The following is a 132,376-nucleotide window of genomic DNA, read 5'->3' as shown; positions in this document are numbered from 1 at the left end:
ATTTCCCTCTCCGCCGATTGGTTCCCTGGATTCAATTTCAAACCCTTGGCTGTTACAGGAGCAGGGCCTGGATCCTGTCCCAAAGAGACACAGTCACCCCCCAACAGGGTCTCACAGCTGATATTCTGGAGATCCCCAACGACCAGCCAGCCCCACCCCTCCTGTGTCTGCACAGGGATCTGGGCCATAGGCAGGATGAGGGGCTTCATCCCTGGGATCCTCACCCAGCCCCTCAGCCTCTGAGGCTGCGCCACCCGGAGCCTGACAACAGTTCTCTCTGTCCCAGGATCTCGCCACCCCAGGAATGTCTCCCCATTGGCCATCACCTTCCGCTCCCACTGGGGGTCCAAGGGGCCTGACCCCAGGAAACTCCACACAGACATATAGACTGGGACCAGGAGTGGGAGCCTGTCCAGCTCCCCACCCATCTGGGGAGTCTATGGCCTTGGGACCCAGCAAGGGAGCTAGACACCGGAGCTGTTCCTCTGGGTCCCCCCGGTTCAAATCGCCAGCCTGTTCAAAGGCAGTGAGGTGGGCATCCACATCCTCCCTCCCCCCAACCAGGGGCAGCAATTTAGTATCGAGGTTCCCTGCGGAACTGGCACCCCGGGGTCTATCACGGCTCACCCCTGGGAGGTCCCCTATGCCTCTCCGCTCCACCATCGCCAGTTCATGCTGCTGCGTCTCCTGCAGCTCTTTCTTGGACTCTCGCTGTCTCTCACAGTCCTCTTGCTCTCTCGGACTCAGCTCCAATCCCATCCGTCTCCGATCTCCCGATGGGGAACCCGATCGTGAAGACCCTCGTCTGGTTGGGGACAGGAGTCTTGGGGATGCCTGGCTACTGCTCCAGCTGCTCCCAGATCCTACTATAGCCCCATTTGGGGTCAGGAATCTGTTCCTTAGGGCGATCATCCTCCTCCAGCTGCACGATTAATTGTGCTTTGGTGAACTTTCCAATGCACAACCCTCTCTTTCTGCACAGGGTTATAATGTCCTTCTTAAGGAGATGGTGACAGGCCATCACTCCCGCTTTTCCCAAGTTGTTGTGGACTCACAGGCCTGTGTGCTCTCAGCTTCCCACAGTTTCCAGGGAGAGCCCCTAGTGTGCCAGCCCTTCTCGAGGTCACCACCTCTTTGCCAGGGTCGAGCTGCAGACTCCTCCGCCCCTAGGACCGCTCGCTGCAATCCCCAGGGGAACCCTGTTACTGCAAAAGTCCTTCTCTCTCCCAGGGCCAAGCCGCAGGCTCCTCCGCCCCGAGACTGCTCACCGCAGTCCCGAGGGGGACCCCATTACTGCACAGTCCTTGCTGGTCACACACTCCCAGGGGTTAACCGCCCCCCGAAACCGCTCCTCTCTGAGCCTTCAGCACGCCTGGTCCTCGTCAATCCCCCTTCATTTTACTGCTCCCCAGTCACTTACTGTGGGAAGTGCCATCCATGGAATGTAATACATCCCACTTCTGCCACCAGTTGTCACGGAGTCCCTGGGTGATGCTCTGGAACTGCTCCCTACGAAGCCAGTTGGACTCTGAGGAAGTCTCCTCTGTGGGAGCAGCCTGTCTTCAGGACACACAGCTCACCCGGCTTCCCCCTTCCTGGGTCTGACCTCGGAGCATTCAGCATCCTCTGCCCCTCCGTGCGTTTCCCACAGCAAGTCCGCCCAGGTGGGGTCCTGGGGAAGCCAGAGGGTCCTGCCCCTCAACTCCGCAGTCAGACGGGACTCTCAGCCAGCCAGTAAAACAGAAGGTTTATTAGACAACAGGAACATGGTCTAAACCAGAGCTTGTAGGTGCAGAGAACAGGACCCCTCAGCTGGGTCCATTTTGGGGGACAGTGAGCTAGACAACCACGTCTGCACTTCACTCCTCTTCCCCAGCTAGCCCCAAACTGCCTCCCCCTCCAGCCCCTCCTCCTCTGGGCTTTGTCCCTTTCCTGGGCCAGGAGGGCACCTGATTCCTTTGTTCTCCAACCCTTTAGCTCTCGCCTTGCAGGGGGGAAAGGCCAGGCCATCAGCTGCCAGAAAACAGGGTGTCGGCTATTCTCTATGTCCAGACCCCTGCACACACCTACCCTCTAGGGCTCTGCAACGATCATACACCCTTATCCCACCACCTAGATACTTAAGAACTGCATAGGGGAAACAGGCATCCCCACACTATTCAGAGGAAACATTAAGAACAGTCCCGCTTCATCACAGTTTTGCACTTGTCTTTTTCTTAATTTCATTGTGTTGATTTCAGATTCATTCTCCAGTTTTGTCAAGGTCATTTTGAACTGTAATCCCGTCCTCCCAAGTGTTTGCCATCCCTCCCAGCTTTGTGCCATCCACGTATTTTGTAAGCGTGTGCTCCACTCCATTATCCCAGTCAACAGTGAAAATACTGAGTTGTACCAGACCCAGGCCCGACCCCGCAGGACCCCGCTAGATACGCCCTCCTACTCTGACAGTGAGCCACTGCTAATTACTGTCTGAAGATGGCCTTGGAGCCAGCTGTGCACCCACCTTATAGTAATTTCATCTAGACCCTGGCTTGCTTGTGAGAATGTCATATGGGACTGTGTCAAAAGCCTCACTAAACTCAAGATCTCTCACATGACCTGCTTCCCCCATCCCCTGGGCCAGTAACCCTGTCAGAGAGGGAAATTGAGCTGGTTTGGTATGACTGACAAATCCATGCTGGCTGTTCCGTATCGCCCTGATCTCCTCTGGGTGCTCACAACTTGATAGTTTAATAGCATATTCCAGGATCTGTCCAGGGATTGAAGTTGGTCTGACTGGGGTATAATTCCCCGGACTCCTGGGTTCTGGTCCCAGCTCTGTCACTGACTCGCTGCGTGGCCCTGCCCAGGCCAGGACAGGCTGCTGGGGATGGTGTGTCATGGTGACAGATGTCTCTCTCTCCAGGCGATTCCCACAGCGGGAGGAGAAGCTGCAGGTGCTCTATATTCGCATCGTGTCCCCCTTCCCCGAGATGGAGCAGTTCATTCAGGCCACCACCCAGAGGTAAGGGGGGGGGGGCTGTATTTCCAGGTAGCTCCCCACTTCCCTGCAGTTGAACAGCTCTGTACTGGGACCAGTGCTGGTCAACATATTCATAAATGATCTGGAAAAAGGGGGTAAACGGTGAGGTAGCCAAGTTTGCAGACGATTCTAAATTACTGGCGATTAAGTCAAACGAGTTACAAGGGATGTCACACAACTGGATAACATGGTAACAAAATGGCATATGAAATTCCATGGTGATAAATGCAAAGTAATGCATGTTGGAAAACATCATCCCAACTATACATATACAATGATGGGGTCTAAATTAGCTGTTAGCGCTCAAGAGAGAGATCTTGGAGTCACTGTCCTCTGAAGAATCTACGCAGTGTTTAGCAGCCGTCAGAAAGGCGAAGGGAATATTGGGAATCCCCCATGATCTGGGTGTCCTTAAACCTCTGACTGCTAGAAGCTGGGACTGGATGACAGGGGATGGATCACTGGATACTTGCCCTGTTCTGTTCATTCCCTGTGAAGCATCAGGCACCGGCCGCTGTCAAAAGACAGAACACTGGGCTAGAGGGCCCATTGCTCAGACCCATATGTTTCATACGTTCTCATGAACCAGCCAGTTCATTGGGATGGGGGCCTTGACATCCCCACGGGGTTTTCCCACCCTTGAATGTTGTCTCCCCTGCTGCTCTTTCTGCGTCCCAGGTACAACCTCCACCTCTGCACAGTGCAGGGCCACATCCAGCAGGCACTAGCAGACCTGAAGGCCCAGCACCCCCAGCTGCAGGCTGTGCTGATGGGGACGAGGAGGACCGATCCCTATTCCCGTACTCTGACGCCCATGTGTATGACCGACCCCGGCTGGCCCGAGTATATGCGGGTGAACCCCCTGCTGGTGCGTCATGGCACTCGGGCCGCTACTAGTGGGGGAGAGCACAGGGCAGGGAGCAGGACTCCTGGGTTCTATCTGAGCTCTGAGAGGGCAGTTGGCTCTAGTGGGTTAGAGCAGGGGGGCTGGGAATCAGGTCTAAGGGATGACACCTTGGCGCCCCTCTCCTGTCCGGCACTTCCTCTGACCCCACCTCTCCCCTCCCCACAGCATCCATCCTGCCTCCCCTGGGCAGCACTGCTTCCGCTCCTGCTCAGACTCTAACCCCTGTGGGTTGTCTCAGACCCTTCCCAGCAGTGATCCAGTCCCGAGCTGGTTCTCCGGACGAGCCCCAAGAAACCTGGGCTAGGGGTTAAAGCTGCTGTGTGCCCAGGTCCGTGCCCACGGCTCCCTGCCCTCCTGTGTGCCCAGATCTGCGCCCCACAGCTCCCCGCCCTCCTGTGCGCCCGGGTCCGCGCCCCACGGCTCCCCGCCCTCCTGTGCGCCCGGGTCCGCGCCCCACGGCTCCCCGCCCTCCTGTGCGCCCGGGTCCGCGCCCCACGGCTCCCCGCCCTCCTGTGCGCCCGGGTCCGCGCCCCACGGCTCCTCGCCCTGCCGTGCGCCCGGGTCCGCGCCCCACAGCTCCCTGACCTGCTTTGCAGTTCCCTGTTGTTTCACCCTTCCCCCCAGCCCCAGCTGGCCATGCTGAGGGGACGGTCGGTGTGTCCGAGAGGGAAGGCACTGGGGGGACAGTGACAGTCCTGATGCCTTTGGGGAAGGGATGACGTGGAGCAGGGACTGGCTGAGCCCCACACAGCCCTCTCCCCACCCCGTGCCCACTGGGCTCACAGCCAGCCGGCCTCAAACTGGGGGAGGGAGCCAGGAGTCATGTGCCGAGGGTTCTGTGTGGCTGCTGTAGTGACCTCTCTGTTCTGCCTGCAGGACTGGACGTACCGGGACATCTGGCAGTTCCTGCGGGCGCTCTTTGTCCCCTACTGCATCCTGTATGACAAAGGGTAAGAGCCTGGCTCGGGGGGGCGCTGTGCCTCCCCTCCCCCAACCCCGCCACTGCTCCCTGAGCCTTTGTCCAGCAGGACCAGCTGGGCTGGGCTCCATGGCGCTGGGGGTGGGCAGCTGGGGGTCAGTGTCAGTCGGGTGCTGCCCAGGCTCTGGAGGGCAGAGTGAGGGCTGAGCAGTGTGGGAAGGGAGCTAAGGAGGTGGCAGGATGGGGCGGCGTGATGCACGGGGCCAGATGCCTGGCCAGACTCGCCCCATCCAGGATTGTGCAGAGAAGCACAGAAGGAGGCACTGGGCAGCACCTGGCATCTAGGACCCATTGTGCCCCCACCCTGCTCACAGCCTCCCTCCCCCTGTTGCAGCTACACCTCCCTGGGGAGCATGAGCAACACACAGAAGAACCCGACACTGCGCTACACCAACGCCCTCGGCCAGGAGAGCTACCGGCCGGCCTACCTGCTGGAGAACGAGGAGGAGGAGCGCACCTCGCGCCAGTGAGGTCCTGCCAGGCGGGCCTCGGCCACAAGAACCCCCCACTCGGCAGTGAACTGGACTGAGCGCGGGCTGCTCCCCCGGGCACTGTCGTCGGGACACCCACCCGCGGCTCTGCCACCTCCTCCGCCACGGGCACTGCCTCCCATCCACCTGGAGCAGGGCGTGGGATGCACCTCATGCCAGCCGTGTGCCCTCCGCCGGCTGGGCACTGCTGACTGGGGCATGCGGAGGGAGGGCCCAGGGGCCCTATGAATAAACCTGCTCACCTCAGCCTTCTGCCTCTCCTGCATCTCCTGCCAGCGCCGGCTCCCTGTGGGTTCAGAGCATCACCTCCAGGGTGTGGGTCAGTGGGGGTACATGGCAGCTTGGCCTGAGGAGGGCAGAAGATTCTGGGAGATTGGATTTGCAGAGAATCTGACCCCTCCCTGGGACCACTGGCAGGGAGCCCCCCAGCCAAGGCTGACCACAGCTAGAGCCCCGCCAGTGCTGCTTGGTCACTGGCAACGTCTGCCCCTGGCACCATGTTTCCCCATCCGCACTCTCCCTGGGTGAGCGCCAGGCCTGGAGTCCCATGCCCATCTCACTGGTGCCACCTGGGTACCAGGGGCTGGGGCCCCATGCCCTGTCCAAGGGGAGGTCTCCTAGGGAGGCTGCCCCCCTTTTCCATCAGGTTCAGTCTGGTTGGAGGCCAGGCCCCTTGGGGGCGGGAGCAAGCAGACCTGCTCGGGCAGCCAAATGCCCAAGCCTGGCGCAGGCAGCAGCCCCTCCCCCACCCTGCCCGGGGCCGTATTCATGCAGCCCTTTGAGCTGCAAAGAATCCAGTAGCTTCCAGCCTTTGCACAAGGGGCTGGGCTGGGTCACGCGGCTCCCCCCTGCCCGCCGCAGGGCCCAGAGGCGGCTCATCTCCGCACGATGCATCTCCTGGGCAGACGCTTGGCCTGGCAGTCCCGGTCCCTGGCCCGCTACCCCCTGGCGCGGCTGGCACCTTACCCCCTGCGACGGGCGGTTCAGGGCATGGTGCGGCCGGGGCCCCTCCCCAAGGGCCCCGTGGGGCAGAATCTCAGCTACTGGCTGCTGGACGTCCTGCGGGAGTGCGCCTATGTTCCGCTATGCTGCTGGTGCATCAAGGACCTGCTGGACTAGCCCCCCGCCCCCTCGTGTGCTGTGCTGTCGCGTGCTTTTCTTCCCAGCCCCCCAGCCCCTCCACAGGGCTAGACCCACTGGCTGCACTCTGTGCTCGCCTCACCCCATGCTGCTGGGAGCCTGGAGCAGACCGAGCTCCCACCGGAGGGACGCTTTGGGATGCTCTGAGCCTGTAGGAGGTGGGTACAAAGGTCCCCCAGCCTTGACACTGCCCCCTGCCTAGTCAGCCCAGCGCTGCTCAGAGTGTGGGGCCGGGATCCGAGCCCCTTCCCAGGGATCCAGATCCAGCGGGTGCCACCAGCCAGGCCGGGGTGTGTCTACCCCCAGCAGGCAAATCCACAAGTGGCTCCCCCAGTGCCCCTGTCTGCGGCTAGCAACGGCCAACAGGTGAATGGGTCGGGCTGGCATGGCCACCCCAGGACCACGCAGTTCAGAGCCATCAGAGTGGGGCTCCAAGGACACCTTCCTTCCTTCCCAAATGCCAGCGTGCCCCAGCCTGGCTCCCCCTCCTGGCACCCTCTGCTCAGCAGGATCCCCAGGGCAGTGGGAGGTGCTATCACACCTGCGGGGACGGGCAGCTCTTTCCCCCCACGTCTGTGGGCTCCAGGCTGCCTCCGAGCCGCGGCTACTGGCTTTGTTTTCTCCCCTCTAGCTGGAATCCTGGCTCTCCAGCCCCGACGGGACGGGAAGGGGACTCGATGGTGGGTGCCTGGCCCCCTGCTCAGCGCTCCCCAATAAACCTGGGCAATGCACGACTTCCCCGAGTGCTCCATCCGCCTGCTTCAGCTGCCCTGACGCCAGGCCCTATGAACCTTCCAAACATCTACCCCGGCCGGGCCTGGGAGCTGGTCGGGGCTGTGTGGGGCGGGGGGCAGGGCCCACAGCGGCCAAGTCTCTGGGCCGAGTTTCCTGCAAAGCTCCTGCTGTTTATCCAACTTTTCCTTCCTGTGCTTGGGACATTATCAGCATGGGCCCAGCCCCCTCCCCCAGCCAGCCCCCGCTTGGGCAGGCAGGGGTCCCTTGCCCAGCACACTGGGACGCCACTCAGAGTGAAGCTGGCATGGGCAAGGAAACGAGGAATGGCCCCGGGGGGCTGTGCCCTGGGACGGGGGGCTCTGCACAGCTCACAGGGGCCAAATGCCCTGGGCCAGGACCTGGCTCGACCCCCAGCGGGAGCATCTGTCCCCCCTCGGCCATGGAGCCCCGGCGCTGGGCAGGGAATGGGCCCCTGGGGCTAAGCACCAGGCAGTGCTGCCTAGTGGTTTGGGCAGGAAGTGCCGAAGCAGCCCAGCTCTGGTGCAAGGCTCCCTGGGAGCAGATGGTCTGCAGCCAGGATGCCGGGGTTCTTGTGCCAGCCCAGGGTACCACAGCTGAGCACAATGACATGAGGGGCATCAGAACCCACCACTGCCTCCCGCAGCACAAGGTTCCCCTGGGAGGGCTCGGGCAGCACCGTGCTGTACCACCTTTGTCTCAAGGTCCCAGGAGTCCTGGCTCCCAGCCCCCCTGCTCTCACCACTAGCCCCTGCTGCCAGCCCTCCCCTCCCCTCCGTTTATCTGGCTGTGACTCAGTTCCTTGTTTAGAGAGTTGCTTTCTCGGCCTGTCTCCACTCCAGGCCGTTTCCTGTCTCCTGCCCCCCAGAGCCAGGGGGAAGCTGCAGAGGCGGGAATGCACCCAGCGGGCCAGACTGGCTGGAGCTCCAGCAAAGGTCACAGACCGACCGGCCACTGACCAGCAGCTTGGCATGCACCAGGCCCTGCAGGACCTCCCTGGCCCGGGGCATCCCAACCACAGCCTCCCCCTGCCAGCCTGGGCATGACTGTGCAGGTGACTGGGGGAGCCCAGAGGGAAGGCTGGGGGTGGGGCATGTGTATCCCCAGAGCCCCTCGCTGCGCCATGCCGCCCGCCCGGGAGAAGGGCTGCCCCCTGGCACTGTCCCGGCACCGGCGGGCCCACTGTGCAGAGGCTCCGCGGGGCCTGGGCCCGGAGCAAAGCTGAGTGGCTGGCGCCAGCACAGCGGCCTTATCTCAGTGGGAAGTTGGGAGCAGGAAGCCCGGCTGAGAGTGGGATAAGGGCCCGTTTACATTAACCGCCTTTCCATGGAATCTGCTCCCACCCTCTTAAAGGGACAACCCCCCAGCGCCAGCCTCGGGGAGCCCCCCCCCCACAACCTGAGCCAGCTGAACCCCAGGCCTGCTCAGCCAGGGCCCTGGGTGTAGGGCTGGTGGGGCGGGGGCTGGCTAGGCAGGGGGGAGCAGAGAGGAGGCCAGCTGGGGGGGACAGCAGTGTGGGGGCTGGCAGGTTTGGGGCTGGCAGAGCGGGCCAACGGGCATGGGGCTGGCAGAGGCGGGGTGGGGGTAGCAGTGGGGCTGGCAGAGCCGGCCGACGGGCATGGGGCTGGCTTCTCAGGCCAGTAGCCTTGGTGCGTTGGTGTGATTGCCCAGGGCGCCCAGACGGGGTGGGGTTCGAGGCCTGGAGCCCGTCTCACCCCAGTGCTCTGCCAGGGCCCCGCTCCCCCCAACCACGAGGGACCCAAGAACCAGAACTGGAAGGGGTGTGACAGCAAAACTGGCCAACCCGGAAAAGACATCAAGATGGCCCCATGCTTCAGAGCCCCCCGTGCTCCACAGAGCCCCCACCAGCACTGCAGAGTCTGCCTGCCCCACAACACAGAGCCTCCTCCACTGGGCAGGGCAGACTCCGGCTCAAGGGGCAACCCAACCCCAAGGCAGCATGTGACCCCCACTGGAGTGTAAGCCCCCATCTTGCTGGTCCCTCTGGCCAATTAATGCCGTGAATCAAACCCAAGATGGGGGTCTCTGTGTGAATGGGAACCCCGGGGTGAGCTGGTGCCTGTCCACATGCTGCCCAGGTCATGGTGAGGGTCCTGGCATCTGCCCAGCTCCTGGCCCCTTGCTGCACTTTGCTGCCATCCGTCTGGCTGTCTCTGGGGCCAGTCCACACCCCCCAGCCCAGGACTCTGCCCCCCCGGGCTTCCCCTCACTCCACATTCCCCCCTGCCCAGGGCTCTGCCCCCAAGGTCCCGCTCAGAACCCCCCCGCCTGGGGCTCTGCCCCCACCGGGGTCCCCCCACCCCACCCCCAGCCTGGGGTTCCCCATTGCACTGTTTTCACTGAGCTCAGCTTCCCTCCTTGCAGCCCAGCCAAGAAGTCTGGGCAGCCTCGAATCAATTAATTCCCCCAGCTGGGAGGGCCGTGGGAGGGGAGCCGCCGGCAGGAAAAAGCCCTGGCCACAGAGTGCGCCAGGCAGAAGTATCCCAGCCGCCCGGAGAGCAGGTCCCTACCACTGAGCCCCAGCGCCAGGCACCACACCCGCCAGCTGCCCCACTGTGAGTGAGCACCCCAGCTCTGCCAACGGGGGGGCTGTGGAATGGGCCACGGCCCCCAGTTGCCTTGCCTGGCACCTGGCGTATGCATGTCACTGTGTGCACGCATGTTTGTGAGCATGTGCTCTGTGTGTGTGTCAATGTGACTGTGACCGCGTGCATGGCACAGGGGTTGCATGAGTGTTTGAGCATGTGCTGTGTGCGGCTGCATGTTCGCATATGTCAGGGCATGTGTATGTGCTAGGCAGTACATGTGTCAGGGTATGCGTGTGTGTGTGTGCGCACCAGGTGCTGTGTGTCAGAACACATGTGTGCCAGGTGATACATGTGTCAGGGCATGTATGTGTCATGTGCCAGGCGGTACGTGCGTCAGGGTGTGCATGTGTGTGTGTGCGTGCCCCTGGTGTCATATGTGTCAGGATGTATGTTTGTGTGCTGGGTGCCACTTGTGTCAGGATGCATGTGTGTGCCAGGTAGTATGTGTGTCAGGGCCTGTGTGTGTGTGTGCCAGGTGATACATGTGTCAGGGCATGCTTGTGTGTGTGCCAGGCACGGTACGTGTGTCAGGACACGTGTTTGTGTCTGTTATGTGTGTGCCAGGCACTATGTGTGTCAGGACGTGTGTGTTTCAGAGTAGCAGCCGTGTTAGTCTGTATTAGCAAAAAGAAAAGGAGTACTTGTGGCACCTTAGAGACTAACAAATTTATTAGAGCATAAGCTTTCGTGAGCTACAGCTCACGTGTGTGTGTGTGTGTGTGTGCCAGGCACTATGTGTGTCAGGCACTACGTGTGTGTGTGTGCCAGGCACTACGTGTGTCAGGACATGTGTGTGTGTGCCAGGCACTATGTGTGTCAGGCAGGATGTGTGTGTGCCAGGCACTATGTGTGTCAGGATGTGTGTGCGCGCGTGTGTGTGTGTGTGTGTGCGCCAGGCACTACGTGTGTCAGGCAGGATGTGTGTGTGTGTGAGGCAGTATGTGTGTCAGGACGTGTGTTTGTGTGTGCCAGGCACTATGTATGTCAGGCAGCATGTATGTGTGTGTGTGTGTGTGCACCAGGCACTACATGTGTCAGGCAGGATGTGTGTGTGTGTGCCAGGCACTATGTGTGTCAGGCAGTATATGTGTGTGTGTATGTGTGTGTTAGGCACTATGTGCGTCAGGACGTGTGTGTGTGTGTGCCGGGCACTACGTGTGTCAGGCAGGGCATGTGTGTGTGTGTGTGTGAGTGTGTGTCCGTGGCTGTGTCTCTCGGGGTTCTGGGTGGGAGGCAGCCGAGCCTAGGCCCTTGTCCCTCCTCCCTGCCCCATCTCTGGCTCCATTTCTCCCCCTCCTCCCCCCCTTCCCCGCCCCTTCCCTCCCACCGCGGTCATAAATGCAGCTCATCACAGGCTGGGTCCATCAGATCCCCTCCTGGGGAGCCAGGAGGTATGTGGGGAAGGGGGGCAGGTCTGGGGGCTGGTGGGTGGGTACCTGTGTGACCCTGCCTGCCAGCCCTGGGGGAGGGGTGTGTGTTCTGTGGGCATGGGGGGGTTCGCTCTCTCCCTGGGGGGTCAGCATGGGGACCAGGCCCCGGTCCCAGCCAGGGCGCTCTGCCCCTCTGTGTGGGGACCCCGGTGTCCGGCTGGATCCCTGCTATACCTGATGCGTGGGGCGGGGAGTTGCAGGGCAACACCTGCTTACCCCTGGTGCGGCTGGGTGCCCTGGGCCTGGACGGGCAGGGCCATGGGGATCTCTGGAGCGGCCGTGACCCCCCTCTCCCCCGCAGGTGGGGCCCGCACCCCATGTTCCGCTCGCGGCGGGCCGGCCTGGTGCGGCGGCTCTGGAGGCATCGCTGTGCGGCCCCCGGCCCCGAGGATGGGCCCGGCGCCCTCAAGCCTGCCGCTCACGCCCTCCTTGCACGCTCGCAGGGCCTAGCTACACATACCAGGGGCCCCGTCACACCAGGGGGACTGGCCCGTCCCTGGGGGTGCACCAGTCACTAGACAGGGGGTGCTACCCGGGAGTGCTGCCTTTGGAGCTGGCCAACAACACTCGGCACGGCCTAGGGGAGCCGCTGCATTGAACTGTGCAGCGTGTGTGTGACTATGTGTGTGTGCTGCGCAGTGTATCTGCACAGGTGTCGGGGTGTGGGTCCGTGAGTGTGTGTGTCAGCTAGTGTGTCAGTGAGCGGCAGCATGGGTGTGACTGTGTGTGTCTTTGTGTATGTGTGTGTGTCAGTGAGCAGCAGCATGGGTGTGACTCTTTGTGTGTGTGTGTGCTGCGCAGTGTGTCTGCACAGGTGTCAGGGTATGGGTCTGTGAGTGTGTGTGTCTGTGAGTGTGTCAGTGAGCAGCAGCATGGGTGTGACTGTGTGTATGTGTGTGTGTCAGTGAGCAGCAGTGTGGGTGTGACTGTGTGTGAGTGTGTGTCAGTGAGCAGCAGCATGGGTGTGACTGTGTGTGTGTGCGCGGCGCAGTGTGTCTGCACAGGTGTCAGGGTTTGTGTCTGTGAGTGTGTGTGTCCGTGAGCGGCAGCATGTGTGTGTGCTGCATTGTGTGTTTGTGCAGGCGTCAGTGAGTGTGTGGGACCGTGTGTGTGACAGTGAGCAGCAGGTGAGTGGCAGTGAGTGTGTCAGGAATGAACAGCAGCCTCTCCATCAAATTCTCGGTTTGACTGCCAGGGTCTCTGGGGATGTGGCTGCCCGGCGGGTGCTGCGGAGGGGTGAGGGGCGCCCCGCTGCGTCGTCGGGGGTTTCATTCCTGCCCCAGCAGCGGGTGCCAGAGGTGGAGAATCCCTGCCCGGCTTTTGGTGCTGCCGGCCATGGCCCAGCTCCCAGCACTGACCCTGCCCCCTCCCTCCGGCCCCAGGAGTTTGGATTCAGACTCCCAGCCCAGCTGGCCAGGGGGCCGAGCTGGGGAGACCGGCTCAGCGCAGCCCCAGCCAGCCTGGCCTGGAGAAGGCAGGCCTGGGGCAGGTCGGCTTCCCCTCAAGGGAGCTGCGCCGAGGCCGGGTGTCGTCCCCAGGCTGGGGCCCCGCCGCAGTAAGGAGCGGATCCAGCCCCGGTGGCGTGGGGACCCCGGTGTCCGGCTGGATCCCTGCTATACCTGATGCGTGGGGCGGGGAGTTGCAGGGCAACACCTGCTTACCCCTGGTGCGGCTGGGTGCCCTGGGCCTGGACAGGCAGGGCCATGGGGATCTCTGGAGCGGCCGTGACCCCCCTCTCCCCCGCAGGTGGGGCCCGCACCCCATGTTCCGCTCGCGGCGGGCCGGCCTGGTGCGGCGGCTCTGGAGGCATCGCTGTGCGGCCCCCGGCCCCGAGGATGGGCCCGGCGCCCTCAAGCCTGCCGCTCACGCCCTCTTCAAGAAGCTGAAGGACGAGGAGCTGGAGCTGCTGGTGCAGGCGGTGGAGAGCCGGGGAGCCGAGCAGTCGGGCTGCGTCTGGGTGGCCCGAGCGGAGCTGCGCGGCACCAAGCAGGCCCTGCCCCCTCAGGTGCTGCTCTGCCGGCTCTACCGCTGGCCTGACCTCCGGCATCCCCACGAGCTCAAGCGCCTGAGCGGCTGCCAGAGCTTCGGGGGCTGGGGAGGCTGCGGCGAGGGGGCCACGCTCTGCTGCAACCCCCACCACCTCAGCCGGCTCGCCATGCCTGGTGAGTGGGGCGGGGGGGCCGGGCTGGGGTCACACACGGCGCAGCCCCCCACTGCAAGCAGCGCCACTCGGAGCTGGGGGTCAGCATGGGAAGGGTGGCTGGCCCACCCACACCACTCGATTGCCCAATCTGTCCCCAGACACCCCCTCTGTCTGTCTGTCTGTCCTCATACACCTCCTCCGTCTGTCTGTCTGTCTATCCTCAGACACCTCCATCTATCTATCTACCTATCCCCAGTGTCACGGAGTCCCTGGGCGGGCGACGCTCTGGAGCTGCTCCCTACAAAGCCAGGCAGGACTCTGGGGGAGTCTCCTCTCTGGGAGTAGCCTGTCTGCAGGACACACAGCTCACCCGGCTCCCCTCTTCCTGGGTCTGACCTCGGAGCATCCAGCATCCTCTGCCCCTCCCTGCGCTTCCCACAGCGAGTCCACCCAGGCGGGGTCCTGGGGAAGCCAGAGGGTCCTGCCCCCCAACTCCGCAGTCAGACTGGACTCTCAGCCAGCCAGTAAAACAGAAAGTTTATTAGACGACAGGAACAGGGTCTAAACCAGAGCTTGTAGGTACAGAGAACAGGACCCCTCAGCTAGGTCCATTTTGGGGGGGCAGTGAGCCAGACCACCCCGTCTGCACTTCACTCCTCTTTCCCAGCCTGCCCCAAACTGAAACTCTCTCCAGCCCTCGCCCCCCTCCTCTGGGCTTTGTCCCTCTCCCAGGCCAGGAGGGCACCTGATTCCTTTGTTCTCCAACCCTTTAGCTCTCACCTTGCAGGGGGGAAGGGCCCAGGCCATCAGCTGCCAGGAAACAGGGTGTCGCCATTCTCTGTGTCCAGACCCCTGCACACACCTGCCCTCTAGGGCTCTACAACGATCATACCCCCTTATCCCACCCCCTAGATACTTAAGAACTGCATAGGGGAAACTGAGGCACCCCCACAATATTCAGAGGAAACATTAAGAACAGTCCCACTTCGTTACACCCAGACACCCCCTCTGTCTGTCTGTCTGTCTATCCCCAGAACTTGGTCCCACTTGCCCTGCTAGTTTTGGGGCTGCATTGGGCTGGAAGGGGAGGGCTGGCATCGGAGTGGGGTGGGGAGGGGGCTGCCCCAGAGGCAGCTGCTCACCGGTTTCCGCTCTTGTCTGGTTCCCTTTCAGAGACGCCGCCACCCCCTTACTCCAAAATCTACCCCTTCAGCTGCCCATGGACAGAGGTGTCAGAGCGCCCCAACTCCAGCCACCCGGAGTCTGGCTGCAATGTCCATGGAGACTGGCAAGGTATGGTGAGGACCGGGGGGCAAGGGGTGCCCATAGGGACTGGGGGGCACCCAGGATGTGACCGCCAGGCCCAGGCAGGGAGCTTCAGGGGGCTCTGGATGACCAGCCCTGGGCTGTGTGGGGATCAGTGCTGCCAGGCTGCAGCCCTGGGTATCAGGGGGATCCTGCTGCCACCTTCCTCCCGTGTGAGGTTTTGGGGGCCCCACTGTGGAGGAAGGGCCCCATGGTGGAGCCATGGAGAAGCCTACTGCTCAAGAGCCAGCAGCACTGGGTGTGGGTCAGGTAAACCCCCCGCCCCCGCTGTGAGTCGGGGGCCCAGGGCACCCACTGAGCCATCCTGGCCTTCAGAGCCTGGAGAGTTGCCGACATGGGGCCCCTGGGGCATCCTGGGCCCTCCCTTGCCAGCTCAGCCCCTCACAGAGCAGGGTCCCAGCTGCTGGGCCTGGGGCTTCCCCTTCTGTAGGTCAGAAGGAGTTGGGGGGTAGGAAGGGCAGGTGAGGTCTGCCCCAGACACCACCCCCCCGAGAGACCCAGAGCAGATCTGACCTTGCTGCTGCCCCGCATCTCCTCTGGGGCTTCAGGAGAGGGGGTTGGGGGGTGATAACCAGCCCCCCCCCGAGTCAGGCCCCCCATCAAGTCCAGGAGGAAAAGCTGCTCAGAGCAGCCAGGACTGGGGGGTTCCTGTCTGCGGGGAGCGGGTGGCTCCGTCCCGTCCCCCAGCCCCGGCTGCGCCTGTTATTTTTGGCCCGTCCGCGTTCCCCGCCGCAGGAAGTGCTGCCCACAGGGACACTCACAATGTGCCTTGACGCACAAGCCGCGCTCCGGCCTGGCTGCTGGCCACCGGCTCCTTCCCCGGGCTCCGCCTTCCCTCCCACGGCTCAAGGGCCTTGGGAACAGCGCCCGCTGCCGGACCCGCCCCCCACTTGCCGCGCCATGGCGGGCGGTCCCCTGGGACAGTGGCTGGGGCCGTCCTGGGCCTACGTGCCGGATCACAGCACCCCACCGTGACTCACACCCCCCATGATTGTCTGGCTCCATGGTGGAGTTGGACGCCCTGCTCCAGCCCAGGGGGGCCGAGCCTGGGGCGTTGGGGGAGGTTGTGTCCGTCTGCTCGGGGCCAGCAGGGTCGGGCAGCCAGAACCCCAGGAGGGCCAGTGTGGCGGGGCTGAGCCCCCTAGCAGGAGTCACCCCGCCGGCCATGCTGAATCGCAGAGCGAGGCAGCTCCTCTTCCTCAGCAGAGATGGGGCCTGAAACTGCCCCTTGCAGAGCCCAGGGCCTGTTCCCTACCCGCCCACACCACAGGCCGGGCCGAATTTCAATCTGGGGCATTCAGGCCGGCCTGCCCCCAACCCCCTGCCGCTTGAAAGAGACGCCGGAGCCTCCTCCACTGCCGGTGCTAAACTGGTTCTGTGTGGCTGTATCCAGAGCCCTGCAGCTCACCCACGGCCAGTGGCAGGCGAGGGGTCCCTGCATAACCAGCCCCCGTGCCCCACCCTAGAGCCAGCTGCCTCTCAGCACCAGGCGAGGGGTCTCTGTATAACTAGCCCTCACGTGTCCCCCCCACAGCCAGCACTGGGGGAGGAGTCCCTGTATAAACACCCCCTGTGTCCCACCCCAGAGGCAGCTGCATCTCAGCGCCGGGCGAGGGGTCTCTATATAACCGATCCCTGCACCCCACCCCAGACGGGCTGCGTCCCAGCACCGGGGAGGGTCCCTGGGTGCTCCGTTCAGTCTCTGGGAGCTCAGTGGGGGATGCAGGGGCTGCTCTGTACGTGGGCTCAGAGGTCCCTTCTCACTCCTGCAGATCCCGGCCTGGCGCGGAGCACCATCAGGGACGGCTGCTGGTGCAAGCTGGCCTATTGGGAGCACCGGACGCGGGTGGGCCGTCTCTACACCGTGCACGAAACCTCCATCAACATCTTCTGTGAGCTGCCGCAGGGGAGCGGCTTCTCCCTGGGCCAGCTGCAGGCTGAGAGGCGCAGTGCGGCCGTGCGCCGGGCCCGGAGCAAGATCGGCCGCGGGCTGCTGCTGAGCCGGGAGCGGGACGGGGTGTGGGCCTACAACCGCAGCGAGCACCCCATCTTCGTCAGCTCCCCCACGCTGGGGCCCCCCGGCGCCCGTGGCCCACCCGTGCACAAGGTGCTGCCTGGCTACTCCCTACAGGTGTTTGACTACGAGCGCGTGGGTGGCCAGGCCGGCTGGCGGAGGCCGGGCGATGGGCCCTGCGACCCCAACAGCATCCGCATCAGCTTCGCCAAGGGCTGGGGCCCCTGCTACTCCCGCCAGTTCATCACCGCCTGCCCCTGCTGGCTGGAGATCCTGCTCACCAAGCCCCGCTGACGGGGGCACAGCCCAGCACAGCCGCTCCCGCTGCGGCCACGGGCCCTGCCAGCCGAGTGGAGTGGGGGAGCGTCCCTCGGGCCCCACCTCTGAGGCCTGGCCCCGCTGCCTCTGGCCCCTCTGCCTAGAAACCCCATCGCAGCCTCCCTCCGCCCCGACCCCATCATGAGCCTGCGGCTTGGGCCTATGGGCCTCTCCAGCCATCCCCAGCCTGGGTGCTATGGCCTTGGTCAGCCCCTGTCTGCCCCACTCCCGCTGCCCTGCCCCCCAGCCTCCTCCCCCCCTTCCCCGTCTCCCCAGCCCCCCACCCCCGTCCCTCTGGCTATCCCACCCCTCTGCCTTGCCCCTCCCCCACCCCATCTCCCCTTACCCCCTGCCCCCCCGTCCCTCTGCCCTCCCCCCAGCCCCTGCCCTGCCCTGTGATGTCGGATGCACTTGGCAGGGAGGCAGTGATGGCAACCAGGCAGTTCTCACCATTTATTTCAAATTATCTTATTTTTGTAAAGAAAAGTAGATTAAAAACCTGTCAAGTGTGGGGGGAGCGGCTCCATGTGCCAGCCTGACCCCCTGCCCACTTGCCACCTGCTGGGCCAGCTGATCCATTCTGGGCACTGGCCCAGGCGGTGGCCAGGTGAGTCTCAGCCCCCTCTGGGAGCCTGGTGGGCTGGGCTGGGCTGGGAGGGGGTTTTCGAGGTCGAGAGGGGCTGAGCACATCTGCAAAGGGGGAGGAGGTGAAGCAGGAGGGAGGTAGCAGTAGGGCAGGACTCAGAACAGGGCGAATTCTTGGCCATGGGGGCTCTGACCAGGCCCCAATACCCAGGGCTCAGGAGGAACCTTGGGCCCTGGGGTGGGGGCACAGAGGCTGGTCCATGTGTAGGGGGAGGCACAGAGAGTGGTGGGGAGAGGCTGGGGGGAAGCTCAGAGCTGGCAGAAGGAGCCAGCAGGGCTGGTGGGGGGAGCAGGGTCCAGGTGGCCAGCAGCACCCAAAGCTCCCGTGTTAAGAAGGCTCAGAGGCTGGGGGGGCAGCCCCCCCGGGGGAAGTTCTCATGACTAGCAGGGTGTCCTGCATTCAGCAGACAGCTCCGGGCCCAGCCTGGCAGGGTAGAGGGCAGTGCTGCAGGTCCCCTGCAATGCAGACCCAGCCATCTCCACAGCCCGCCCTGCCGGGCACAGGGGCCTGGCTGGGCTGGCACCGGTGCTGCATGGAGCAGCTCCAAGTTCTTATAGCCACAGCCACTCTGCCGGGACCTGCCCGGCCCGGCGCTGTTATTTATTACTCCAATAAATGGTGCCACTGAATCGCTGCTGTCCCAGGTGTTGTCCCTGCACCAGTCACGCCTCCTGTGCCCAGCACGTGGGGAGCTGCCGTGTGGCCCGGGGAACTGGGGGGGGGGGCGTCAGCGGAGCTCGGTAACCACCATGGCAGCTGGTGAGGGGGCCAGCCCCACAGTGCTACACATATCATTCCATCACAGCTGGGTCTGGGCGTGGGGCAGGGAGGGACCCCAGCCTGTGGGTGCCTGGCCTCCCTGAGAATCATGGCTGGGGGTGGGGGCCTTCCTGCCATGGCTCTGATATGCACCTCCCCCACCCCAAACACCAGGCACCCCCACACCACAGACCACGGCCCCACGGCGGGTACACTGGGCAGCCTAATCAGGGATGCCACACGCATGTCCTCACACTCCTCGCAGGCTAGCATGCACATGCACACACACACACATGTACATGCACACACAGACATGGTCACGTGCACCCGTGCGTGCACACACACATACACATACATGCACCCTCACACGTGCACACACACACGAACATGCACACATGCACACACACATGTGGGCACACACACACACAAGTAGATGCACCCTCACATGCGCACACACACATACATGCACACACACTCATACATACACCCCTGCACACACACACACACAGGTACACATGCATGTCTATGCACCCTTCACAGGCTAGCATGCACACACACACAAGTACATGCACCCCTGCACATGCACACACACGGGCACACACACATGTACATGCACCCTCACATGCACTCACACATGGTCAAACACAAACAGGCACACCCATGTACATGCACCCCTGCACACTCACATACACATGGACATGGGCACATGCACCCTGCACACACACACACGCACATGCACCCTCACACACAATGCACAAACACACACAGGCACCCTGCACACACACACACGCACGTGCAGCCCAGTTTGGCTCTCCCTTGCACTGCGGCTCCCGTTCAGTGCCCAGCAGTGCCCTCTGCAGGCCAGAACAAGCCAAGGCCGCCCGCAGCTGTCGGCAATGACCGCCCGGTCCTTCCTGCCACGCTGCCCGGCTGGGCAGAGATGGGATCAGAGGCTCCCTGTCCTCAGGCTGGCCCCACTGCCGTCAGGCACCCTCATCTCTGCTGTGCTGCCCAGCGCCCCGGAGGGGCCCTGTCCTGGGGGGGCGGAAGGTGAGTGCCCGTCGATGCCCCCGTCTGTCCCGCTCGGGGCCCGTGGGAATGTCCTGGGCTGAGTGGGGACGGGGCACCTGCCAAGCGACTTCCCAGCTCCTTTGTGTTGGGGGTGCTGGAGCTGAGCCAGGGTCTGCGATGGGGGTGCCAGCTGCCCATGGGCAGTTCAGGGGCTCTGACTGAAGGGCTCTCCCTTGGCAGGAGAGACAGGGACGGGCCCAGCACCAGTAAGACATAGCTACAGCCCCCACACCCCAAAATAGACCGGTGCCTAAAAATAGCACAGTGCACCCCCAATGGGGGAGGGGGGGTTGGTATCTACCAGCCTGCGCTGGGGCGAGAGTGGGGCACCGGGGGGCTGTGTGGTTTGGTGTCTGGTTCCTAGAACACTAGGGGCTGCAGGCTCAGCAAGGCCTGGCGGGGCCAAGGGGGAGAGACTCTTTCCTATAAACACGCACCAATTCAGCCCACGGGGCTTGCAGAGAAGCCACCCGACTTAGAGAAAACCGGGGGAGGGGAGAGAGAGCGAGGGAATGGGGAAGCGAGGGAGGAGGAGTGCGGCTTTGCCAGCTGCGAGCACTTCCTCCTACACCCGCTGGAGCCAGGAGGTGAGGGGGGGGGAGGTGCCCACACAGCGCCCAGGCCTGACTCCAAGCAGCCAGCAATGGGCTTGGCTGGCACCATCTGCAGCAGGGAGGCCAGGGTGAAAGGGGGCTGGACGCTGTCCCTGGCCTCTCGCTCTGCAGAGGAATCTCTCTGTCCAGTGCCGGGCTCCCAACCCCGTGGGCTCTGGCAGCTGAACTGGGCTGCCCGGTAGCCCTGGGTGCCACCCTATGCGGAAGTGGGAGGCCGTGGGCCAGGCCTGGGCGGGTGCAGGGAACCGGGGGCTCCTTCTCCTCCTGCTGGTTCCTCCTTAGAACCATTTCCCCTGCGGCATCTATAAATAGCTGGCAACGCCGGGGCCTGCGGTGGGTTTGATTTCGGCTCTTGGCGGCCTCAGGGGGTTTGTGACACGAAGCACTGGGCGCCTTTAATCCCCCAAGCTGCCTCTGAAGTGGTCGGGGTGCAGGAAAGCTCGGAAGCTCCCCCCACCCGTCTGACGCCCCCAGGAGCCGGGCTGGGATGTGGATGTCTCTGTGCGGCAGGGTCTGCACCACTGCATCCCATATCCCAGGGTGCGGCGCCCCCCACCCGGCACACGGGGGCCAAGAATGGTGCCCAGCCCTCAGCGGGCCCGGGCCAGGTCTGCCTGGCATTGCCCAGCGCCTGGCACCTTAGGCCAGTGGTGGCCCTGATTCCAGGATCTTCCCAGGGGTCGGGGCTGCCAGCCACATCCCGGCCCCCCAGCCCTCCCCGCCACCTCCCCGGGGTGCAGCTGCATGGCCCCTGAAAGTGAAAGTGGGAGGGGCCGTGGGAGGCTGGTTTCGGGCAGGTGGGCGGCTGGGCCGGCTGCAAGTCAGCACCAAAGAGGGGATTTTCTCTGGATTTCCCCCTCACTCGCCTCATCCGTCCCCACACGTCCCCAGCTCCTCAGCAGCCCCCTCCCACCCTTGGCTGCTCAGGCCAAGGGAGAGACAGCAGCTGGGCTGGGCCAGGCAGGCCACTCCCTGGAAGTACCACAGCTCTGGCCATGCCCCTGGGTGGCTCCTGAATCAGCTCCCTCTGCCCCCCCCCCACATGTGGGTTATTGTAAGAAGCCTGCGAGGGCTTTGCTGAGCAAGGGGGAGAGGGATGGATGGAGGGGTGGGTGGGTGGAGGAGCAGATGGACCAAAACTGCTGTCTCTCTCTCTCTGGCCGATGCAGAGGACTTGCCCCAGTGGGGTGGGAGGGATGCGTGGGGGGCAGCTAGGGACAGGCACCTCAGGACCATCGCCCCAGAGGACAGGTTTGCAACCCTCCCCCACCCCACTGGGGACCCAAAGGGCTGAACCCCTTTGTTGGATCAGCAGCCAGGTATGTGCAGGGTAATTGCCCCAGCAAGAGGGGTGACTCGGCCCTGGATCTGTGCCCATTGCAATGGCCTCTGGGCGCAGTGATCCAGCAGGAGGGGAAATCCGGAGATCCCTGCCCCTGTAATGGACTTGCCTCCTGCCAGCGAGCTAATGTCTGTGCAGGGCCCCTGTTTGGGTTTGGCGGCAGGGAAGGGGAGGCCTGGCCCAGGGCCATGTCTGAATCAGGCTGCAAGGGAGCCCCTCCTTGGAGCAGCAGGCAGGGGTGGGGGGTGGAAGGCAGGGGCGGGCATGGGAGGGTGTGTGGGGGGGGTTAGCTGAGGTGAGCAAGGAGCCAGGAACATTTTGATTCTTTCCCTCCTGGGCGCCGGTTGTGGCCAAACAGGTTGTGCCTGTGACCCCACCCAAGTCACCTGTGCAGGTGGGGGGAGCTGCTGCTGCTCAGGAGCCAGCCCCGCCTGGGCCTGCCCTGCCTTCCTGCCTGCTCCAAGTGTCTCACTCTCCAGGAGCCCCCATTGCCCCAGGTCCTTCCTGCCACTCTCCCAGGCAGGCACAGGAAAGGGAGGCTGGTGAGGCATGTGTACTCGGGTGGATACCCCTCTCCCATCACCTCAGAGACCTCCTTGCCCCCGGGGAAAGTAGGGCCTGGGCTATCTTTAGGGGCTATGCCTCTGAGTTCCTGCCACCATCTCTGTGCAGCAAGCTGGGGCTGGGGGATGTTACCGAAGGGCACCCAGCGACTCTGGCAGAGATAGGGTTAGAACCCCGGAGTCCTGGCCCCCAGCCCCTCTGTTCGAACCCCCTAGGCCCCACTCCCCTCAAAGAGCCAGGGACAGAATCCAGGAGGCCTGGCTCCCAGTCTTGTGTTCTGGCCCAAATCCATCTTCTCTCAGTGTCTCAGCCCACACGCTGGGCTCCCTGTTGTCTGGGTAATTCTGCCCAGGTGCAGGTGAGACCTTTGGACATTTTTTGCCTGAAGCTGGGAATGGGTGATGGGATGGATCACTTGGTGATTCCCTGTTCTGTTCATTCCCTCTGGGGCACCTGGCACTGGCCACTGTCAGCAGACAGGATACTGGGCTAAATGGACCATTGGTCTGGCCAGTCTTATGTTCTGACAAGCAGGGCCCAGGGCGTGGGGCTGGGAGTGAGCAAACCAGTTTTCCTGCTGGCTGAGAGAACAGCCAGTCGGGGGGGGGGGGGGGGGGTGGGGAGGGAAAGCGTCCCCCATTCTGGCTGTTTCGGTGCCTCAGTGCTTGGGGTGGTGTGTTGACAGAGCACCTGGAGCCATGGGGAGACAGAGGGATATGTGTGGGGATGGACAGACAGATGGACAGATATGTGTGGGGATGGATGGATGGATGGAAGGATATGTGTGGGATGGATGGACGGACAGAGGGATATGTATGGGGATGGACAGACGGGTGGAGGGATGGACGGACAGAGGGATATGTGTGGGGATGGACAGACAGAGAGATATGTGCGGGGATGGATGGATGGCCGGATGGAGGGATGGACAGACAGAGGAACGGACAGATGGCCGGGGGGCCAGCTGGGGCAGGGCGGGGAGGGAACAAGCCTCCCCCCGGCCCTAGGGTTGCCAATTTTAGTTGGACGTGTTCCTGGAGGTTCCATCACATGACATAATCTTTAATTCCTGGAGACTCCAGGCCAGTCCTGGAGGCTTGGCAAGGCGGCCCTGGCGGAGCCGGGCCAGCTCCAGCCGCAGCAATTTGCAGCCACTGGCCAACAATAGCCGCGGCTTGGCCGGGCCTTTGGGGGTGTCCAGCCCCGGGGCTTCCCGGGCCAGGCCGGCCCCCCTCCCCCGGTACGAGCCCGGCCAGGGATGGGTCAAACTTTCCATCTGCAGCCTCCTTCCCCAGCTCTGACTCACCCTTCCTCCCCGTCAGCTCGCCTGGCCCGAGCCCCGCCCTGCGGCCGGCCGCACCCCGGGGCAGGGTCCCCCCTCAGCGCTGCGAGCACCCCCACGGGCAGCCCCCCCCAGCGCTGCGAGCCCCCCCTCCAGCCCATCCCGGGCAGCCCCCCCAGCGTTGCGAGCTCCCCTATCCCGGGCAGGGCCCCCCCAGCGCTGCGAGCCCCCCCTCCAGCCCATCCCGGCCAGGGCCCCCCCAGTGCTGCGAGCCCCCCTCCCGCCCGTCCCGAGCAGCCCCCCCAGCGTTGCGAGCTCCCCTATCCCGGGCAGGGCCCCCCCAGCGCTGCGAGCCCCCCCTCCAGCCCATCCCGGGCAGCCCCCCCCCAGCGTTGCGAGCTCCTCCATTCCGGGCAGGGCCCCCCCAGCGCTGCGAGCACCCCCACGGGCAGCCCCCCCAGCGCTGCGAGCCCCCCCTCCAGCCCATCCCGGCCAGGGCCCCCCCAGCGCTGCGAGCCCCCCCAGCGTTGCGAGCTCCCCCATCCCGGCCAGGGCCGCCCCAGCGCTGCGAGCCCCCCTCCAGCCCATCCCGGGCAGGGCCCCCCCACGCCAGCTGTGCGAGCTCCCCCATTCCCGGCACTTTCCTTCACCCCCCCCCGGGTGCGGTGCAGCGCAGCTTTAAAGGACCCTTAGTGGGGGGGGGGGCACGCCGCTGCTGCTGCAGACACTGTCATCTCTCCCCCCAACTCCTCCCTCCTTCCCCCGCCCCTGGGGGTGTGTCCGGGGGGGCCCTGAAGGGCAGCACCCCCCGCCAATGAGAGGCTGGGACCCCACCCCCTGCCCAATGAGCTGGGGCGGGGCGGGCGCTTCCTGGTAGCCGGCTCGGGAGGGCGAGGGGGGGATGCGGAGCGGCTGGGGCCAGGTGGAGGGGAGGGGTCGGGAGGGGAGCGGGGGGGCCCGGCGGGGCCGGGGCCGGGCCGGGCCGGGCCGCGGGGGGGGCGGATCGGTGGGGCGGGGCGGGGCGGGCCAGGTGAGGTGGGGACCGCGGGGGGCGGGGCGGGCCAGGTGGGCAGAGCGAGGGGCCCCTGGCGTCCGGCCCCCAGCGGAGCGCACCGACCCCGCCTGCTGCACCTGAGCCGAGCGGAGACCGGTGAGTCCTGCGCCCGGAGCTGCCCGGCCCCCCCCGGCTGCCCCGAGCCCCATTAGCGTCCCCCTTGGTGGTCTGGCTCCTGTCACCCCCTGCCCCAGCTCGGGTCCCTCCCTGGACTCCGCCAGGGGCGTCGTGGTCCCTTCAGCGGCGCCCCCATCACCTGGGGGGGTCTGCCATGGGAGGGCAGCAGGCCAGGTTGGTGGCTCAGGTCCGTGGTTATAAATAACCTTCCTTAAGCTGGTAGGAGAGTGGCAGGGCGGGTGTGCGTGGCCCAGCCTGGCCCGGCTCGGCCGGGGGGATCAGAGACACCGGCTCAGTGGAGCTGCGCTGTCCGGGCTGCCCGGGCCCTGGCTGGTGCCCCTCGGGGCTGCCCGCGGTGAGCCAGCTCGGCCTCCAGTGGGGTAAAGGGCTGCTGCTCCCCTGGCGCGCCGGGGGGCGGGAATGGAAATGCTGAGTGCGCCTGTGGGGAGCGGCAAGTTACGGCGAACGTGGACACGTCGCCAGGCCGCTGGCTCTGGCTCTCCTGGAAGCTGTGGGTGGGCAAGGTGCCAGGCGGGAGGAGAGAGGTGGGGTGGGGAGGATTACTCGTTGCATCCCCTGTACTGTCCGCGTCTGGGTGGGGGAGTCTGACTCCTATGGGGCTAAGCTGGAGAGGGTGGGGAGCGGGACCGTGGCTGCTGCCATGGTTTGCTGTGCCTGGACGGGGCAACAGTGGAGGGGGCTGGCGCTGGGCTAGGAACCGGGTGTGGCGAGAGCTAAGCAGACCCCCCCTCACTCCCTATGACATGTGCTATCTGTGGGGCAGCCTGCTCAGGCCTTGGGGCCCTTCCCTCATGGCTGGGCAGGCCCCAGAGGGAGGATGGTCTGATCCGGCCCTTTCCGGGTTCTGTTTACCTCTGTCTGGCTTGCGACCCAACAGTAACAAACCTGGTGTGTGCTCACCCCCTCTCTGTGTCCCGCTGGGCACAGGGCCCTTTGCTCTCCGGTCCCTGGCCATTCTGATGGCAAGTGGGTGGCCCAAGGGAGCAGCCCCCCTGTGGGCCAGCAGAGTGGGGAGGAACTGGATGACACTGTCACCATAATCTATCCTGTAGTAGTCGCCGACTAATGCCTGGGGCACTTGAACTAGGCCCTGCACATAACCGAAGCCCCACCCTACCCCCCCCCCGCCATCGCTTAGCACACCTGATCTACTTTGTTTGTGTAGGGCCTACAGGAAATGGGGTGTGTGTTCTGGCTGTCCCTTGGCAAGGGAAAGTTCAGGTGAAGTGTCACCTGTCCCTGAGTGGAAGGGGGTCTCGGTGGGAAGGGATAATCCCCCGCCCCATTAATGCTTCTGAATCCCAGGATGACGGTGTGTGTCTGGCACAGGGATTCTTGAGGCATCTGGGTCAGACTCTGCTCTGGGGGCGCCCACCGGGAAGCCGGTGCCCCATCGCTCTCACCTTGCTCTGCAGCTGCTGGACTCTGCCCTGAGTGTGCCCAGCCCATGGCAGTTGTTCCCACCCAAGCCGGCCGCCCCTGGTCACGGTGTTTACCCAGGGAGTGGGGCGTGTATTTACCCTTCCAACACTGTCTGGGCCACAGCACAATGATGAGCAGCTGCTGTCTCAGGGCCGAGACTCCCCTTGACCTGCTGGGATCCACTTTCCCAGGGCAGCTCCAGCAGGGCACGCGGCTCCTGCGCTGGGCCGGAGTTCATGGGGTGTTCTCATGGCTGGAGCATGGGACTTGTGGGATCTATCCCCAGCTCTGGGAGGGGAATGGGGTCTAGTGGTTAGAGGGCAGTGGAGCTGGGATCCAGGACTCCTGGGTTCTATCCTGGCTCTGGGAGGGGAATGGGGTCTAGTGGTTAGAGAGTGGGGGGAGCTAGGACTCTTGGGTTCTACTTCTAGCTTCTGACACTGCAGCTTTGGTCGGCGAGTCCCTTCCTGGCTCCGTGCCTCAGTTTCCCCCTCCCTAATAGGGCATTGACTCCTGCTGAGCATAGGGCAGGCTGCTGCACTCTGATGGCACCTTTGGGTTCTGCCTGCTCACTGTCCAGGGGTGTACCTAGGGGCTGTCCCTGCATGGGACCCCCTGCTGGGCCCCTCACTTAGCTGGCATCCCATGGGCACGGAGCAGGCCTTGCAGGTCTCTGGAGGCATGGATGGCAGTGTGTGAAGAAGGTGGGCGGGGGCATGGCTGGGGAAGTGTCAGTGGGTTGGAAGGGAGGGGCTGAGCTCTGCAGAGCCTTGAAAGGTGGGACAAGGGGCTTCGTGTGGGGGAGAAGGCAGAGCTAGGGGGCCCTGGGGGTGGAGGGAGGCTAGGCTGGGGGGCAGGTGGGCTGTGTCTGCAGCCAGAGCTTGCCTGAACCACAAGCGTCCCTGGAGGGGAGGCAGAGGCAGGAAGCGCTGCTGGCTGTGAGGAGCGGGTGTCTGGCTGTGTGGAGGGGCAGGTGTGGGGTGTGACTTATGGGGGTCAGGTGGGAGGTAATGCTGCTTGGCCCCCCCAGCTGGTGTATTCCTGGGAGTTTGGTGGCACTGGCTGTGCTGCGCTGGCAGTGCCCTGGGGAGGATCCAAGATCGCGAGGGTATTTGAGGGGAGGGGTCTGCCGAGGACGCCCCCAGCACAGGGTGCTGAGCAATGGGACTTGGAGCCGTTCCCCTGCCCAGTGATGTGATGTGAGACCCAGGGAATCCAGCTGGGCCCCAGCTCCTCCCAACACCCCCTGAATCCACGTCCCCTGGCTGGGGGCACCCTCTGGGTCCCAGTGGGCATGGAGAGCCACGTGTGCTGATGCACTGGGTGCCCTCCCCAGCTCAGGCCTCTGTGAGGGGTTCAGCAGGAGGGGGGTCAGTAGGCCAGAGTGGCCCACCCTGGTCTGGCCGGGCAGCTCTGGGTCCCGGTTACTGGCTGGGGCCGGGAGGAGCAGGGGGTGCTGCCATGCCCAGCCCAGGAACCTCTTCCCCCAGCAGGAGAGGGTGGATGATGAAACCAGAGAGAAATCGCTGCTGGTAGCGTGCTGGAAGCCCCGGGAGCCCACGCTGTGCCTTGGGGCCTGCCGTAGTAACCTTGGCATGCTGGGGGAGGGGCCTGGGTGAGGGGGGGCCCAGCTTTTGGGGGGGATGGAGTTCCAGGAGTCGCATGTGGGGGCGGGGGCAGATCAGAGTCTGGATCTGATGGACGACTCCTTCGTGCTCCCTCGTGGGGGGCAGGGTGAGCCCCACTGGGCCCAGGGAACAGACAACATGCAGTGTCCCTGGCTGGAGCGAGATGGGGCGTCCTGGGGTGGGGTGCCCACGCGGGACTCTGGAGTTTGAAGTCCTGTAGACAATGGGTCTCAGCCTGGCCCTGGGAGATTGCTCCCTGCTGCTCCCAGGGGGCTCGCCAGTGCCACGGTGGCTTTAAGGCCACTTGTGCTAAGAGGCACCACTCTGAGACGCCCCAAGTGCCCATTCAAGGAGCCCCAGGGAACCACTCCGTCCACCCCTGCCCCCGTGTCAGCTCCCCCGAGGCTGGTGACCTTCAGCTCCTGCAGGGAGGCGCTCATGGTGTCCCTGCCCTGCCCATGTGCATTCTTGGCACCTTCTGGAGCTGCTGAGCCTTGGAGCCCCACGTCCCTAGGGAGCAACTGGCGTGGCTTGGCCGGGTTCCCCTGGCGGGTGGGCGGGGGACCAAGCTGCGGGAGGGAAAATGAAAGCAGGTGATGCGGAAGGAGAAGTAGGTCAGGCGAGCGCTGGCCTCTCCTGGCTCAGGGTGTGCTGCTGCCAGCTTGTCCCTGCTGCTTCAGCCCGGGCCCCGATGGGCAGTGCCCAGCAAGTGTGGTGAGTACTTCTCCGTGCACTGCCCCCACTGGGCGGGGTCCTGCTGCCCAGGGGCATCCCCCTCCTCCCAGCATGCAGCCCAGACATTGATGTCAGGCTGAGCCATTGGTGGTGGGCGGCCCTGGCTGTCCCAGGGGCTCCCAGTGGGGGGAGGGGGGCTAGCTCTGCTACCCCACTGGCTGCCCCTGGCTCTTGCTCCAATTCTCTCCCACTCCATGTTCCCCTGGAGGGTTGGGCGGGGGGGATGACTTATCCAGTCTGACACTGAGCCCCCTTGCTTGTGTCCTGGCTGGTCGCCTTGGGGAAGCAGGTCCTGACCCCAAGGGAGCTCCTGAATCCAGGCACTGCTGGCCTAGTGCGCGGTCACTCTGTGCTCCACCCCCCGGGGTGTCCACCCCCCACCCCCAGACTGGAGCTGGCCAGGTGATGGAATTGCCCAGGGCCCTTCCGCTCTGTGCACCACTGCTTGGTTCTTCTGGGTGGGGGCAGAGGCTTTGCCTGGGGCAGGGGTAGCGTGAGGGAAGGTGCCTTGCTGGGCTTCCCCATCTCCAGGGTTGGGGGTTAGCGGCTGTCCGTTGCTGGGGAGACCTGCCCTGTCAGAGCTGGGTGGGAGGGAGCCGGTGAAGGACCCTGGTGCTGGGAGACGGAGCTTTGGGGCCTGGGAGCCTCTGCTGGCAAAGGGGGAAGGGCCGGGGAAATCCCACTACTCAGCACCTGTGAAAGCCATCCTGTGGCCCTGGTGCTAGCAGGGAAAGCAGCAGCAGCACCGGCTGTGATGCCCCCCCTCCCGCTCCCCAGGTGCTCAGTATGCTGCAAGGACATTAGAGTCCTCTCCTAATTAGTAGTAATTAGCCCTGCACATGCTGTGCTGTCGGGTGGGGCCTGACTGAGAGGGGTTGATGAGAAGGAGGTTTGGCAGGAGAAGCATGTGGGACTGCAGAGGGAATGAGTCCGCCTGGGGTGGCAGGGCTCAGCAGGGGGCGCTCTCACCTGGCAGTGCTGACCCTGGTGCAGGGCTAGGGGGCGCTGTGCTGCAGGGAGCAGGTGGGGGCTCAGAAGGGGGCGCTTTACCCGGCAGTCAGTGCTGGCCCCATGCTCAGGGGGCAGCACTGGGGGCAGCACTAGGGGGCAGTTGCACCTTGTGACATTCACTACCCCAGTGCATAATGGCTGCTGCATCCTGCCCAGGGCTGTGCGGAGCAGTTTCCAAGCCTCGTGGCTGGGGGGCCAGCATGGCCTGCCCCAGCGTGGCAGCCGGCGCTGTGTGGGCTGTGGGAGGGTTGAGCCAGGTGGGGTGGGGCTGGGATCTTGGCAGTGGCCTAGTTCTGAGCTCTATTCCAGGCCGTGGGGATTAGCACCACCCACCCTGGCTGGCGGGGATCAGCACTGGCCTGGCCACTGGGCTCAGGTGCAGCTTGGTGGCCTCAGCAGCTGCCTTGGGGGCGGAAGCCGAGCTATTTTTGTTTTGGGGTGGGGGGTACACTGGGGGCCAGCCTGAGCTCCAAGCAGCCGCAGTCCTCACGGGGTGGCTCATGGGCTTGGCCTGGTCGTGGTGCTGAGCCCAGCACCCCTGCTGTCTGTAGCTCTGGCCCTGTTGTAGCAAGGCTGGGAACCCTACTGCCCTGCACCCCCATATACGGGGGGATTCTGGGGATGGGGGTGTGGGGCGACGCCGGGGGGGCCGGCCTCCCACGTGAGCTGCAGCGTTGAGCTGGCTGGGGATATGCCTTGCACCCGATGTTGTGCTCATTCCATGCTGTTGGCTCTTGGGGGGAGGAGGGGATCCTTTCTTGCAGGCCCCTGGATGGGGGGGGTTGCGGTCCCCACTCCTGTGCTCTGGCTATTCAGCAGAGCTGCCCCCGCTGCCCCCCCGGCTAGGCTGGGCTGGGCTGCTCTCCTCTCTGGGTCTTGGTGCTGCTAGTGTTGGAGACCAGAGCAGCCCAGCGGGCCCTGGTGTGAGGGGCAATGGTGGGCTCTGGGCCAGAGGGGCCTCCTGGGCTGAGATCTGACCCAGCTCACTGCACTGCTCTTGGGCCCCAGCATGGGCCAGCTGGCACTCTGCTCCCACCTGGTGCCAGGCTGGGAGCTGGCACTGCCTGGGGGCCCTGCCCTGCCTGTTCCCACAGCAAGGGGCTGGCCTGTCTCCAGCCAGCTCCCGTGACTGTTTGCACTTGTCTGGGTGGGGAAGCTGCTGAGGGAAGCGGGAGCTGAATGCAGCAGGGGGGTCCTGTCCCCCACCCCAAGGCTGCAGAGCTGGGGGACAGAGACTGGGGCTGATCCCAGGGGAGAGCATGGCTGCTGCTGGCTCGCTGTGGGCTGAGCCCCTGGGAGGAATTAACCCTCTAGTCCAGGGCCAGGTATGGAGGCAGTGGCTAAATGCAGCAGCTGGGTCTCGGAGCAGGACCCTCCTGGGGCAGCAGCAGCCACCTGGGCTACGAGGTGCCTGTTCTGCCCTCCCGCAAGGGCAGAGCTGGAGGGGCCGCACTGAGCCAGCCTCTTCTGCGTCTCATGCTTTGCAGCTCTTGTGCTCTGTCACAGAGGTTCCCATGGGGCGGGGGAGCCCAGCTCCATGGTTTTAGCTGGGCTGGGGGCTCTGTAGATTGTAGAGGTTTGGGAGTTCCCTGGCACACTGCCCCCCAGCGCCTGGGTGGGTGGGAGGCAGCTGTGGCTGAACAGGTCTCCCTCTGAAGGCCTCGGGGTGCGTACCCCATGGGAGGGTCCCTCTGTGGGAGGTCGGAGGGGCAGCTGCCTGGGTGGCTTTCTCTCCTGGCCCTTGGTGTTGCCCAATTCTCTCCCCCTGCCCCATATAGCCCCAGGGCTACTAGGACTGGCTGCCTAGGCCCCCTCTTGCAGTGGGGCTGGGGAGTGGGGGGAATGGGCTTGGTACTGAGGTGTCTGGATTGTCCCAGGCAGGACAGGCTGAGTGGGCCCCCATCCTGTGGGGGGTGGGGTGGAAGTCTGTGCCCTGCCTCCGGGACTCATGGCCTGAGTTCATCTCCCTCTGGTTTGGGGTTTTTTGCTGTTTAATATTTCCTTCCTGTTTCCCCCATCGACTGCGTTTCAGCAACTCCTTCCTTCCGCTGCTCCTGCCTCCCACGCGGCCCTGCCCCCCCATGCCAACTGCCCCCCAGAGCCACCGCTGGGCTGCAGGGCTTGCCCTGTGTAATGCCTCCCCTTGCAGGGGGGCCAGGTGTGGCTGGGGGTCTCCCCCTCGCATGTTGCTCCCCCAGCAGCCACAGCCTGATACAGGGATGTTGTCGTTCCCCCTGCCCACCCGCTTGGCATTCTGCTCCCCAGCCACCTGCAAGGGGCCTGCGCCCTTGGCGTGAGCCCCGTGGGGCTGGGGCCTGTCCCATGGGTCAGCACTGGGACCCCTCTGGGGCAACTCATGGAGACTACGAGTCCCAGCATGCAATGTTGCCGGGAGCATCTGGCGGCTTTCTGGGGCCTGCAGTCTGCCTGGAGGTGGGGGTGGGACTTGATGATTGGGAGTAGAGGATCCTGCAGGGGAGCTGTTCTCCTGGAGGGGGGGCAGAGCTGGGGGCCAGGCAGAGGAGCTGTCTGGCTGGGGGGGCAGGGCCGGGGGGCAGGCAGGGGAGCTGTCTGGCTGGGGGGGGTGTCCTGCCTGGGGGGGAGCAGGGCAAGGGGCCTGGGGGGGTCAGGCAGGGGAGCTGTCTGGCTGGGGGGGGGGCAGGGGCTGGGGGGACAGTCAGGGGAGCTGTCTGGCTGTGAGGGGAAGTTCTGAGGGGGTGTCCTGCCTGGGGAGGGCAGGGCCAGAGGCCTGCGGGGGTCAGGCAGGGGAGTGGTCCTGTGCTGGGGTAGGGGGAGTAGGTTTGAGGATCCGTGCTGCCTTGCTTGTCTGTGTCTGGTGGGGCCAAAGGTGTGGGGAGTTCAGGGGGGTTGTGGGGTGCACAGCCCTAGCTGGCATCCCGGGCCCAATCCCTTGGTGAATAACAGGGCTGGACCTTCCTCCCTGGACTTGGCTGGGCAAGATCTCCCCAGCACCTGGGCTGGCCCTTGGCCACTGGTCCCCTTCCTTGGGCTCTTGTAGGGCCCTGGAACTGGGCATGGAGGAACTGTCTCAGTGCCGGGGGTGGGACAGACAAACCTGTCCTAATAGGGCCTGCTCCTCGGGGTCCTGGGCACCCGTAGCCATTGCTGGGAGCTGTGGGTGCCTAGGCCGGCTGGGTTGGGGGCTCTGCTGACATTGGCGTTGGGCATCCGTCTGCCATAGAAGAAGCTGTAACCCGCCTTGGGTGGGGGATTCGGGGCAGATGGGGAGCTCGCACCTTGAGGCTGCCAGTGGTGCTGGGAGCACAGCCATGGCAGGTGCTGAGGGTGCATTGGGGGGCAGTTGTGGAGTGCGAATGCATCTGGGGACAAGGGGGGGTCTGGGCTGAGGCTGGCATGGTAGAGGTAGTGGGAAGGCAGCTGTCCCTGCCTGGGTCCCTTGGCCTGGTTCTGAGCTTGCAGTGGGGGGATCTGATAGTTGGTTTGCTGGAGTCCACCTGGCTTTGGCCTGGCTCACGGTGCCCCCCGGGGAGCCCCGTCCCTGCCAGTGACAGGGAGCAGTTTGTGGTTTGCTTTGGTGATTGAAAGCAGGAGGTTGCGACACCCCTGGGGGGCGGGGGTGGGACAACCCGGTGACTCACTTGCCACCACCGGGATCCTTCTGACTCAGGGCTGCGTGTGACTCCCTGTGCCCATGCCCCTCCCTGCCCGCCTCGCCCACCTTATCTCCTGCCCTTAGCACCTGGTGCATCTGGGCTGGGGGGCTGGCTCAGCTGCAGCCGTTCCCCTCCTTTATGGGGGCAAAGGGCAGGCGGGGAGGGCTGGCAGGCAGGTGCCTGGTGCCCTTCCTCTCGGAGCTGTGCCCACCGGGCCCCCAGAGCCAGCCTCTGCTGCCCCAGGCTGGCTGCTCCGCTCCTGGCTGGCGGCTGGGGCCTGGCACTCCCCCCAGTAGGACCCTGGGCCAGTGGCTGCTCTGACTGACCCTGCAAGGCCCTGGGCAGGGCTGGTGGGAGGGACTGCACTCTGCCCCAAGGTGGGGACTCTGTGCCAGGCAGGCTGGGCAAGGCTCCTGCCCTCTTGTGTGTGGGTGGCACTGGTGATGCTCTGACTCCCACCTATCGGTTCTGCTCTGCCAGATGGCTGCAGCCGGGAGCCAGAACCCTGTGGAGGGGTGGGGTGGTGGGGGTTCAGTCCTGACACCCCTCCAAATGCCTTAAGGGGGCCTGGCATCTATAGCTCCCATTGACTCCAGCAGGGGCACAGAGCACCTCTGGGACCCGGGACCCTTTAAACCCTCCACAGAAAGAGACTCCAAAGTCAAGGCTGCTTCTGCCCTGGCTGCATCCCATAGGGCTCGGCTTCTGCACCTGCCTGCTGGGGTGTGGGTCCAGTGTATGGGGGGGTGCGCCAGGGGGTCATGCGGTGGGGGGCAGCGTGGGAGGGGGTCCTGTGGCATGGAGGAACACCGGGGGGTCAGTACAGGGTGGGAGGCAGTGGGAGGGTATCAATGCAGCATGGAGGAATACTGGGGGAGGTCAGTGTGGCATGGAGGAATGGTGGGGGGTGTCGGTGTGTCATGGGGTTGGGGGGCAGTGTGGCATGGAGGAATAGTGTGGGGGTTGATGTGCCATGGGGTAGTGAGGTGGTGGGGGTCGGTGTGCCATGGGGGGTAGTGGGAGGGTCAGTGTGGCATGGGATAGTGAGGTGGGGGGCAGTGTGCCATGGGGGCAGTGTGGCATGAGATGGGGGGTCGGTGTGGCATGGGGGGCAGTGGGGGGGTCGGTGTGGCATGGGGTAGTGAGGTGGGGGGGCAGTGTGCCGTGGAGGCAGTGGGGGGGCAGTGTGACGTGAGTGGGGGGGTGTCGGTGTGGCATGGGGGGCAGTGGGGGGTCGGTGTGCCATGGGGTAGTGAGGTGGGGGGGCAGTGCCCTCGCCCCAGCTCCCTGCTCTGTAGCTGTGCAGAGCACCAGTGCGATTGTTCTCTGGATTTGTGCTTGGCATGTTCCTCTGGCTGCATTTATGAAGCGCCTGGAGGGTAATGACTCGCCGCCATGGAGGGGTCTTAGGTGCATCTCTACCCCCTTCCTGGGGGGGCTGGGTTCCTTTGAGTGCCCTAGATTGCTGCTCCCTTACTCCCCTTTCTGGCTGCCAGGGGCCCCCAGTGCCGCTGGGCAGAGGATCGAGCATTCCTAGGGACTGGCATGGTGTGAGCATGGACTTGGCTGTGGGGTGGGGAAACCGGCACTGGCCTGTGGCCCCTCTCACCACCCCACCCCTCTGGTGTGGCCTGTCTCTCTCTGAGAGCCCCCAGCGGGAGGGCCGGCTGCCCCTCCCTGACCAAGCCGGGCTGGGGACTGTGGGTGCTGGGGGGTCCCTGCTGCTGCTCCTCTCCTGGGTTACCAGTGCCAGTGGCATCGAGTGCCCCCCCCGCCCTGCTCCTGCGATCTGCCATAGCCCCTGGGGATGCCAGCGTTGCCAGAACAGCTGATGCCCAGCGGGGCAATGCGGCCTCTCCAGGAGCGCTCTCCCCTGCTGCCCGTGTGCCTGGCGGGGCTGTGGGCTGCACAGGGCGAGGGCCCAGCAAGCGCTGTGGGTGGGTGCAGGCTGTGGCCGGTTTGTTTGGGTGTGGGGGGGAGGAGGTACTGTGAAAAGCTGCAGCTCTGCTAGGGTCACCAATCCTGCAGGATTGTCCTGTCGTCTCCAGGAACTAAAGATTGTGTCATGTGATGAAACCTCCAGGAATCTGTTCAACCAAAGCTGGCAATCGTAGGCTCTGCCCAGGGGATTGGAGCATCCAGCGCACTGGCGGGGGGCAGTGCCAATGGTGTGTGGGTGTCACGGAGTGTGGGGGAGTCAGCCCTGCACCCCCACTTCCTGCGATTCATTGCAACTCTCAGCCAGCCAGTAAAACGGAAGGTTTATTAGATGACAGGAACACAGTCCAAATCAGAGCTTGTAGGTACAGAGACCAGGACCTCTCAGTCAGGTCCATCTGGGGGGCAGGGAGTTTAGACCCCAGCCCTAGGGCTCCCTCCGTTTCCCCAGACCTCTCCAAACTCAAACCCCTTCCAGCCGTCTCACCCAGCCTCCCCCCAGCTCCTCCTCCAGCCTTTGTCCAGCTTCCCAGGGCAAAAGGTGTCACCTGGCCCCGACCCCCCCTCCTGGGCTCAGGTATCATCCCTCCAGCAAAGCCCCCCTGCCATTCCATCCCCAATGCCGACAGTCCCAGGAAAACTCCGCTGCGAAATCCCCAGGTCAATCCTCCCCACTCCCTGCTTGTCACAGTGGGTGTAGATCAGTGGGAGGGGGCTGGCCCCCACCAGCTCCGGGGCGTCACCCCTGGCACATAGGAGGAGGAAGGAGTGAAGCTCAGCAAAGGGGGACCTGGGCCCTGGCGGGGGTCTGGGTCTGGCCCAGCTGCTCAGGGCAGGAACAGCGTGTGAGATACAACATGCGGACGGCACCTGCCCCATGCCCTGCCTGGGATCTTGGGCCACTTGCTGGCTGTGTGGCTTGGCCAGCTCTGCCAGGAGCCTGTCTCACTCCCCGCCCTACATGGCGGTACTCGGCCAGGTTCCCCTGGCCGGGTTCTGATGGGAGCTTGCTAAGCACCCGGGGGTGCTGCTCATCCTGAACACAGCCCCAAGGGGGGCATGCTGGAGCCCCCCCCGGCCTAGACGCTCTCCAGCACCTTCCTGCCGTGCACACGGGAGCTGGGGGCCTGCAGGCAGACACAGGTTGTCTTCCCCCCACCCCCGGGGCACTGGAGGCAACCAAGCTGCTGGCCCCAGTCTTTCTCTGGCATGCGGGGCCAGGTCCATGTCAGGCCAGGTCCCTCTGGGGCTAGGAGGCTGGGCTGGCTCCTGGGGCCGGCCGGCTGGACACGTCTTGGCACGTAGCGCAGAGCCTGGCTCTGGTGGTGATGCAGCCCTGCGCCCCGGGGCGAGCCCAGGGTTGGAGCCATCCGAGCACAGCTGCTAGCCGCTGAGGCTCCCTGCTGGGCTGGGCCACGCACCCCACCCCAGGGGCTCCTGCGGGGCTGAGCTGGCCAGGATGCGGGGGCTGCAGCTAAGCCAGCAAGCAGAGCCTTATCCCACAGACAGCAGGGCCCCCATTAGGATGGCAGTGGTGGGCTGGGGCAAGCAACCTGGGGGGAACACCACTCCCACGGCTGGGCTGGGGGCAGCCCTGAGCCCCCTTTCCCATGCGATTGGCCTCTGCACCCCCTTTTCCCCTCCCCACAGGGTCTGGTGTGTGGGGAGGGGGTTCCCCTGGCTGTGCCTCACCCCGGGTGCTGTGACGTGTTGGCCTGGTTTGCTGGGAATTTCCTCTCTTTTGGGGCGGGGGGGGCTGTCCCCCCTGTGGTGGGCAGGGCCCCCGGCGCTGCGGCCCGCTGCCGAAGGGTTAATGCCGTGTGTGTTCTGGGGAGCGGGGCTGGGAGGTGCGTGACCCGGGGTGTGGGCGTCGACTCCTTTTGAGGTGGGATGGGAGCTGAAGTGTGAGCGGGGAGCGGGGCCAGGTTCACACTGAGCCCAGCCGCCCTGCCGAGAGCTAGCCGCGCAGGGACGCAGCCGAAGGTGAGGGGCCTTGGGCGTGGGGGATGCGCTGGCCCCGTTGGCGGGGAGTGGAGGAGTGGTGTTGGCAGCACCCACGGGGCGAGCGGAGCCAGTCTTCCGTCTGTGCCCGCTTGGCGGGTGCCAGGCGGTGCTGGGATTGTCTGGGGGGTGCTCTCCCCTGGGAGCTCCGTGCCCCCATGGCTTTGGGACAGGGAGGCTCTGGGGGGCTGTGTGTTGTGGGAAGGGGATGCTGACATCTTGCCCCCCTGCTAGTATGGCAGGTGCCCCTTGCGGAGGTTGGGGGCCGTGCCCTGGCTTCCTCCCGGCGGGTCTGAGCTTCGCGATCCCGAACAGCCTTGGTCTGCGGCTGCCTGCCTGGGAGGGAAGGACCAGTTGGGAGCCAAGGCCCTGAGAGAGGCGGGACTGGCTTGGGGTCCCAGCGAGAGGCTATGGCAGGGCTGGGAACGGGAGCCAGGAGCCCCCAGGTCTCAACCTGGTGGCCTAGTGTCAGGCTGTCCCTGCCCCCTCTGGCCGCCATGCATGCTCTGTGGGGTGCTGGGTTCCGGTGGGGGACGATCCCTTTCTCTGTTGGGGTCTGGATGTGCTGTCCCGGGACTGCCAACCCGAAGGGGTCCCCAAAGGCCGGAGTGGGACTGAGGCAGTGAGCTGGACCCATCTGCACACGGTGGGGAGACCCTCAGTACTTGGGACCCAGCTACACTAGGCCAACCCTGCGGGGGTGGGGGGGGGAGCATAGGCCTGGGGGAGATGGGGTTGGGACAGCCCTGCCTGGGGACTGGGGGTAACACAGGCCCGAGGGGTTGGGAATGCAGGTCCTGGGGGAGCCTGGGTTGGGCTGGCTCTGTTGGCCAGGGGTGGGGGGAGTTGCAGGCCCTGGAGGAGCTGGGGGCAGGCTGGCTCTAGATGTGTGTGTGGTTTGGGGGCCCTGGGGGAGCTGGAGACAGGTTGGCCTTATGTGTCTGTGGGGGGGGCAGTGTGCAGGCCCTGGGGGAGCCGGGGTTTGGCTGGCCCTGTTGGCACAGGTGGAGTTTGCAGGCTCTGGGGGAGCAGGAGATAGGCCAGCCCTGGGGATAGGGGGCAGTTTGCAAGCCCTGGGGGAGTCGGGGTTGGGCAGGCCCATTTTGCAGGCTCTGAGGGAGCCAGGCCACCTAGTCTCTCTGTTGGGCACCGTGGAGCAGAGTGAAGGCCCCGGGTGTTATGGTGGGGTTGGTGCTGGATCTGAGGGGTTGGATGTCCCCCACTTGTGGAGCTGCCCTGCATCTAGGGGCCTGCTCCTGATGCCCTGGCTCTGCCCAGGTGATGGGTGGCTGGAGGCACCGGGAGGGTGAGCGTCAGTCCTGGATCAGCCTGGTCTTCTCGCTGGCTCTGCCCCCCTTGGGAGCCTCTCACCTGAGCCCTGCATTTGGGGGTGAGCTGGGGTTTAACACGCATTGGGGGCCTGGCTCCAAGGGGCCTTACTGCCTGGCCTCCCCTGCAGCCTGCTACACAGCAGGCATGGCCGTGGGGGTGACGGGGTTCCCCCTTCCTTGGCACTGGGCCTGGGGTAGGATTGCTCTGGCATCTGACCCAGGCAGGATGCGTCTGGCCCGACCTGGTGGGGGTGGGGGGTTGCCTTGGCTCCTTGGGGGCAGTGGCAGGTGTCTGCAGGGACCGCACGTCCCACACATCGCCCCAGCCCATTAGAGGAGCAGGGAAAGGCGTGAGTTCTCCCTGGTAACTCCACTCCCTGCTGGGGCTGGGGTGACCCCGCGGCTTTGCCCTGTGTGTGTGTGGGGGGGTCCGTGATCCCGTCGCTGTGCCCTGTGTGTGTGGGGGGTCCGTGGCCCCGTCACTGTGCCCTGTATGTGTGTGTGTGGGTGGGTGTCCTTGGCCCTGTCGCTGTGTCCGGGGGGCGGGATCCGTGGGCCCCATCGCTAAGCTGTGTGTGTTTGTGTGTGTGTGGGGTCTGTAGTCCTGATACTGTGCCCTGTGGGGGGGAGGGAGGCCCGTGGTCCTGTTGCTGTGCTGTGTGTGTGTGTGTGAGGGGGGGTGGTTTCTGTGGTCCCATAGCTGTGTCTGGGGGGGGGTCCGTGGTCCCGTCGCTGTGCCCTGTGTGGGTGGGTGGGTGGGGTCCGTGGTCCCGTCGCTGTGCCCTCTGTGTGTGTGTGTGTGTGAGGGGGGGTCCGTGGTCCCGTCGCTGTGCCCTCTGTGTGTGTGTGTGTGTGTGTGTGTGTGTGTGTGTGAGGGGGGGTCCGTGGTCCCATCACTGTGCCCTGTGTGTGTGTGTGTGGGGGGGGGGGTCCGTGGTCCCGTCGCTGTGCCCTGTGTGTGTGTGTGTGGGGGGGTCCGTGGTCCCGACGCTGTGCCCTGTGTGTGTGGAGTCCATGGTCCCGTCGCTGTGCCCTGTGTGGGTGGGTGGGTGGGGTCCGTGGTCCCGTCGCTGTGCTGTGTGTGTGTGTGTGGGGAGGGGGGGTCCGTGGTCCCGTCGCTGTGCCGTGTGTGTGTGTGGGGAGGGGGGGTCCGTGGTCCCGTCGCTGTGCCCTGTGTGTGTGTGGGGGGGGTCCGTGGTCCCGTCGCTGTGCCCTGTGTGTGTGTGTGGGGGGGGGGTCCGTGGTCCCGTCGCTGTGCCGTGGGTGGGTGGGTGGGGTCTGTGGTCCCGTCGCTGTGCCCTCTGTGTGTGTGTGAGGGGGGGTCTGTGGTCCCATCACTGTGCCCTGTGTGTGTGTGTGGGGGGTCCGTGGTCCCGTCGCTGTGCCGTGTGTGTGTGTGGGGAGGGGGGGTCCGTGGTCCCGTCGCTGTGCCCTGTGTGTGTGTGTGGGGGGGTCCGTGGTCCCGTCGCTGTGCCCTGTGTGTGTGTGTGGGGGGGGGTCCGTGGTCCCGTCGCTGTGCCCTGTGTGTGTGGAGTCCATGGTCCCGTCGCTGTGCCATGGGTGGGGTCCGTGGTCCCGTCGCTGTGCCCTGTGTGGGTGGGTGGGGTCTGTGGTCCCGTCGCTGTGCCCTCTGTGTGTGTGTGTGAGGGGGGGTCCGTGGTCCCATCACTGTGCCCTGTGTGTGTGTGGGGGGGGTCCGTGGTCCCGTTGCTGTGCCCTGGGGGGGGTCCATGGTCCCGTCGCTATGCCCTGTGTGTGGGGGGATCCGTGGTCCTGTCTCTCTGCTACAGCTGCCACCTGGCAGGGTGGTGCGGTGATGGATGCAGTTGAACTCTGAGGTTGATGCACAATTGGCTCCTGCCAGCAGCTTGACAGTGTGCTGCACAGAATGGGGGGTGTGTGTCACACAACTCCCCTCCCCCCGCCACCATGGGGCTCCATGCCCCCCCCCCGTCATGGGGTGGGTGGGTTTTGTTTTCCTCCTTGTTTAAAACCATTTCCTTTCTTGTGTGTTCGTTGTTTTTCAAAGAGCAGCACCCGCTCAGCCTCCATCCCCTGCCTGCATGCATGACGGGGCCCCATTGCCACCAGATGCTGGCATGGCAGCCCCCCGGTCATGGGGCTGCCTCGAGTGTTGGGGGGTGACCTCTGATCTCGGCAGTGGGACACTGGCTGTGTCCCCCTTCTCTTGGCTGGAGCTCCCCTGGGGGGGCTCTGTGTTATCTGGTTTTCCCCCTTTAGAGGCTCCCCTTCCCCCGGTGGGGCAGCCCCGCATGGCTGGGCCTGGGTGCTGGCAGTGCTCAGGGGCCAGGTGGGGGTAGCTGAGCCCAACGAGCAGACCCTACAGGGAGTTAGGCGATTGCCTGCTCTGTGCCTGGCTCTTCGTGGGTTTGGTTCCCGCTGTGTCCTAGGGCTTGCGCTGGGCCGGCCCGAGGTGGGCTGTGAGGAGGGCAGCCCAGCCCGGCAGCCCAGGCCAGGGGGTGTGAGCCGCTCCAACTGGGCTCAGGAAAATGCTGCGGAGGGGCCCATTTTGTGGCTCTTCGAGGGCATCTCTGAGCCCGGGGGGTGGGGTGGGGTGGGTCCGCAATTCAATAGGGCAGCTTTTTAGCCCACAGCAGGGTCTGTGAGACCTCCCCCGCCCCCACCCCAAAGACGCTGGGATGGAGCCTGCACTAAAGAGGAAATTGTCCTGCTAAGGAGAGAGTGGTGTCTCGGGGCTAGAGCAGGGGGGCTAGGAGCCAGGACTCCTGGGTTCTCTCCCCGGTTCTGGGAGGGGAGTGGGGGCTGATGGATTAGAGCAAGGGGGCTCGGAGCCAGGACTCTTGGGTTCTATCCCTGGCTCGGGGAGGGGAGTGAGGGCTGGTGGGTTAGAGCAGAGGGGCTGGGAGCCAGGACTCCTGGGTTCTCTCCCCGGCTCTGGGGATGGGTGGGAGGGAAATACATCCCAGTGGTTAGAGCTGCTCTCACCTCCCCCATGACTCACATTTCCCAGTGCAGCTGTGAAGTCCCTCGAGAGCGTCCCTCACCCAGGGCCCCTGGCTCTGATGTAACTTCAACAGTTACAGCCACTGAGGCAGAGGGGCTGGGTGCTCTCCAGTCCCTGCATGTTCCACTAGCAGCGGGGCATTTGGTTCTCCCCAAGGTCCCACCGGTTGTGGGTTAAATCACCATTGCCATGGGGCCCCGGCCAGCAGCCCGAACCCAGTCCTGCCCCCGGGGAGGAGGGAGTGGGGCTCGAAGGAAGGGCTCTGAAGGAGGCTGGTGTTGGGGTGGACGATGGTCAAGGGCAGCGGGTTCCTGGTGGGACAGGGCTCAGCGCTGTTCTCTGGATTGCCCCAGTGGCTGGAGCAGGGACCCATCCAGCTGGGTGCTGGGCAGTGCTTGCCAGTACTTCGGGGGTTTGCCCCCATGGGGCCCCACGGGGGCAGCTGGCGGCTGGATGGGGCGGCTGCTGTTGCGTCTGACGCGGGCTGTGAGGTGTGAATGCGGGGATGGCAGCTGCTGGTTCTGTGAAGTGCCCAGCAATCCCTTGCCTGGTGCTGAGAGGCAGCTGCCTCTGGGGTGGGGTGTGGTGGCTGGCAATGCTGCCTAGTTCTGTGCTGGATGCAGCGTCTCCAGCTGGAACTGCAGGGGCTTGAGGCAGCCCTGCAGAGAGGGTTTCCCAGGATCTGGGTCCTGCCACCTGCCCCTCGCACGAAGGGCCGTGAGAGCAAGGAGGAGCCGAGCAGTTGGGATGTGCCCTTGCCAGGTGGCACCCAGGCCCGCGCGGTGCCAGGGGCAGGGCTCTGACCTGGGCTGCGGCTCGTTCCCTGGGAACCACCTGGTTGCCAGGTGAGGCAGGGCAGGTAACTAATAAAATTGCACAAGGGCTCCTCCCGCATTGCTGACATGCGGGGCGGGGCGGAGCGGAGCGGAGCTGGCCTCTGCGCTGGGCCCAGCCTGCTGGGCACACGGGGTCAGGCTGACCCGCTGGGGATTGCATTGTTCCCTGCCAGGGGCTGTGGCCCCGTTACCAGGGGAGACGGCAGGGTCTGTTGGGACCTGGGGAGACAGGCCGCCCCCGTTCGGTGGGACTGCTGGGCCCCTGCGAGGCGATGCTGCAGCTCAGAGAGGAGCCGTGGGCGTGGGGAGCCGCACTGCCTCGGCCCCGGCTAACCGCAGCGATTGGGAACAGGCCCCCCCTTACCGGCACTGGCTCTGCCTTCCGGTGCCAAAGGTGGCTGGGCTGCGCTGCGCTGGAAAGAGTGAGATCACCCTGGGCCCAGGCCTGGCCACGGGAGCTGACGCAGCTTCCAGACGCCCTGCCCTGCCCCGCTGCTGCAGGCCCAGCCGCTGTGCTGGGAGCAGGGGGTCGCCCCACCCCTGCTCCCTGGCTGGCCTGGGGGAGAGCGAGGATGCTGTCTTTGCTTGGTTCGGGGCATCATCGGCTCCTGCAGGCCCTGCTCTGTGCTGGGTCCCGTGGTGCTGGGCGCTGCAGGGCTGAGTCGCGGGTGGGCCCTGTCCCCAAGCACCCAGTCTGGACTGTGGATGATTCATGGCAGGGGAAGGGCCTGGGTGCTGTGGACGGGCTTGGGCTGGGGGGGAGCACAGGGTAAACCAGGGGAAGGGGTGAGATGTAGGCCCTTGCTCCTCCCCATCGTTGGGATCCTAACGAGCATCTCGGGTCTGGGTTGGGTTGCAGGATCCTTGCCCGTGCATGACCCGCCGTACCCCCGCGCAGACTAGGCTGTGCTCTGCAGCCAGGCAGGGTGGGGCTGGAGTCCCACCTGCTCACAGCTCGGCCCAGTGGGGCTGGGGAGGCGCTGTGGCTCCTGGCCCAGAAGAATGGGGGTGGGGGAGTTGCTGTTTTCTTGCAGTTGTGGGGGGTGGTTCCCTGCACCAAGCCCAGGTTCACCCCCCCACCCCTGTGGGAGGGGTTGGGGAACTGTCTCTGAAGGAGCTGGTCGTGGGGTCAGAGCCCTGGGGCCTGGCTGCTCCACAGGGCGGGGGCTGCGCCATGCGGCCGCTCTCCATTTCCGGGCTGTACTCTGCACCCACACACCTGCCCCCCCCCCCGTGCCGCGTCGCTTATCGCTCTCATCTGGCTCGATGGTAACTCCGGCTCCACATGAAGAGCTGCTCCTGTGGGGGGGGGGGCAGTAACAGGCAGTGGGTGTGATGGAAAGTCCCCCCCCCGCCTGCCCGCCAGCCACTGGGACAGGCCTGCCCCTTGGCAGTGCCATCAGTCTGTGTGCTGATCGTTGCCCATCTGCCAGGCCAGGGGTACGAGGCAGCTGACCCTCCACTGCCTAGCTCAGCTGGGCCACGGCCCCCTCCCCCCCGTTGCTGTGTCGGGACCCCAGGTAGGCCCCATACTGAGCTGTGGCATGGGGCACGCTGCTCCTTGCGTCCCTCTCCTCTGTGCTCAAGAGGTTGCAGGCTAATGGCTGGGGGTTCCCACCTGTGATGTAGGGGCCCCCTAGCCAGCTGGTCTGGGGCATGCCGTGCACTGGGGGTGCCCCTGGGGGCTGGTGCCACCTGAGGAGTTGCCCAAAGGGCTCTAGCAGGGGTCCCCCTGGGGCTGGAGAAAGGGACCAGCGAGGTGCTGGTTGCGGGGCCTGGCAGGTCTGGCTGGGCACAGCAGCAGGGTGGGAAGCGTTGTTGGCGTGGGGGCCTCTCTCTCGCACCCGCAGGGAGAGCTGCACCCAGGTGGGGGTAGGAGCTGTGAAACTGCGAGAGATGTGGGGGGTGGGGGCGGATCTGACTCCGGCAGGGGAATCGAGAGCGAAACGCCGGGGTTCTCAGCTCTCGCTGCACCAAGCCATCAGCCCTTTGGGGAGCGGGTTGGGGGGGGCACAGTTGGGGAAGGGGGCAAGGCTCTGTGGGGGCATAGGTGCAAGGGGCCCAAAATGTGGAGCCCCAGGGGGCCTGTCCAGGTCGATGCGAGGGGCCCTGTCCACCTGCCTGTGGCCCCTGAGCTGCTGTGGAATTTCCCAGCAGGGACCTGGGCCATTTGGGTGTATTGGCGGGGGGGATGTGTCACCCCCCGGCCATTAGCTGCCAGGCAATCTGGTGCTGCCCTGGAAACGGGAAGAGCTGCAGAGCATGAAGGGCCAGGCCGGGCGCCCCTCTTCCATGCATGTGTTTGGGTTCGGGCGGCTCTGGCTGGCCCCAGCTCCCTGGCGCTGCAGGACACAGGGAGCAAAACAATACGTGGGGGCTGGATTCCTGTGTGCTGGGCCCGCTAGAATGAGAAATGGCAATCCCAGACCACCCCCAGAGCCCCTGCTATTCCAGGCACCCCCACCCCCTCTATCAGTGCCCCTCCCTGCCAGCCCAGGCCTGCTCCCCCGCTCTGCCAATGCCCCCCATGCCCAGCCCCCTGCCATCCTAGGCCTGGCCCCCAGCTCTGCCTGTGCCCCTCCCTCCCATCTTGGAGCTGCCGCCTCTCCTGGGTCTGCTCCCCCCCTCCTGCCAGTTCCCCTCCCTCCTGACAGTCTTTCTGCTTCCTCCTCTGCCCTTGGCAGATGCTCTGGTATCCCCAGCTCAGCACCCCTGTCTCAGGGCTGGCTGGGTCCCCGTCTGTGCCAGAGCTTTGTGTCACGGCAGCACCTGTTGTGCTGGGTTCTGGGACACAGTCCCTGCCTTGAGAGCCCCCCGGCCCTGGGACAGCCTGTGCCTCTGGCTTTGGGTGAGGGGCTCCCTGAGGATCTCCTAGCTCTGTGGGGGGGGGTCCCCCAACTACTCCAATGCCCTCCACTCACTGGGGCTGATCTGCTGTGTGTGAAATCTCCTGCCTGCTAATCCCCCTGCTAATCTCCTCCCTAATCTGATTGGGGTTTTGTCACAGCTTGTCTGCTCCGAGGGGTGTGATGGGTTAATCTGTGCTAATCTGCTCCCTCTGATCCAGCCCATCTTGCGCCCTCTGAGAGAGAGGCTGCTGGGAGAAGGCCCAGCCTAATGCTCAACGCTCAGTGCTGGGAGCCAGGACTCCTGGGTTCTGTCCCCAGCTCAGGGAGGGGAGTGGGGTCTGGTGAGTTAGAGTGCGTGGGGCTGGGAGCCAGGACTCCTGGGTTCCCTTCCCGGCTTGCTGTGTGACCACGGACCAGTCCCTGCCCCCCTCCCATCCAGTAGCCCCACTCCCCAGGCGCTGAACAGGGGCGAGCACCAGCTAGCAGGAGCCCTTGCCTCAGGCCCCATTCCCCAGCAGTGGGGGCTCCTTGCTGTGGCCGGGGTAGGGCTGAGCCCAGAGCGGAGCATCACCAGAGATGGGAGAGGCAAAGTGCTCCGTGGTGGCAGGAGGGCTGGGTGCTGCGGGGCAGCAGGATCTGCATAGCTGGCAGGTCCCTGGTGTAGGCATCTGGGCAGGGGCTTGGACCAAACCCTGGAGATGGGATTTCAGCCCTGTTCTGCTTCGCACAACTGGCCCTGACGCTGCCTCCTTCCCAGGCGCCTGCTTGATTGGAGGCTGCTGCCTGCCCTGCCGGTGGATCCTGCTTGGCAGAGAGGGGAGGGGCAGCGCTGTTCCCACCTCCCTGCACTGGGAGGCAGCCCCAGCTGGCTGGCACCCAAGCACAGGGAGCGGCCGTGGGGGGCAGGGCCTGTTTGCCATGGGGCTGCTGTCCACACCTCCCCCAGCTGGGCAAGAGGGGGCATGTCCCCTGCCTTCCCGCACAGCTGGGGACAGGGAGGGGCCCCTCACTCACCCTCATTCCTTGCTACACTCTGCCCCCGGTCCAGCTGCCCGTGGCCGTGGGTCCTGCCCTACCCCAGCCTGGGTGCTCATCCCGCTCTGCTTGGCCCCCTCACCAGCTCGGAGTGGGGAGTGCTGGGGCAGGCTCCCCCCCGAGGCAGCAGTCTCTAGTGGTGAGAGACGGGCAGTGGGTGCCAGGACTCCTGGGTTCTATCCCTGGCTCTGGCTAAGTCCCAGCTGCCCCTGCACTGTTTGGATCCCTGGCAGGTCTGGGGCTCTCGGAGCTCGTGATGTCACTGGGCCTTGGAGCTCTTAGGGGCTGTAATGCGGCTGGGGCAGGGGGTGCTGTGGGGTGGGGAGCTGGTACTGCCCCAAACAAAGCCCAGCCCCGTGTCCCAGATGGGGAGGGGGGTTGGTCTCCATGGCCCTGCTGCCTTCAGCTTTGGGTGGGGAGGTACCTAGTTGGCACTGCTTTTATCAGGGTCCATGGCTCCCTTCACTTGGCTGAGAGCCCAGGAGACCCTTGCTTGGTGCCAGTGCAGCCCGGGTAGCAGCTGGACACGCTCCCCTGCCCACTCCCGGTTCCCTCACTGTCTGGGGCAGAGAGAGGCCAGTCCGCTTGGCCTCTGCTGGGGCTGCCAGCACAGGGCCCTTGTGTGCCCCGGGGATGGGGGCATCTGCCCCATTAGGGGCTTGGTGGCGAGGTTGGGGCCCTGTGCCCATGTCTCATGCCCACATGGAGAGCTGGTGCGTGCCAGGGGAGGTCTCAGGGCTGGGTGCTGGGGGGCTGTGAGTGGTGGCTCAGGAAGCCGCCTACGCCGGCTGCTAATTCAAATGCGGCATGCTGAGATTTCCCCCTTTGGTGTGGTCGTACCGAGGGGGGCGGCGAGCGGGTGCTGTGGCTGTGTCTGGGCTGCGGGGGAAGGCGAAGCCCCGGTTCCTGGCAGGGGGCCTTTGCCCAGGAGTGAATCTAAGCCCTGGGTGTAGGTGTGTCCCCTGCCCTGCTCCCTGTGCCCCCCTCCCCAGCTGGCTTCCTGCACAGACTTCTCTTCCCCTCCCCGGCTCTGGGAGGCAGCTGGTATCTGCTGGGGATAGGGAGCCCCTAGCAGCATCTGACTTTAGTGCAAATGGGTCCCCAGCTCAGTGGGTCTGCCAGTGGGTCTGCCCTGGGGGGCGGGGGAGGGGCTGCTGACACCCTTGAGATGAGGGGCAAGGAGCTGCTGAATTTCAGGTGCACCTTCCCAGCACCAGACGTTGCCCTCTGCTTAGGGGTCCCGCAAGTACTGCTCCCCCCGCCCAGTTGGCGTCAGTCTGAGCTCCTCGGGGCAGATTTTATCGGTGCCGTGAGAGCGTGGCGCCGGTGTTATCTCTTCTAGGAATCTGCTGTGCTGGGGGGCTGCACACCCACTCCCCCTCTGCGCACCGGCATTGGCACCGCTTCGGGGCGGGGGGGTTTCCTCAATCGATGGTGGAGCCAGCACACCTAGCGCTTTCACCACAGAAGTTTCCTTTGAGTGGCTGCTCCCTCCCACTTCCATGTGGCCCTGTGGGCTGCTTCCCTCCCCCTAGGCCCTGTAGGGCTGAGGGCCCTGGCTGCTCCCTGGGGCAGTGGAGGGGTTATCCCTGGGGCTTGAGTGTTGAAGCTCTGGGGAGGGGGCCCAGCCCCCTGTATGGCCTGGCTCAGGGCAGGGCTAGTCCCAGTGTGGGAGCTGCCTTCGCTGCCCCCCGGCCAAGACTTGCAGAAGCCGAGGCTGGTGCCGCAGTGAGCGTGGGGGCGCAAGGCTCTGACCAGGCCCTGTCTCTGCCCACAGGTGAGGAGGATGGGGAGCCCCGAGGATGACCTGATCGGCATCCCCTTCCCGGACCACAGCAGCGAGTTGCTGAGCAGCCTGAACGAGCAGCGCCAGCTGGGGGTGCTGTGCGACGTGACCATCAAGACGCGGGGGCTGGAGTACCGCACCCACCGGGCCGTGCTGGCTGGCTGCAGCCGCTACTTCAAGAAGCTGTTTGCGGGGCCGGGGCCAGGCGTGGGGCAGGAGGTCTGCGAGCTGGACTTCGTGGGGCCTGAGGCGCTGGGCGCGCTGCTGGAGTTCGCCTACACGGCCACGCTCACCATCAGCAACGCCAACATGGGCGAGGTGCTGCAGGCTGCCCAGCTGCTGGAGATCCCCTGCGTCATCACCGCCTGCGTGGAGATCCTGCAGGGCAGCGGGCGGGAGGCGCCCGGGCCCGACGACGGGGACTGCGAGCGGGCGCGCCGCTACCTCGAGGCCTTCGCCGCCCTGCCGGACGGACCCGGGGCCACCCTGCTCCCTGCCCGCCCGGCCCCCCGCCGCAGCAAGAAGACCCGCAAGTTCCTGCAAGCCCGATCCTCCCGCCTCAATCACCACACTGAGGAGTCGGGCCCCGGCAGCCCCTTGCCCGAGCCTCGGGAGCCCTCTCCCCTGCTGCCCCCGGTGCCCGAGGGCCTGGCCCAGCCCTACGAGGGCTACGAGGCAGCTGAGGAGGAGGAGCTGCCCCCACACCCCTATCCCTACCCGTATCCCTACCCCTACCAGCCAGCCCTGTCCCCCGAGGATGCTGGCTCTGACGAGGACCCCATTGACCCTGACCTCATGGCCTACCTGAGCTCCCTGCAGCAGGAGCCCCTGGCCCCCGGCCTGGACAGCCCCGACAAGCTGGTGCGCAAGCGTCGCTCCCAGATGCCCCAGGAGTGCCCCGTCTGCCACAAGGTCATCCATGGTGCGGGCAAGCTGCCCCGGCATATGCGCACCCACACAGGCGAGAAGCCGTTCGCCTGTGAGGTGTGTGGCGTCCGCTTCACCCGGTGAGTCCCCCTGCATCCCCGCTTCACCTGGCGAGTGCACTGCTGTGACCTTGGCACCCCCACTTCACCCTGTAGGTTTCCCTCCTGTGCACCCCTGCCCCCCACTTTGCTTGCTGATTTCCACACGCGCACCCCTGCTTCACGACTAAGGGGGGATATGATAGAGGTCTATAAAATCATGACTGGTGTGGAGAGAGTAAATAACACTTCCTTATTTACTTCTTCTCGTAACACAAGAACTAGGGCACACTAAATGAAATGAATAAGCAGCAGATTTAAAACAAACAAAAGGAAGTATTTTTTTCACACAACACACAGTCAACCTCTGGAACTCCTTGCCAGAGGATGTTGTGAGGGCTGAGACTATAACGGGGTTCCAAAAAGAACTAGATCAGTTCATGGAGGATCAGTCCCTCAATGGTTATTAGCCAGGATGGGCAGGGATGGGGTCCCCAGCCGCTGTTTGCCAGAAGCTGGGAGTGGCCGACGGGATGGATCACTTGATGAGTCCCTGTTCTGTTCATTCCCTCTGGGACACCTGCCATTGGCCACTGCCAGAAAACAGGGTACTGGGCTAGATGGACCTTTGGTCTCACCCCGTAGGGCCCTTCTTACGTTCCCATGCCAGGGGATGGATGACGGCGCCCAGCTGGGACAATGGTTGTGTGCGCTGGGGGGGGGGCAGGGAGCAGCCCTGTGTCGGGGGAGTAGGGGCAGTTCTCATGTGATTCTGCCCCTTGCTTGGGCATCTCCTGGCCCAGAGTCACTGCCCCTGCCGACGGGCATCTCCCACCGACAGGTGCTTCCTGCCCCTACCCTCAACCCCCACTCATGGGTCTCTTCCCCATCCCCCGCAGGAACGACAAGCTGAAGATTCACATGAGGAAGCACACGGGCGAACGGCCCTACTCCTGCCAGCACTGCAGCGCCCGCTTTCTGCACAGCTACGACCTGAAGAACCACATGCACCTGCACACGGGCGCCCGGCCCTACGAGTGCTACCTCTGCCACAAGGCCTTCGCCAAGGACGACCACCTGCAGCGCCACCTCAAGGGCCAGAACTGCCTGGAGGTGCGGACACGCCGGCGCCGCCGCGAAGAGCCACCCCCGCCACCCGCTGGCCCCCAGGGCCTTGACCTGTCCAACGGGCGCCTGGAGAGCCTGCGCCTCTCGCTGGCCCGCTTCTGGGACCCGGCCCGCGCCCCCCCGCCCAACGAGGATGAGGAAGAGGAGGAGGGGGAGGAGGGGCCGCAGCTGGATGGGGCCGTCCCTGTGGAGACAGCGTAGGGCCCCGCCCCAGGCGGGCAGCCAGAGGCACTATCCCCATGGCGGGCGCTGCCCTGCCCTGGTGGGGGGCTGCTGCGGGCACAGCCCCAGCAGCTCCCGCTCCGGGGCTGGGAGTGGGGTGAGCAGGGGCTGGGCTGGGCAGGGCGGAGACCCAGCACCCCCTGGGGATAGTGCATCACAGCGCCCCCAGCTGGAGCACACCGACCCTGCCCCTGGTGGGAGCGGGCACAAGAAGCAATAAGGACCGTCTGGGGCTTTTGGGCATGTGGGTCCTGTGGGGGGGAGGTAGGCGGGGCTGCCCAAGGAGTACATCCCAGCTCCCCTGGAGCAGGGGCTGCAGGCTGGACCTCTTCTCCTCGTGTCTCTCCGCTCTTCAAAGAGCTGGCAGAGGATGGGGAATCAAGACTCCTGGGTTCTGGGAGGGGACGGGGACTGGTGGGTTAGAGCAGGTGGGTCTGGGAGCCAGGACTCCTGGGTCCTGTCCTTGGCTTTGGGAGGGGAGTGGGGTCTGGTGGGTTAGAAGGGGGGGGAGCTGGGAGCCAGGACTCCTGGGTTCTATCCCTGGTTCTGGGATGGGAGTGGGGTCTGGTGGGTTAGAAGCGGGGGGAGCTGGGAGCCAGGACTCCTGGGTTCTATCCCTGGTTCTGGGAGGGGAATGGGGTCTGGTGGGTTAGTCGGGTGCTGGGGCCCAGGACTTCTCAGTTCTGTCCCCAGCTCTGGGAGGGGAGGGGGGTCTGGGGGGTTAGAGCAGGGGTCTGGGGGCCAGGACTCCTGGGTTCTGTTCCCAGGTTGGGGCGGGGCTGCAGCCTGACCCTGCTCCCTGGGCGGGAAGCTATTCCCCACACAAACTGTCTCACTTGACGACGCAAGTTTCTGTTCCTGTTTTTCCCGTCGCTGTTTGTTCTGAATTATGCAAAGGGGGAAACTCCCCCTGGCGGATTTGCACAATTAAATGCTGGGGGGGCCTCGCCCTGCCCCTCCCACAGCCTGGGGGGCAGTGCCAGGTGCTGGCTGGTGTGTCTGCGCTGCCCAAGGGGGATGAGAAGGGATCTCGCGGTTCTGCCAGCTCACAGCCCCTCCCTGCTGGCTGGTGCTCAGAGCTGGGTGGGGGGGCAGCATGTCCACACCGCTCCAGCTGGCAGGGAGCCACCAGCCCCATGGGTGGGACAGGCTGTACCTGGAGCCAGTTTGTACCAGGTGCCCCTTCCCTATATGAATCAGGTGTGTGTAACCCTCCGTGTGCCAGGCCTGGTTGCACCCCCAGCACTGGGGTGCTGGGCCGCCCTGACAGCTGGCCATGGGGCGCCACCTGGTGGCCTCCCTGGTGCCTGTGGCTGGCCCTGCACCCCACGGAGCTGGCTCTGCAGAGTGGGGACTTCATGCTCCCCCCTCCTGTGGGGTTGGCTGGCTCAAGCGCCATGCGTGCCTAGGACCCTGCAGGGCCTGGGGATGTGGGGGTCACGTAGCGATGCCCTGGGAGGAGCTGTGCTGCCCCCCCTCCCCGTGCATTCGCCAGCCCATGGTTTTTAAAGCTGTATGTTTTTATTTACCAGCTGGGTGGAGGAAAAGCACTTAGTGCCCTGGGGCAGAGCTGGTGTCCCCCAGCGCCCACTGGCTTTCTCAGCCTCCCCCCCTGTAAATAGCTTGTGGAAGTGGACTGTGGGTCACTGTCATTTAGAGCCCCCTGCCCACAGCTGTCCACTGCAGGGAAATGCAAATCTAGGGTGCTCTCTGCACCTCCATGCCTTAACTGAGGAGCCCCCCCCCCCCCCCGTGGGCCTCACTTGCCCCTGCACTCCTCGCTGCTTTCTCTGGTTGCACTATTTGGGCAAGTTGGCCCGGGAAGGGGAGGGGGGCCCGTTCTGTGGGCTGGGGGCCTATACCCTCCTGCGGAGGCAGATGAGCCCCAGGGGCACCCCAGACGTGTGGCTTTCCTCTCCCGAGGGGCATCTCTGCTGTTTGCACATTCCCGTCTGCCCTGGCAGCAGTGCCCCCCAGCCCCCGGAGCACCCGGGGAGTATTAGCCCCAAATCAGAGTTTATCTATATTTAAAGAGATGATGTAATATATTTCTTCCCCCTCCTAGCCCCCAGTGCTGTCTGCCATCAGTGTCAGTCCTTTGCCGGGGGCGGGGCAGGGGGCCTGGCTTTAAAGTGCCTTATGGTGAACTTGAAATCTCGGCTACTTGAACTTCTCTAGTGTAAAGAAACCAAACTTCGACTCGAATCAGCGGGAGCTGGCCCAGGGGCGGGCCCCGCACGCGCTTTTTGGTTGCTGTTGTTTTTATTTTTTAAACAAAGGCTGCTTGATAATAAACGGAGAAGCAGGGACCCTCGGCGCTCCTGTCTGTGTGTGGCTGGCTGGCTGGTTCGGGGAGCAGGGCCTGGCCCCAGACCCTGCCTGTGCTGGGGACCCAGGGCTCCTGGGCTGATCCTGCTCCTGGCCCTGGGGCCCAGGCTCTGCAGGGTCAATAGTGGGGGACCTGGTGGGGCAGGGGGTAAATGGGGGTTTCTAGGGTAACAGCAGCCCCTTCCCACAGAGAGACGGGGGGATGCAGACATTGGGCCCTCTCCTTGTACCCTTCTTGGGAGGCGTCTTGCACCCAGAGCCGCCACTGCCCCCCCACGGCAGAGAGTCCAATGCACAGATCAGCCTGAGCCCCAGGGCACTTTATTGATGGCTGCCCCTCCCGCGCAGTCCCTGGGGACCCGACTCCCAGGCAGGGGGAAGTCCCCTGGTGCCCAGGCCAGAGCCTGTGCAGCCCTGGAGCCAGATGGACATTGGGGGGCAGGACCATCTGCCCAGTGCCCCCGCCTGCCCTGTGCATCTGTCTCCTTGGTACGGGCCAGGCTGCTGGTGCTTCCCTCAGTGGCTGGTATCTGGGATTGTCTTCACTTCCTCCAGCTCCCCCTGCTCTGGGGGGCTGGGCCCCGGCAGGGGCCCTCCCTCCCCGTCACTGTCCTCAGGCTGGTTCTGGTAGCCGAAGTCCAGGTCGCTGGGGGGCAGAGAGAGAAGGCCCATGAGATCAGAGCTGGCAGATAGGCCTTCAGCACCTGGCCCCTGCACTCCCCTCCCACGCAATCCTGCTGGCCCCATGTACCTGCTCTCCCTCTTCCTCCCCTCTCTGCTTCTTCCAGAGGGCCGGGAGCCCCCTCCCCAGGCCCCGTCAGCTCACCCCCCAGCGGCTGCCAACATTGTCTTTCAGAAATCCGGGCTGGGCCATGTTTGGGTGGCAGCAAGACCCCTGCGTGAGGTCACAGGGCCCCCCAGTCGAAATCCCTTCTGACTTCCGGGCTGGGCTGTAGTCGTGCCAGGGCGGGCAGGGGCCGGATTGCTGGAAACGTGGGTGAAAAGGCAGCCTGTGCTGACCCAGTGTGGGGCAGGTAAGGGCCCTCCCCTATAGCATAAGCCTCTTGGCTCTGCCGTATGGGCCCTGGCACCTGGACCTGCCCCCTTGGGCCTATGCCCCTGCCCCGTTCCCAGCCGCTCACCTAGAGCTGTCGTCAGCTGCTGCCGTGGGGCTGGGAGTGCTGGCCCCGGTGCTGTCTCCACTCTCATCCTCCTTCAGCTGGGCCCAGACCCACTTGGCCAGCTCCTGGGGCAGGCGCCGGCAGGACCCCTGGCCTTGCACCATCTGGCGGATGCGCCTTCTCAGCAGCTGGCGCAGTCGGCACCTCTGCTCCTGCTCCTGCCCCCGCAGCGCCCGTGTGGCACGCAGCCACAGCCCCACAGTCTCCTCGTCACTGGAGTCTCTGTGGGGCCCAGGGCAAGGCTGCGGCAGGGGGGCCATCTCCTCCCGCTGGGCCCCTTGGCTCTCACCCACCCACAGCCTGGACCCCAGCCCTGGGGGGGAGCCTAGCCCAGGGCCCAACTGGCAACACCAGCTCCAGCCCCGAGCCTCCTTCCTCATGCCCCAACTGGCATGTTGTGTCGTAAGGTATCCAAGTCGGAGCTCTAAACGACCGGCATCAAACGGCCAATGCCAGCCTGGGGGGGGCCAGAAATAATGCACCGGACCCCCCCTCCCCTCCCCATTACATGATTGGCCCCCATGCTCCAGAGAGCTGTAAATATAGATGAGCTGGTGGGTTTTGGGGTGGTTTGATTTTTATTTCCCCGCCACCCTGGTGCTGTGAGGGACAATTAGTGTTTCCATGGCTCTCTGATTCATTAAGGTGATTTTGGCTCCGCTTCTCCCCCCCATCAGTTCTGTACCCCCAACCCCACCTCTGCTCCTCCAGGGGCTCTTTACCCACTTTCCCAGGCTGGGGGGGCCACTGCAGTGGGGTCCCCTCTCCCCATTCCATGCTGGATGTTGGCGGGGGGCAGAGGAGCCATCTCATTGGTCAGAGGAGCCGTGGGGGGAGGGGTGTGGCCTGAGATCCTATTTCTTCTGTTCCCCACCCCATGAGAACAGAGGGGGTGAGAACACGGCCTGCCTCCTCCAGCAGCTGATTGGCTACCCTGCGCAAGGAGGTGGGACGGTGGGGCAGGCAGCCAATGGGAGGGGAGATGTCACCCCTCCCCCGGGGGTTCTCGTGGCATTGCCTGAAGGGCAGCAGTCACGCAAGCCATGCCCATGATGCCCCTGCCCCCAGCTGATGCCAGCCCCCCTGCCGTGGGCTCTGTGCCCCATGGTGGGCACGGGTGCCCCTCCTGCCCTCACTCACATCTCTTCGTCCATGTCGCCCTGGTAGGCCAGGGGGGCCATGCAGATGGAGCAGATATTGCTGAGCAGCTGGTAGCATGCCCTGCAGTAGATCCCTGGGGAGGGGAGCAGGGCAGGCAGGGGTGTCAGACTCCGCTCTGGCTGCCCATGCCCGGGGGAGGGAAGTGTCACCCACCCCCCGTTCCCCCTCCAGTCCTGCCCTCTGCTGCCCCCTCAGTCCCAGGCTCCCCTCCCCTTGCTGTCGCCTGCGCCCTGCTTCCTACCTCTGCAGTCAGGGGTGATGCAGGTGATGAAGTCCTGGCTGGCGGCCCCCCCGCCGATGTGCCCACAGCCCATGCAGTACTGCTGGTGGACGCCCATCCTTCGTGCCAGCCAGGCGCACAGGGGCAACCTATGGGCACAGAGCTGGGGCGGGTCACTCACAGGAGGGGGGATTGCACTGGTGGGGGTCACTGGGTATGCACAACAGGGAGTTGCACAGTGCGGGGGTTGCAGGACGGGACTGGGGGTTATCCAGTGGGGGAGGTCACTCAACCTGCACAGGAGAGGGGATTGCACTGTGGGGGGGCTGATGAGCTGGTCACGAAGTGTGCACAGAGAGGGTTACACAGGGTAGGGGGACAGGCTCATGGGATCTCAGACTGGGTCATGCCACCCCTCACACTAGGGGCTCACAGGCCCCCCCTCAGGTCTCCAGAGCTGCCAGGCAGGGGCCTTGCACAGGCTCCTAGCTCCTTCCCCAGGGATGAATGGGGCGGGCTGGCCGCCAGGGCCTGGAATGGATCCCAGGAACCCCACGGATGGAAAGACCCAGGGGCCCAGGCAGCACCAGGCCCCTGCAGGCGCCCCAGGGATGGTTCAACCCTACCCAGGCACCTGGCTCCAAAGCTCCCAGTGGCCCCTCGAGACTGTGGGGCTGGCCCCCAGGCGGGAGGGGGCTCCCTTACTTGGAGGCGAGGATGAGGAGCAGGTTGGTGTGGCCTTCGTCGGCTGCCCGCTGTCTCGTGGCCCGGAGCATGGAGCTCGCCAGGCCTGTCCGCCGCGTCAGGATGCTGTTGTAGAGGAAGCACGTCCGCTCCTAGGGCACGAGGGGATGAGCACTGGAGGGGCTGGGCTGGGGATGATCATAGGGGGAGGGGCTGGGTGTGAGGGTGCATGTGAACGGCGGGGGGCCGGGGGCGCATGTGAGCAGCATGGGGCAGGGGGGGCGTGTTGGGGGTCTGGGGGGACCATGTCCATTACAAGGGGCCATGTCCTGGCTGGTGGGGGTGTGGAGAGATTCCCACGCTGAGGGCCCAGGGAAGGGCCCAGGCCTACCGTCTCTCCGGCTAACGGGGGGGTCTCACCTGCTCGCGGGAGGGGTAATAAGAGGCGCACACGATCCTGCGTAAGCGCCCTACGTAGCTGCCAAAGATAGCGATGAAGAAGCACACGCCGTACATGAGTCCTGTGAGCAGGGAGGGGTGCCAGTCACACATGGGGGGCTGGGCATAGTGGGGGGGCGAGGGGCTGTTGATCACAGCAGGGGGACACAATGTGGGAGAGGGGTGCTGGGTGCAGTGGGGGGCATCTGCCAGCCATGCTGATCGGAGGGGGGCTGAGGCTGAGCCCTGTGGGTGCAGCTCTCCCCTGCGGGCTGGTGAGCCATAGGTTTGGCCACACAGGGCCTTGCACACACAGACGGGAGAACCCCCAGCACACACGTGCACCTGGCTGTGCCCAGGCCTGCTCAAGCAGTGAGGGCAGGTGCCCGCCCCCGGCCCCCCTGGCTGCTCACCGATGAGCAGGTAGGTGCGGTAGTCCGGCTCGGCAGGACTCAGGTGGCACCGGCGGGACAGCACGCTGATGTTGCCGCGCTGCAGGGCGTCAAACGACGAGACCAGGTCGCGGTAGATCTCTCCCATGTAGCCCGTCCCGTTCACACTGATGCTCATCACCACGGGTGCTGTGGGCAGATGGGCCGGGTCATGCAGGACTGGGCAGGGAGGAGAGAGGCTGGGGGGCTCAGCGGCTGCAAGGGCTGGGTGTGGGCGGAGAGAGGCTGGGGGCCCAGTGTGACGAAGCGGGACTGTTCTTAATGTCTCCTCTGAATATTGTGGGGGTGCCTCAGTTTCCCCTATGCAGTTCTTAAGTATCTAGGGGGTGGGATAAGGGTGGATGATCGTGGCAGGGCCCTGGAGGGCAGGTGTGTGCTGGGGTCTGGACACAGAGAATGGCCGACACCCTGTTTCCTGGCAGCTGATGGCCTGGGCCCTTCCCCCCTGCAAGGTGAGAGCTAAAGGGTTGGAGAACAAAGGAATCCAGTGACCTCCTGGCCCAGGAGAGGGACAAAGCCCAGAGAAGGGGGGAGGGCTGGAGAGAGTTTCAGTTTGGGGCTGGCTGGGGAAATGGAGTGAAGTGCAGACGGGGTGGTCTGGCTCATTGCCCCACAAAATGGACCCAGCTAAGGGGTCCTGTTCTCTGCACCTACAAGCTCTGTGTTAGACCATGTTCCTGTTGTCTAATAAACCTCTAATAAATGCATCTGATGAAGTGAGCTGTAGCTCATGAAAGCTTATGCTCAAATAAATTTGTTAGTTTCTAAGGTGCCACAAGTCCTCCTTTTCTTTTTGCGGATACAGACTAACACGGCTGCTACTCTGAAACCTTAATAAACCTCTGATTTACCGGCTGGCTGAGAGTCCCGTCTGACTGTGGAGTTGGGGGGCAGGACCCTCTGGCCTCCCCCAGGACCCCGCCTGGGCGGACTCGCTGTGGGAAGCGCACGGAGGGGCAGAGGATGCTGGATGCTCCGAGGTCAGACCCAGGAAGGGGGGAGCCGGGTGAGCTGTGTCCCCTGCAGACAGGCTGCTCCCAGAGAGGAGACTCCCCCAGAGTCTTGCCTGGCTTCGTAGGGAGCAGTTCCAGAGCATCGCCCAGGGACTCCGTGACACCCAGCGGCTGGCAGGGCCGGGAGTGGGCAGGGAGTGGCTGGGGGCTGGTCTACGGCAGGGCCAGGTTAGTGGTAGTGTGCTGCTCCCCAATGTGCCATCCCTGGGGCACCAGGGGCAGGTGGGCCTTGCCAAGGGGGCTCAGCCGGCCCAAAGAGGGAGCCCCGAAGGATGGTCAGGGAGGGACAGGGGCTGGGCCGGGGCACTCACCCCTGGCAACGATCTCGCCGTGCAGCTGGTAGCGGACCAGGTCAAGCAGCCAGAAGACACCGTAGTCAAGGAGGATGAGGATGAGGACGAGAAGCACATGACGCAGGACGCCGACCAGGGCCAGGCTGTAACCAAAGCGCTCGCGGCGTGACAGGAACAGGGAGCCTGTGCCAGGTGGGAAACGGCGCTCCATTGAGAGCGGGTGGGAGCCGGGTGGGAACAGCCCCCTCGGCCCAAGGCCCTGCCCTTCTGCTCCCTGCTGGGCCCTGCCCGCAGCCCCTTACCTGGGCAGATGTACTTGGTGCTCTCCCGTGCGGAGAGGGGCAGCACGGTGGGCCTGCCCTGCTGCGCCCGCAGTACGTCCATGGCCAGGAAGCGCTGGGTGATATAGATATTGTCGAAGTCGTCGTCGTGCAGGTACCGTCTGCGATAGAGCAGGGCCCTGTGGGGACACCAGGCTGAGGGGGTGTGACGAAGCGGGACCGTTCTTAATGTTTCCTCTGAATATCGTGGGGGTGCCTCAGTTTCCCCTAGGCAGTTCTTAAGTATCTAGGTGGTGGGATAAGGGTGTATGATCCTTGCAGAGCCCTAGAGGGCAGGTGTGTGCAGGGGTCTGGACACAGAGAATGGCCGACACCCTGTTTCCTGGCAACTGATGGCCTGGGCCCTTCCCCCCTGCAAGGTGAGAGCTAAAGGGCTGGAGAACAAAGGAATCTGGTGCCCTCCTGGCCCAGGAGAGGGACAAAGCCCAGAGGAGGGGGGGCTGGAGGGGGAGGCAGTTTGGGGCTGGCTGGGGACATGGAGTGAAGTGCAGATTTGGTCGTCTGGCTCACTGCTCCCCAAAATGGATCCAGCTGAGGAGTCCTGTTCTCTGCACCTACAAGCTCTGTGTTAGACCATGCCCCTGTCATCTAATAAACCTCTATTTTGCTGGCTGGCTGAGAGTCACATCTGACTGTGGACTTGGGGGGCAGGACCCTCTGGGTTCCCCAGGACCCCGCATGGGCGGACTCGCTGTGAGAAGCGCACGGAAGGGCAGAGGATGCTGAATGCTCCGAGGTCAGACCCAGGAAGGGGGAAGCCGGGGGAGCTGTGTGTCTTGCAGACAGGCTGCTCCCAGAAAGGAGACTTCCCCAGAGTCCTGCCTGGCTTTGTAGCGAGCAGTTCCAGAGCATCATCCGGGGACTCCGTGACAGCTGGTGTCAGTGGTGGGATGTAGTGCACCCCGTGGATGGCGCTTCCTGCAGTAAGTGACTGGGGAGCAGTAAAACGAAGTGGATTGAAGAGGACCACGCTTGCTGAAGGCTCAGAGAGGAGTGGTTTCAGGGGGCTGTTAACCCCTGGAAGTGTGTGACCAGCGAGAAGGAATGTGCAGTAATGGGGTCCCCCTGAGGACTGTGGTGAGCAGTCTCAGGGGTGGAGGAGCCTGCATCTTGGCCCTGGGAGAGAGAAGGACTTTTGCAGTAACAGGGTTCCCCTGAAAAAAAGAAAAGGAGTACTTGTGGCAACTTAGAGACTAACAAATTTATTTGAGCATAAGCTTTCGTGAGCTACAGCACACTTCATCGGATGCATCCAATGCATTCATTGGTTGCATCCGATGAAGTGAGCTGTAGCTCACGAAAGCTTATGCTCAAATAAATTTGTTAGTCTCTAAGGTGCCACAAGTCCTCCTTTTCTTTTTTGTGAATACAGACTAACACGGCTGCAACTCTGAAACCTGTTATTATGTAGGGTTCCCCTGAGGATTGCAGCAAGTGGTCCCAGGGGTGGAGGAGCCTGCAGCTCAACCCTGGCAAAGAGGTGGTGACCTCGAGAAGGGCTGGCACACTAGGGGTTCTCCCTGGAAACCGTGGGGAGCTGAGAGCACACAGGCCTGTGAGTCCACAACAACTTGGGAAGAGCGGAGTGAGGGCCTGTCACCATCTCCTTAAGAAGGACATTGTAACCCTGTGCAGAAAGAGAGGGTTGTGCATTGGAAAGTTCACCAAAGCACAGTTAATCGTGCAGCTGTAGGAGGGTGACCGCCCTAAGGAACAGATTCCTGACCCCAATGGGGCTATAGCAGGATCTGGGAGCAGCTGGAGTGGTAGCCAGGCATCCCCAAGAGTCCTGTCCCCGACCAGATGAGGGTCTTCACGATCAGGTTCCCCATCTGGGGATCGGAGACGGATGGGATTGGAGCTGAGTCCGAGAGAGCAAGAGGACTGGGAGAGACAGCAAGAGTCCAAGTAAGAGCTGCAGGAGCAGCAGCAGCATGAACTGGTGGTGGTGGAGCAGAGAGGCAGAGGGGACCTCGCATGGGTGAGCGGGGATAGACCCTGGGGTGCCAGTTCCGCAGGGAACCTCGAGACTAAATTGCTGCCCCTGGTTAAGGAGGGGGGGATGTGGATGCCCCCTCACTGCCTTGGAGCAGGCTGGTGATTTGAACGAGGGGGACTCTGCAGAAAAGCCCCGATGTCTAGCTCCCTTGCTGGGTCCCAAGGCCATAGACTCCGTCAGCCAGATGGGTGGGGAGGTGCACAGGCTCCCACTCCTGACCCCAACCTATATGTCTGTGTGGAGTTCCCTGGGGCCAGGCCCCTTGGACCTCCAGTGGGAGCAGAAGGTGATGGTCAATGGGGAGACATTCCTGGGGTGGCGAGATCCTGGGACAGAGAGAACTGTTGTCAGGCCCCTGGTGGTGCAGCCTCAGAGGTTGAGGGGCTGGGTGAGGTGGGTGAGGGTCCCAGGGATGAAGCCCCTCACCCTGCCTATGGCCCAGATCCCTGTGCAGACCCAGGAGGGGTGGGGCTGGCTGGTCGTTGGGGTTCTCCAGGATATCAGCTGTGACACCCTGTTGGGGGGTGACTGTCTCTCTTTGGGACAGGATCCAGGCCCTGCTCCTGTAACGGCCGAGGGTTTGAATTTGAATCCAGGGAACCAATCGGCAGAGAGTCAAATGGTCAGTGAAAATGCAGATGACCTGGCTGGCAGCAGGGAGGAGCTGCTAGGCTCAGGATACCTGCCTGCCTGTAACCAGACCCCTGGGGCTGGGTGGGACAGAGAGATGCTCCCTGCCCCCTTGCACACCAGAGAGGGGGCTCACGCTAGCTCTGATGCAGTGAGGACAGCAGTGAGCTCGCTGCCTACCCCCACGGGGACAGCAAGGGCAGCGCTGAGCACAGGGGGAGCTGAGACCCCAGCTGAGGGGGGGAGACACGGGCAGGGCAGGGGATCTGTTGGGAGTGGCAAGGTGCTTGGTAAAGAAAGTTTGGACGAGCCTAGGCAGCCTTGTGAGCCGATGGCTGTGTCTAGTCAGCAGCGTGGGAAGGCGAGGAGAGTGGAAGATGAGTGTCCCTGGACCTTACCTGTCAGCTGGGTGGAGAATTGGGACAGGGAAGGAACGTGCCTGTGTCTGTCAGGGGTATTGACTTGCCTGTGGAGGGAGCTACCCTGGTCTCCAAGCAGTTGTCTGTGAACAGCCCTGTGTGCTGGGACCAGGGGAATGATCCCGAGCTGTGTGTCTGGGAAAGGAGAAAGTTTTTCCGGCTCTTCTTTGTCTGTGGAGCAGGCAGAAGGGGCCTTTCAGCCTGGGATGGTTGAGAATAGTGCAGTTGTCTCAGAGTTGGTTCTGGATTCAGCTAAAGCCCAGGAAGGGAATGGCCCTAAGTTTGTGTCTGCCTGGGGAGAATGGCCCTGTAACTAGGTCGCATCCAGTTAGTGTCTATGTAAAATCCCAGAGACCAGACAATTCTGGTGCTTGTATTTTGCCTGTTGCTAGTGTGTGGCTGGGAAAGGCTGTAGCAACTCTGTCTAATCAGGGTGAGATCCTAGCCAGGGCACAAGGAGAGCGGAAAGGTGATTTGACCCTGTTACCTACTGAGGGTGTGGAAACCTGTAGCAAGAAGGAAAAGATTCCTGAACTTGTGTGTGGCAAAGGGAAGGCGAATGCTTCTAACCTTTTATCTAGGAAGTCTGTAGGTTTGCCTGAAAGGGGATTGTGTAGGAATCCGCCTGATGGGCCAGAGTGATTCTGGATGTAAGTGAGACCCAGAAAGAGTCTGTTGTTGCTCAGGAAAGTGTTCCTCTAGAGCAAGCCCTAGGTAAAGAGGGTAAGGGCAGAATTTCTGTGAAGGGTGAATTGTTGCATAGAAAAGCCCCTAGGGAAAGGAATCCTCATGGCGTCTTTGCAAGCAGTTCACTGCCACTGAAGGGTGTGAAAGTGATTTAATCAAGGAAGTTTCAGTTCCTAACAGTCAAAAATTTTCTGTTGTGAATGAAGCCGCTGACTTTCCTGTTGAAAGATCCAGTGTGGATGGCTTTGAGAAGGTCTCAGATGAAGTGAAAGCTGTTAAGAAAGTTACAGTCCTGTAACCAAGTGGCTGTGTTTGGCCAGCTTGTTGGGGAGACGAGGTTGTTGAGAAAGGGATGTCTCCATGCTAGTTCTCTAAGTGAACAGTATGTGGCCCAGGTCAAGATGGGGGCTCTTAACCAAGAGAGCCCGAATCGCAGGCCTCCAGACTGGAGCGCTGGGAGAAGACCTGATCCCAGTTTGACCCCCGGGGGTTTTGGGGTGGCAAAAGGGCACGGGCCGCATAAACCTTCCCACATGTGGCATGCGAATGTTATTGACCACCCCCGACCTAAGGGAGGGCGTGAAACTGGAAGGGCCTGGTGTAACTCCCACCAAGGAACGGGAGAGATGCTGGGGCATCCATGGGAACGTTGGTGGCTTTGAACTTCCCAGGTCACCGGCTAAAGTGACCCCGCTCAGTTCGGTCTCGAAGGGGGGAGAGATGTGACGAAGTGGGACTGTTCTTAATGTTTCCTTTGAATAGTGTGGGGGTGCCTCAGTTTCCCCTAGTAGTTCTTAAGTATCTAGGTGGTGGGATAAGGGTGTGTGATCGTTGCAGAGCCATAGAGGGCAGGTGTGTGCAGGGGTCTGGACACAGAGAATGGCCGACACCCTGTTTCCTGGCAACTGATGGCCTGGGCCCTTCCCCCCTGCAAGGTGAGAGCTAAAGGGCTGGAGAACAAAGGAATCAGGTGCCCTCCTGGCCTGGGAAAGGGACAAAGCGGGGGGGGGGGGGGCTGGAGAGAGTTTCAGTTTGGGGCTGGCTGGGGACATAGAGTGAAGTGCAGACGTGGTTGTCTGGTTCACTGCCTCCCAAAATGGACCCAGCTGAGGGGTCCTGTTCTCTGCACCTACAAGCTCTGGTTTAGACCATGTTCCTGTCGTCTAATAAACCTTCTGTGTTACTGGCTGGCTGGGAGTCCCGTCTGACTGCGGAGTTGGGGGGCAGGACCCTCTGGCTTCCCCAGGACCCCGCCTGGGTGGACTCGCTGTGGGGAGTACAGGGAGGGGCAGAGGATGCTGGATGCTCCGAGGTCAGACCCAGGAAGGGGGGAACCGGGTGAGCTGTGTGTCCTGCAGACAGGCTGCTCCCAGAGAGGAGACTCCCCCAGAGTCCTGCCTGGCTTCGTAGGGAGCAGTTCCAGAGCATCGCTCAGGGACTCTGTGACACAGGGGAGCGGCCCCGGGAGCAGGGCAGGGGAGCCAGGACTCCTGGGTTCTCCCCCCTGGCTCTGGGAGGGAAGTGGAATCTAGTGGTTGGAGCAGGGAGCTGGGAGCCAGGACTCCCGGGTTCTCCCCCCAGCTCTGGGAGCAGTGGGTTCTGGTGGCTGGAGCAGAGGTCCCAGGTTCTCCCACCCGGCTCTGGGGGCAGTGGGGTCTGGTGGCTGGAGCAGTGGTCCCGGGTTCTCCCTGTGGCTCTAGGGGCAGTGGGGTCTGGTGGCTGGAGCAGTGGTCCCGGGCTCTCCCTGTGGCTCTGAGAGCAGTGGGGTCTGGTGGCTGGAGTAGGGGTCCCGGGTTCTCCCCCAGCTCTGAGTGCAGTGGGGTCTGGTGGCTGGAGCAGGGGTGCCGGGTTCTCGCCCCGACTCTGGGGGCAGAGAGGTCTGGTGTCTGGAGCAGGGGTCCTGCGGGCTGTCCCTGACTCTGGGGACAGTGGGGTCTGGTGGCTGGAGCAGAGGTCCCGGGTTCTCCCCCCGGCTCTGGGAGCAGTGGGGTCTGGTGTCTGGAGCAGGCGTCCCGGGGGCTGTCCCTGGCTCTGGGGGCAGTGGGGTTTGGTGGCTGGAGCAGGGGTCCCGGGGGCTGTCCCGGCTCTGGGGGCAGTGCGGTCTGGTGGCTGGAGCAGGGGTCCCGGGTTCTCTCCCGGCTCTGGGGGCAGTGGGGTCTGGTGGCTGGAGCAGGGGTCCCGGGTTCTCCCCCGGCTCTGGGGGCAGTGGGGTCTGGTGGCTGGAGCAGGGGGCTGCGGGAAGCACTCACTGCAGGTACAGGTAGAGGAGGACGACGGAGGAGATGTGTGTGCAGAGGGTCAGCACCTCACGGGCCGGCTGCAGCCGCAGGCCAATGGCCTCCATGATGTCCAGGGCCACCTGGGCCAGGCTCTTGGTGGAGTTGAGGCTGACGTCAAACCGGTTCACGGCCGAGATGTTGAACTCAAACTCCTTGCGCACACGGTTCAGCACCCTCAGGACAGCTGGGGGGCAAGCCACAGGGGGGCGGGGGCTGAGAGCTGGGGGGGGCAGAGCTGTAGGGAGGTGGGAGGGTAAAGCGGCAGGGCGGTGAGTGCTGGGGGGGCAAAGCTATAGGGAGGTGGGGGGGTAAAGCGGCAGGGCGGTGAGAGCTGGGGGGGAGCAGAGCCGCGGAGGGGGTGAGAGCTGGGGTGGGGCCTGGGTGGCAGAGCCATGGAGGGATGTGAATCCCTATAGGGGACTGGAGGTGGAGGAGACCTGGAGGGGGCAGGGGGCTGAGGGTGGGGGAGTCTCCAGTGGGCTGGAGGAGGGGGGAGCCCTGGGGGAAGAGCAGTGGGGGCTGGGGCCTAGGGGAAAATGGACGCAGGGCAGTGCAGTGCTGCTGGCACATGGCTGGGGGGGGCTGCTCCTTCCCAGGTCTACACGCCAGCCCTCCCCCAGCACATGGAGGGCTGCGTTGTGGGGATATGCCCCCCGCCCCACCCCACCCCACCCCGGGCCCCTGGCACTCACGGGCCACGACTTTGCTGCGCAGGAAGGGCCCCACGTATTGGGGGATGACGCAGAAGACCAGGAGCACTGTGGGGAAAGTGGGGGGCCGCATGGGGGAGCTGTGCCCAAGCAAGCTGGGGGGCTCCGGACCTATTGTCTCGGCCAGCCGTACCCAGCAGGCCCCAAGGGTGCCCCACACTCCCTGGTCTAGGGTCACTGGGTCCTGCCTCTGTGCCGGGGGCTGCACCCTCATGGTCCCTTCCAGCCTCACATTGCTGGGATTCAATGATGGAGCATAGCCCCGCCCCCTAGAGATGTTGGCCCCGCCCCCTGGAGACTCACATACTCCATTGGCCCCACCTCAGTGTACTTACACACCATTAGCCCTGCCCCCAGGGAACTCACCCCTGGTCCTGCCCCTGCCCAGGGAACTCACCATTGGCCAGGCCACAGAGCGGCTTGAAGAGGAGGAGGATGTAGCAGAGGAAGAAGAGGGCAGGGATGACACGCTCACACTCCTCCTTGGCTGTGTCGAAGAGCCGCAGGCACTTGGTGTAGGGGGCGCCCAGCTCCTGGTTGCACACCTCGCCCATGTGCACCAACCAGTACCACACGTTCCGCAGGGCCCGGGCTGTGGGGATAGCATGACAGGGCATCCTGGGGGGCAGCAGGGCAGGGGTTCGAGGGTGGGCAAGGTGGCGTAGGGCCATGAGTAAGGGGTTGCAAGGCAGGGTATGAAGGCAGAATCATGGGGCACAGGGAAGGGGCATATGGGCAGCACCATGGAGGGCATGGGGCTGTGGGGGGGATTGGGGCATGAGGACAGGGCCATGTGGCACCATGTGGGGCGCAGGAGATGGGCTTTGCTCCAAGCCACAGCTGGTGCCTACCTCCCCCTGCCCTGGCAAGCACACAGAACGGAAGCAGGGGTGGGGCTGGCTGGGGGTTCGCTGGAAGGGGTGGGGGGACAGGTCATGGACTGGGGTTGGGGGCTGGCTGGGGGTAGTGAATGGGGTCCCAGCCTGGAGGCAGGTATGGAGGAACAAGTTGAGGGTTGCTGTTTGGGGTCTGGCTAGGGTGAGGGGTCAGATAGGCTGGGGGTTGGCGGGGGGGATTGGGGTTTTGGATGGCTGAGGGGGTGGGGTCAGACGGGGCAGGGTGGGACAGGAGGGGGGTTATAGCCAGGGGAGGGGGCAGGCTGCAAGCTGAGTTGACCTGGGGGGACTAGCTGGGGGCAGGTGGGACAGGTGGGGGTCATGGCCTAGGGGGCAGATGGAGCAGGTGGGGGGCTGGCCTGGGGTGGGTTGAGCAGGCTGCAGGCTGAGCTGACCTGGGCTGGAGGGGCCAGCAGGAGGTGGTTGCTGTTGGTGCCGTGTCCCGGCCCCCCCACCCCCTCCGACTTACCAACGTGTCGCACGGAGTCCATGACGGAGCGGAAGAACTTGCGGACGCGGTCGCCCACCACCTTGGCCTTCTGGGCGATGGCCTTGATCCTGGTCAGTGCATCTGGGGGCAAGGACATGGTGAGCAACCCCCCCCAAGAGCCTCCCACTGCTCCCCACAGGGGGCACCCCACAGCACCCCCCATGGGATGCCCCGATCCCCCTGAAACACCTAGCCCTCCCCCCAGCTTCCACAATGGATCCTTCCCTGCCCCCCCAGCTCCCCACTTGTGACCCCCGCCGCTCCCCGTCTCACTGAGCAGCGGCTCCCTGGCTCTCTGCAGCATCTCGGCCGTCTGGTTGAGCGTGAGCTCGGCGCCGCAGGACACGGACTGGGCCGCTCGGGTGAAGTTCCGCAGGATGTTGGTGCAGGGCCCCTGCATGGCCATGCCCAGTGCCACCAGCAGAAGCATGTTCTTCCCCTGCCCTGCAGGGGGCGGCAGGCACCCCACAGCATCAGTGGGGCAGGCAGGGCAGGGTCTGAGGGGATGCTCCGGGGGGCAGACTGGGAGCTGGGCGCTGGGTGGAGGGTGCGGGGCGAGCTGCCTCTTCTGCTCACTCCCTGTGGCCGCACATGGTCTGCCAGGCAGGGGCACGGCCGGTATGTCGGGCAGCCCGGGGACCCCAGGGGGTGTGACGCCGGGTGATCCTGGCTCTGGGTTTGGTCCCTGTGGGATCAGGGGGCTGGGGATCCTGGGGCTGGCGGGGGGCACTTACTGGAGAAGACGTGGGGCAGCATGAGCAGGACGGTGACGCGCACCTTGCTGGAGAAGGCCATGCCCAGCCCCAGGCCGGTGCCCAGGGTGGCGCTGGACACCAGGCAGTACCAGATGCTGTAGCTCTGCGCGAAGAGCACCAGGGCGCCGTAGAGGCTGGCCAGGGTAATGCCCAGGACGAAGCCACACGTGCTGTGCACCACGCCCCGCACGGGGCTCTCCCCTGCCAGCCCTGGCCCGCCACTGCCCTTCTTGCTCCTGGGCCACGGGCCCTGCCTTGATGTGCCCAGAGCCCTGCGGAGAGCTGAGACAAGCCCCATGGAACTGGCGCTGGGGGGAGGACCCCCCCAATCCTCTGCTTCGCCCCACGGAATGGGGCCCGGGTCTGCAGAGAGACGAGGCATCGCTGGGACCCAGACACCTCCAGACCCATGGCCCCTCTCCCCACGCTCCTCAGCCTCCTCCCTGCCCCACCCCCAAGCTGCTTGACTCTCTCCTGCTCCAGAAGCCCACGGTGTGCCCGGCTCTCAGCACGCCCGGGTGAGCATGGGGCTGGCTCCTGCCTGCTCAGCCTGTGGGGGACATTGAGCTCGGCTGGGCCAGGGGGCTGTGTGATGCAAAGATCAGCTGGGCCCTGCTGCGGGTGATGCTGGGGCCGGCCCAGGCGGCTCTGGGGTGGTAGCACCCAGCTGGCCCTGGCCTGTTTCTCCTTCTCACCAGCCCAGCCTGTGGGGCTTTGCGTTCGAGTCTGCCTTGGGGCCAAGGGGCTGCGGCAGCGGGGACGGGGGCAGCTGTGCAGCGGTGCAGGGACCCGGCGTCCCACTCCTGGGGCGTCACAGGCACCAGGGCCCCGTCAGCTTCCACTTGGGCAGGATTCCACGGTGGGCGTCGCTGCCCGTCGCCGGGATACGGAGCACTGGCGGGCACGGGGGGGGCCCAGGCGTCACTGCCCGTCGCCGGGATACGGGGCAGTGGTGGGCGTGGGGGGACCCAGACATCGCTGCCCGTCGCCGGGATATGGGGCAGTGGCAGGCACGGGGGGACCCAGGCGTCGCTGCCCGTTGCCGGGATATGGGGCACTGGCGGGCTCAGGGGGTCCTGGAGCCGTGGCGAGGGGAGGAGAGCACAGCTGGCATGGGGAGACCGAGGCGGCAGAAACCGCCCAATACGAGTGAGACCCCCCTCTTGGGGATCCTGGCCTGGGCCCCAGCCCCTTCAATCCCAGGGCCCTGTTACACCCCCCGTGGTGCCCTGGGGAGACCCAGCATTACCCCATCTCTCTCCACAGCCCTGAAGCGAGCCGGGGGTCTGCTGCCCACCTGCTGTGCCCACTTCCTCTGGAGCCAGCCCCACCAGTTCCGCCTCAGCAAGTTCTTCCTGGGTGCGGGCGTCGGGGGCTTCCTGGCCCTCGGTGAGTCCCCCCGGTCGGGCCCTGTCAGGGGGCTGGGGAGGCCTTTGGGGGGTGTTAGTGCCCAGAACGGACAGGAGATGGGGGTCCCTGCTGCGGGGGTGAGCGGGTGGGGTGGACACATGGGGGGCTGCTTGGCAGCCTGTGATGGGGGCCAGTAATGCCAGGGCATTGGTGGCAACAGGGATGTCGGGGTGTCTAGGGGCACTGGGGTATCGGGGGGATATTGGGGTGGGGGTCACCCCAGTTTAGCCACATCAGCCTCCAACCCCATTTTGTTAAATTGGGGCCATTGTCTTGTGCTGCCTAGGCTGTGGCCTTCCTGCAGCCGGCCTGAGCGCTCCCCCCCACCCCGTGATGGGCATAGTGCAGCTGGGGGGCGGGGCGTGTGTGGGGTTGGAGGGAGGGATGTGTGGGCAGGGAAGGGCCCAAATGGTTCAGGGCGGCTCCCACATTCCAGCTTCTTGGCTGTCCAGGCCTCTCCCAGCTCCTCATCTTCCCCATGAGCATCGACGAGGGTCACAAGATCGAGCTGATGTACGGGCTGGCAGGTGGGTACGCAGGGGGTTGGTGCCTCATGGTGGGTGGGTGCTCAGGAGAGGGGGTGCCCTTTGGTGGGAGAGTGCCCATGGAAGGGGAGCAGTGCCTGTGTCCTGTGGGGGGGGCGGGTTGGCCTCACCGATGCTCAGCTGGGCCACAGGCTGTGGGGAGAAGCTACCAGCTGTCTCAGCCCCCTTCCCCTTCAGGTGTCAGTGCCCTGGGCTGGAGCGTCTCCCCGTACTTCCGCTGCGCCAGCCTCCTGGTTGCCCCCAAGTTCCTGGGCAAGGAGGGGCGGCTCTACCTGCTCACCTACGTCCTGGCTGCGGTCTATGACGGTAAGGAGCCAGGATGAGGCTGGAGATAGGCGGGGGCAGTGACCCCTCACCGGGCACTTGGTGTGACCCCCCCCACTGCCCCCTCACCGGGCACCTGGTGTTACCCCTGCTCCCCACAGCTGAGAGTATTAATTCAGGACAAATTCCCTAGAGCAGGACAGTCACAGCCCAAAGCTGGGGTCTCTTGCACACCAAACAGCCAGACAGAGAGGACTTCGGTCTCACCCCACTGGCTAACCACAAGTCACACAAGCAATTCCCTGAGACACTCCAGTTTCTCAGTATCACCACCTGTGCCACTCGTTATGGGGATGAATGGTTATGAAAACCAATACCCCAGTAAAAGAAAAGGGTTCTCTCGATCCCAAAGGACCATGCCCCAGACCCAGGTCAATATACAAATCAGATCTTACCCACAAATCACGCTGTTGTCAATCCTTTACAATCTAAAATCTCTAGGGTTATTCATATAAAGAAAGAAATAGAGATGAGAGCTAGAATTGGTTAAATGGAATCAATGACCTACAGTAACGGCAAAGTTCTTTTATCAGAGTAGCAGCCATGTTAGTCAAAGTTCTTGATTCAGGCTTGCAGCAGCGATGGATAAACGGCAGGTTCAAATCAAGTCTCTGGAGAATCTCCCCAGCTGGATCCTCAGCCCTTTGTTTAGAGCTTCCGTTTGTAGCAAAGTCCCTCCAGAGGCAAGAAGCAGGATTGAAGAGAAGATGGAGGAGCTGCAGCAGCTTTTCATAGTCTCTTGCCATGCAGCTTCTCTTTCTTTGTCCCAAGGAAAGCTGCCCAGCCCACAGCCTGGAAAACCCCCGAGTCCTGTCCATAGGCAGGGCCCTGCCTACCTGGCTGAGTCACGAGGCCTGTCTGCCTTCTCTCAATGGGTCAGTTGTGTAGCTGATGGTCCTTAATGGGTCATCCAGCAGGCTAGGCAGAGCTGACCCCAACTTGTCTGGGGTGTCACTCAGAAGCCTAGCACAAGTTTGAACTACAGACAGTCCAGAGCCAATACTGATAACTTTAAATATAAAAATGATACATGTACCCAGACAGCATAACCCTAACCAGCCAACCATAACCTCCTCTTAGACACCTTATTTGACCCCCTTTATACAAGATTTGATGCCACTCTAGCATCTTGGTGGCAACAATGATCTATATGGTCCCAGTTTGTGTCAATAACATCACCTCCCCCACTGCGCCCTCACCTGGGTACCTGGGGGTGACCCCCACACCCCACTGCGCCCTCCCTCAGGGTATGGTGCGGGGGCTGCGGTTCTCACCCCATCTCATCGGGGGCTGCCAGGTGGTTCTGGCCCCAGGCCTTGCCCTGGCGCAGGGAGGCTGTGACCTGGCCGCACGGCCCATCCCCAGGCCCCATCGCCAACATGCGGCACAACCTGGACGAGGTGATCCACTCCGTGGGCTGCACCGTGGAGCTGCAGATCAACCACAGCCGGCAGATCTGGAGGGTGTCCACGGCCCCCCTGCGCGCCATGCTGCGAGACTTGGTGGTGAGGAGCAGGGAGCACGGGCGGGAGCCCAGCCGGGTCGGGCAATGAGGAGCTCGGGCCAGGGAGGGCACAGGGCAGCTTGGCTGGGGTGTGTGTGCAGTGGAGGGAGTGTGGGGGGTCGGGGAGTCGGCCTGGAGCACTGGGGAGCCTGGCTAGGTAGGACACAGAGACACCGGGGAGCCTGGCTGGAGGTGGGGTGCAGGGACACCGGGGAGCCTGACTTGGGGGAGGGGGCGCAGGGACACCGGGGAGCCCGGCTTGGGGGCGGGGTGCAGGGACACTGGGGAGCCCGGCTTCGGGGGGAGGGCACAGAGCACTGGGGAGCCTGGCCAGGGCGTGCTGAGCACTGGGGAGCCAAGCTGGGGCGGGCAGAGGAGCTGGGCGGTTGGGGACGGGCACTGGAGTAAGGGCATTAGATGGTGGTGGAGCCTGGGGGTCCCGCACTCAGCCCAGGCCAGGGTTCTGTCCCCCCCATCAGCAGACCCCCCCACAAGCACCTTTTCCCCCAGCAGAGTGGTGGGCGGACCCTCAATGCGGAGACCCGGAACATCTTGCAGGCTTTCGCGGGGCTGAACAAGCAGGTGGCCAGTGAGGCGGGGTACGGCGTGAGGCGCCCGCGCCGGGCACAGGGGCGCCATGCCCCCAGCACACAGCAGATGTACGAGCAGAAAACCAAACTGCGCTGCAAATGTGAGCGTGCCCAGGCCGTGTGGGGGCGGGGGGCCCTGTGCCAGGCAGCCTGTGGTGGGGAGGGGGCCAAGGCAGGGCCAGGCTGCACCAGGCAAGGCTGCGGCTCCGCTCTCTGGGTGGGGCTGAGCCGGGGGCTGCGCTGGGCCATGGCGAGATGCCCCAGTGACCTGCTCACTCCCCAGACATAGTTGATGAGGCCATCGGGCGCTGCCAGGCCTGGTTCAATACCAAGCACAAGGCCTGTCTGCGGAGCATCGCTGTGCCCCTCATCAGCCACCTGCTCTGCCTGCCCATGAAGTTCAAGTTCCTCTGCCACATGGTACAGGGTGAGTCTCCAGGGAGCCCCTGTGCTGGGGCAGCTTTGGCAGAGGGGAGGGGGCCAGAGGGTGACCCCCCGGTGGAGGAGCTGGGAGCCCTGGGCTGGGAAGAGCAGAGCTGCTGCATGCCCAGGTCCAGGGACATGGGGGATGCGGCGGGGAGGGTGAGACCCCCTCATTCCATTGCCCCCCCCCAAGCTGGGGCCCTCTCCCATCCGGGGCCTTGGTGCTCTCAGACCCCAGCAGAGCATCCAGCTCAGAGCCCAGAAGAGCCAGGAAGCCCCCCCACCGCCTCTAGCAGCCCTGAGCACTGCAGCTGGGAGGGACAGGTGGGGCTGTGGCAGGATGGGGGGCAGGTGGGGTGCTCCCCACTCCATGCAGATCACTTCACAACCCCATCCCTCCCCGCAGTGATGTATACCTGGTGCAAGGACAAGATCCCCGTGGAAGGGAACTTCGGCCAGACCTATGACAAGGTGAACCACTCCGTGGCTGGTATCAGCCAGGACTTCAGTGCCCAGCTGGTTGTCAAGGTATGAACGCCCCTCCCCCACCCTAGAGTGTGACCCCCGCCCCTCCCCCCAAGATGTGACCCCCCCATTACCTCCCTCACCACTCTAGGCAGAACGAGTGCCCCCCCGCGGTGTAACATCTTCCCCACCTCCCGGGTGTGAGCCCGACCTTTCCCCCCAGCCAGGCCCCGAAGGAGCGTAGCACCCCCCTTACAGAGTGCCCCCAGAGGTGAACTGCCCAGCCCCCACGGCTGCTGGGGCCCTGGGGAAGGCTGCACTCCCTGCCCTGACGGGCTTTCTGCCCCCCAGCACGAGCCCCAGGACACACTGGTGGGCGCGAACGTGTCCCGGGAGCGGCTCACCGAGGAGGTGACCTCGACCGTGCGTCAGCAGAGCGCCCGGCTGGGCCAGACCATCTCCGTGCTGCGCTTGCTGCTCTCCTGCACCTTCCTCTTCGTCTTCATCGCGTGAGCTCGGCCACCCGGCAGGGGGCATGGGATGGGCCCCAAGCCCTCACTCCCACATGCCCTGGGGGGGTGTTATGGGGGGCAGCTTGGCCTAGCAGGTAGAGTGCAGCCTGGGACTCTGGAGACTGGGCTTCTAGCCCCACCTTGGCCACTGGCTGACCTGGGGCAAGTCCTGTCCCGACTCTGTGCCTCAGTTTCCCCATGTGTAAAACAGAGACCAGGCTCCTGCCCTTATAAAGCCCGTTGCGATCTGTGGATGAGCTGTGTGAGCCCTGGGGCTTGTGCGGACTCTGGGACAAGGCTTCCCCTGGCAACAAGGGGTGGGGCTCTGCGCCCCATGTGCCTGTCTGTCAGGGCCCAGCATGGGGGGGTAGGGTTCAGTGGGGCCCCAGGTCTCAGCTCCCCCCATTCGTCTCCCAGCGCTTTCTCCTACACAAACCACTACAACCACGACATCCGCTTCGACAACCTCTACGTCACCACCTACTTCCGCCAGCTCGATGCCCGGCGCTGGAAGCAGGTGAGGGCACCTGGCCGGCACGGAGAGGGCACCTGGCTGGCTCAGGGAGGGCACCTGGCTGGCTCGGGGAGCCCTGGGCTGGGGATTGGTGGGCTCGGGAATAGGGTCCCAGGCAGACAGTCCACAAATTGTCCTGCACCCTGTTGCTGTCCCAGGTGAGTGCCCCTGGCCGGGAGGTGAAGTGTGGGCCCATAGGATGGGCGGGCCCTGGGTGCCCTCAGGAAGGGTGGGGGGAGAGCCCTCGGGAGGGGCAGGCCCTGGGTTCCCCGAGGGGTGGGGTGAGGGCCCCTGGGAGGGGCAGGCCCTGGTTGCCAGCCCCGCTTTGTCTTTCCAGAAGAAGCGCACATTGCTGCCCCTGCGCCGGGCCGAGGTCTCCAGCGTGATCTTCCCGTGCAGGCTGGCCGTGCAGCCGCCCGAACTGAAGAGCCTGGTGAGTGGGGGCCGGGTGCCCACTCTGGCACAGGGTGTTCCTGGCTGCCCGGCAGCGTCACTCCCATGGGACTGGCGCTGACCGAGCATAGCGCGGCGTGCTTTGGGGGAGCACTGGGCTGGGATTGCGGGACATTTGGTGGGCCGGGGGGAGGCTGTAACGCACCCCTTCCCCCTAGATGCTGGAGCTGCTGGAGTGCATCCCCCCACTGCTCTTCCTGCTGCTGGCCTGGGGCCTTGACCACGTGCTCTACACCATGTTCAGCGTTATCCGGCACCATTCCTTTGTGCAGTACTCCTTCCGCAGTGAGTGCCTGGCACAGGCAGCTGCCCCGCCCCACGGCACCCCAGCCCCAGGGCACCATCCCCAGGCATAGCACTCCAGCCCCAGGGCACCGTCCCCAGAGGGGGCAGTGCCCCCAGACTCATGGTACCATCTCTGGATGGTGGCCTCCCTTCAGCAGCAGCAAGTGCCTTTCACAACATCTGGTAGGGGGTGTCACAGAGTCCCCGGGCGATGCTCTGGACCTGCTCCCTACAAAGCCAGGCAGGACTCTGGGGAGTCTCCTCTCTGGGAGCAGCCTGTCTGCAGGACACACAGCTCACCCGGCTCCCCCCTTCCTGGTCTGACCTCGGAGCATCCAGCATCCTCTGCCCCTCCGTGCGCTTCCCACAGTGAGTCTGCCCAGGCGGGGCTCCTGGGGAAGCCAGAGGGTCCTGCCCCCCAACTCCGCAGTCAGACGTGACTCTCAGCCAGCCAGTAAAACAGAAGGTTTATTAGACGACAGGAACATGGTCTAACACGGAGCTTGTAGGTGCAGAGAACAGGACCCCTCAGTCAGGTCCATCTTTGGGGGTAGGGAGCCCAGGCCCGGGGCCTCCCTCCATTTCCACAGCCAGCTCTAAACTGAAAGTCCCTCCAGCCCCTCCTCTGGCCTTTGTCTCTCTCCTGGGGCAGGAGGCCACCTGATCTCTTTGTTCTCCACACCTTCAGTTGGCACCTTGCAGGGGAGGGGCCCAGGCCATCAGTTGCCAGGAGACAGGGTGTCGGCCATTCTCTGTGCAGACACCATCACACTGGCCCTCTAGGGCTCGACAACAGTCACACCCCCTGATCCCACCACCGAAAGACTTAAGAACTGTATAGGGGAAACTGAGGCACTCACACAGTATTTGGAGAAAACATTAAGAACATTTCCACTTCATCACAGGGGGCACCCGCACTCCGGCCCCACAGGCAGGGCTCATCAACTCCCCTCCCTGCCTTCCCTAGGCCCCTTCAGACCCCCACCTGCATGTGTGTCCCAGCGTCCCTCTCCTCATGACCCCATCTCTCCATCTGCTGCAGGCAGCCACCACCTGGAGGTGCGGGTCGGGGGCCACTCCCTGCTGGCCCGGCTTCTCCGAAGCACCATTGGCGCCTTGAACACATCCTCCGAGATGGCGCTGGAGTCAACTAACCTGGGTGAGGGGGGGAGATGGACACCCCTCCCCCACATGGAGAGTGCCCTCCCCCCAGACATGGGGATCCTGCGGGTGCAGGCTCCCATGGCCTGGCCCATCTCTGCCCAGCTGCTGTCCACGGCCTTGGGCATTTGTGACCAGGGAGGGGAGGGTCCCTGCTCCCTCCCTGTGGATATTCCCCCTCCCCTCAGGAAATTCACTGGGGGCCTCCAGAGCGAGACCCCAGGGCAGCGCCCTCTCCCCTTCTCAGAGTTCCGGCTGCTCCAGGGGTGGGGGCGGGGAATGGGATGAGGGGAACATGGAGCCGAGGCCTCACCCTGTCTGTCTGTCTGTCCGACCCCCCCGCAGCCTGCCTACCGCAGCCCCAGGCCATGACACAGAGCGACTACCTGGCCAGCTGCCTGCCCCTGGGGGCCCTGGTGCTGCTGTGTCTGGGGCAGGTGTATGCCCACCGTCTGCGTCGTGTCATTGCTGCCTTCTATTTCCCCAAGGTGAGGCACCTGACTCCCACGGACCCCTCCCCTGCCCACGAGACCCCCCCCCCGACCCCACCCCCTGCACTGAGAGCCCCCCACTGACCTCTTTCCCCCATGACTCCTCCCTCCCCTCTATCCCCAACACTCCCCTATGTTTCCCCTCTTCCTCCATCACCCCTCTGGTCCCTCCCCACCCCTGTCTCTGTTAATCGGGCCCAGGTAGGTTTCAGCTAGGGCCCTCTGCCTGGGCTGGGGGCTGAGACCCCACTCTCCCCATACTCCTGGGGGGCGGGGTCACCCCCAGATCCCAGGGGAGTGAGCTGGGGAGGTGGGCTCTGTCGCCCTCCCGCCACTGCCCCTCAGGCTCTGCCCTCCGGCCAGCGGGAGAAGAAGCGGGTTCTCTTCCTGTACAACGAGCTGCTGCACAAGCGCCAGGCCTTTGTCCGGCTGCAGAGGAGACGCATCGCCCGGCATGCCCGGCGGCACCAGGCTTTCGTGAGTGCAGGCATCGGGCTGGGCAGGGCATGGGGATGACGAGGGACAGGGATGGCCCTGCAGTCCCCACATATGTACACATCTCTGTCTGCCCCTGGCAGCTCGCCAACAGCCTTGCACACCCAGGGCAACACGCGCTTTGGTGCGCCTGTGGAGAGAGCAGCCACACTCACGCCTGATGGGCACGCCCCTTTGCACACTTGTGCACAAACTCACACATGCATGGAGGAGCCATTTCACACACCCTCTGCACACCTGTGCACATGCTCGCCTGCCTGTGGGAGATGTTCCACGCCCATTGCCACAGGTGGATGGCCACCCCTCCCCAGCTCACGGTATTCCTGCTTCTCCCCCACTCTGTCTGCTGTCGCGCATTCCAGGGCAGGGCTTCCCCTGCTCACAGCACGGGCTCTGGCTCCCACTCTGACCCCACAGCCAGGACAAGATCCCAGGCTGGGCTGTGGGGAGGATGCCAAGCAAAAGCCCCAGGCCCCAGGGAAACTGCCTCTTCCAGTCACTGGGGAGAAGTACCCGCTGCCCAGCCCCACTTAGAGCCCCTGGCCTTGTCCCTTCTGCAGGAGAAGCCCCTGCTGGAGCGTTTCTACCTCTGGTGCCCACGTCTGCGCCACTGCCTGCGCAGGTACTGTGCACTGTGCGGCTCGCCTGAGAGCCGCACCTCCCAGCAGTGCCCGACGCCCACCTGCGGCACCACGTACTGCCAGGCCTGCTGGAGGGACATGGGGCAGATCTGCTTCGCCTGCACCCCCGGCCACATGCCCCTGTCTGGAGACAGCAGCAGCGAGGAGCAGATGACGTACGCGGACTGAGGCCTGGGGGGGGCCAGTGAGAGGTTCCTCCCCAGGATGGGGCTCCTGGCTCATTAAACAGACGCTGTTCTTGGCCTTGCGGCTGCTCCCGTGCTGGTGAAAACATGTCTGTCTCATGTCCCCCTCCAGCAGCTGGTGCACAGACAGGATAACAGCCTGCTACTCCTGCTGGCTGAGGGAGTTAGTCCTTTAGCTCCAGGGGAGGAGGCCTGTGCTAGTGTCCCGGGTTCAAACCCTGCTGGCAGCCTGTGGTCAGGGCAGTTCCAGAGAGCTGGTGTTTGCAGTGCAGGGGCTGATCCTCAACTCTCCCCTTCCATCTTTGGTGTCCCCGCCCCATTGCCCCACCCCTCAATGCCCATGACTCAGCAAGAGCAGCTGGGAGCCAGCACCACTGAGGCCAGAGTTTTGTATGACTCAGTTCCAGGACTTGTGGACCCAACTCCTCATTCAAAGGCTGCCCCCACCCCTCCAAACGACCCCCTGGCTCCCAACCCATCGGGGTTGTCCTGAAGACTTGGCAGCAGTAAAAGCTTCTCCTGTTAGCCCCTTCCTCCTGCGGGGGGACAGAGTGGGGGCACAGGGGAGATTTGGGGGCACCGGGACTGGGGAGTGAGCAGGGCAGAGGGATCAGAGGGGTGGGGAGTGGGGCAGAGGGTGTTTGAGGGCAGGGAGTGGGGAGCAGAGCAGAGGGGGCCAAGGCGGTGCCCGTTTGAGCGGCAGGGGCTGTGTGAGCAAGGCAGTTGGGGGGCAGAGGGCGTTTGGGGGCAGGGCAGTTGAGGGACAGGTGGTGGGGAGCAGGGCAGTTGGGGCAGGGGTGTTTGGGGGCGGGGCAGAGGGTCAGAAGGTGTTGGGGATCAGGCAATGGGGAAGAAAGCAGTTGGGGGGCAGAGGGTGTTTGGGGGCAGGGTAGTTGGGGGGCAGAGGGTGTTTGGGGGCAGGGCAGTTGAGGGACAGGGGTGTTTGGAGGCAGGGCAGTTGACGGGCAGAGGGTCAGGAGCTGTTGGGGATCAGGCGATGGGGAGGAGGGCAGCTGGGGGCAGAGGGTGTTTGGGGGCCGGGGTGGGGAGCAGGGCAGTTGGGGGCACGTTTGTTTGGAGGCAGGGCAGTTGAGGGGCAGGGGGTGTTTTGGGGCAGGGCAGAGGGTCAGGAGGTGTTGGGGATCAGGTGATGGGGAGGAGGGCAGTTGGGGGGCAGGGGGTGTTTGGGGGCAGGGCAGAGGGTCAGGAGGTGTTGGAGATCAGGCGATGGGGAGGAGGGCAGTTGGGGGGCAGAGGGTGTTTTGGGGCAGGGCAGTTGGGGGGCACAGTTGTTTGGGGTCAGGGCAGTTGAGGGGCAGGGGGTGTTTGGGGGCAGGGCAGAGGGTCAGGAGGTGTTGGGGATCAGGCGATGGGGAGGAGGGCAGTTGGGGGGCAGAGGGTGTTTTGGGGCAGGGCAGTTGGGGGGCACAGTTGTTTGGGGTCAGGGCAGTTGAGGGGCAGGGGGTGTTTGGGGGCAGGGCAGAGGGTCAGGAGGTGTTGGGGATCAGGCGATGGGGAGAAGGGCAGTTGGGGGGCAGGGGGTGTTTGGGGGCAGGGCAGAGGGTCAGGAGGTGTTGGGGATCAGGCGATGGGGAGGAGGGCAGTTGGGGGACAGGGGGTGTTTGGGGGCAGGGCAGAGGGTCAGGAGGTGTTGGGGATCAGGCGATGGGGAGGAGGGCAGTTGGGGGGCAGAGGGTGTTTTGGGGCAGGGCAGTTGGGGGGCACAGTTGTTTGGGGTCAGGGCAGTTGAGGGGCAGGGGGTGTTTGGGGGCAGGGCAGAGGGTCAGGAGGTGTTGGGGATCAGGCGATGGGGAGAAGGGCAGTTGAGGGGCAGGGGGTGTTTGGGGGCAGGGCAGAGGGTCAGGAGGTGTTGGGGATCAGGCGATGGGGAGGAGGGCAGTTGGGGGGGCAGAGGGTGTTTTGGGGCAGGGCAGTTGGGGGGCACAGTTGTTTGGGGTCAGGGCAGTTGAGGGGCAGGGGGTGTTTGGGGGCAGGGCAGAGGGTCAGGAGGTGTTGGGGATCAGGCGATGGGGAGAAGGGCAGTTGGGGGGCAGGGGGTGTTTTGGGGCAGGGCAGAGGGTCAGGAGGTGTTGGGGATCAGGCGATGGGGAGGAGGGCAGTTGGGGGACAGGGGGTGTTTGGGGGCAGGGCAGAGGGTCAGGAGGTGTTGGGGATCAGGCGATGGGGAGGAGGGCAGTTGGGGGGCAGAGGGTGTTTTGGGGCAGGGCAGTTGGGGGGCACAGTTGTTTGGGGTCAGGGCAGTTGAGGGGCAGGGGTGTTTGGGGGCAGGGCAGAGGGTCAGGAGGTGTTGGGGATCAGGCGATGGGGAGGAGGGCAGTTGAGGGGCAGGGGTGTTTGGGGGCAGGGCAGAGGGTCAGGAGGTGTTGGGGATCAGGCGATGGGGAGGAGGGCAGTTGAGGGGCAGGGGGTGTTTGGGGGCGGACGATGCTAAGCTCCCCGGGAGCCGGGCGGAGGCGGAGCTCGCTGGGCGTAGCCCCGAGCCCTGGCAGGGCCGGCCGGGAAGTTCCCCTCCCCGGCCGAGCGGGTGCTGCCAGGCCCGGCCCCGCTCCGTGCGAGCCGGGAGGGCGGGGGCGGCCCGGCCGGATCGGGGCTGGGTCCGGGCCCAGGACCGGCATAAACCCGCAGCCGCGGCGCCCCGCACGCCAGGAGCTGGGACCGGCGGCTGAGCCGAGCCGAGCCGAGCCATGGGGCTGCGGCTGCTCCTCGGGCTGCTCTGGGCCCTGGGCGGCTGCGACTCGGGGCTCCTCGGGCACCGCCGCGAGTCCGGCCCCGAGCCGCGGGACCTCGGAGCCGGTTGGGGCGCCCGGCGCGCAGGTGAGCGGGGGAGACCGGCCGGGGCCGGGGGTGGGGAGCACGGAGCCCCGTGGAGCCAGCGTGCAAGTCACTGGGGGCTGGGAGCCAGGACTCCTGGGTCCTCTCCCTGGCTCCGGGAGGAGAGCGGGGGCTGGTGGGTTAGAGCAGGGGGGCTGGGGGCCAGGACTCCTGGGTTCTCTCCCCGGCGCTGGGAAGGGAGTGGGGGCTGGGGGGTCAGAGCAGGGGGGGCTGGGAGCCAGGACTCCTGGGTTCTCTCCCCGGCGCTGGGAGAGGGGTGGGGAGTGGCGTCTGGTAGGTTTTGGGGGGGCTGGGAGTGAGGGTTGTGAGGGCGGGAGGAGGCACTTCTGGGTTCAGCTCCCTGTCTGCGGCCGGGACTTGGGCTGAGTCACCAGCCCCGCGCTGCCTTTCCAAGCACCTGGAGACGCTGCAGGGAGAGGCCGCGACAGGTGAGCGAACCGGGGTTGCCGTTGGGACTCCGGTAGACCTTTGGCCCTCCCCAGGGCCCCCTGGCTGCAAAGGTGCCCGTCGGGGCTGGCCGCGCCCTGGGGCGAGCTGCCATCGGGACGACGTGGGAGCCTGCGTGTTCCTGTCTGACAAGGGTGGATTCAGGCACCGGGGGCCCTGGGTGCATGGTGCCTTTGCACCCCACACCTGGCGGGGCCCTGGTACTCACCCCAGCAGCTAGGATGGCTCTGCTTGGGGGAGATGGGCCCTCTATGCTTTTCTTCGCCTGCTATGACCAGAGCACCCCTCTGGGTTAGGTTGGTGGGGGCCCCAGAGCAGTGGGGCTTGGAGCTAATGCCCCAGTGAGAGGCAGAGAGCAGCTGCCTTCTTGGGGCAATTGGCTCAGGCTGTCTGCAGACGCAGGCAGGTTTTGCTGCATCAGTAGTACTCAAAGCAGCTTCCCCACCCCCCTCATCAAGCAACTGACTCTGCCTGTGTTTGCAGAGAGCCTGAGACAATTGGTTGGGGGCAGGCTGCATTGAGGCAGGGCCTGGCATCGCTGCGGGGGCGGGCTGCATCTACGAGCATTAAGGGGAGCCGTATGGAGCCAGGGGGCTGCAGGTCATAGAGGCTGCCAGGGGGCTGGGAAGGCAGGGCCATGGTGTGTCTGCACCAGTGGGGAAGGAGGAGGTCAAGCTGACTTACCTCAGGTGTCACTCAGCTGTAACCGTACCAAGCCTTTGAGGACAGGGGGCTTTGCCCCCTCCCCAGGGTAAGCTTTGCCATCACAGGTCCTGGGGGTGGGAGCGGATGGAGTGGCTGGGGAGGAGATCGGCATGGGGTGGGTTGAGCTCTCCCCTGACATCCACCCCAATCCTTGGCCATGCCTGGGGGCCGGAATCTAGGCTGGCACTGAGGTCCAGGCGATGAATGTCCGTCCAACATCCCCTCCCCGGTACGATCTGCTGCCCGGCCCCCTGGCTGGCATCTCAGCAGGGCCGAATGAAGCCTGAACATCTGTCGGGGGGGGGGGGACATGGCGGGAGCTGCAGTTACCTAGCCCCCTTCGGGGAGATTCAGCATTACAGTGATGGGGGGGGGGGTCTCCTAGCGGGGCGGGAAGGTCTGTGCTGGCAACCTGGCCTGACCGGCTCCTCCAGCTCCACCCAGCACTGGATGCCCCCAGGGTCCTGCCCTTGCTGCTCCAGGGGCTTGGTATGTGGCCAGGGGCTGGGAGGAAGGACGGGGGTGGCTGATTGCCCCACTCTAACACTGCCATGTTGCCTGGCTTCAGCTACAGCTTTGGAGGGATGGGCCCTGCCCCCGCCAAAGAGGCAGGGACGCTTGCGAAGGGCTTCTCTGTGTGGCCCCAGAGGCTTGAGCCCCATGGGGCTGGCATGGGTGGCTTTGCTGAGGTGCCCGCTGGAATTGGCCCAGCTAGGTTGGCCTTCCCACCAGCCTGGGATGGAATCAATTGAGCAGAGAGCCCTGGGGTGCGAACTCACAAGTCCTGATGCCAGGTGCTGCCCAGGCCTGCCATGCCTTGGCCAGGGACATCTCTGATCGGGACCCCTGGCGTTTCTTCCCCGATGCACACACAGGTCTCTCATCAGCACCGCCTGCTTAGATGCTCAGGGTACATCCTGCACGTGCAGTTTGGGCAGGAGACAGCCCCATGCTGGGAGCCACCCAAGTCGCCTGGATTCCCCCCACTTACGCCTTCAGTTCCCTAGGCTTTGTCTAAACCAGCACCCCCCCCCCGCCCGATAAACACGCTGGTGTGTTAGCTCAAAGTCGACCCGACAGACACTCTCCTGCTGACACCGCTAGCGCTGCTCATTAGGGGTGGTTTAATTACGCCATGGGAGAGCTCTTCCCTGGCATGGAGCTGTGCCGTAGTGTAGACATGGCCTACGTATCCCGAAAGTGCTGCTGTCCCTCTGCGGGGCAGGGGCCACGTGCTGGTGAATGGCAGGCACAAGATGTGGGCAGGGCTGGTGCAACCACTAGGTGAACTAGGTGGTCGCCTAGGGCGCCAAGTGGTTGGCGGGGGGGGGGGAGAAGTGGTGCCCTGGCTCGGCAGGGAGAAGCCGCCTTCCAGAGGCCCTGGAGAGCCAGAGCATTGGCTTGGGGGGGGAAAGAAACCCAGCCATGGAGGAGCCAGCACGGCGCAGGGGGGAGCAGCCCTGCAAAGGTGGTGGCATCGCTAGCCCCCCCGCCCCTCCTGCGCAGGCTGCGGCTCGGTGCCCCACCCTGGGGGCTCCTGCAGGCTGCAGCAGATGCATGTGGGCAGCTGCCCCCATGCACCCTCCCCCGGCTCCCTCTCACCACGCTCGGGCTCTGCAGCTTCCAGGAGTGTGAGCCGTTGCTGCCCCTCCAGTTCGTGTGCCCAGGAGCTGCAGAGCCTGAGCGTGGCAAGGTTGGCTGCGGGCTGCACGGGGGCCGGCGCATAAATGCATGTTTAGGGTTCTTCAATAACTTGATATCCCATGACATTGCATTTTTGGCCTTTTGTGCTTTGTGTCTGAAAAGCAGATTCTGTGTCCACCATTGAAAATCTTGGTTACCTTCCAGAACAATGGTACAGAATTCAGAAGAAGCCCTGCCTAGATTACAGTTTATCATGCAAAATGGGAATATTCTTCAGATTTCAGATAAAAAAAGACCAATTACATGGTTGAGGAGTAAATATAAAGTATGTTAATGCATTTATCCAAAGTGAGTTTGTTTATACTTGGACTAGCACATCTTAAAACAAGTCCTGTTTTACTAACTTTAATATTGTTAAAAATTCACAAAGAAAGAAAATGACTTTGAAAGTTGCGGATGGAAAAACAGCCTTTTCCCCCCTTTTCTGCCTTTGGAGGTTCTGTTACTCAAATATTTGCAGGGCATATTTTGAAAGTCAATTGAAAAACAATGAACTCATATGAACTAAGCCACCAAGTAGTTTGGGTTCCAGAGGATGGGGAGAGAGAAATACATTTTTTTTTATCGAAGAGATAAAGAGCCTAGATTTTCATGAAAGTTGCTGAAAGTTAGATGAGCAATGAACTGAGTGGGATTTGTCAACTGCAAAGTTGATTCTCGGTAGGCTATGCCAAGTGACTTTATTTATTAATTTGGATTTCATTCTGAAAGAAACATTCCCACAGCCATACGCACCGCTGACAACCTGCCCCGTTGTTTACCTATGCACCTGTTCTATCCTGTCTTTAGACTGTAAACACCTGGAGACCATCATTTACTACGTATCAATTTAGTTCCTAGCACAATTGAGCCCCAACTGGGTTGATGCCTCTGGCAATATAAATCTTTAATATTAATATTTTTAGAACACAGCGCCCTGGGAATTGTACTCCATAACCCCATCCAGAGTAGCAGCATTTCTGCAGCCCCCATGCTACATGCACGGAAGCATGTGAGTCACTTTAAACAGAGCAGGACGGCTCACATGGTTTGAAGTTATGCAAGTGCTTCGGTGCTGTGTTGTCTAATCATCAGTTAGTAGATGCAATGGCATTTGACGTACTCTTTAACCATAAACTGACAGATTCGGGTTGTCCTGCATCCTAGAACCCATGGTGGTTGCAAGTCGTCCTGTTTCAGGGACTTGCTCTGGGGACCCTTGGTGCACAAATTCCCTTGAAAGGTGCTGGGCTCAAATGTGATCATGTTTCCCTTACACCTTTCTCAACAGTGGTTGCAGATATGGCAGTGTGTCCTCTCGGGATGGTGAGCCCTGCACACGCCCTATCCCTGCTCTCTGGAGTTCTTGGGGGGCAATGTGCCTAGTCCATTGAAAATGAAGCATGGGGTGTCACGTTGGCCCAAGGAGATGTCTATTTCAGAGCTAGCTCTTCTAATGTTCCTCTGAGGTGCCTTACAAGGGAGGAGAATTTGGGTGTTGCAGGAATTCTGAGGAAAAGCTGGGAATCGAACATGGATCTGCTCACTCATGGGCATGTGACTCGCACACAAGACCTTCCTCTTTCGCAGCATGTGTGATTTATATTATAAGAGAAAAAGATTTATAACCCAAGAATGAAATATCCCTTCTGCCCTTGTATTGTATGACTGTATTTGTCCCTGATCATTAAGAAATATCTTTTTAATAATCAAGAGGTAACAGGTGCAGTTAGAGCTATAAAGGCTCGTTGGGATTTGCCCCTCAATGAACCGATGTGCGGGGGTGGGGTGGGGCCCGCAAGGTGAAAGTTTCACCTAGGGCGCAAAATATCCTTGCACCGGCCCTGGGTGCGGGCCTCACTCTGAGCACTCACCGAGAGAGGGGCGCACACCCCACCTATGGTGTGTGGGGGGGGTAGAGAGCCAGAGACACTCACCAGGCCACACAGCGAGCCAGGCTCAGAGCTGGGAATGGGACCCAGGAGTCCTGACTCCCAGCCTGTCCCCGATTCTTTCCAGGGCACCAAGTCAGATGTGCAATAGTGCAGGGGTCTGGATCCCAGGGCACGCTCTGTGCACCTGCCCAGCCTGGAGCCCTGGGAGGATCTGGGGCCCCATGCACCAGTCTGGGGGTGAAGCCCAGAGCGGTGGGGAGGGGCCTCCAGGATCCGGGGAAGGGGGAGCAGGACAAGGGCTGGGGCTGTGCTGTACAGGGCGAGGGCTGGGGGACAAGAGGGGCATCCGGGGTGATGGCTTTGTTCTCGGCCCATGCAGGCGGCAGCACCAGGCGGCAGCGTGAGGACCTGGGACATTATTGGCACGTGACGCCCTGGATCCTGCAGGGCAACCAGATGCTCAGCATGGCAGAGACAGGCCTGGTAAGGACTCTGCCCTTCCCCCACAGCAGCGAATGGCTGCATTCCCTGGCACCCCTGCTCCCCCAACTCATCCCACAGTGGGGGCCTTTCTCTGGGCCAGGCAGGACCCAGTCTAGCTGGCAGGGAGGGGGCAGTGCCCACACAGCCTGGCCCCTGCACTGGATTCGGTGCGATTCCCCCTTGCTTTGGGGGGAGCACGCGGTGAGCTCTAGTGCTCCCCTCCCAGCCCCATGGGTGCTACTCTCACATCGCTCCGCACCCCCCTGGATTCCCCTGCTCCCTTTCCAGGCACGGGAAACCCAGCTCCTGTCCCAGCTCTGGCCCCCGGGTTCCCAGCGCCTGCCCTGTCCCCGGGGTCCCGACAGGGAGCAAACACCTGCAGCCTCTGGGGGGACGGGGGCATGGGGAGACCCCCAGCCCCTGCAAGGATGGGGGAGAAGGGACCTGCTGCCTCCCCCAGCTCTCCCCATCCCTGTGTGGGAGGCCCTGGCCCTAGCAATTCCGATTGCCATGAGGGGCTTCCTCAGGGGCATCTGGGGACTCCCCACACGGGGACTTGGGGGTGCCTGGAAAAGGTCCCCTCAGACCCGCACTGAGGAAGGGGCAGGGAAGGAGACTCTGTCCCTGTGGAATCCCCCCCTGCCCCCCAGCCAGGCCGGCTGTGTGAGCTCATTCCTGCCCGCCCCCCCCGCGCCGGAAGGGCCTGGCCCGGCACAGCCAGGGATCCTCTGTGGCATTTCCTCTTTGCTCCCCGCTGGACAGGAAGCACAGGGTGTGTGTGTGAGTGTGTGTGTGGGGGGGGGGGGGGCGCGGGACACCTCCTGCGACACCCCACCCCCAGGACAATGAGCTAATGAGGGAGGGGCGCTTCCTGCTGGGAGGGGACCCCCATCCTGACCTCTGCCTGACCCCCGACACGCTAGGGCCTAACCCAGGCCAGGTTGTCCCCGTACACCACTCCTTCCGCCCCCCCCCATCACCCTCCCGGCACAGCTTGGGCCCCGTCGGCGATGCTGGCTGGGGAGGGATGGGGGAACTGAGCCCTGGCCAAAGCACAAACTCAGCCCGGGCTGGGCTGAGCTGCGATGCCAGGCGGGGTGAGCTGGGGCCTGGGCGGGTGCCCCCCATACACTTTCTCCTCCCAAACACTCTCCATGGGGCCCATTTCATGGCAGGATTCCTCCGCCCAGCCTCCTGCATGGGGGGCTCAGCCATGGGGCAGGGGCAGAGGGGCTGGCTTCACTCCTGCCCCGGTCCTGGAGACTCCCTCCCACCCCCTCAGAGGACCAGTAAGGGGGTGGGGCAGGGAACCCCCCCCCACCCTGGAGCTGGATTGGGGCTGGCGCCCGCTGGTGGGGACTGGCCCCATGTTCCATCCTGGGTGGGTGTTGGGGGCGACTCCCAGCTGGGGGCCGCTGGCTGCTGTCCCTGGCAATGTGGGGGCTGGGCCTGTAACCCGCTCCCTGGTCTCCCCCAGGAGGGCTTGCCAGAGCGGCTGCAGGTTGCCCTAGACCTGGAAGGGACACGGCTTGTGCTGGAGTTAGAGCAAAACCGGTGAGTTGGGGGGCTGGGCATGTTCCCTCTTCCTCCCCTCCCCATGCCGGGTGGGACAGCATCCAAGCAGCACAGGGCCTGCTCTGCTGGGCCCTGGTGGGGAGGGAGCTGGGGGATGGTGGGGGGGGGGGAGGCTGGGAGGCCCAGGGAACTGGGGGGCTGCAGAGGATGGCTGGAGCACCCATATGTTGTTCTACGGTGGGCTGGGGGTCCCTAGTGGGGTGGGGGCTGCAGGGAGTGGCCGGGGTGCCTGGGCATTGTTCTGGGGGGAGGGAGCTGCAGGGGGTGGCCAGGGTGCCTGTGCGTTGTTTTGGGGTGGACCCTGGGGGGCAGGAGCTGTGGGGCTGCAGGGGTGGCTGGGGCGCCCATGTGTTGCTCTAGGGGGGGCTGTGCAGTGGCATGGCAGCAGATGGGCTCCACCCGCCCTGTGGAAGGGGAACACCCCCGTCTGTGTTACTGGGCAGCGTGGCAGTGTCCCTGTGGCCTGTCGGGGGTGCTGCCCCCCCAGTGTGTGTTGTAGCGCCAGGAGCCGTGCTCCCAGTGCCTGGTGCAGCCTCCTGCATCCCAGAGGCATTCGCAGCCCAGGGCGGGGGGAGCCCCTCTGGCCGTGGGGCTCGCTCTCACTGTCTGTCTGTCTGTGGTAGGGAGGTGGCTCCGGGTGCTCGGGCACTGCTCTATTACCTGCCCAATGGTACACGGGTGACGCAGGCCGCTGGCTCGCAGGTAGGTTTGTGGCTGGAGCAGCAGGGGCAGAAATTTGGTCACGCAGGTGTCCCGGATCAGGTTCTGGGAGACCCCTGCAGCATGTCAGACCCCCGGGGTCCCACTCCTCCCCCAGCGCAGGCCATGCAGCTTCACCACCTCCTTTGACTGAACTGCTGGAGCACCAGCCCTCCTGCTTCCCTCAGCAGGTGCATCAGTGTCAGGTGCCTGGCAGAGACTCGTCCTGGACGGGTGCCCCTTGCACAGTGCTGTCCAGGACACCTGTGACACGGCAGGGAGGGGGGAGTGTTGACCTGGGAATGTGGCAGGGGAGTTTCACTGGGGATGGGAGACCTGAGAGCCTGTCACCTGAGCCGGGAGGGGGAGGTAGCACCTCTGCCCGGAAAATGAACAAAGGCTGCAGGAGGGAGCCTGCTGGGGGGTTTTTGGTTTCAGTTTGGTGCTGGGTGGTGAAACGCAGGGAATGCCAGGGCTGGGGTCTAAGCTCCCTGCCCCCCAGAAGGACTTGACTGAGGGGTCCTAGTTGTACCCACAAGCTCTGTTGTAGACTGTGTTACTATTGTCCAATAAACCTTCCGCTTTACTGGCTGGCTGAGAGTCGCAGTGAATCCCAGGAAGAGGGGTGCAGGCCCCGGACTCCCCCACACTCCGTGACAACACCCACACAGCGCGGTCACCTCACCAGGTTTATTACTCCCTGGAGGCAGCCTCCGAAGCCCCCAGGCTGGCGCTGGGTGCTGAAGGTGAAAGCAGCGTCCGCTCCGAGCCCTGTCACCCCATTGCAAACTCCCTCCCTTGGTGCAGGTCCCAGTGAGAGCCCCCAGCTGTGTCCCTCCCCTTCCCCCAGCCTTTGTTCTCCAGCTGGGGGATTATGGGCAAGGAGGTGTCACTGTTCCTGTAATTAGCTTTGTTCTCTTATCAGTGACTCCTCCCTGGGTGACATTCACAACTGTCTCCAGCTGCCCTGGGAGCAAAGGCCACCCCCAGCCATGCAAAATACAGGGGAAACTGAGACACACATGGGTGAAGGTCATAAAAATACTACAGAAAATTCCCAACCCCCCATCCCCCCCAGCAGGTAACTCTGACGGAAATGCCCTGGCCGTGCCAGGCGGGACTCAGGAGGTGGGGGGGTGCTGCAAGCTTCCCCAGGGGGGTGCCCTGTCATTGGTGCTGTTGTATTTGCACTGGTCCATTGCTTGGACCTGTGTCCCCTCCCCTTGTTGCTGGCCAGGGCTGCTCTACAGGGGAAGAGGTCCCAGCTGGGTCCCCTGAGAGCTCTGCTGGGCCTCCGTGCTTGGAGCTGTTGCTAAACTTGGCATCTCTCTGCTGCAGGGAACCTGCTGCTACCGGGGCTATGTCCGGGGGGTTCCAGGCTCCAGGGCCAGCATCTGCGCCTGCTCCGGACTCAGGTGGGGAGAGCTCTGCAGCTCCAGGCTGCGGGATGACAGGGGAGGGGCAGCAGGGGGGACGGTGCCCTGGCCAATGGAAGGGGGCGGGGGGGATGCCTCTGTGGCTTTTAAAGAGGAACCGCTCTGGCTGCCCCTCATCCTGACCTGCAGCCCCACAGTCATCTTAGCCCTGTCCCACACCAGCGTGATATGGGGGGGGCGGGGGTTTGACCTGGGAATGTGGTAGGGGAGTTTCATTGGGGATGGGATATCTGAGAGCCTATAACCTGGGGGCGGGGAGAGGTAACACCTCTGCCCGGCAAACTGGACAAAGGCTGCAGGGGAGAGCTTGTTGGGCGGGGTTTGGTTTCAGTTTTCTGCTGGGTGGTGGAATGCAGGGAACCCCAAGACTGGGGTCTAAGCTCCCTGCCCCCCAGAAGGATTGGACTGAGGGGTCCTGGTTGTACCCACAAGCTCTGTTTTAGACTGTGTTCCTATTGTCCAACAAACCTTCTGTTTTACTGGCTGCCTGAGAGTCACTGTGAATCCCAGGGAGAGGGGTGCAGGGCCCTGACTCCCCCACACTCCGTGACAACTGGTGGCAGTGGTGGGATGAGCTGCACCCCGTGGACGGCGCTTCCTGCAGTAAGTGACTGGGGAGCAGTAAAATGAAGGGGGATTGACTGGGACCAGGAGTGCTGAAGATTCAGAGAGACAGTTTCAGGGGGCGGTTAACCCCTGGGAGTGTGTGACCAGAGAGAAGGACTTTTGCAATAACAGGGTTCCCCAGGGGATTGCAGTGAGCGGTCCCAGGGGCGGAGGAGTCTGCAACTCGACCCTGGCAAAGAGGTGGTGACCTCAAGAAGGACTGGCACCCTAGGGGTTCTCCCTGGAAACCGTGGAAAGCTGCCCAAGCCTGCGAGTGGCCAGCAGGGAGATGTTTGCTAAACGCCTTAAGAGCGACCTGATTGAGCTATGCAGGCAGAGGGGGCTGCACGTTGGGAGATCCACCAAGGTACAGCTTATTGCCCAGTTGGAGGAGAAGGATGGCTTGGATGACCCGATCCCTGTCCCTCAGGGAAGCCACCCGGTGGATGCAGCGTGGGCCCTGGGGCCTGACTGGGCTGGGAGGGGTCAGACTGCTGCCAAGGACGTCCTGAGACCCTTCCTACCTATGCCTAGGGGAGGGGTTGGGGGAAGCCCAGCAAATGCTGAGGGCATCCTGAATCCAGCAGCCAGTAGGGGATCCTCCTAGCAGAGCTCCCCATCCCCAGAGTGGAGGTGGCTGAAATGGGAGAGGGAGATGAAAATGAGGGAGCTGGAGGATCATGAAAAGCATCGTCGGCATGTGGAGAAGCAACATCGTCATGAGCTGGAGGAGAAGGAGAAAAAGAGGCAGCATGAAGAGAAGCAGCGACAGCATGAGCTGGAGCTGGCCATGCTGGGGAGCAGTGGGGCCCCGGCTGTGGTGAGTGACGGGGGACCCAAGATTGCAGGGAGCTTTGATAAATGCTTTCTGGCCCAGCGTAAGGAGGGGGAGGACATTGAGTGCAGGATCAACCCTGTGCATCTCGCAGGCAGACAGGCTCCAGTTTCTCACCCCCTTTCTGGACCCCAAAGCCATGGAGGTGTACAGCTGAATGACAGGGGCGAAGGCAGGGGACTACGAACTGTTCAAAAAGGCCCTGCTCCGTGAGTTTGGGCTGACCCCCGAGATGTACCAGAAAAGGTTCCAGAGTCAGCGTAAAACGCCTGAGGTCACATACCTACAACTAGTCAACCGAATGCAGGGATATGCCCGCAAGTGGACAGCTGGGGCCCAAGCTAAAGAGGACCTGCTTGACCTAATCGTACTGGAGCAACTGTATGAACAGTGCCCTTCTGACCTGAGACAATGGTTGGTGGACAAAAAGCTAGAGAACCCACAGCATGCAGGGCAGCTGGCCGATGAGTTTGTGAACAGTCGGTCAGGGTGTAGCAGAGAAGAGTCCCAAAAGAACAGGCCCCCCACAATGCAGAGAGAGTCACCAAGGGACCTCCCAGCGGGGAAATATGGAGAACCCCCTCCTAAGGGGAACGCCTGGCGTCAGGACCATCCGACCCACTCGAGGGGACCAACGTGACATGAGCTGCTATCACTGTGGCCAGAGATGCCACGTACGGACCCAGTGACCCAGGCTCAGGGACAGACTGAGCAGACCCAACCTACCCAGGGTTAACTGGGTAGGGACTCAGCTGGACAAGGGGCAGACTACCCAGGCAAGGGGGGCTGCCAGCTTACCACTTTCTCAGGAGGGAAGAGTACCCCAGGCCAGCTCCGCCAGAGGGCTGGAGGCTCTGGACTCAGGGTTCTTGGTTTACAGTGTGGGTGCGGTGCTGTCCCTCCAGAGAGAGGGCTTTGTTGACATCCCCTTCTCAGGGCACCAGGGAATCTGGCGCACCCGGCAGAGGCTGCTACAGAACTTTTACTGGCCTGGGGTCTTTCCACTGTCCGGCAGTATTGCCGATCCTGTGACCCTTGTCAGAGGGTGGGGAAGGCCTGGGACAAGGGGAAAGTGGCTTTGAGACCTTTGCCCATCATAGAGGAGCCTTTCCAGAAGGTGGCCATGGACATAGTGGGGCCTCTCAGCAAGACGACCCTGTCAGGGAAGAAATACGTTCTGGTGGTGGTAGATTTCGCCACTCGCTACCCCGAGGCAGAGCCCTGAGCTTCCACTGAAGCAGACACCGTGGCAGATGTGCTCCTGGCCATTTTCAGCCGAGTGGGGTTCCCCAAGGAAATCTTGACAAACCAAGGATCCAACTTCATGTCGACCCTGCTCCGGTGCTTGTGGGAGAAATGTGGGGTCCGGCACAACTGGGCCTCAGCTTATCACCCCCAGTCCAATGGGCTGGTGGAGAGGTTCAACGGGATGCTAAAGATGATGCTGAAAACCTTTATGAACCAGCACCCGCAGGACTGGGACAAGTACTTACCTCACCTGCTGCTCGCGTACAGGGAGGTACCCCGGGAGCCTACCGGATTTTCGCCTTTTGAACTGTTATATGGCAGGAGGGTGAGGGGCCCCCTGGACCTGATGAGAGACGAATGGGAGGGGAAGGCCATTCCCGATGGAAAGTCAGTGGTTGAGTATGTCCTGATCTTCTGAGAGAGACTTGCTGAACTCATGGGCCTGGTCAGGGAGGATCTGGCCAGAGCCCAGAAGAAGCAGAAGGTCTGGTATGACCGCACAGCGCGGGCCTGCGCCTACGCCACCGGGGATCTGGTGATGGTTCTCATCCCAGTGAGAAAGAACAAACTACAGGCCACCTGGGCGGGCCCTTTCAAGGTTGTCAAGCAGCTAAATGAGGTAAACTGTGGTGGAGCTGTCGAACTGGGCGCACCACCGCCGGGTGTACCATGTGAATATGGTGAAGCCATATTATGCCAGGGGGAATGTGGTGCTGGCTGTGTGTGGACATTGGGAGGAGCAGGGAGATGACCCTTTAGTAGATCTATTCCCTGGGACCAGAGCTGGCTCCCCCCTGGAAACAATTCCCCTCTCAGATCAGCTAACCCTGCCCAGCAAGCTGAGATCAGGGGGGTGCTGCATCCGTACCGACAGCTGTTTTCCAAACAGCCTGCATGCACTAATGGATGCAGACAGGATCATACCCCGATAAGATGCTCCCCCTTCCGAGTCACAGGGAAAACTGCTCAGGACCTGGAAACAGAGGTCATGGACATGCTTGGGGGTGATCCAGCCATCTGCCAGCCCTTGGGCCTCGCCAGTGGTGCTGGTCCCCAAAAAGGACGGGTACATCCGGTTCTGTGTAGTCTATTGGAAGCTTAGTGCCATCACTGTATCTGATGCCTACCCCATGCCCAGGCCTGATGAGCTCCTAGATAAGCTGGGAGGAGCTCGATGCCTCACCACCATGGATCTTACAAAGGGCTACTGGCAAGTGCCGCTGGATGCAGATGCCCGGCTGAAATTGGCCTTTATCACACCTCTGGGGCTCTGAGTTCCTGACCCTGCCTTTCGGCCTCAAGGGAGCACCAGCCACCTTCCAGCGCCTGGTGGATCAGTTTCTGAAGGGGATGGAGAGTTTTGCCATGGTGTATGTTGATGGGATCTGTGTCTTTAGCCAGACCTGGGAGGACCATGTGTCCCAGGTTAGACAAGCGCTGGACCGACTCCAGGGGGCTGGGCTGACCATCAAAGCCGAGAAGTGCAAGGTGGGGATGGCTGAAGTATCTTACCTGGGCCATCGGGTGGGGAGCGGCCACCTAAAGCCAGAACCAGCTAAGGGGGAGGTGATCAGAGAATGGCCCGCTCCCCAAACCAAAAAGCAGGTCCAAGCCTTCATTGGGTTGGCAGGATACTATCGAAGGTTTGTGCCCCGGTTTAGCACCATAGCCCCCCCCATCACCGAGCTATGCAAGAAGGGGAAGCCAGACAAGGTGGTCTGGACCGAGCAGTGCCAAGAGTCTTTCTGGGCGCTGAAAGAGGCTCTGGTCAGTGGCCCAGTTCTGGGAAACCCAGACTTTGACAACCTTTATGGTGTTCACAGACGCCTCAGACACAGGACTGGGGGCGGTGTTAATGCAGGAGGATGAAAAGGGGGAGAGACACCCCATCGTGTACCTGAGCAAGAAGTTGCTATCCCGGGAGCAGAACTACGCGGCCATCGAGAAGGAGTGCCTGGCCATGGTGTGGGCCCTCAAGAAACTAGAGCCATATCTCTTTGGGCGACACTTCACCGTGTACACCGACCACTCTCCCCCGACCTGGCTACACCGGATGAAAGGAGCCAACGCCAAGCTCCTGAGGTGGAGCCTGCTCCTGCAGGATTACGAGAGCGAGCAGATGTGTTGTCCCGGAGAGGGGGCCCTGAGCTTCCCCAGATCACTGGTCAGAGTGACCCCGCTCAGTTCAGTCTCGAAGGGGGGAGAGATGTGACGCAGCAGGAAGGGGGGAGTGTTGACCTGGGAATGTGGCAGGGGGGTTTCATTGGGGATGGAAGACCCGAGACCCTGAGCTGGGAAGGGGAAGGAGAAGGGGAGGTAACACTACCCAGAAAATGGACAAAGGCTGCAGGAGGGAGCCTGCTGGGGGGGGGGGGTTGGTTTCAGTTTTGTGCTGGGTGGTGGAACGCAGGGAACCCCAAGGCTGGGGTCTAAGCTCCCTGCCCCCCAGAAGGACTTGACTGAGGGGTCCTGGTTGTACCCACAAGCTCTGTTTTAGACTCTGTTCCTATTATCCAACAAACCTTCTGTTTTACTGGCTGGCTGAGAGTCGCAGTGAATGCCAGGAAGAGGGGTGCAGGGCCCAGATTCCCACACACTCCGTAACACTGCCCCCCCCAGCAGGGGCTGCGGTTTGGCTGAGCCCCTGACTCCTGCCTCTGTTGTGACCCGCCCTGAGGATTAACCCCGTCCCTGCCACCCAGCTAACGCTCCGTCTCCCCCTCCTCCCCTAGTGGCTTCCTCGTGGCCTCGGAGAACAGGAGCTACGGCCTGGAGCCGGACCCCCAGGGGCCCCGCGGGAGGCACCTGGCCTACAGGCCCCGGGACATGCGGCTGGCACGGAGGGAGTGTGGGCTGGGCCCCCCCAACCACACGCAACCACTGCTGGAACTGGAGACGCGCAGGGTAGGTGGGGGAGGGGAATTGGGGAGTGCGGGGGGGAAGCTGTGACCCCAGACAAGTCTCATTTGTCTCTGGGATGGGGGGAGCTATTGCCTGGGCCACTGCTGCCTGCCCTCCCTGTTCTGTGGGCCCCCCTGGTCCCAACCCCCACTGCCCCCCGCCCCGGTCCCGACTCTTGTGTCCATGTGTTCGCTGCCCCCCCACCTGTTGAGTACCCCCCCCCACTGGCTTGCTCTTCTCCCCAGGGGAAGCGGGAGGCAGCCCCAGAGCAGCCGTTTGTGGAGCTGGTGATGGTGGTGGACCATGCAGAGGTGAGTGACTCCTGGCTGTGCTCTGGGGGTGGGGGGGGGGACCTGCCTCACTCTCCTGGGCCCTGTGGTGGCTCCATTCCCCCATGACGCCTTGTCTCCCCGCTGCAGTTCCAGAATTACCCCAACATGGAACGGATCCAGACCCGGATGCTGGAGATCGCCAACCAGGTGGACACGGTGGGTCCCTAGTGGCCCTGGGATGCCCTCTTCTTTCTCCCCCCCCCCCCCGCCCCAGCTCTGCCAATTCCCCTCACTCCTGCCCCACAGCCCCAGTTATCCCAGCTCTGTGTCGTCCCCCTCCCCCGTCCCCAACTCCACAGCCCCTGTTATTCCATCCTGGGTCTCCCCCTCCCCCAGCTCCACCAGTGCCCCTCCCTCCTGCCCCACAACCCCTGCTGTCCCAGCCTGACTCCCAGTCTGGACAGCCCTGGTGCGGGCAGTGGTGCCATCAGTGACTGGTCTGGCCCCCGCTACCCGGCCAGCATCTCTAACCCCAGCTTCCCCCCCAGTTCTATCAGCCGCTGGGCGTCCGTGTGGCGCTGCTGGCGGTGGAAGTGTGGAACCAGGGGGACCCCATCGCCGTGGGGCCCAGCGCCCGGGCCACGCTGGAACGCTTCCTGCAGTGGAGGCAGAAGGAGCTGCTGCCCCGGCTCCCACATGACAACGCCCAGCTGCTCACGTGAGTGCGGGGGCCGGGGAGCCAGCCTGGAACCTGTCCGATGCCGGGCCTGCGGCTGGGATCTCGGCTCCCGTCCCCCTAACGCTTGCTCTCTCTTGCAGGGGGACCCCGCTGGAGGGGGCGGCAGTGGGGATGGCATCTCAGGCCTCCATGTGCTCTGCCGCGCGATCGGGCGGGGTCAGCGTGGTCAGTACCTCCCCCCCTGCCCCTGCCCCAGCCCCTCCCCCTGCTCCAGCCCGCTCTGATCCAGCCTCTCCACACAGGATCACTCGGTCAGCGTCCTGGTCGTGGCCTCCACCGTGGCTCACCAGCTGGGCCACAACCTGGGCATGAGCCATGACGGGGCTGGGCGCCAGTGTGACTGCGTCGGCCCCTACCAGGAGCGGAGCTGCATCATGGCGCCGCCCACGGGGTGAGTCTGGGGGTGCCCCGGGATGGGGAGGGGTGAGGGGCAGTAGGGTCCCCGGGCCCTGCCCCCCCCACACTCATGGGCTCCCCTCCGCAGGCTGATGCCCGGTCTGAGCTTTAGCAGCTGCAGCCAGCAGGATGTGGAGCGGAGCCTGCGCCGGGGCCAGGGCTGGTGCCTCTTCAATGTGCCCGAGCCCGAGAGCCTGGCCGTGCGCCCGCGCTGCGGGAACCGGCTGGTGGAGAAGGACGAGACATGCGACTGTGGCTTGCGGGAGGTGAGAGGGGAGGGGCACGTGCGTGAGGGGATGTCCGCTCCTGTGATGAAGTGGGACTGTTCTTTAATGTTTCCTCTGAATGCTGTAGGATTGCCTCAGTTTCCCCTAGGCATTTCTTAAGTCTCTAGGTGGTGGGATAAGGGGGTGTAATTGTTGCAGAGCAAAGAGCCAGGGTACATAAATGGCCGACACCCTGTTTCCTGGCAACTGATGGCCTGGCCCTTCCCCCTGCAAGGTGAGAGCTAAAGGGTTGGAGAACCAAGGAATCCGGTGACCTCCTGGCCCGGGAAAGGGACAAAGCCCAGAGGAGGGGGGCTGGAGAGAGTTTCAGTTTGGGGCTGGCTGGGGACATGGAGTGAAGTGCAGACGGAGTGGTCTGGCTCACTGCCCCCCAAAATGGACCTGGCTGAGGGGTCCTGTTCTCTGCACCTACAAGCTCTGTCTTAGACCATGTTCCTGTCGTCTAATAACCCTTCTGCGTTACTGTCTGGCTGAGGGTCACGTCTGACTGTGGAGTTGGGGGGCAGGAACCTCTGGCTTCCCCAGGACCCCGCCTGGGTGGACTCGCTGTGGGGAGCGCACGGAGGGGCAGAGGATGCTGAATGCTCCTTCCTGGGTCTGACCTTGGTGGGAGCCGGGTGAGCTGTGTGTCCTGCAGACAGGCTGCTCCCAGAGAGGAGACTCCCCAGAGTCCTGACTGGCTTTGTAGGGAGCTGTTCCAGAGCATCGCCCGGGGACTCCGTGACAGCTCCCCCCCCGCCGCCCCCAGGGCCCCACTCACTGCTGCCCCTCTGCCCCACAGGAGTGCGCTGACCCCTGCTGCAATGCCAGCACCTGCCGGCTGGCTGCCGGAGCTGAGTGCGCCACGGGGGATACCTGCTGCCAGGACTGCAAGGTGAGTAGGAAGGGCCCTGCCAGTGCCCCTCACTCCTGACCTGCAGCCCCCTGCTACCCCAGCCCTGGGCTCCACGTATTCACTTTCTGGGGGTGCAATGACCAAATGTCAGCACAATTAATATTAACAGCGGGGGGAGGATCGGGTTCTATGTAACGGGCTATGGTCGCTGGAATCCCGGGACAGGCTGATGAAATGCGGCCCAGCTGAAGCAATCACAGACCCACTGGTGTTTCTCATTGAGAGCCCCCAGAGGGTGGAGAAGGGCAAATGTGGGGCCCAGGGCGTTACTGATCCATCAGCCTGACCTCGCTTGCTGGAAAGAGCCTGGAGCAAACTATTAAACAGCTCGGGAGCCCCTAGAGCAGGTGCTCAGGAACGGCCGGTGCAGACTGGTCACAGACATACCTGGTGGAAGCTGTTGGGTTTACTCAGGCTTTGGGAACCGTCCCACACGACAGCTGGTTTTACTGCAAGGGGGGGCTCACTGCTCTGTAGGGTTGGCACTGTGCCCCCAGCTTGGGCCCTTTGATGGGCTGGGGTCCCCCTCATCCCTCAGGGCAGGCCATGCAGCCTCCGTGCCTCCTGAGCCTGGGGGCTCCAGCCTCCTGCTTTGCCCTGGGAGCACTGCCCAGCGAGTCCCCCTGCACCAGAGGCCAGGCCACAGGGCCCCCGCCCCGTTCTGACACTCTCTGATCCCCAGCTGCGAGGGGCCGGCTCCCTGTGCCGGGAGCCCCGTGGTGAATGCGACCTCCCCGAGTTCTGCGACGGGCTCTCCCCACGCTGCCCCCGCAACACATACCTGCAGGATGGGCAACCCTGTGCCGGAGGCCAGGCCTACTGCTACGGGGGGGCCTGCACCACCTACCAGGGCCAGTGCCAGGAGCTGTGGGGCCCAGGTAAGGGGCAGGGGTCTGTGGGAGGGGAGGGTGGGTTGCAGTGGAGCTGAGTTGTGGGGGTGCAGAACTGGGGGGAGCTCTGGGGGGCTGCTGGGAATCAGCACCCCAGGAGGCTAGGGAGTAGTGTGGGTGCCGATGCCCCCGGTGGTGATCACGATTCTCTGTCCTGTGCAGGTTCGGGCCCCGTCTCCGACGTCTGCATGGCCTCCCTGAATGTCAGGGGGGATGAGCACGGGCACTGCGGGCAGCGCGCCAACAGCACCTACATCCCCTGTGCCCAGCAGTGAGTGCCCCCGTACACCACCCATCTGTCCCCTCCCCCCCACGCTGTCGGTCCATCCTCCTGACCCCTGTCTGCCCGTGCAGGGATGCTGGCTGCGGGAGGCTGCAGTGCCAGGGGGGCAGTGCCCAGGGCACACTGCAGGATGGGGCAGCACCCAGTTGCCGTGGGACCCCTCTGCCCCCACGCGAGGATGTGAGCGACCTGGCCATGGTGCTGCCAGGCACAGCCTGTGGCCCTGGGAAGGTGAGCTGGGGGGACAGCCTGGGGCACAGGGAAGGAGCAGGTGCAGCAGCCAAGTGGGGAGGGGGTTGCTGCCCCCCCCATGCTGGGCCAGGGCCCCCCCTTCTCTCTCTTGATTCCCCCTCTCTCCGGGCAGGTGTGCAGCAGTGGCCAGTGCCGGGACGTCTCTGAGCTGGGGGTGCAGGAGTGTCGGAGCAAATGTCACGGGCATGGGGTGAGCGGGGCAGCAGGTCGGGGGGGGAGGGACTGTGCCGTCCCTTTGCTGAGAGCCTGTCAGTGAGGAGGCTCCATGTCTCCCCTCAGGTCTGCAACAACAAGGGGCACTGCCACTGTGAGGCAGGCTGGGCCCCCCCTGCCTGCAACAGCCCGGGGACCGGGGGCAGCGTGGACAGCGGCACTGGGGGCCTGGAGCAAGGTGAGGGGGTTGGGGCAGGGCAGGGCATGGGGGGCGGGGCTTATCGCACAGTTTCTGACACTGACGAGGTTGGGACCCAGGCGTCCGGCAGGGCAGGGCAGACCTGGCTCCCCCTGGAGTGGGGTTGGTGGCACCAGAGGGCCAAGCCAGGCACACATGGCGCATGCAGGCCCCCGCCCCCCGCAAATGCGGGGGGCTTGAGAAGAATGGGGCTTTGTGTGCTGGTGCCAGGCGGGTGCGGGTGGGAGTGGGGGACTTTGCTGCCAGGGACACTAACCGGCTGTTCTCCTGCCAGGGAGCAGCGCGCTCCCCACCACCCTGCTGATCCTGGCCGCCCTGATCCTGGCCCTCGCTCTGGGGCTTTGCTACGCCAAGCGCACCGGCCTGCACCGGCACCTTTGCCAGCTCGGCAAGGGCACCAGCTGCCAGTACAGGTAATGCGCTCTGGGGAGAGCCTCCACCCGGGTCCCATGGATATGTTCTGGGCCCGGGATGTGACCCTGACTCTGTTCTCCCTGCAGCACCAAGCCGGGCACCCAGGTGCAATTGCTTAGCGCAGGAGTCTCGGCCGACCCGAACGGGTAACGTCGCTGCGGGGGGCTGGACGCTGGGCTCACTTTGCATTTCCCCATGGCAGGGCCGTGTCCACGGGCCCCGGTGGATAGATGGGGGAGCGTCATGGGTTCCCCTCACTGTAGGGGGGGCTCTGAGTCACTTACCCAGAGGGTTGTGTCCATCCATCCCTCCCCTGCCCCCCCCCCAAGAAGCCCTGCCCCCCAGGCTCTGAACAGGGAATCCCTCTGTCTCTGCTGGTCACTGAGCTCCATGGGACCTGGCAGTTTGGAGGGTGGGGGGCTGGCCAGGGGCTGGGGATTGGCCCCCTAAGGAGGTTAGTGGGTATGGCCACAGCAGCACAGGCAGTGGGGTGGCTGGTCACCATGGGCCTGCCATGCTGGAGGCAGCTGGCCCCAGTGAGATGCCACCCTGCTCTCCTATGGGGGTCCTGCCTGCCCCCTGGCTGGGGAATTGGGGACACGAGGGCTGGGCTCCCCTGGTTGGGGTGGGTGCCGGTGCCCTCCCTGCGCAGCTTGGAACCTGGCTCCAGCCTGGCCAGAGACTTGGACGCCCCCGTCAGCTCCCAGCCCCACCCTGCCCAGAGAGGGGTCAGGACCACAGCTGGGAATTGAACCCAGGAGTCCTGACTTCCACCCTCGGGCAATCCGCTGACCCACCCCTGTGTGTGCAGCCTTGCCCCTCCCACCCATGGCTCCCTGGTTCGCAGATTCCTGGCAGGGGATGGGCAGCTGAAGGGTTAACCCTGGGGGCGGGGATGTGTGTGAAGTGGGGTGACCCTGCCCTGCGGGCGCCTGACACATGTTCCCTCCCCAGGATCTCTCAGCCAGGGCCGCGAGGCTCCAACCAGCCCCAGCCCGGGCAACCGCGGCCCCAGAGCACCGAGCTGCAGGTGATGCCTACCAGTAAGGTGAGTGCCAGGGCGGAGTCAGCACTGCCCCCCGCCCTGGCTGGGGCCCCGCAGGCCTTTGCTCATGCCTGCCGGGGCACCAGGCCTGGGGTGGGGGGCCAGCGCTGCGGGCTGTGGGGCTGGGATCCCGTCGCCATGGACAATGCCATGGCCCGGGGATGGGGTCTGCCACAGTTGCCAAGACAGCCCCTGTGGGGAACGGCAGGTGCTCAAGTAGGGGGCTCTCCCCCTGGCAATGCTGGCCCTAGGGGGCACGTGAGAGAGTCGGGGTCCCGACATGCTGGGGGGGGAACGGGAGGTGTAACCCCCCCCCAGAATGAGCAGTTGAGTTAAACCGAGTGGTTGCATCAGACGTTCATTAGCTGCCTGAGTGTATGCGGTGAGCTCCCTCTGGGCAGCGTGTCGCGCTGCGCGTGCCGGGCTGCGCCGGGGTACGGGCTGCGGTTGGGGGTGGGGGTGTGTGTGGGGTACAGTGGTGCCACTTCAGCTGCCCCTCGCACCAGCGCGGCAAGTCACAACCCTGCGCCGTGGGGTGGGGGCAGCAGGGGGCGCTCTCCCCTGGCAGTCGGGGTTGGCCCCAGGGCGGTGATGGAGTGGGGTGGGGGCGTGCCGCGGGGATCGGGATGGGGGGCAGCAGGGGTTGCTGACCCCGGTATAGGGCTGCTGTGGTGCTGGAGGTGGTCTGTGGGTTAGGGTTACGGCAGGACATCGCTCGCTGACCATTCTTGGCCCGGCCACAAGGCTTGGGATGCGGATCCCAGCACTACGCCCCCTCCCTCCCTCTCCCCCGGCAGCGTCGGTGGGTGGGCAGTGGATGCCGCTGGGCGAGGGGCTCTGGGGTGGAGGGGTCCGATTGCTATGTGGAGCCTTGGGCCAGCCCCAGTGTGAGGGGAGGGATCGGCCCCCAGGGAATGGGGACCAGGCCTGAAGCCACCGTGTGCTGTGCATCCCCCGAAAAGTAAGGGGCCTTCTGACCGGGGAGCAGCCTGGGGCGGTGCCTCAACCCAGGGCCCCCTGACAGTGGCGTGGGGGGCTCCTGTCCATAGGCTGCGGCCTCTTGGGATCCTGGGGGGGTCCTTGTGAGTGGAGCCTGCGCCGGAAGTGGGGGGCAGGGGGAGGCAATCTGCTCTGCCTTGGGGGTCGTGGGCGGGAGTCTGTCCTGTGCGTTGACTCTCCGCATGCTGCATGGCCACCGACTGACCCCTGCCTGCATGGTCCCCTGGCCCGTCTCTTCCCCCTCCCCATCCTGGTCTCTCTTACGCCCCCTGCCCGTCTCACTGACCCCCTGGAACCCCCCCCGCTGCTGCTTTCTCCTCCTCTTCTTTCTGCAGCCCATTCCCCACGGCTGGGCCAGGCCCGATCCGCCTTCCAAGCCGCTCCCGCCTGACCCGGTTCCCAAGGAATCCCAGGTAACGTCCGTGGGCCCTGCCTGGCGCGGATGGGGGCCCAGGGCAGCGGCTGCTCTAACCTCCCTGCAGAGGCTCCTGCATGCCTGTCACCGCATGGACTCCCAGCGGGCACCCGGCTGACAGAGTCTCTGCCCTCCCGTGGCTGGGCTCCAGGGCTTGGCTCTGCCTCCCCTCCCGTGCACTGGGGGGTGATGGGGTCAGAGCAGCAGCGGAGAGCAGCGCTTGAGTGTGAAACTGGCACCCACAGGGTCTGGGGGGCTGCCCCATCCCACCACCCCACATCACCCGTAAGTCTCTCTTCCCCAACCCCAATGTGGGGGTAGGGTGTAACCCCTGGGCCAGGAACCCCTTGTGCCGGGCTGTGGGGTCCTGGGTGCTGCCATGGGACGGAGCAAGCACCCAACGTGTGGCCTTTGCCCCAAACTCTCCCCCAAGCCTGACCCACACACCCCAGCCCAGGGGCCCCGCGTGCACTGGCCACGGGTGGTGCACTGGGCTGGCAGCTCCCATGGGCCCCATGGCATTGCAGCTCCTTCCCTTGGAGCTGCCCCCAGGTGGGGAGACTTTAGCCCCAGCCCATGGCGTTGGGCTCCCCGCTGGGCAGCCCTGGCCCCACTCTGTCCCTGGAGCCCCTGGCCTGGTGCTGGGCTCACATCTTCCCCCCTGGCTGGGGCAAGCAGGACCTGCCTCCTCCCCAGGGGTCTGTGCGGACCCCCAGCAGCTGCCAGCGTGGGGCGCTGTGTTGCTGTTTCATTGTCTCTCTGCCCAGGCCTTGCTGCGGGACAGGCCGCCCCCCCCCACGCGCCCGCTGCCTGCAGACCCTGTGCTGAAAGGCGCTCAGGTAACGGCGCCCGTGGGCGCCGCGCGGGGTGATGGTGACGGTGGCGCGGGTCTGCGTGTGGGGAGGAATGTCTGGCTGTGGGGCCAAGCAGGTGCCAGGCTGCCCGTGTGAGGTGGGGGGGGGGGATCGACCTCGTCTTCCCCACGAGGGATGTATAGGGCATGGCGGGGAGTGGGGGGCCTGCATGGGGCCCCAGGACGTGGACCCTCCTCAGTAACTCACCCTGGTGTCTCTCCACAGCTTCCAGGCCCTGCCAAGCCACCCCTGCCCGGGAGGCTGCTGCCCTCGGACCCCACCGGGCCCCTCGTCTCCAGGCCTGAGCTGTCCTCGGTGCCCTCCTACGTCCCCCATGTCATGGTGCTGCCCTCCAGGTGAGCACTGGCTGCAGACACGGCTCAGGGAGCGTCTTGCTCGCTGGCAGTAGGGGGTGGGCTGCGCTGGGACTTTTGCGGGGTGACTAAGGCAGACGCTGCCGTCCCCCCCCACCCCCTGTTACTTATCTGTTTCACATTTCCTCTCTCCTCCCCCCACCCCAGGCCAGCTCCCCCACCCCCTGCTGGGCATCTCCAGGACATCTAGTGCGAGACGGATTCTGCTCTCTGTGTGTGGGCTGCCTGGGGTCAGGAACCTCCCCTCCGTCGCTGCCTGTTGGACTCGGGGTTACTGGCCCCTGCGTCGCTGGCGTGGCCCCCCCATGCCCGCTCTGTCGCTGTCTGTTGGACTCGGGGTTACTGGCCCCTGTGTCGCTGGCGTGGGCCCCCCCCCAGGCCCCCTCTGTCGCTGCCTGTTGGACTTGGGGTTACTGGCCCCTGCGTCGCTGGCGTGGCCCCCCATGCTCCCTCCGTCGCTGACTCTGGCAGGTCCTGAGCGCTGGGATCTCTTTCTGGGCTCCTCCCCCCTCCCCCATGGAGGTGCCCTGGGGACACTGCGGAGCCAGATCAGAACTTGCCATGGGCTGCTGGAGGCTTGGCCTGTTACACTCTGTGCTGTGGACGCTGTTTCTGGGTCTTTGCCCAAAGCCCCTCGGCTGGACCTGCCAGTCCCCTGGGAACTGGGCCCCGAGAGCTCTTGGGTGCTGGGGGCTCCGAACACTGGGTGTGGCTGGGCGCATCCCAGGGGAGCGGCTGCGTCTGGGCAGGGAGCACAGGTGAGAGTCGGTGCGTGCCGGAACTTGTCCTGGGAGATTTGACACCGCCAGAGCCATTCACTGGGACGCTGCCTGGCTGGGCGGGGGGAAGGACTCCCTGGTGGGGGCTCCCCCTTCCTTTGGGGTGCTGGCTGCTTCTGAACCCGCTTTAGATCATCTGTAAACTGTCTAATAAAGGGGCTGGGAGCTGCCTGAGTTAACTCCTTCTGCTCCAGCATGAATTCTCTGTGCCCCTGGGAGTGGCGTGTCCTGCTGGCCAGGGCCCAGGCAGTGCCCAGGGCAGAGCCCAAGCTGCCCATCCTGGGGCCAGCTCTCCCTTGGGGGGCATGCCGCGCTCTCGTGACCCCAGGAGGCCTCCAGGGGGCTCAGATCACTTCCCCATGTGGCCTAATGGAGACTTCAGGGGGTTCCCCTCAGCCTTGGGGTGCTGCAGGGTGTCACGGAGTCACCAGACAATGCTCTGGAACTACTCCATATAATGCCACCACCCCCCCCCCCACCGTGTGGGGCACAGCAGAAAGGCCCAGATCCAGAAAGAAATTCTAATGCCTCCTCCCATCGGGGGAGGGCAGCGGGGGGGAACGCTCTGAGCTGGTGCCATTGGCTTGCCCAGGTCTCTCCTGGCCAGGGGGCTGGGGTTGGCCCGGCTGCTTGCTGGAGCCAAGACCCCGAAATTCCCCCGGTGGTTACCCCAATGCTCCACTAGGTGGTGTGGTGGCTCAAGTGCTGGCCAGGCAGCTTGGGCTTGGAGGGCTCGGGGATCTGTGGGGGTGGGGGACTGTCTCTATTTCCAAGGGGCACCCCTCCCCCATACATGTACCACGATCTTCGGGGCAGGCTTGGGGGGGCCCCTCCGCCTCTGGGCAACTTCCCCCTGGGGACAGACTCTCCATCCCTCTCAAGCTCACCCATGCCCTGTTCCTCCAGCGCCCTGCAGGCCAGGGGCTAGGAGCTATGGATGCCCTGTGATGGAACGGGGTGGATTGACCGGGGAATGGCGTCTAGTTCTGCTGGGACTGTCTGCATGGGGAATGGGAGAGCAGGGGGTGACTCCACTGGAGTGAGGAGACCCGAGCCTGTAACCGGAGCTGGGGGGGGGGTTGGACCCAGGTGACACCTTTGCCCAGGAAACTGGACAGAGGCTAGAGGGGGAGCCAGGGGGAAAAGGAGTGAGACTGGGGAGGAGTTTGGTTTCAGTTTTGGGCTGGGTGGTCAAACGCAGGGAACCCCAATTCTGGGGTCTAAGCTCCCTGCCCCCCAAAAGTACTTGACTGAAAGGTCCTGGTTGTACCCACAAGCTCTGTGTTCCTGTCATCTAATAAACCTTCCATTTTACTGACTGGCTGAGAGTCACAGTGAATCCCAGGAAGAGGGGTGCAGGGCCCGGACTCCCGCACACTCCGTGACAACTGGCGGCAGCCGTGGGATCTACTGCACTCAATGGGTGGCACTTCCTGCAGTAAGTGACTGGGGAGCAGTAAAACAAAGGGGGATTGACAAGGACCAGGCGTGCTGAAGTTTCAGAGAGCGATGGTTTCGGGGGGGGGGGCGGTTAACCCCTGGGAGTGTGTGACCAGCGACAAGGACTTTTGCAGTAACAGGGTCCCCCTGAGGATTGCAGTGAGTGGTCCCAGGGGTAGAGGAGTCTGTAACTCTGGCAAAGAAGTGGTGACCTCGAGAAGGGCTGGCATCCTAGGGGTTCTCCCTGGAAACTGTGTGGAGCGGCGAGCACACAGGCCTGCGAGTGGCCAGCAGGGAGATGTATAGCAAGTGCCTTAAGAGCGACCTGGTGGAGCTGTGCAAGTAGAGGGGGCTGCGCATTGGGAGGCTCACCAAGGACCACCTGATTCCCAGCTGGAGGAGGGAGATCGCTGGAACGAACCAATTCCTATCCCTGAGGGAAGCAGCCTGGCAGATGCAGCGCTGGCACCGGTGTCTGTCCCAGCGGGGAGTGAACAGCTGGCTGCTAAGGGCTTCCCGAGAACCCTCCTACCTATGCCTAGGGGAAGGACCGGGAGGAGCCCAGCGAATACTGAGGGCACTATGACCCTTGCGGCCAGCAGGGGATCCTCCCGGCAGAGCGCCCCATTGCTGGATCTGAGGCGGCTGCAATGGGAGAAGGAGCTAAAACAGAGAGTTGGAGCTCAGGCAGAGGGAACTGCAGGAGGAGCGGGAAAAGCAGCATCAGCATGAGCTGGAGGAGGAGGAGAAACAGAGGCAGCATGAAGAGAAGCAGAGACGGCATGAGCTGGAGTTGGCCTGGCTGAGGAAAAGCGAGCCCCCAGCTGTAGTGAAGGGTGGGGGACCCTGGACAGCACGGAGCTTTGATAAGTGCCTCCTGGCCCAGCATAAGGAGGGGGAGGACATGGATGACTTCCTGGATGCCTTTGAGATGGCCTGCAAGTTGCACCAGGTTGATCCTGTGGACAGGCTCCGGTCTCTCACCCCCTTACTGGACCCCAAGGCCGTGGCATTGTACCGCCGACTGGAAGGGGCGGAGAAAGGGGACTATAAACCATTCAAAAAGGCCCTGCTCCGCGAGTTTGGGCCAACTCCTGAGATGTATCGGGAAAGTTTCCAGAGTCAGCGTAAAACCCATGAGGCTGCCTACCTGCAACTAGCTATCCACATGGAGAGAGATGCCTCCAAGTGGGCAGAGGGGGCCCAGACGAAGGAAGACCTGGTTAAATTGATCGTACTAGAGCAACTGTATGAACAGTGCCCATCCGACCTGAGGCTATGGTTGGTAGACAAAAAGCCAGAGAACCTGCGACATGCAGGGCAGCTGGCCGATGAGTTTGTGACGAGCCAGACGGGGTGGCAGGGAGGAGTCCCAAAGGAACAGGCCCCCCACGATGCAGAGAGTCACCATAGGACCTCCCAGTGGGGAAATATGGAGAACCCCTTCCCAAAGGGAACATCCAGCGTCAGGGCCAATCAACCGGCTCGAGGAGACAAACGGGACATGGGCTGCTACTACTGTGGCCAGAGAGGCCCCAAGCTCAGGGACAGACTGAACAGACCAAACCCACGCAGAATTAACTGGGTAGGGACCCAGCCGGATGAGGGGCAGGCTTCCCAGGCAAGGGGGGCTGGCGGCTTATCAACTGCTCAGGAGGGGGGAGGCCCAGGACTCAAGGTTCTCCGTTCACAGGGCTGTCCCTGCAGAGCGAGTGCCTTGTTCCCTTGGAGGTGGATGGGAGGAAGGTCAATGGATACTAGGATACGAGTGCAGAGGTGACGCTGGCCCAGCCTGAGGTGGTGCCCAACACCTACCTGACCCTGACGGGTGGGCGGGACCCCAATCAAGATGCCCATAGTGAGCGTACCCCTGAAACGGGGCCAAGGAGGGCCCCAAGGATGTGGGAGGTGCATCACCGTTTGCCCCCTGAGGTGTTCAGGTCCCCTCCCATTGAGGACCAGGGTGCCCTGGTCATGACCCCTAGCCAGAGCCGGCGAGGGGCACTGCGCCCTGACCTCGGGGAGGGTACCACACTGAAGGCGCAGGACCCTACCCTGGTAGGGAGGGAGCACCCACGGACAAGGCTCAGAGAGGCTGTGGCCTCAGACCCATCCCTTCCCCAGCCGCTGAGTTTCAGGCCTAGTTTCAGAAAGATCCCTCCTTGCGGAAGCTCAGGGACCGGGCCAATCTCAGTGTGGTACGGACCATGAGGAGAGGTTACCAGGAGAGGTTCTTGTGGGAGAAGGGGTTCCCCCAGGGGAAGTGGAGTCCTGTGGGGTCAGGAGGCAGCTGGTGGTCCCCCAGAAGTATCGCCGCAAGCTCCTGTACCTGGCCCATGACATCCCCTCTCAGGGCACCAGGGAATCTGGCGCACCCAGCAGAGGTTGCTACAGAACTTTTACTGGCCTGGGGTCTTTACCACTGTCCGGCAGTATTGCTGATCCTGTGACCCCTGTCAGAGGGTGGTGGGAGGAAGGGGACAAGGGGAATGCGGCTTTGAGACCTTTGCCCATCATAGAGGAACCTTTCCAGAAGGTGGCCATGGACATAGTGGGGCCTCTCAGCAAGTCAACGCGGTCGGGGAAGAAATACGTTCTGGTGGTGGTAGATTTTGCCACCTGCTACCCCGAGGCAGTGCCCTTAGCTTCCATTGAAGCAGACACCGTGGCAGATGTGGGGTTCCCAAAGGAAGTCTTGACAGACCAAGGGTCCAACTTCATGTCAGCCCTGCTCCGGTGCTTGTGGGAGAAGTGTGGGGTCCGGCACAACTGGGCCTCAGCATATCACCCCCAGTCCAATGGGCTGGTGGAGAGGTTCAATAGGACACTAAAAATGATGCTGAAAACCTTTATGAACCAGCACCCACAGGATTGGGACAAGTACTTACCGCACCTGCTGTTCGCGTACAGGGAGGTGCCCCAGGAGTCTACCGGGTTCTCGCCTTTTGAACTGTTATATGGCAGGAGGGTAAGGGGGCCCCTAGACCTGATGAGAGACGAATGGGAGGGGAAGGCCATGCCTGACAGAGAATCCATGGTGGAGTATGTTCTGACCGTCCGAGAAAGACTTGCTGAACTCATGGGCCTGGCCAGGGAGAATTTAGCCAGAGCCCAGAGGAAGCAGAAGGCCTTGTAGGACTGTACAAGGATCAGGTGATGGTTCTCATCCCTGTAAGGAAAAACAAACTACACGCTGTTTGGGAAGGTCCCTTCAAGGTTGTCAAGCAGCTAAATGAGGTAAACTATGTGGTGGAGCTGTCGAACCAGGCATATCCCCCCTCTGATCGGCTAACCCCTGCCCAGCAAGCTGAGATCGGGGGGTGCTGCATCTGTACCGACAGCTGTTTTCCAACCAGCCTGGACTCGCTAATCTGACTGTCCAGCGGGTGCAGACAGGATCACATTCCCCTATAAGATGCTCCCCCTTCCGAGTCACAGGGAGAACTGCTCAGGACCTGAAAAAAGAGGTCAGGGACATGCTTGGGGGTGATCTAGCCATCTGCCAGCCCTTGGGCCTCGCCGGTGGTGCTGGTCCCCAAAAAGGTCGGGTTGATCTGGTTCTGTGTGGACTATCGGAAGCTCAATGCCATCACTGTATCTGATGCCTACCCCATGCCCAGGCCTGATGAGCTCCTAGACAAATTGGGAGTAGCTCGGTATCTTACCACCATGGATCTTACAAAGGGCTACTGGCAAGTGCTGCTGGATGCAGATGTCCGTCTGAAATTGGCCTTTAGCACACCTCTGGGGCTCTGAGTTCCTGATCCTGCCTTTTGGTCTCAAGGGAGCGCCGGCCACCTTCCAGCGCCTGGTGGATCAGCTACTGAAGGGGATGCAGAGTTTTGTCATGGCGTATATTGATGGCATCTGTGTCTTTAGTCAGAGCTGGGAGGACCATGTGTCCCAGGTTAGACAAGTGCTGGACTGACTCCAGGAGGCTGGGCTGACTGTAAAAGCGGAGAAGTGCAAGGTGGGGATGGCGAAGTATCTTACCTGGGCCACTGGGTGGGGAGCTGCCGTCTAAACGGGAACCAGCTAAGGTGGAGGTGATCAGAGACTGGCCTGCGCCCCAAACCAAAAAGCAGGTCCAGGCCTTTATTGGGATGGCAGGATACTATCGAAGGTTTGTGCCCCACTTTAGTACCATAGCCGCCCCCACCACTGGTGTTCACCAGTGCCTCAGCCATGGGGCTGGGAGCGGTGTTAATGCAGGAGGATGAAAAGGGGGAGAGACACCCCATCATATACGTGAGCAAGAAGTTGCTATCCCAGGAGCAATACTACGTGGCCATCAAGAAGGAGTGCCTGGCCATGATGTGGGCCCTTAAGAAACTAGAGCCATATCTCTTTGGGCGACACTTTACCGTGTACACTGACCACTCTCCCCTGACCTGGCTACACCGGATGAAATAATCCTGCAGGAGCAGGCTCCTGATATGGACGTGGTCCATGTGAAGGGAAGTGCCAACATGATAGCGGATGTGTTGTCCCGGAGAGGGGGCCCCGAACTTCCCCAGGTCACTGGTCAGAGTGACCCCGCTCAGTTCAGTCTCGAAGGGAGGAGAGATGTGACAGAGCAGGGACTGGGGAGGATTGACCAGGGAATGGCATCTAATTCTCCTGGGACTATCTGCATGGGGACGGGAGAGCAGAGGGTGACTCCCCGGGAGCGAGGAGAGCTGAGCCTGTAACCGGAGCTGAGGGGGGGGGTTGGATCCAGGTGACACCTTTGCCCGGGAAACTGGACAAAGGCTGGAGGAGGAGCCGGGGGGAGGAGGAGTGAGACTGAGGGAGGGGGTTTTTTTGGTTTCAGTTTTGGGCTGGGTGGTTGAACACAGGGAACCCCAAAGCTGGGGTCTAAGGTCCCTGCCCTCTAGAAGAACTTGACTGAGGGGTCCTGGTTGTACTCTCAAACTCTGTTTTAGACTGTGTTCCTATTGTCCAACAAACCTTCTGTTTTACTGGCTGGCTAAGAGTCACGGTGAATCCCAGGAAGGGGATTCAGGGCTTGGACTCCCCCACACTCCATGTCACGCTCCCCCAGGGGGCGCTGCTGGGGTGTGTTGGCATCACTTCCCCCTCCCTGGCTCAGCTTTAGGAGCCCCCGCAGCTGGCAGTTCCCTTCCCCCCTAATGCCTAGAGCGTGGCCCCAGGATCTCACCCCCATGCCCCAGCTCAGCCCGGTGGGCTTGCATGTCCCGTGGCTCTGGTCCTAGGGTGAGTCCTGGCTTCTCCCCTGAGCCAGCCCAGGGAACTAGCAAAAGGCTGCTGTGCGTGCACCAGAACCACTCGGCGTGTCTGTCCGGCTGCAACTCCGGCACTGCCCCCCCCCCCCAACACCGGAACAAAGTCTCTCTTGTGCTGCCTGGCTGCATGGATCTGCTTACCTTTTATTGCCACTGGGGCTCTGTCATTGTCCTGGCTACATGACAGATGTAGCTTGGGGAGGCTCTGCTGGGAGTGCAGCGTAACCAGGCTGGGTGGGTGCTGCTTAGATAGGGGGAAGCTGGCAGTGGCCCTGGCCCTTGCACCAAGACTCCAGCTGGCTCTGGAGAGTCGGAGGGAGGTGTGATACCTGACAGCACAGGGGCAGGGCGAGGCCTTGGGTCTGGGATGCAGCCCCCGTGAGAGTGGGGTGCATTGTGGTGCCAGGGACGGTGCCCCGGGGGGAGGGAACACATCCTGACCCTGACATGGGGGGCTGAGGCTGCATTGCTGGGGATGTTTCACACTCGGCTGGAAGAATGCTGGGGGGGGGTCTGTAGGGACTGAGTGGCCAGGAGCTGGGCAGCTGGGGGCCGCCGGGGGTGTCCCAGGTCTGCTAGGTGAGTGCAGCTGGACCGCATGTGACTCAGCCAGGAGTTGGGGTGGGGAAAGCTCAGGGAGGACGGGTTCATCCGGGGCCTCCCTGGCTGTGCTGTCGAGGGAGCTGGCTATTGGGCCACAAGATGTGGACTGGTTTCAGAGTAGCAGCTGTGTTGGTCTGTATTCGCAAAAAAAAAGGCATACTTGTGGCACCTTAGAGACTAACAAATTTATTTGAGCATAAGCTTTTGTGAGCTACAGCTCACTAAATGCATCCGATGAGGTGAGCTGTAGCTCACGAAAGCTTATGCTCAAATAAATTTGTTAGTCTCTAAGGTGCCACAAGTCCTCCTTTTCAAGATGCGGACTGTGGCACTTGGCTGGCTTTAGCAGCCCTCCCCTGGCTCTTTGCCAAGCCCGGCTGGGGTCTTTGGAAAACTGTCAGGAAAAGGGGCCGAGCTGCCTCTGAAGGGATCCCTGCCAAACGCAGCAGTTAGGACCGGCTATGCCCACTCCCCCCAGCAGCCCAACCAGGAGACATGTCCCCACTGATGTTAGGGGAGGCCCCCCAGACAGGCCCCCCTTTGGGTGAGATCTAGAAATGATCTGCTTCCCAGAGATAAGGGGAAGGTTTGATCAGTCTGGGGGGGACGGGACACTGGCAATCAGGATACCTGGGCTCTAGTTCCAGCATGGGGAGGGGAAAGGGGTCTAGTGGGGTCCTTGATGCAGGCCCAGATGTGTCTGGGGTCAGTGTAGGGAGGTGATTTTACCCCCTATTGGGCACTGGGCCCTGCTGGAAGCCGGGGGCCAACAATCTAAGGGTGCTGATAAGCTGGTGAGGGGGCAGAGCAGAGCCCCCAGCCTGATAAAGGGTTAGGAGAGGGGCCTGATCCCGCCAGGCTCCAGGGGGCAACTGGGTTAGTTTATGAGAATGAAGGCCTGGCCTGGGGGGGATAAATGGGATCTCTGAGCGCTCAGCAGCCCAACCAGAGCCCATGGCTGGAAGAGGGGAGTCAGCCAAATTCAGACTAGACATAAGCTGCCAGTTTTTAAAGTGACTGGAGGCTTTTCCATCCCTGGCAACCTTTACAAAGCACAGGCAGGTCCTTGTTCCCAAGGTTCTGCTCTGGTTCAAACAGGAGTGAAGGCGGGGATGGGCCCTGGCCTGGGTGAACCCAGGGCTCCTACCTGGCCTTATCCTTCACGCAGCATTTCTCAAACTGGGGAGGCTGACCCCAAAGGGCGTCACAAGACTGGTGTGGGGGGGTTGTGAGCGTGGCAGTGGCTGGCCAAACACCCAGCTTTTCCGAAGGCAGCGCCACCCCCAGCAGCAGAGCAGAAGTGAGGGGGCCTGGGAAGGGGGGAGGTCGTCAGAGCCTGAAATATTTTCAGCAAAAAAAGTCTGAGCCCCACAGTCTAGGGGTTTGATGCAATGAAGCCAGTGGGGGGCGGGGCAGGGCAGGGGCTCACAAGAGTGCCCCTCACCCTGTAGGGGAAAGCCCCACTCTGGGATGACAGTGGGGGCTAATGGTTAGAGCAGGGCAAGGCCGGGGGGCAGTCAGGGGGCTGCTGCTGGGCCTAGGCTGAAGGGAGCAATCTTGAGGGGCAGGATGTGGGGGGACACAATGGGGGAGCAGGAGGGTGAAGCTGCCCAGCGCCCCCGGAGCTGGGGTGGGGGAAGGGGCCGTTTTCCGCCGGGAAAGGGGAAGAGAACCGGCGGCCGGGAAAGCTTGGACCCAAATATTTGGGGGTTTCCCGTTTCTATGGAAACCCCTTTGCTCGGGCCAACCCCCCATGCAGCGCTGTGGGGCCCACGGGCCCCTCGTGGAGCAGGCTCGCTTCAGCTCGCGGTATGAACGCCCCGGCCTAGAGCGATTCGCCGTGGGGGGGGTTCCGAAAGCGCCGCGCCTCCCCCCGGTAGGCCCCGAACCCCGCCCCGTGCCCGGCTCCGCGCGAGCTGTTAACCGGGGGCCCGGGCGCTCGGCCCCTAAAGGGTTAAGCTGGGACTTGGGGAACTTTGTTCGGGGTGGCTGCGCTCCGGCCGCTGATTGGCCCGAAGTTGGAGCTGGGGGCGGGGCCTGCCCTGCCCCCCGCCCGGTCCCTCTCCACCCGCCGTAGGTCAGTCCCCCCGCCCGGCAGCCCCGCGCCCGCCGCCCGACGCGATGTGCCCGGCGCTGCTGTTGCGGCTCCTGCTCTGGGGCCCGCTGCTGTGGGGGCGGCTCCGGCCGGTGCGCGGCCTCCGGCACAGCGTCTACTGGAACTCGAGCAACCCCAGGTACGGCCCGGCCCGGCCCGGCTCGGCCCGGCCCGGAGCTGCCGCCGCGCCCGGGGGCCGGCCAGGTAGCGGGGATGCTCGGGGCGCCTGCCCGGCTCTGCGCGCTGCGGGCGGCTCCGTGGCTGGGGGTCCGCGGCCGGCCCCGGCTCCGCGCTGCGCGCCCGGCGGCTCCTTTGTCTGCGCTGCGGGCTGCGCCCCCTGCCCGGCCCCAGCCCGGCCTGCCGGCCCCGCAGCCTTGCGCGCTGTTGGGGGACCCGGCTGCGCCTGCAGCTCGCCCTGGGCTCGCAGCCCCGGGCTTCCCGGCCCCAGCAGCGATCGGCCAGGAACATGCCCGCGGGGGGCCCTGGGAGCAGGGCGAGGGCTGGACCGAGCCCCCAGCCAGCCCCGGCCCTAACCAGCTTGCGCAGGGAGCGGGCGTTGCGCTGGGCAGGTCCTGCCAGCTTCCCTGTGCCAGGCCAGCGTTCCGAAGCGGCGCCACCCGGCCAGGGGCGAGCTGGGGCGAGTCTGGGGCTTGGGAACGGCCCAGCCGCGCTGGCCGGGGCAGGGGGCTGCGGACCTGGGGCTGCCTGAGGCAGGTGGAAAGTGCTGGCCCCGGAAGCCTTCCCCAGAGATCGCAGCTGGCCCTGGGCGGGGGTGGCCCGGTGCTTCACAGCCTGCACCCCACGTGGGCATGGCAGGGCCCAGCGCGGCTCCTGGCTGTGTCCAGGGGATGTCCCCAGGGCCCAGCCCCCCACTCACCTGCTCAGGGCCCGCCCCCCATCTGCCTGAGCTGTAGCCTTGAATTGGGAACTTTCCTGTCTGCCGGAGTATGAGCCTGTGGCACCGAGCCCCAGGGCTGAGCAGGCAGGTGGGTTCTGGGGCTGGAGCGTTGGGGCTTGTCTTTGCTGTTTCTGTCCCCTGGAGTGTGGCACTGGCTCCTGCCCCATCTCTGCGGGCAGCATGAGGGTGCCAGCCCCCTCCATCACTCTAGGAGCGAAGACTTTAGTGTTTGGGCCCTGCCTGAAGACTCCTCTGTCCGTTGGATTCCGGGCTCCCTCAGCATGGGGCAGAACAGGCCATGCCCTGGGACACAAGGGGGGATGGCGATGGGGGTGCTTCAGGGCCCTCCCTCTATGACTCTTAATTGTGTTTGAGACTTGACTAGACTAGACTCTGCCCCATGGCGGGAGGCAGGGGCCTGAGGGAAGACTCTGCCCCATGGCGGGAGGCAGGGGGGCTGAGGGAACTGGCTGTCTAGTGCATGTGGAGCCCTGACCTTTCCCTGCTGCTCCAGGCAGGAGGGTCCTGGCTCATCCCTGTGGTGCTGGGCACAGGCTGCGCCAGGCTGCCCTGGAGGGTCTTGCACAGCTGCACTTGGGGTGAGCCCGTCTCCCCTGCTTGACCCAGCCCCTGCCATCCCGCTCCCAGGGCTCTGGCCTGCTGGGAGGCATGAGAGTGGGGGGAGAGCTGGCTCCCAATGCTGCAGCATTGGGGGCAATTTGGGGCAAACCCCACCCTGAGCACCTGACTTCTGCCATGGGATGCGCGTGGAGCCGCAGCGGTTCGGGGTCGTGGGGAGTGTAGGTGTCTGAGTTGTTCTCTCCAGGCTGGGGGCTCCTCTGGGGTGATAACACCGAGAGTCCTGCCCCCCAAGTCCAAGTGCCTGATTTCCCTGTCCCGTGGAGGGCCAGGGGAGCTGTTAGCCCCTTATCCCTCGGCTTTGGGGCACAGAGCACATACGGGCCCCTTGCCTGTGCTGAGACCCACTCTACCCCCAGGCCCTGTGGGCTTGGCCCCCTCAGGGACTGAGGTTGCTGATGCTCTGGGTGGGAGGGCTTGGGCTCCGGCTCGGCAGGTCCTGACACCCAGTGGTTACTGTGCCAGCCTGTCACAAGGGAGCCTGGTCCCTGGTGAGAGGAAGGGGCTTCCCCAGGAAGTTGGGGGAAAGGGGGCAGGCCCGGGAGCCGTAACCTGGGCAGGGCTCAGGTACAAAGAGGAAGTGGTGGCAGAGGAGTCCAGCATCAGGGGCAGGGGTGTGGCAAGGGGGTGCCCAGGGCCAGGCCTGTGGGGAGCTTTGGGCCTCCAGGGTAGCCCCTGGGGAGGCTGTGAAGGGGTCCAAATTCCCCTCTTACTCCTGGCACACGGGGGTGCCCTGGGGGAGCGGAGGTGCCATCTGGGTCACTGGGGAATGAGCGGAGAGGGGCACTAAGAGAAGAGGGGGTGTCCAGGTGAGATGGGAGCGCTCCCTCCCCTGCGCTGCTGGCGTCTGGGCCAGCCAGGGGTGAATGGCTGCACGGGGGACGCTCCGTGGCCTGCCCCCCTTTGCATCTTTGTCCCACTGCTTGGAGCCAGGTTCGCTGGTGGGAGCTGGCAGAGCAGGGTGGAGGCGGGGCCGGCTGGCCGCCTGGCAGCGTGACTAATAGCGGTGCCGGCTGATCCATTGGAATCCAGTGTCAGCCTTTGCCAAGGCTGGTGCAGGGACTAGCTGGGCTGCGCTCACCGGGCGCTGCCCGGGGATCGGACGGCCCCGCTGGAGGGGCCAAGCTCCCTGGTGTCCTGCAGCAGAGAGGCTGGACTGTGGGCTGGGGGAGAGGCTCTGCAGGGTGTGCGTCCCTAGTGCTGGCCATTCCCATTGGAGCTGCTCCCATGGGGCGTAGAGGTTGCCCGTGGGCCAGGAGGCACCTGGAACTCAGTCTGCGGCTGGGAGGCCAGGTCAGAACTAGTCGTAGTTTTCACTGCACCCCCTAGGCAGCCCGTCCCCAGCCCTGTGTGTGCCCATGCCCAGGGAGTGATGTAGCAGGATGCCCTTGGCAGCTGAGCCCTGCTGTCGTCCTTGGCTATGCCAGGCAGGTTCCCAACTGCCTAGCCCAGGAGAGGGCCTGGGGCAGAGGGGAGGGGGGCAGCGGGGCTTGGCCTGCAGCCCTGCTTACATCCTGGGCTGTTGCCCAGTGAACACAGAGGCCGCCAGCCCTGCCCTGCCCAGGGGAGGTGGATGGGTCAGGTGTCTGCGTTTGGCAGCCGGGGCTGGTGGGTGGGGCAGGGCAGTGTGAGCGCTTACCTGCCCAGCCCTCGTTAAACGGGCACTGCTGTCCCAGCCCACTGCCTGCCAGGGCAGGGCACAGCCTGGCGCTCCTTGCCTCCTGGGCACACCTGCCAAGCTGCCCTCTCAGCCTGGCAGATTAAGGGATTCAGCTGGACTGAATTCATCTACCCTTGGTGGGTCTGTCTCATGCTCCGGGTGGATTGACAAAGTGGGCACAGCCCAGACCCCTGCACCTTCTGGTCCCATTCCTGTGCCATAACTGATAGACCTTGCTCCCTCCCATTGCCAGCACTGCCCGGTCCAGCCTCAATCCTGCATGGCAGCCACTGGGAATCTGGATCCTATTGGAGCTGCCTCTGGGCCTGGCCGTGCACTGTGTGCGTGTCCACGGGCGTGTGAGCTCCCCTGGGCCTGGCTGTGCATTGTGTGTGTGTGCATGGGCGTGTGAGCTCCCCTGGGCCTGGCTGTGCATTGTGTGTGTGTGCATGGGCATGAGAGCTCCCCTGGGCCTGGCCATGCACTGTGTGTGTGTCCACGGGTGTGTGAGCTCCCCTGGGCCGTGCCGTGCACTATATGTGCGTGTCCACAAGCGTGTGAGCTCCCCTGCGCCTGGCTGTGCACTGTGTGTGTGTGCGTGTGTACACACGTGTGTGAGCTCCCCTGGGCCGGGCCGTGCACTGTGTGCGTGTCCATGGGCGTGTGAGCTCCCCTGGACCTGGCCGTGCACTGTGCACACCAGACTTTGCCCAGGGGCCCGTGCTGGCCCCAGCAGCTCGGTGTGTGAGCAGCGTCCCTTCCCCCCACTGGTCTGTCACAGCCGATCAGTGCAGCAGGGCACTGAGGCCTGTGCCTGGGGCAGGGGCTTTATGCACTCTCAGCTCGCGGCCCAGCGTGGCTCTGAGCCGCGGCCCCGGCTCCCCAGCCGCCCCGCCGAGCACATTCAGTTCCAGCAGGCTGAGCCTAATCGGAGCTGATGCCTTTTTGTTTTGCGAGGCCGGCTGCCCAGTAGCTGTTTCAACAACTGGAGCCGAGCGCTGCGTGGGAGCCAGTGGCTGACACATCTGGCTGGGGAGCCCCCTACCCTCCAGGTGTTAGGGACTGGGCCTGGCCTGACCACCGGGGGAGAGGGACTGAGCCTGCCCCCCTTGCACAGCCCCCAAAGATGGCAGATGCAGTGGGGTGAGCCGTGGGCCAGTTTAGGCTGCAAGCACAGTTGTCAGGCCCTTGACCCCATTGGCTCTGCATGTCTGGCCTGCGCTCCCTGGGAGCTGGCACCCACTGGGTCCATCCCTCTGGCTGAAGTGCCCAGGAGGGGTGAGCAGGAATCTCGTCTCCCTATCCCAGTGCCCTCCCCCTGGAGGCAGTGCCAGGGTTGCCAGCACGGGAAATGGGCACAAAGAAATCTGTAAACCCAACGCAAGTCACCCCTGAGTTTCCCGGTTCCTTCCCTGGCATTAGCTTGTGCCACCCTGGGGACACGCACGGACTCCAGAAGAAGCCAGGGGTGGGGGGTGCAGCTCTCAGGATGTGGGGCCCGGCTGAGAACATTGGGTGTCATGTCCCACTCTGCCCCAGCTGCTGCTAAGTGTCTGGCTGCAGGAACTGCACCCCTCCACCCAGGCAGCGCGGGCTCTTGTCAGCCTCTGGGACCAGACCTCCTCCTCCAGCTGTGGGGTACAGTGGGAAGATGGTGAGTGTGGCTGAACTCTGGGTATTTTCCCCCACAGCCGCTCCGGCAAGGGTTTGATGGGTGCGGAGGGGGTGCTGCTGTCTCTGATCTTCCCTGCCCCTCCTGGCACCATGGCTCCTCCCCCACCAGCTCCCTGCCCCCTTGCTGGCCCCCCTTAGCCCTCCTGGCACCATGGCTCTGTGCCCATTCACTGGCCCCTTCTCACTCCCAGGTTCCTGCATGAAGACTATGCTGTCCAGGTCTCCATCAATGACTACCTGGACATCTACTGCCCGCACTACGAGCACCCAGTGCCCACGGGCCGGGCTGAGACCTTCAGCCTGCACATGGTGGACACCGAGGGCTACCAGGGCTGCTACGAGACACCTGGTGCCTTTAAGCGCTGGGAGTGCAACCGGCCCGACGCACCCTTCGGGCCAGTCCGCTTCTCTGAGAAGATCCAGCGCTTCACGCCCTTCTCGCTGGGCTTCGAGTTCCAGCCAGGGGAGACCTACTACTACATCTGTGAGTGTTCCCTGGGGCTCCCCGTGCCAGCTTGTGCCCCCCAGGGGCCCCCCCGCGCCCTGCCAAGCGGGGTTGGCTCCAGACTGGGCTGTGGGTGTCCATGCGGGCTGGGAGGCAGTGCCCTGGGAGGGGGTTCTGTCTTCATTTCCCCCAGCCTGCTGCTGTGTGCCAGGTGGCCAGGAGGGGGCACCCCTTGCCCAGGTCTTGGCTCCTTCCCAGCAGGATGGGGGACGGTTTTGTTGGCCACTGCCTGAGTTGGGCCCTGGCTGGGTACCCTGCTCCAGCCAGCCAGTGCCAGCTGCCCCCAAGAGCTTGCTGACCCGGGCTGCCAGGGGCTGGGTTCTGAGAGGGGTGGGGAGCGGTTCCCTGGGGTCTCTTCCCCCCCACGCCCCAGGCCATCCAAACGATCTGCTGCTGTGCCTCCCGTGATGAAGCGGGACTGTTCTTAATGTTTCCTCTGAATAGTGTGGGGGTGCCTCAGTTTCCCCTATGCAGTTCTTAAGTATCTAGGTGGTGGGATAAGGGTGTATGATTGTGGCAGAGCCCTAGAGGGCAGGTATGTGCAGGGGTCTGGACACAGAGAATGGCCAACACCCTTTTTCCTGGCAAGGTGAGAGCTAAAGGGTTGGAGAACAAAGGAATCAGGTGCCCTCCTGGCCCGGGAAAGGGACAAAGCCCAGAGGAGGGGGGCTGGAGAGAGTTTCAGTTTGGGGCTGGCTGGGGACATGGAGTGAAGTGCAGACGGGGTTGTCTGTCTCACTGCCCCCCAAAATGGACCCAGCTGAGGGGTCCTGTTTTCTGCACCTACAAGCTCTGTGTTAGATCATGTTCCTGTCGTCTAATAACCCTTCTGTGTTACTGGCTGGCTGAGAGTCCCGTCTGACTGTGGAGTTGGGGGGCAGCACCCTCTGGCCCCCCCAGGACCCCGCCTGGGTGGACTCGCTGTGGGGAGTACAGGGAGGGGCAGAGGATGCTGGATGCTCCGAGGTCAGACCCAGAAAGGGGGAAGCCGGGTGAGCTGTGTGTCCTGAAGACAGGCTGCTCCCAGAGAGGAGACTCCCCCAGAGTCCTGCCTGGCTTCGTAGGGAGCAGTTCGAGAGCATCGCCCACCCGGGGACTCCGTGACACCTCTGTCCTGGGTGCCCGGCCTGGGGGGAGCGTTGGCCTGCTCGGGGTGTGACTGAGGAGTGGACTGGGGGTCCGAGGTGGCTGAGCTGTCGGGAGCAGGGCTCCCCTGGGGTTGTAGCCTCACTGCTCTCCCCCACAGCGCTGGCCCTGGGGTGCGCTGAGATCCCCGGTGCCTGGGGGGGAGTGGCGGGCACTGCCCTGTGGGTGGATGGGAAGGTGGGAGTAGCTGGATGCTTTGGCGTCCCCCTAACAGGCGGGCCTGACAGTGACCCCGGCTGACGCTGCTTTCCCCCCGCCCCGAAGGAGGGGCTGGACTGATGGGTTTCCCAGCTGTGCGGGGGACGGGGGGACGACTCCCTTCTGCTGGGCCCAGGTGCTTCCTGCTGCGCTAAGACCCCCGCCTCGGAGCCGCCTGCCAGGCGCTTGGGAGCTGCTTGTAAATCCCCCTCAGTGGCTCCTTGGGGGGAGGGGGCCGAGCGTGCTGGGGGCTCCTGCAGAGGGGGGACTGGAGGGGGCGGGGGAGGGCCCTGGCCTTGCCTCCTGGATGCCTGGGTTCGGGGCAGTCCTGACTCCCAGCTGTGCCCATGTGGGCAGTGCCCTGACGTCCCTGTCTCTGCCCCCAGCTATCCCCAGCCCAGAGAGCGCCGGGCGGTGCCTGAGGCTACGAGTGGCCGTCTGCTGCAAGGCAACGAGTGAGTCCGTCTGGCCGGGCGCTGGGGGGGAGTTGGGGGGGGGCCGAGCGGGCCCCCCCGTCCATGTGGCAAGAGCCTGCTAATGGGACCCAGACGTGGGGTGGGCATGAGCCCTGGGGAGGGGAAGGGGAGACAGCCCTGCCCTCTGGCTCTCAATCTAGACTCTTCCCAGAATCCCTTGCAGCGGGGGGAGGGCGGCTCTGTCTAGGAGACTCGAGGTGTCTGGCTGGTTTCATCCTGGGCATTAACCCTTTCCAGCCTGACGCTGGGGGCTCTGCTGCTGGCCCTGGGGGGAGGGGACCCCGATTTTGGAAGGAAATGCCATGGACACCCCTACACCTTGTGAGGGGGGGCAGCAGCACATTGGTACAGGGAGGCTGGCCAGGGCCAGTTCCAAGGATCTGGGGGGGCAGCTGAAGGGCAGTGCCGGGGATCCCCGGGGGGGGGGGGAGAGCTTCCTGTTGGAGACAGAGTCACTGACGGATTCTGGTTTTGATTTGTTTCCAGCAACAAAGCCTGTGACAGAAGTTCCCAAATCTCAGCCCCGTGGGAGAGGGGGGTCAGAGGGTGAGTATGTGCGGGGCGGGGGTGCTACCTGACTCAGGGAGGTGGGGGGCATAGGCAGGAGGAGGGTTCAGGGGGTGAGTATGTAGCGGGGGGTGCTACATGCCTTGGGCAGGGGGAGAATAGACAGGAGGGGGTTCAGGGGGTGAGTATATAGTGGGGGGATATTACACGCCTTGGGCGGGGGGGCATGGGCAGGAGGGGGGAGTGGGGGAGCTCACCATGACCAGCTCCCCCCAGCTCCTGGGGCCTTTTGCTCTTGTTCTCTCTGCAGACACCGAGCCGCCGGGTCACAGCACCGCGCTGGCCACGCTCCAGCCCCACGGCCCCTGCCTCAGCCTTGCCCTCATCCCCCTCCCCCTCCTGTGGCTCTGACCCGCCCTGCACTCCTCGGGGGTGGGGGGGGTGTCTCCTTGCTGCAGAGTTGGGGATTTTTGGACTTTGTCCCCACGAAACCCTCCAAGCGGCCGACCCCACCGCGTGCATTGTGGGGCGGGCGCCTTCGCCCCAGCTCGGCCCCCCGGCTCCGCTGCTCCTGCCAGTCCCCACAGTGCCCAGGCTGAGGTGCTGGAGCCCAGGATGTGCTGGTCCCAGAGATGCCCCGTGCTGGCATTCGGCTGGAGGAGAGGCTGGCTGGGTGGTAAGAGGGAGTGCCCTGGTGGAGGGCAGGTACCAGGGATGTTAGCAAGGCCAGGGTGGCTGGGACCTGGGGCACAAGGAGTAGCTGGGGGCCTCACAGTGGGAGGTTGGGGGGGGGGCCTGGTGCTGGTAGGCTGTGGGGGTGAAGGGAGCTCTGGATAGAAGTGCCCCCCATCTGCTCCATCTTTGGGAGACGTGATTTGTCATGGGGGGCGGATCCCAGGCAGGTTCCCCCTTGGTGCTGATTTCTGGGCTCCGGTTCCTAGCTCAGCTCTCAGGTCCCTGGGCACCGTGCTCACCCCTCCTGCTCTAGCCTGCAAGGGGGCAGGCCTGATGCTGACTTCCCAGCCTGGCGTGCTCCCCTGACGGGCTCTCTCCCTCCCCAGGGCCCTTCTCCCTCGCCGATGCACCCGCTGCTGCTGGTCAGATGCCCGCCTCCATCCTGGCCTCATTGGCACCTCCTGGTGGTCAGGGCTCCTTGCACCTGTGAAATGGGCCTTTGCTTATGGACGATTCCCAGAGACTCAAGCAGGAGGGACCCTGACGGGGAGGATCCCCTCCCCACCTGGCACATTCCCAAAGGCCCCATGGGGAGTTGGAGGATCCTGTTGGTTCTGGCCCTGCAGAGTTTGGCCCTGGACAGCACCCGGGATTGACCCCCCCCCACCCCCCTCCACTGGCAAGACTGGACTGTCTCCCCGGAGCCCCGGCCCATCTTGGGCCCTGGTGCTGGGCGCCAGCCCGGTAAAGCCCCTCGCTCTGGCGAGACTGATCTGTCTTCCGTGAAGACGCCCCCTGGGCCGTGTACAGTTTCTATTTTTGTATCTGTGTTTAGCGACTGAGCCAACCAATAAAGCATTTGCAAGACGCCGGTTCCTCCGCTGGCCCCTCCGGGACCGGGCAAGAGCAGACGCACACGCTGCCCGCCAGCCCCTGAGGCTGCAGTCGGGTGTTGCCCTGGCCACGTGCCATGCATTGCTCCCCTCTCCCTAGGGGCGGCTCTCAGAGGAGCTGCTGAGCCCTGGGCTTGCTGCTGGTCCATACCGTGCCCAGGTGTGCCCCACCCTGGGCCCTGCTCTCCCCCCAGGCCCTGCTCCATGGGGCTGGCTCTGGGTGACACTGCCCCAATCTCTGGCTCAGCTGGCTAGACAGCAGGTCCCTGGGAGAGGCCTGTAGGTCTGGAGTGAGAGGCGGGGGAGCCCCGTGTGGGATCGTGGGGGGCCTGCCCCAGCCTTGGCGAAGCTCCCACAATCCCAGCTGACGCAGAGTTTCTCCTGGCCATGAGGGGCCATGCAGGGGGCTCCCCCTCTGCCTGTTGCCTCAGCGCAGCAGCTGGGCTGGGGGGCCCAGCCTCACTGGGAGGACCCCTGGGAAAGGGAGGGTGTGTTGTGCTCCCCCTACCCCCCTTGCTCTCCGGGTCTTAGGGAGCCTGTAGCAGGCCCGCGTGTGGGGGTTGGGGGGGCGTGTGGTCAGATGGAGGGGGCGCTAGCAGGTGAGGGGCGCATGGTGGGTTGGCTCATCGTCCCCTTTCCTGCCGGGGGTTTAATTGCTGTGAGTGGGATTGAGCCAGGGGCTAATCTGTTATTACAGCTCATCCGCCTTTGGGGAGCCGGGGCCCCGCTGGCGGCTACACCTCCCCAGCAGGGGGCAACCCGTCACGCAGTGGGGCCCTCCAGCAGGGGGCGCTGCTCTGCGGGCCAGGTGGGGGCTAGTGGGAGCTGTGTGTGGAGGCCGGGGCCCGCCTGCCCTGACTGACGGCAGGAGCAGCCTGCAGCATGGCCAGGCTGGGTTTCCGCGGAGATGGGGGCGGGGGAGCAGGGAATCGATAACCGGTCAGCGTGGCAGAGCCAGTGCAGGCACCGCCGGGCACACGCCCCCAGTTCTCCCGGGGATGGTCTTGTGGGGGTACCTGGGGCACTGGGAGATGGCTCCTTAGGGCAGGGGCTGCTGTCTGGGCTGATAGGGGAGACTAATCCAGCAGTCAGGGGTTAACTGGTTTTGCTCAGCAGCTGGGCTGGGGTGGGAATGGGCAGGGGGTGCCCCACTCAGTCACCGCTCTCCTGCCTGGTACCAATTCTTTGCCCCAGGGAGTTGCTCTCTGGGGCCCCCCTCCTCTCTCTGCGGGGAGCCCGGCAGGTGGGGTGCCCTGTCCCTAGGCCCAGGGCTTGTTGCTGCAGGCAGGGTAACTCCAGGAGCCAGCGGCTGCTCGCTGCCCCCCGGCAGGAGCTCAGGCTGTCGCCTGCATACCAGCGATCGATGGAATGTTGCGCTTATTGCCAAGCGAGCTGCGCAGCGCCGGGAGATGTTAACAGCAGACACAGCCGGAAGACCGCCCGAGGGGGGGGGAGCGCCTGCATTGCGTCGGGGGGCACGTGGGGGTAATGTGGTGGAGATTGGGGCCTCACTGTGCTGTGCTCAGCCCGGGCACCGAGACCAAGTGGGCTTGCAGCCCTCAACCAGGCTGGGGTGTCCTTCTCTTCCCCCCCAGGCTGGCACGCAGCCCCCCCATCTCTTGTGCCCCCAAAGCCTCTTGGTAAAAGAATAAATTGGGCCGTGAGTTCCTGAGAGCAGAGGGCGGCCCCCCACCCAGGCAGTAAGTGCTCTTCCCTACCCCCTGCAGAACAGCAGGTGCATGGGGCCCAGCTGGTGGCTGGCATGTGGGGCTGGCACCTCGCTGCCAGGGAGATGTTAATTTCCAGGGCTGTCATTGCTGTGTGTCGCTGGCAACGCGACAACAAGGAGGCGGCAGTCGCATCCGTGCTCAGATCAACAACTGTGAGTGACTCCTGCAATGCAGAGCTCTCCTGCCCCTGCCCAGCCAGACCCTGCACCAGTGTCCAGCCGGGGACCCTGTGCTGCGAGCTTTCCTGCGGCAGTGCCCAGGTGCCACATCTGTGCCCACCCTCTGCTCTTCAGCAGCACCCGGGAATGAGCTGCAATTGTATGTTCCCAATGAAAACAGCTGTAAAAAGTCCATCCCATGGATTTATTCCCCGAAGGTGGTGCCCCCGCCCCACCTAAATGAGGCAATTAGAATACGCAGCACAGATAGGTGCTGGGGAGAATTAGTGCCAGCCATAAAGCAGCATGACTGGCCTGGTTATGAGCCCATCCATCCCCCGGCAGTGCCCACAAATCTGCCAGCCCTGTGCAGCTGTGTCTGCAGGGAGACAGCCCTACCCCTAGCTGTGCAGGCCCCCACTGCCCCTCTGCCTAGCAAGGGCTGGGCACTGGCCAAGGGGCTTCCCCGCCAGGGGGCACCTGCTCTGAGCTGGCCCCGCCGGGGTGGGCTGGCCCATGGCTGAGCCCTGGTGCCTGAAGAGAAATGCTGGGAATAGAGACCTGACTTCCCCCTGCCCCACTGGTGGGGGCTAACTCGGGGTTTTGGACCACTGGTGTCCCCCCTGCACCCCCCTTGGGCCCTGTGGGCCTGGGTTGGAAATTTATGCTCTGGAGCCCCTGAGTGGCCAGCCCCTGCCCCCGATGTTTCCCAGGCAGGTGACTGCTCCAGCAGCCCCATGCCCGTGTGCCCAGCAGGGTCACGTCCGCCAGCAGTCATCCTTTCCTGCCCTGTGTGCGCTGAGCCCAGGGGGGCAGGGCCCCTGGGCCTGACATGCCTCCCACAGGGGGAGCACCCCAGGGTGCCCCTGGCTACCCAGTCACCAGCCCAGCAGAAGGGGAAAGCCCCCCTGGGGTGGGAGAGCACAGCCACTCTCCATCGGCAGCACCTGTCTATGGGGGGAGGGGACAAGTACCCCATGTATGTAGGGGGTAACATGGCCTGGAGTCCCCCTTGCACCAGCGGGCCAGCCTCCACCAATTGTGATGGCAGAGCTGGACTGGAGCTGCTAACACCTGCTAACTACCCAGGAGAGTTGGGGAGACGGAGGTGAGTAGAGAAGGGGGGTTGGGAGCCAGGACTCCTGGGGTCTGCCCCTGGCTTTGCCACTGGAGTTGTTGCAAGGCTCTGGATGTGTCCCTGCCCCTCTCTGTGACTCAGTTTCCCCTGTGCCTAGGGGCTAACCCCCAGCTCAGTGGGTTGGGCTGTGGGGCCAGGGGCCCAGAGCCTAGGGCAGTGCTGGAGGATGCAGGGGTTTGCAATGCTTGCTCCTGGCCACACCCCATGTCCTCTCCAGCCCTTCAGGGTCTTTCCCCTGCCCCCCAGCCCCCTCAGTCCTTTGGCTCCAGGAGCAGAGCTGGCCTGGCCTGCAGTTCTGTGCCTGAGGGAGCAGCGTGGAGCCGGCTCCCGGGCGGCTGTCGCAGCCAGAACCACAGCGTGTCAATTTCACAGCCCCTTATGTGGAACATGCAGCTTGATCCATCTGGTCCAGCTCCAGGCAGCCTGCGCCACCCGCCTCTGGGTCCTGCAGCCTCTGCCATGAAGTGGGGGGCATTGCCCAAGCAGGGGTCCCCCCGTAACCTCCTGAGCAGGGTTCCCCATCAGGGCATTGCCCCCCATGCTGCTGGCAGAGCTCCCCTGGGGCTCTGGGCTGTTGGGTAGCACCATGCCCCAGTGGACTGGTGCCCTGCGTCCGTGCTGGCACCATGCAGAGACACTGCCCTGCTCTGAATGTCCCCAAGAGAGAGGAACCCAGTGAAGCCGGGGGCAGCTGCGTCCCCATGGGCTGCGCTGATGTCGCAGAGCCCCAGGGTCAGTGCTATGCCCCTGGCTTTGGCACAGGCTCTCGGGGGAACTCTCATGTGCCAGATCCCCAGGGGTCCCCCTCGTCCTTCAGGGCAGGCCAGGCACCCAGCGTGGGGCTCCATTCCTGCTGCTTTGCCCCAGCGGCGCAGCCCAGCAAGTCCCCCTGAGCCAGACGCTGGGCAGAGGCCTGTCCGCTCTGCAGGGCTAGGCCCCTCACCCAGTATTTGCAGTGACCCCCAAACCGCGTTGTCAGAACAGTGGCGTTTATTAGCCAAGGGGCCCACAGTGCTGGAAGGCCGTAGGTCAGCCGAGAGCAGGGGAGGATCAAAGCGCCAGCCGTTCTGCGCAGCCCAGAGCTAGTCCCCAACCAACTGTTGGGAGCTCTGTTTTCAGGGGGTGTCTCTCAGTTCCCAGGTGAGCAAGCTCCACCCCTGGGTTCTCCAGCTGGGGGTCTCTGCTCTGCTTCCCTAGGGTGTGTCCGGCCATGGGGCTTGTGCTGACTCTGGCCCCCTTGTTGACCTGGGTCGGTTTCAGCCAGTTCCTTGGAGGTTCTATTCTGCCCCTGCTCTATGGCTCTTAGCCTGCCCCGCATGGAAACTTAATCCTGCCCTCACCCTGGGAGCAACACAAAGTGCAGGGGAAACTGAGGAACACCAAGGAATCAAAGCAATATTACAAAAAAATTCCCACTTCATCGTAGTGGGGGAGGGAGAGAGGGAGGGGGGTGGTGCTGGACTTGACTCACCCCCAGGGAGGACAAAGAACCCACTGGGGGGAGCTGCTGCTGGGCTGGCTCTGGGGGGAGGGAGAGGCTGGCCCAAGCAGGCCGTGCCTGTGGTTCCTCATTGCCTTGAGATCTGCAGAGGGCTGGGGCTCCCTGGTAGTGTCAGCTGGCAATTAGCAGGGAGCGGGGGAGCCAGGACTCCTGGGTTCTATTCCCTTCTCTGCTGCTGACTCCCTGTGTGGCCTTGGGCAAGTCATTTGACCTCTCTGCCTCAGTTTCCCCATCACCTGGGGCTGGAGTCACCCTCCCTGTGTCTGGAGGCCTCAGACAAATAAAAATTCTTCCTATTTTATTCTTCACTGGGGAAATTGCGCAGCAAAACCCATCTGGGCTCCACAGGCTGCGCTGCTGGGCCCGGCGCATGTGGGTTGAGGGGCACACAGGGGCCCGGCGGGCACGCACACTCACCCACGCCGGCGCCCTGCTCCCAAGCTCCTGGCGCTTTTATGGCCTGCTGCAGTGGCGCCGTCACGGCAGACGGGTTTTACGGCGCCTTTGGAGAGACTGTTCAACGAGCGGCTGAGAAAAGCCTTCGTCTTGTCCCCTCCCCCCCGCTCCACCATCTGTCTGGAGCACCCCACACCCTGGTCCCCCACCCGCCGGGGTGCCCCTGGCTCCATTGACAAGGCCCCCCACCCTGGTGCCCCTGACCACTCCCCACCCCATAGCAGGGCTCGTGCTGGCTGCTCCTCTAGGCGTGAAGGGGCTCCCCTGATTCTCTGCCCCTCCACTACTGCCCTCCCTTTGTCCTGCTGATGGCACCCCCGGCAGCACCTCAGGGCCCTGCCCCAGTGTCCACCCCCACCTCAGCAGCCCCATTTGCCACCCACAGCACATGGGCTGCAGCCTCTGGCACCAAGGGGGGTGCCGTGCTGAGCCCAGCCCCCCACGCTCTGGGCAGGCCCTCACCTAGGGCAAGGCTCAGGGGGTGGCCCCCTCAGGCATCCCACCAGCTTGCTGCCAGCCTCCCCTCAAAATGGCTGCTGGTTATTGCCTTGCCTGAGGAGCAGCATAGCAGGGCCAGCCGCCTGCAGGGCTCAGGGGAGCCCGGCAGACACAGAGCATCCTGCTGACCGGGGCCAGGTGTCCCGGGGGGGGCTGACAGGGCGCCCGGTACCGGGATTCCCATCGAATCCCACTTGAGGAGCGGGGGGGGGCTATTTGCGCCCAGTGCAGGGCCCCAGGGAAGGCAGAAGAGTCGTGACCCCCACTCCCCGGCAGAGCGGGGCACTGTGTCCTTGAGCCAGGGGCACTTGGTATTCTGTAGCCAGCCTGGCTTCCAATCCCATCGACTGCCAGTGAGGAATGGCATCAATAAAAGCTAATTGATGGCGTGGTCGTTCCAAATCAAATTCCCTGGCCCCCGAATCGAATTGATGGCTCCGTGCCCCGCAGCCAGCGGCGGCAGAAATTGAATCTATTAAAGGGCTCTGCGCCATCATCCTTTCCCTTCCCTCGCTCCCATTCGCTCTGCCCCAGGCTCCCTTGTGGCCGGCTCCAGGCCAGTCTCTTCTCAGGCTGCAGGGCCAGGCGTCGCCCGCTGTGGGCACGGCGGGGCAGTGGGATGCACAGCAACCATGTTTCATCCCTGGCTTGGGATGGGGGGTCTAGTGGGTTGGCGGGGGGTAATCAGGACTCCTGGGTTCTGTCCCCAGCTCTGCAGGGGGGGGTCTAGTGGATCAGCGTGGGGGTGGGGAGGTGTCAGGACTCCTGGGTTCTGTCCCCAGCTCTGCGGGGGGGTCTAGTGGGTCAGCGTGGGGGTGGGGAGGTGTCTGGACTCCTGGGTTCTGTCCCCAGCTCTGGGGGTGGGGGGGTCTAGTGGGTCAGAGTGGGGGGCTGGTAGCCAGAACACCTGGGTTCCAGTCCTCTCTGTGTGCCCTCAGGCCAGTCATGCTTTTGTTCCCATCACGTCCCTAAGATCCAGACGCAGGGAGGGGTGGGGTGAGGTCGCCCCACCCTTCCCCAAGATGGCAGCCGCAGCCCGTGGGCAGGGCCGTGTGTCCACCAAGGTGACTGGCAGCAGCAGCGGGGCTGGAGCCCCCCACGGCTCAGGGCAGCCAGGCTGGTGCACCCCAGGTCCTAGCACTGCAGGGATGAGTGGGTGCTGGGGCCGAGGTGGTTTGCTCTGGCTGCGCCTGGCCTCCAGCCCCCATGGAAACTGCCCAGAACCCCCTCTGCCAGCAAGTGCAAAGGGGAGCAGGAGGTGGGGGTGTGGGTGGGGGGAGGGGCTCTGGGACACTTCACAGTGAGGGGATTGGTTGGGTCTGGCACCAGTCTCCTGGTGATGCCAGAAGCTCTAGACCCCCCCCCTTAGTGAATTTGAGCCCTCTGATTGGCTGCCTGCCCCACTTGCCCCACCTCCTGGCATAGAACAACCTATCAGAGCTGCTGCAGGCAGAGCCCCCCCCAGCCACACAGAGCTGCTTCGGGGGTGGGGGCAAAGAGCCACCCCAGCGTCCAGACTGGGCGGGGTGGAGTTTGGGGGGCAGGGGATGGTGCAATGTGGAAAGGGGGGTGGGGCAGTGTGGGGCTGGGGCCGGGTGGTGTTGGGTTGGGGGGGGCAGGGTGGGAGGGGTTGGGGAGCTGGAGGGTGGGGCAGTGTGGGGTTGGGCGTTCTTCGGGGATGGGCCAGGGTGGGGTTAGGGGGCTGGGGGGGGGTGTAGTGTGGAATGGGGGGACCTGGGGTGGGTCAGTGTGGGATTGGACAGCACAATGTGGAGCAGCGGGGTGTTGTGGGGTGTTACTTGGGGCAGAGTTGTGTAGGGTGGGTCTGGTAGGGCGGTGTTGGGGTAGCACCAGGGGAGTCATGCTGTGGAGTACAGTGGGCTTGAGCAGCTCATTGGGGGGCTGAGGGGCAGTGTTGTGGGGTGGGGTGAGCTGTATCTGGCAGGATGAACTCTGGGCCTGGGTTGGGGTGGCTGGGGGGGCCCTGTCTCTCCCTGTGACTCTGGCCCTGCTGTGCGGCTCAGGAAGCCGTGTTCACTCAGGGTGCCCCCTATCAGGGGGGCAGGGATTCCCAGGTGGTCATGCCCTATTGCTCTGCTCTGGGCTGTGGCCAGACAGGGATAAGGACGTGCCCCTGGCCTGGAGCTTGCCACGCCATGGCCCCGATTAGCTGGGGGGGGTGGGAAGTGCTTGGGGCAGGGGTCGCTGCCCCTCCCCCATGGCTCAGGATTCATGGACTTGCCTGAGGAAGGAGCTGCTCTGCCCTGACTCTGTGCTGCGGGGTGGGACAGAGGGGTCAGGCAGGGCCAGACCTGGGCCCCGGGAGATGTGGGGTCTCAAAGCTGGGGGGAAAGTGGGCAGCCAGAAGCCAAGGGCTGTCTGCATCTCACCCTTGCCATGAAGGGCCCATGTGGGGCTAATGGGGCCCTGGACCGTGTTTACCACATGGATGCATGAGGCACTGGGGCTCGCTCACTTTTCATGACTAGGGCCCTGCCAAATTCATGGCCATGAAAAACACGTCACAGACCATGAAATCGGATCTGTTGTGTTTTTGCCCTGTGCTATACAGATTTCTCAAATGGGGGGTCCTGACCTCAAAGGGAGTTGCAGAGGGGTCACAAGGTTATTTTAGGGGGGGGGGCGCGGTATTGCCTCCCTGATTTCTGCAGGGCCTTCAGAGCCGGGTGGCTGGAGAGTGGTGGCTGTTGGTCGGGCGCCCAGCTCTGAAGGCAGCGCACCGCCAGCAGCAGTGCAGAAGTAAGGCTGGCAATACCACAACTCCCCTACAATAACCTTGCAACCCCTCCCCCCACCGCTCCTCTTTGGGTCAGGAACGCTACAATTTCAACACCATGAAATGTCAGATTTAAATAGTTGATATCATGAAAGTTACGATTTTTTAAAGCCTATGACCGTGAAATTGACCACAATGGACTGTGAATCTGGTAGGGCCCTAGTCATGCCGGATTCCGTTACTGTGCAGCGGAACCAAGCAGCAAACAGAGACCAACCCCCTGCCTACCCCCCTGCCCCATCCTGCCTTCCGAGCCTGGGGCTAGACCCCCAGCAGCTGTTCCTAGTGCGGTCACCGTGCCCAGCGGATGCCACCCTCCTGCCCTGGCTATAGGGGAGGGAGTGGGTTGTAGGGTGCAGAGCAAGTCACCACAGGGGGTATGGGGCAGGGCAGAGGCCTCCCAGCTTAGGGGGCTCAGAGACAAGCCCCCCCCAGTGTAGCTCCCCTCTCTCTGGGCCCCTGATGGCCAATCTGCACCCCCAGATTCCACTCAGTAGTGACACCCATCTGACAGGGTTCTGCTGACCCCTCTGCCTGAGGATCTCCCTCTCCAGCAGCAGGGCTCCTGGCCCAGCACCACTCCCTGGGGGGTGCTGAAGAGAGGTTTTTTCGCCTGTGACTGATGGTGGGAAGGCCAAAGTCACACTCTGAGCAGGACCAAGCTGAGCTGGGCCTGATCTTTGCCAACGACGCCGGCCGGACGAGGGTTAACACCGCACCAGTGTGGAGGTAACAATTTATAGCTGGGCACAGAAATGAATGCGAACAAGGACTGCACAGCCCAGAGATAAATACATGGCGGGGAGCGAGCTGACAGCCAGGAAATACAGCCCTACCACCGGCGCCAGGGAGAGATTGATGGGCACCCACGTGTGCATGGCCAGGGATGTGCTGCCACCCTGCTAATTACCAGCAGCCTGAGTTACAGTTGCCCGGGGCCCATCACAGCCCCATTCATTGGGCACCGACTGCCCGGGAGCAGCACACGTATCCAGGGCAGAGTGTAGGCTGGGGCGCCAGGCCAGGAGGTGCAGGGTGTCACGGAGTCCCCGGGCGATGCTCTGGAACTGCTCCCTACGAAGCCAGTCAGGACTTTGAGGAAGTCTCCTCTCTGGGAGCAGCCTGTATGCAGGGCAAACAGCTCACAAAACTTCCACCTTCCTGGGTCTGACCTCGGAGCATTCAGCATCCTCTGCCCCTCCGTGCGCTTCCCACAGCCAGTCCGCCCAGGCAGGGTCCTGGAGAAGACAGAGGGTCCTGCCCCCCAACTCCGCAGTCAGACAGGACTCTCAGCCAGCCAGTAAAACAGAGGTTTATTAGACGACAGGAACATGGTCTAAACCAAAGCTTGTAGGTGCAGAGAACAGGACCCCTCAGCTGGGTCCATTTTGGGAGGCAGAGAGCCAGACCACCCCGTCTGCACTTCACTCCATGTCCCCAGCCAGCCCCTCCTCCTCTGGGTCTTGTACCTTTCTGGAGCCAAGAGGGCACCTGATTCCTTTGTTCTCCAACCCTTTAGCTCTCACCTTGCAGGGGGAAGAGCCCAGCCATCAGTGGCCAGGAAACAGGGTGTTGGCCGTTCTCTGTGTCCAGACCCCTGCACACACCTGCCCTCTAGGGCTCTGCAAGGATCCTACACCCTTATCCCACCCCCTAGATACTTAAGAACTGCCTAGGGGAAACTGAGGCA

The 132,376-nt window shown here is 63.8% G+C and overlaps 8 protein-coding genes across 20 annotated transcripts in view; 7 read left to right on the top strand and 1 right to left on the bottom strand.

Annotated features, from left to right (window-relative positions):
- Positions 1 to 5,645, top strand: part of FLAD1 (flavin adenine dinucleotide synthetase 1) — a 12,532-nt gene extending 6,887 nt beyond the window's left edge. The window contains exons 5-8 of the mRNA XM_038383196.2: positions 2,906 to 3,004; positions 3,701 to 3,890; positions 4,806 to 4,879; positions 5,243 to 5,645. Of these exons, the coding sequence (XP_038239124.1) occupies positions 2,906 to 3,004; positions 3,701 to 3,890; positions 4,806 to 4,879; positions 5,243 to 5,378 (499 nt within the window). The 3' untranslated portion in view covers positions 5,379 to 5,645. The remainder of the gene's footprint in view (positions 1 to 2,905; positions 3,005 to 3,700; positions 3,891 to 4,805; positions 4,880 to 5,242) is intronic.
- A 119-nt stretch (positions 5,646 to 5,764) lies between these two features.
- On the top strand, positions 5,765 to 7,281 carry LOC122457345. Its single transcript, XM_043501844.1, has 2 exons — positions 5,765 to 6,697; positions 7,171 to 7,281. The coding sequence occupies exons 1-2, from the start codon at positions 5,947 to 5,949 to the stop codon at positions 7,254 to 7,256; spliced, it is 837 nt and encodes a 278-aa protein (XP_043357779.1). The 5' UTR covers positions 5,765 to 5,946; the 3' UTR covers positions 7,257 to 7,281.
- A 5,767-nt stretch (positions 7,282 to 13,048) lies between these two features.
- LOC119847941 (mothers against decapentaplegic homolog 6-like) lies at positions 13,049 to 18,407 on the top strand. Its single transcript, XM_038383202.2, has 3 exons — positions 13,049 to 13,493; positions 14,648 to 14,767; positions 16,573 to 18,407. Exons 1-3 carry the CDS (start codon positions 13,094 to 13,096, stop codon positions 17,106 to 17,108), a joined length of 1,056 nt encoding a protein of 351 aa, XP_038239130.1. The 5' UTR covers positions 13,049 to 13,093; the 3' UTR covers positions 17,109 to 18,407.
- A 997-nt stretch (positions 18,408 to 19,404) lies between these two features.
- ZBTB7B (zinc finger and BTB domain containing 7B) lies at positions 19,405 to 52,416 on the top strand. Of its 5 annotated transcripts, none has more exons than XM_038383199.2 (3): positions 19,405 to 19,587; positions 47,784 to 48,799; positions 49,657 to 52,416. In XM_038383199.2, the coding sequence occupies exons 2-3, from the start codon at positions 47,793 to 47,795 to the stop codon at positions 50,084 to 50,086; spliced, it is 1,437 nt and encodes a 478-aa protein (XP_038239127.1). In that variant the 5' UTR covers positions 19,405 to 19,587; positions 47,784 to 47,792; the 3' UTR covers positions 50,087 to 52,416. The 5 variants fall into 5 exon arrangements, with proteins under 5 accessions (XP_038239127.1, XP_038239126.1, XP_043357772.1 ...); XM_038383198.2 differs by lacking the exon at positions 19,405 to 19,587 and adding an exon at positions 24,432 to 24,557; XM_043501837.1 differs by lacking the exon at positions 19,405 to 19,587 and adding an exon at positions 24,555 to 24,682.
- A 266-nt stretch (positions 52,417 to 52,682) lies between these two features.
- DCST2 (DC-STAMP domain containing 2) lies at positions 52,683 to 67,381 on the bottom strand. Its single transcript, XM_038383336.2, has 15 exons — positions 67,063 to 67,381; positions 66,602 to 66,772; positions 66,308 to 66,409; positions 65,340 to 65,534; positions 64,925 to 64,990; positions 64,203 to 64,416; positions 58,180 to 58,337; positions 57,896 to 58,060; positions 56,533 to 56,700; positions 56,102 to 56,202; positions 55,703 to 55,833; positions 55,019 to 55,146; positions 54,757 to 54,850; positions 53,578 to 53,838; positions 52,683 to 53,081 (listed from the first exon to the last, which is right to left on the bottom strand). The coding sequence occupies exons 1-15, from the start codon at positions 67,379 to 67,381 to the stop codon at positions 52,952 to 52,954; spliced, it is 2,403 nt and encodes an 800-aa protein (XP_038239264.2). The 3' UTR covers positions 52,683 to 52,951.
- A 751-nt stretch (positions 67,382 to 68,132) lies between these two features.
- On the top strand, positions 68,133 to 77,064 carry DCST1 (DC-STAMP domain containing 1). Its single transcript, XM_043502265.1, has 16 exons — positions 68,133 to 68,232; positions 68,350 to 68,472; positions 68,946 to 69,020; positions 69,216 to 69,344; positions 70,728 to 70,867; positions 71,380 to 71,557; positions 71,740 to 71,883; positions 72,286 to 72,407; positions 72,696 to 72,853; positions 73,274 to 73,373; positions 73,708 to 73,803; positions 73,982 to 74,108; positions 75,151 to 75,399; positions 75,534 to 75,757; positions 76,124 to 76,237; positions 76,816 to 77,064. The coding sequence occupies exons 1-16, from the start codon at positions 68,133 to 68,135 to the stop codon at positions 77,062 to 77,064; spliced, it is 2,328 nt and encodes a 775-aa protein (XP_043358200.1).
- A 2,518-nt stretch (positions 77,065 to 79,582) lies between these two features.
- ADAM15 (ADAM metallopeptidase domain 15) lies at positions 79,583 to 104,268 on the top strand. Of its 8 annotated transcripts, none has more exons than XM_043501831.1 (25): positions 79,584 to 79,916; positions 85,044 to 85,147; positions 86,625 to 86,701; positions 87,346 to 87,424; positions 88,760 to 88,836; positions 94,279 to 94,450; positions 94,693 to 94,758; positions 94,867 to 94,935; positions 95,268 to 95,437; positions 95,539 to 95,623; positions 95,701 to 95,849; positions 95,943 to 96,120; positions 96,923 to 97,015; positions 97,719 to 97,914; positions 98,089 to 98,197; positions 98,281 to 98,440; positions 98,574 to 98,651; positions 98,741 to 98,852; positions 99,148 to 99,286; positions 99,386 to 99,433; positions 100,242 to 100,335; positions 101,667 to 101,744; positions 102,514 to 102,585; positions 102,826 to 102,956; positions 103,122 to 104,268. In XM_043501831.1, exons 1-25 carry the CDS (start codon positions 79,787 to 79,789, stop codon positions 103,162 to 103,164), a joined length of 2,709 nt encoding a protein of 902 aa, XP_043357766.1. In that variant the 5' UTR covers positions 79,584 to 79,786; the 3' UTR covers positions 103,165 to 104,268. The 8 variants fall into 8 exon arrangements, with proteins under 8 accessions (XP_043357767.1, XP_038239121.1, XP_043357766.1 ...); XM_038383191.2 differs by having other exon boundaries at positions 99,374 to 99,433; XM_043501832.1 differs by lacking the exon at positions 101,667 to 101,744 and having other exon boundaries at positions 79,583 to 79,916; positions 99,374 to 99,433.
- Positions 104,269 to 113,096: 8,828 nt separating this feature from the next.
- EFNA4 (ephrin A4) lies at positions 113,097 to 122,385 on the top strand. 2 transcript variants are annotated; one of them, XM_038382898.2, is made up of 6 exons: positions 113,098 to 113,276; positions 118,200 to 118,492; positions 120,244 to 120,312; positions 120,820 to 120,879; positions 121,151 to 121,516; positions 121,902 to 122,385. In XM_038382898.2, exons 1-5 carry the CDS (start codon positions 113,164 to 113,166, stop codon positions 121,249 to 121,251), a joined length of 636 nt encoding a protein of 211 aa, XP_038238826.1. In that variant the 5' UTR covers positions 113,098 to 113,163; the 3' UTR covers positions 121,252 to 121,516; positions 121,902 to 122,385. The 2 variants fall into 2 exon arrangements, with proteins under 2 accessions (XP_038238825.1, XP_038238826.1); XM_038382897.2 differs by lacking the exon at positions 121,151 to 121,516 and having other exon boundaries at positions 113,097 to 113,276.
- Positions 122,386 to 132,376: the final 9,991 nt, after the last annotated feature.

Source organism: Dermochelys coriacea, chromosome 24 (assembly GCF_009764565.3).
Source record: "Dermochelys coriacea isolate rDerCor1 chromosome 24, rDerCor1.pri.v4, whole genome shotgun sequence".
NCBI lineage: Eukaryota > Metazoa > Chordata > Testudines > Dermochelyidae > Dermochelys > Dermochelys coriacea.
Note: the sequence above shows the minus strand (reverse complement) of the source record. Positions and strands in the feature narration are given on the sequence as shown.

Excerpts from the sequence above, each read along its gene's own strand:
- ZBTB7B (XM_038383199.2), top strand. The coding sequence starts at position 47,793 with ATGGGGAGCCCCGAGGATGACCTGATCGGCATCCCCTTCCCGGACCAC. Across the intron at positions 48,800-49,656 it reads TGTGGCGTCCGCTTCACCCG|GAACGACAAGCTGAAGATTC; the intron begins GTGAGTCCCCCT and ends CATCCCCCGCAG.
- LOC119847941 (XM_038383202.2), top strand. The coding sequence starts at position 13,094 with ATGTTCCGCTCGCGGCGGGCCGGCCTGGTGCGGCGGCTCTGGAGGCAT. Across the intron at positions 13,494-14,647 it reads CAGCCGGCTCGCCATGCCTG|AGACGCCGCCACCCCCTTAC; the intron begins GTGAGTGGGGCG and ends GTTCCCTTTCAG. Across the intron at positions 14,768-16,572 it reads TGTCCATGGAGACTGGCAAG|ATCCCGGCCTGGCGCGGAGC; the intron begins GTATGGTGAGGA and ends TCACTCCTGCAG.
- EFNA4 (XM_038382897.2), top strand. The coding sequence starts at position 113,164 with ATGTGCCCGGCGCTGCTGTTGCGGCTCCTGCTCTGGGGCCCGCTGCTG. Across the intron at positions 113,277-118,199 it reads TGGAACTCGAGCAACCCCAG|GTTCCTGCATGAAGACTATG; the intron begins GTACGGCCCGGC and ends TCTCACTCCCAG. Across the intron at positions 118,493-120,243 it reads GGAGACCTACTACTACATCT|CTATCCCCAGCCCAGAGAGC; the intron begins GTGAGTGTTCCC and ends CTCTGCCCCCAG.
- ADAM15 (XM_038383191.2), top strand. The coding sequence starts at position 79,787 with ATGGGGCTGCGGCTGCTCCTCGGGCTGCTCTGGGCCCTGGGCGGCTGC. Across the intron at positions 95,438-95,538 it reads GACAACGCCCAGCTGCTCAC|GGGGACCCCGCTGGAGGGGG; the intron begins GTGAGTGCGGGG and ends TCTCTCTTGCAG. Across the intron at positions 98,853-99,147 it reads CACTGGGGGCCTGGAGCAAG|GGAGCAGCGCGCTCCCCACC; the intron begins GTGAGGGGGTTG and ends TTCTCCTGCCAG.
- DCST2 (XM_038383336.2), bottom strand. The coding sequence starts at position 67,381 with ATGGGGCTTGTCTCAGCTCTCCGCAGGGCTCTGGGCACATCAAGGCAG. Across the intron at positions 55,834-56,101 it reads ATTACCCCTCCCGCGAGCAG|GAGCGGACGTGCTTCCTCTA; the intron begins GTGAGACCCCCC and ends CTCGTGCCCTAG. Across the intron at positions 54,851-55,018 it reads CATCACCCCTGACTGCAGAG|GGATCTACTGCAGGGCATGC; the intron begins GTAGGAAGCAGG and ends TCCCCTCCCCAG.
- DCST1 (XM_043502265.1), top strand. The coding sequence starts at position 68,133 with ATGGGGCACTGGCGGGCTCAGGGGGTCCTGGAGCCGTGGCGAGGGGAG. Across the intron at positions 68,233-68,349 it reads GCAGAAACCGCCCAATACGA|CCCTGAAGCGAGCCGGGGGT; the intron begins GTGAGACCCCCC and ends CTCTCTCCACAG. Across the intron at positions 76,238-76,815 it reads CCCGGCGGCACCAGGCTTTC|GAGAAGCCCCTGCTGGAGCG; the intron begins GTGAGTGCAGGC and ends TCCCTTCTGCAG.
- LOC122457345 (XM_043501844.1), top strand. The coding sequence starts at position 5,947 with ATGCCCATCTCACTGGTGCCACCTGGGTACCAGGGGCTGGGGCCCCAT. Across the intron at positions 6,698-7,170 it reads ATGCTCTGAGCCTGTAGGAG|CTGGAATCCTGGCTCTCCAG; the intron begins GTGGGTACAAAG and ends TCTCCCCTCTAG.